The 122,232-nt window shown below is 36.5% G+C and overlaps 1 protein-coding gene and 1 long non-coding RNA gene across 3 annotated transcripts; one reads left to right on the forward strand and one right to left on the reverse strand.

Annotated features, from left to right (window-relative positions):
- Positions 1-52,749: 52,749 nt before the first annotated feature.
- Positions 52,750-91,713, reverse strand: LOC115892397. The gene is made up of 3 exons (XR_004052288.1): positions 91,620-91,713; positions 61,904-62,056; positions 52,750-53,733 (listed from the first exon to the last, which is right to left on the reverse strand). It is a non-coding gene; the product is annotated as an uncharacterized LOC115892397 (long non-coding RNA).
- On the forward strand, positions 91,275-120,258 carry DEPDC1 (DEP domain containing 1). Of its 2 annotated transcripts, XM_030913794.1 has the most exons (12): positions 91,275-91,439; positions 94,437-94,702; positions 104,795-104,948; positions 105,386-105,504; positions 105,925-106,055; positions 107,441-107,488; positions 110,355-110,495; positions 111,548-112,399; positions 112,833-113,005; positions 115,085-115,261; positions 116,431-116,616; positions 117,335-120,258. In XM_030913794.1, the coding sequence occupies exons 1-12, from the start codon at positions 91,368-91,370 to the stop codon at positions 117,473-117,475; spliced, it is 2,460 nt and encodes an 819-aa protein (XP_030769654.1). In that variant the 5' UTR covers positions 91,275-91,367; the 3' UTR covers positions 117,476-120,258. The 2 variants fall into 2 exon arrangements, with proteins under 2 accessions (XP_030769654.1, XP_030769655.1); XM_030913795.1 differs by lacking the exon at positions 111,548-112,399.
- Positions 120,259-122,232: the final 1,974 nt, after the last annotated feature.

A 122,232-nucleotide genomic window follows, 5' to 3' on the forward strand; every position in this document is an offset into this window, starting at 1 on the left:
ATGTTTTGTATACCCAGTGTGTCTTAAAGTATCTGGAACATAGTATGTACCCAATGAATATTTACCAATGAATACTTGTGGGACATGAGTACCCAATGAATATTTGTGGGACATAAGGAGAAAGATAACCAATCTGGCACTCAATATTAAACTATTTCTGGTAAAACTACATAAAAAACAAAGTTCATTTTCCAAAAGTAAAATAAACCACAATATAAAATGAATGCATGTGCCAAAGATTTTATTTAATTCACTAAATAATGAGGGAACCAATAAGATGCTACAAATGGCAAAAGGGTAATTGAAAGAACTACGCATACATAGCACATGAGAAATGGTGAAATAAATTTGCTTAATAGATGAAAACCCAGTTAATACTCATAGAGCAAGTATCAGCTGCATTTCCAGGGGATATAATTTGTATTTCCACAGACAAGAAATCATTTGCATTTCTATCTGTATTATCAATCTTATAGAGTTGAAAAATAGCTTAAAGACGATAAAAACACTGGACAGAATACCTAATAGTCTTTTCTCCCCCATTTCAATCTTTCAAAATTTTTTCTGACAAATTAAGATAAAAAAATGTAATATGGAAACAAGAATACTTTCAGTTTTACAAAATAGTATCCCAAAGGTTTGACTCAAAGAATAGCAATGTTTTCCTCTTTTATTACTTTTAACTTGTTAGAAACCATTGATGACCTATGAAACAAAAATACTTATCATCTAAATTTCCTGTGAGACTAGAAGACTTCTAATATACCATAAAATCAAATTTTTTTCCTAAAAATTTGAATATGCAAAATTTAAGCAGCAGATAATTCTAATGTCAGAACTAAAACCAGAATTCTGCTGGCTGCCCGTGCTAAATATCCATGCTCCCACTGCCATATTTAACCATTGCCAAAGAGAGCAAATAAAGGTCATATATGCTTCTATGTTTGCTGATTGGAGCCTGTCATCTTTAACTTTTTTATTTGTTTGTTTTGGTATATTGCTATACTTATGTTTCTTCTTTTTTTCTTAACATCTCTCTCCCTTTTCTTTCTGCAGAGCTTATGTATGCTGTTTAGGTCTATATTTCTAAAACTGGAATTTAGTACAAACATATGAGTTTTGAAGAAATATGCTTTATCAGTGACGTTTCAGGAATGCACAACATCCAGAGATTTAGATATATCTGTACTGTTACCTTAGAGCCTGAAGTTAATGCCTAAGTTTTAAAACCACTTAATTCTTAAAGATCATTGCCACTGGCTTACAACTTGTTTTCACATCATTTCCTGTATGTATGGTGCATTAATCTCCCTGTCCATACATATTTCCTCATCCAAAGATCAACATTGCATACTCTACATAGTGCATTACATCTTTCAACATTACTTAGCAATTTGTTGCTGGAGAATGATTAACAAACATCAGAAAATATCTCCTCTGAGTTCAGGACATGTATGATAAATAAAAAAACTGGTTAAGTATGGGATAAAATTCACATGCTTAGCATGAATTGTGGTACTAAGTTGGTCTACTCTGACTTCCTACCTGAGACACAAGAATTATGTAGGTGATTAAAAAAAATCCCAAAGTTATGGAAGGAGCTTCTGTTCATTTGTAGTCTAGAAAGGGACAAACCATGGCCAGCACACGTCAGCACAACTCTGACAGTTATGCATGGGTGGCAATTTAAGGGCATTTGTAGCAGCTGCTAGAGTGCTTCCCATCCAGGATTTTGTTATGCTGGTTTTGAAAAGACACGATCAAACTTTATGCCAGCTATTACATTAGGCTCTTGGCAGCAGAAAGTTTATTCTGTCCTAGAAAATAGTAGGAACACAATAGAAAGTGGCTCTTCTCCTCATTTCACCGCAGTGCCCTCCTCAGCACATCTCCAGCTTTGTTGATGGAAGTTTATCCAGACTGTTGGGAGAAAGCTACTTCAAGAGTGTTTTGACTATGCACAACAAATGGAAACAGTGATATTCTGAATAACTGAAAACCTGGAAAAGAAATCATAGGAACATTACTTTTATTTCCATAAAATTTATATCCAGGATGTACCCAAAAAGGATTTAAGACGATTCAAAAGTCATTCAACTATCATTGGGCTAATTATAAACATGATATGGTCTCCCCATGAAGAATTTAGTAGAAAGAGAAGTCAAAAACTAGTTAAAGTATCAAGGGAAGGAAGAGAAAGGAGTGATTTATTCTTCTCAGAAATAGTTCTTGAGGGTTTCACAAAATTAATCTGAACCTGGAAGGGTACATTTAAAGACAAAGAGGAAGAAAATCATTTCCAAATGTCTCCTTAAAGGGCATGCTAACGGAATTAAATGTAGTTAGCTATGTCGAGAAAAGGGGTACTTGATAAAGAGCAGGGGCAAGGGAAGCTGAAAAAGAATGGTGCATATAATGCCTCAAATCAAAACAGCAGTATCATAAAGGGCATTGAATACCATGATAAAGGCTTTATACTTAAACTCTTGGTTATAGGGAGACACGAAGAGTAGAAAAACAGATGTGGTATCCAGAAATCAGGTACAGAAAATCTTTCTTTTTTTCAAATTGTAGTATTCATTTTTTAATGGTTTTTAAAAATATTATTATACTTTAAGTTCTGAGATACATGTGCAGAACGTACACGTTTCTACATAGATATACATGTGCAATGGTGGTTTGTGGCACCTATCAACCTGTCATCTACATTAGGTATTTCTCCTAATAATATCCCTCCCCAGCCCTCCACCCCCTGACTGGCCCCAGTGTGTGATGTTCCCCTCCCTGTGTCCATGTGTTCTCACTGTTCAACTCCCACATATGAGTTAGAACATGCAGTGTTTGCTTTTCTGTTCTGGTGTTAGTTTGCTAAGAATGATGGTTTCCAGCTTCATCCATGTCCCTGGAAAGCACATAAACTCATCCTTTTTTATGGCTGCATAGTATCCTATGGTGTGTATGTGCCACATTTTCTTTATCCAGTCTATCATTGATGGGCATTTGGGTTGGTTCCAAGTCTTTGCTATTGTGAACAGTGCCACAGTAAACATATGTGTGCATGTGTCTTTATAGTAGAATGATTTAGAATCATTTGGGTATATACCCAGTAATGGGATTGCTGGTTCAAATGATATTTCTTGTTCTAGATCCTTGAGGAAGCACCACACTATCTTCCATAATGGTTAAACTAATTTACACTCCCACCAACAGTGTAAAGGCGTTCCTGTTTCTCCACATCCTCTCCAGCATCTGTTGCTTACTGACTTTTTAATGATTGACATTCGAACTGGCGTGAGATCGTATCTCATTGTGGTTTTGATTTGCATTTCTCTAACGACCAGTGATGATAAACTTTTCTTCATAGGTTTATTGGCCACATAAATGTCTTCTTTTGATAAGTGTCTGTTCATATTTCCTGCCCACTTTTTGATGGGTTGTTTTTTTCTTGTAAATTTGTTCAAGTTCTTTGTAGATTCTGGATATTAGCTCTTTGTCACATGGATAGATTGCAAAAATTTTCTCCCATTCTGTAGGTTGTCTGTTCACTCTGCTCATAGTTTCTCTTGCTGTGCAAAAGCTCTTTAGTTTAATTAGATCCCATTTGTCAATTTTGGCTTTTGTTTCCATTGTTTTTGGTGTTTTAGTCATGAAGTCTTTGCCCATGCCTATGTCCTGAATGGTATTCCTAGGTTTTCTTCTAGGGTTTTTATGGTTTTAGGTCTTAGATTTAAGTCTTTAATCCATCTTGAGTTAATTTTTGTATAAAGTGTAAGGAAGGGATCCAGTTTCAGTTTTCTCCATATGGCTAGCCAGTTTTCCCAGCACCATTTATTAAATAGGGACTCCTTTCTCCATTGCTTGTTTTTGTCAGGTTTGTCAAAGATCCGATGGTTGTAGATGTGTGGTGTTATTTCTGAGGCCTCTGCTCTGTTCCATTGGTCAATATATCTGTTTTGGTACCAGTACCATGCTGTTTTGACTACTGTAGCCTTGTAGTATAGTTTGAAGTTAGGTAGCATAATGCCTCCAGTTTTGTTCTTTGTGCTTAGGACTGTCTCGGCTATATGAGCAGTTTTTTTGGTTCCATGTGATTATTAAAAGTAGTTTTTTCTAATTCTGTGAAGAAAGTCAACGGTAGCTTGATGGGAATAGCATTGAATCTGTAAATTACTTTGGGCAGTATAGCCATTTTCATGATATTGGTTCTTCCTATTCATGAGCATGGAATGTTTTTCCGTTTGTGTCCTCTCTTATTTCCTTGAGCAGCGGTTTGTAGTTCTCCTTGAAGAGGTAATTTGCATCCCTTGTAAGTTGTATTCCTAGGTATTTTATACTCTTTGTAGCAATTGTCAATGGGAGTACACTCACGATTACACTCTGTTTGTCTATTATTGGTGTATAGGGATGCTTGTGATTTTTGCACATTAATTTTGTATCCTGAGACCTTGCTGAAGTTGTTTATCAGCTTAAGGAGATTTGGGGCTGAGTCAACGGGGTTTTCTAAGTATACAATCAAGTCATCTGCAAACAGAGGCAAATTGACTTCCTCTTTTCCTAATTCAATACCCTTTATTTCTTTTTCTTGCCTGATTGCCCTGGCCAGAACTTCCAATACTATATTGGAGTGGAGAGAGAGGGCATCCTTGTCTTGTGCTGGTTTTCAGAGGGAATGCTTCCAGCTTTTGCCCTTTCAGTATGATATTTGCTCTGGGTTTATCATAAACAGCTCTTATTATTTTGAGATATGTTCCATCAATACCTAGTTTATTGAGAGTTTTTAGCATGAAAGGGTGTTGAATTTTATTTTCTGCATCTGTTGAGATAATCATGTGGTTTTTGTCATTGGTTCTTTTTACATGATGGATTACATTTATTGATTTGCATATGTTGAACCAGTTTTGCATCCCAAGGATGAAGCCAACTTGATCATGGTTGATAAGCTCTTTGATGTGCTGCTGGATTCAGTTTGCCAGTATTTTATTGAAGATTTTTGCATCGATGTTCATTAGGGATATCAAGAAAGGATTGGGTAATGGTGCCAAAGGCCACAGAGTGATCATGGAAGGAACATTTGTATTTTGCTTTTCAACATCTTTAAAAGACTTTTTTATTTTAGGGGCAATTTCTGTTTCATGTGAAGTTCAAAGGACCATGTCCCCACTAGAGAAGCTAGAGCATGCAGGGTTCATCAAGACAACTGGCCCAGACTCAGGCAATTGGATGTTCAACCCAGGAATTTGAGTCTCAACAGAGGTTGGAAATGTATAGAGACACCTAAGAATTCATAGTCAGTGACTGTGGAAGGGTTCAATGTTCCTCAGCATTTAACTGAAGTGTGGTTTGACCATTGGTCCTGTTAGTTTCCTTTGTTGCTTCTCCATTATCAAATCCTTGTTCCATGGCATTATTTTTGGCTCTGTGAGCTACTCAAAGTCTTTCTCATAAATTTCTTTTAAGTTTATCTCAGCAAGAGGCAGTTTATATTGCTTACATATAAGAACCCACACCAATACCAAGGACTGAAAGTAGACTTAGGGTTTGTTAATTCTTGGAAGAGCATTGGTTTTTGTACTGATAGAAGTTCCAAAACACCAATGGGACATTAGCCATACTTAATTGGAGTATGGATTTATGTTTTGAGGAAAGTGGACCCACAGATATAGACCCTTTTTTTCAGTAGTTTGGAAGTAAATGAAGAAAAGAAAACAGTAAAAGCCAGATTTGAAGGAGATCTTTCTTTTTTATTTTTTAATAAAAAGGTTTACATACTTCATAGGCTGAATAATACAGTGGTTAGAAAGATATCAATTTTAAAAGAGTAAATATTTGATGACAGGATGTTCCAAATAAAGAGTTGGAAAATGAATTGTTAGAAGGCTCTTATAGAAATGTCAGTCTTTAAATAATGTAAATGACAAATGAAGATAAATAAAACTTAGTGGTTCAGTGAGAGGAAATTTGAGAGTTTTCACACCCATTAGAATATATTTTATCTGTAAAAGTAAAAGAGAAGTAGAACTGTATCTCAATTAAGGAAAATGGAAAAAGGTTAGAACAGTTACCAAGAAAAAAAGAACTGCTTACTAAGCATGTGAAGAAAATGTTTGCAAAACATAACATATTGAAAAATAAATACATCATGCCAATAAAAATATTTTATAATAATGCAGTCATATTTTTCATATAGCTATTTCTAATGAAAATTCATGACCACACTAGTAAAACAACCCAATGAAAGATTCTGCAGGAAGATAAGAGGTCGCAGTCTATGAATAGAGATGTCATGTTTTTTAAGTTTTTATTTTAGACTCAGGGGTACATGTGCAGGTTTGTTACATGGGTATATTGGCTGAGAAACCCTGCTTGGTACCATGTTGACTATTTTGGTGATGATCGTTGTACCATGTTGACTATTTTGGTGATGAGTTCTTTAGAAGTTCTGAGTTTGGACTTCTACTGAACTCATCACCAAAATAGTAAACGTGGTACCCAATAGGTGGTTTTTCAACCTCGCCCACTTCTCTCCACTATTGATGTCCCTAGTGCCTATTGTTTCCATCTTTATGTCCATGTGTACCCACTGTTTAGCTCCCACATATCAGGGAGAAAATATGGTATTTGATTTTTTGTTTTTGTGTTAATTCACTTAGGAAAATGGCTCTGAACTGCATCTATGTTGCTGCACAGAACATGATTTTATTCTTTTTATGACTGCACATTATTCCTTGGTGTATAACTACAACATTTTCTTTATCCAACGCACTGTTCATGGACATCTAGGTTGATTCCATGACTTTGCTATTGTGAGTAGTGCTTCAATAACCATACAAGCGCAGGTGTCTTTTTTATAAAACCATTTATTTTCCACTGGGTAAATAAATACCCAGTAATGGGATTGCTGGGTTGAATGGTAGTTCTATTTTTAGTTATTTGAGATATCTCCATACAGTTTTCCATAGAGGCTGAACTAATTTATATTTCTACCAACAGTGTATAATGCTCCCTTTTTCCTGCATTATTGTCAACATCTGCTGGCTTCTGACTTTTTAATATTAAGTTTTCTGACTGATGTCAGATGATATCTCAATGTGGTTTTATTTTGCATTTCTCTGATGATTATTACAGAGAATTATGGATTTTGAGCATTTTTTTCATATGTTTGTTGGTTGTTCATAGGTCTTCTTTTGAGAAGTGTCTGTTCATGTCCTTTGCACACTTTTTAATTGGGTTGTTTTATTTCATGTTGATTTGTTTAAGATCCTTGTATATTCTGGATATTAGTCTTTTGTCGGATACATAGTTTGCAAATATTTACTCTTTCTGAAGGCTGTATTTAATCTGTTGATTATTTTGTTTTCTTTACAGAAACTTTCATTTAATTAAGCCCCATTTGTCAATGTTTGCTTTTGTTGCAATTGCTTTTGAGGTCTTAGTCAAAAATTCTTTGTCTATGCCAGTATCCAGAAGAGTTCTTTTTTAGATTTTCTTCAGGATTTTTATAGTTTTAGGTCTTACATTGAAGTCTTTAATCCATCTTGAGTTAATTTTTGTATATGATGAAAGGGTAAGGGTCCAGTGTTTTTCTTCTGCAAGTGGCCAGGCTTTTTTCCTAGCACCATTTATTGAAAAGGTGACCTTGCCCCAGTTTTAGTTTTTCTTGACTTTGTCAAAGTTCAGTTGGTTGTAGGTATGTGGCTTTATGTTTTGACTTTCAATTCTGTTCCATTGATCTTTATGTCAATTTTTGTACCACAAACACGCTGCTTTGTCAATTATAGTTGTCAAATATAGTTACTACAACTATAGTTTGAAGTGGGGTAATGTGTTGCGTCTCACTTTGTTCTTTTTGCTTGGGATTGCTTTGGCTATTTGGGCTCTCTTTTGTTTCCATATGAATTTTAGAATTGTTTTTTCTAAGTCTATGAAAAATGATGTTGGTAATTTGACAGGAATTGCTTTGAATCTGTACATTGCTTTTGGCAGTATGGTCATTTTAACAATATTGATTCTTCCAATCCATGAGCATGGAATGCTTCAACATTTTTTGTGTGTAATTCATGATTTCTTTCATCGGTATTTTGTAGTTCTTTTGTAGAGATATTTCACCTACTTTGTTAAATGTATTCCTAGATTTTTTTTGTGGCTATTGTAAATGGGATTGAGTTCTTGATTTGCTTCTCAATTGAACATTGTTAATTCGATAAACATACAATAATTCGTATGTTGATTTTGTATCTTGAAACTTATGCTGAAGTTGTTCATCAGGTATAGGAGTTTGGGGGAGAAATTTTTAGGGTTTTCTAGATATAGGATCATGTAATTGGTGAACAAAGACAATTTGACTTCTTTTTCTATTTGGATGCCTTTTATTTCTTTCTCTTGCCTGATATGCTCCAAGACTTCCACTACTATGTTGAATAGGAGTGGTGACAGTGGACATCCTTGTCCTGCTCTAGCTCTTAGAGGAAATGCTTTCATGTTTGGTACATTCGGATTTATGTTGGCTGAGGGTTTGTCATAGATGGTTCTTCAAGGTATATTGTTTCAAGGTCTGTTCCTTAGATGCCTAATGGTTGAAGGTTTTTATCGTGAAGGAGTGTTGTATTTTAGCAAATGTCTTTTATGCATCTATTGAGATAATCATGGGTTTTGTTTTTAAGTCTGTTTATGTGGTGAAACACTTATTGATTTACATATGTTGGACCATCCTTGCATTGCAGCAATAAAACCCACTTGATTGTGGTGTGTTCTCTTTCTGATGTGCTGTTGAATTCAGTTCATTAGTATTTTGTTGAGGATGTTTATATCTATGTTCATCAAGGGTATTGGCCCATAGTTTTCTTTTTTGTTGTGTTCTTGCTGGGTTTTGGATCAGGATGATACTGGGTTTCACAGAATGAGTTAGGGAGGAATCCCTCCTCTTTGATTTTTTAGCATGTTTTTAATAAAATTGGTACCAACTGTTCTTTGTACATTTGGTAGAAATTGGCTGTAGATCCATCTGGTTCAGTGCTTTTTTGGTTACTGGATTTTATTACTGATTCAATTTCATAACTCATTATTGATCTGTTAAGGATTTCAATTTCTTCCTGGTTCAATTTTGGGGGATTTTGTGTTTCCATTTCCTCTAGATTTTCTAGTTTGTGTTCATGGAGATGTTCATAGGGTTTCAGAGGATATTTTGTATTTCTGTTGTAATGTCACCTTTGTTACTTCCGATTGTGCTTATTTGGATTTTCTCTTTTTTTCTTGGTTAATCTAGCTAGCAGTCTGTCCATTTTGTTTATCTTTTCCAAGACCAACATTTCTTTTCATCTGAAGGAGCTGTCACTTCTCATTTTTGAGCTAGCCACCTGGGTCTGTATCCCCAGTCAGTTGTAGCTTTACTACAACAATATGCTAACACATAAAATAAGTCCATCTTACCTTTATGGATAGTTACCCATCTTGCCTTAAATCTTTTAAACTAAAGGAAGATTATGTACCTTAATGCATTTTCTGCAGCTATAATGGAATACTACAAACTGGGTAATTTATAAAGAAAATAGATCCATTTGGCTCATTGTTCTTGAGGTTTGGAAGTTCAAGAGCATGGTGCTGGCATCTGGTATCGATGGCCTTTTTTCTGCATTATTCTATGGCAGAAGGGAAAGTGAACATGTGAGACAGAGAGAAAAAGGTGGTTGAACTCCTGAGATAACAAACCTACTCCCTCAATAACACCATTAAACTCAGCAAGAGGGTGGAGCCTTCATAGCCTAATCACCTCTTAAAGACTTTACCTCTTAAAAGTGTTCCAATGACTGTTTAGTTTCTGGTACATGAACTTTTGAGGACAATATTCAAACCACAGCACTATGGAAAAGTATAAAAACATATTGACTACAATGTAATTACTCTGTGTTATTTATAATGTAATAGAGAGCTGGATCAGATACAGTTTCCAGTGCATCATTAGCATATTGTGCTTCATTATATCCTACTTAATTAGAATTGCCTGTTTACTTGTTAGCCTCCCCCACTAGGTTATGAGCTCCTTGATGTAGAGACTATGTCTTTTTTATCATTTCTCCTTCATGCTTAACATAGTCCTTGGTATTTAGTAAACATTAAATAATTTTTTGGACTGAACAAATACTTATAAGGTAGATATTCTTCAACACGTAGAAAAAGGTCAACATTTATTTTTTAAAGTAGATATATGTTACGTGAATCTTTACTTGGCCTTCCATTTGAAGACTGAATCCATTATCATCTAACTCTTTTCTCATATTACTATTCCTTTTTTTTCCACTATGGCATTTTTTCACCCTTCCATCTTATTTAATAACTGTCTGGAATGTCTAACAAAAATACTAGGAAATTCTTCAAAGAGACATAAAAATGACCAACAGGTATATTAAAAGGTGCTCAACATCATTAATCATCAGAGAAATGCAAATTAAACCCATTATAAGACTACGCCCATTAGGATAGCTATTATCAAAAAGACAAGTGACAACAAGTGGTAGCAATGGCGTGGAGAAAAGGGAACCCTTATAAACTATTAGTGAGAGTATAGATTGGTGCAGCTAGTATTGAAAACATTATGCAGATTCCTAAAGAAATTAAAACTAAAACTATCATATGACCTCACAATCCCTCTTCCGGGTATATACCCGAAGAAAATGAAGTCACCACCTCATAAAGATATCTGTGTTCTCACATTTATCGCAGCATTATTCACAGAAGTAAAGAATTAGAAACAACCTAAATGTCTATCAGTGGATGAATGGATAAAGAAACTATGGTGTGTGTGTATGTGTGTGTGTGTACTTGTGTGTGTTTATGTGCATGGGTATATGCATACATACATATACACTTGCACAAAATGGAATACTATTAAGCCTTAGAAATGGAGATCCTGCCATTTGCCACAACATGGACGAGCCTGGAGAACATTATGCTAAGTGAAATATGCCAGACACAGAAAGAAAAATTTTGCATGATCCCACTTATATGTGGAATCTTAAAAAGAAAGTCAAATATACAGAGACAGAGAATAAAATGATTGTGGGGTTGGGGAAAAAAATGGGAAAATATAGGTTAGAAGTTACAATGAAGCAAGTATATAGGATGAGCAAGTGTACAGAGCTGATATACAACATGAGGACTATAATTAATAAAATTGTACTGTATTTGGGATTCCTGATAAAATGAGCAGATTTTAGCTGCTCTTGTCACACACACTCAAAAATAGGTAACTATGTGAGATGATGGATATGCTAATTTGCTTCTCAATAGTAACCTTTTTACTATATATATGTGTTGCATTACATCGTGTTGTATATCCTAAATATACAAATAAAACTTAATTTTTAAATTAATCAATAAAAATAGTAAATTCAAATGTTTTTTCCATCCCTTTCTTGATAAAAATGCTATAGTAACAGAGAAAAAAATCATTACAAATGGCATACATTGGAAAAATAAACGATTGCTATTTAATGTCTAGATTTAAGCAACGAAACATTTACAGTCATAAAAAGTCTATACAGTTGTCATGTCATGACGGCTTTAAGACCCAAATAAGAACTTGGGATCAAAGTCAGAAATACCACTATCTGAAATCATAACCAGCAAAAATGAATATAAAACGGGAGCACTTAGCCATCTGCAGAAACAGCATATACAATGAGGTTCTTATTCTCCTCTATACCTGGAATAGTGCTTCTCAGGGAGCTGACATTTTAATGCCCACAAAAATGCCACAGCATGAGCAATGACCAGTGTAGACTACCTGCCAGGCAAATTTCCCATGGGGAATGTAATAAGGAAGCATTCAGCTTTATATCTACTTCTCTTCTGAGACCAGTTATTGTGGTCGGTTCCCCCAGAGCATAATCAGTTCTAGCTGAACTGATAAGAGGCCATTGCTAAATCTACAAAGCTTAGGAATGTATTCTGGACCCATGGTGACTACACTGAAATTCAGACTCCTGTAAGCTCAGTCTAAATCTTTCCACAAACCTCTTTTACCATCTTAACTGGATGAGAAGAGAAGTGTCCCCTGAGAAAATAGCTGCATGGAGCATGGAGCCAAGGCCCTGCCGAGAAAAGCCTGCCTTCTGAAGTCACTACTACACCATTTGACAAGATGGAAAAAGGCTTTATTTCCTCCCTCTACTAAACCTATTCATTATAAAACTATTACTGAAAACTACACTTCTGGGAACAAAGTAACTGGAAATCCTAATTGTCTAAATATTTCTGTAAGTCCATGGTGGTCATGAGGAAAATAAATAAGTTCTGACTTGTTAAACCCACATTTCTCAGAGTACAGAATGTAGCTTGCTATATTTCTTCAACATTTTTTTGATCTATGGGACAGATTGTGACTGACTACAGTATTCAGCAGACAAACTACATTTCATAATTTTATCCTATGACTCATTCTCTCAACAAGATGGTCGCCTCCAGACAAATGAAATGGTTTTGAATTCAAGCAAACAGAAGCTTCATAGCTTCCACATTATGCTGAATATAAAAGCAAACAAGCTTTTTTTCTAGGGGTCCTATAAGAAGCTGTTTTGAAGGGATCCTTAGACGCACTTGAGAAACTAGATGGCCATCTGTTCTGGATGATGCAGAAGTAATGTCTGCATGCAAATAGAGGGTCACACTAAGCAAATTCCAAGTTGACTTCTAATCCTAAATCTGCTATAAAAGATTGTGTGGAAGACAATCAATCTAAGTGTCATTTAAAATTTCTTTTCTTCAATATAAATATCTACATCGACTTACAAAGAAACAGATGATGTTGGTCAACCCAATTAAAAGGGACAGTAATTAGAAAGACAATGCTCAAAACAAGATTCTCCTAGAAGAGGGATGATGAGAATGTTCCTGACGAGCAAAGATCCGTTTCCTAAAGAAGAAATGGCAATTCTCCTCAGGAAACACTGGCATCGAAGTTTCCTGCTCTTTAAAAATAACATAAATGTGTAGGCGTCTTTTTTCTTTATGAAACTAATGTTTTATTGTTAGGTCTCCTTGGAGAAATATAAATTTTTACAATTTTAACTGACATCTGAAATCTATTTTTGTGTCTTAACAAGAGAAGCAACACTACCATCGTGTGGCAAAAGAGATTAAATTTGGTTTTATTAAAGTTCCAGTCAGGGATGAAATTTAAATCCACAGATAAAAGTTCTAACCAAATGTACATTTATTTTTGTATCACTTGGATACTTAATATTCATGTCTCTCATGAAATAATTTGTAACTTAGCCAACTTCTTATAATAGAAGCAAAATTTATGTGAAAAAGAAAACCTGTTATTAATTCTTCTCATTTAAGTTACACTCTTAACAGTGGCTTCTTGTTTCCTTGCAATACCAGTAAAACAAAAGAAAACATGTAAAAGCCCAGAAAAGTATCAGATTTTTCTGCAACAAGGCAGTCATACATACTTAAAACAAACAAATAAGCAAGCAAGCAAAGAACTCTAGGAAAAATAATCAAGGAAAGGATAAAAATGAAAGTTTAGAAAATTATTTTATAAAGTACTTTCACCTGTGTTATCTTAATCCTAACAACAACCCTTTGATACAGCTATTAATATTCCCATTTTATTCATGGGAAAACTATGAAAAGATAACAAATAATTTACTCCCAATGAGTTCATTCAGCCAGGAGGTGAGACAGCTCACCTATTACTTACTTTGTGTCAAGATTCTTATGAGGCACTAAGGAAAAATCAGTCCTTTCCTTTTCCAGCCCTGCTAATACTTTGTTCTAATTTCTGTATAGCACTTGCCACATTGTGTTGTAATGATGTGCTTTCTCCCTCAATTGGAAGTAGAATCTTTGATCTTGGTGATATTAGTTCATTTATTTAGTATATAGTATTGACATATTATCTACTCATAATGCATGCCCTGGAGTGACATTCCAAATACAGCCTTTTCTATATTAGTGGTTTTTAAAGTGCAGATCCAGAATCTGCAGCATCACTATCACCTGGGAACTTGTTAGATATGCAGATTTGAGACCCCTCTCCAGACATATTAAATCAGAAAATCTGAGGGTGGGGCCAGCAATCTGTTTTAATATCCCCTTCAGGTGGTTCTGATGCACCCTCAGGTTTGAAAGCCCCTGCTTTACCCAGATCACCAAGGTAGATACTGTTGCGTGCAGCCCAGATCCACATGCAGGGCTGAGGCATTTGTTCCACCAGCTGCTATGAACCTTGGCAACTGAGTTTTTCTCAGAGAAATTCCCACATGCAAAAAAAAAAAAAAAAAAAAAAATTCCCTCACCCAAAGCCACATACAAATATCACCTGTTCCAGGAAGCCCTCCTTAAACAATATGCTCTTTGCCATGTGAGTTGAGAGTCCCAGGGTATTTTGTTGGTTATTCCATCATAACCTGGCACTTAAATGGCACTTGGCAATAAATATTTACTTAACAAATATTACTCATCACTACACATTTGTCTGTTAAAATGTTTACTGATTACCTTTCTTTCTGGGCTGTCAGCTGCTTGAGGGCCAGGACAATACCTCATTCATACTCTAGTGTCCAGTGCCTGGCAGGCTGTCTGACCGATCAGTGCTAGACAAGTGCTAATTGAATTAATAAACATTCTACTTTCTAGGGATTCAAAGATGAATGAAATATGAACCCATCAATGGGAAGCTCAAAATCAAGTTGGAGAAAGAGGCATGTTAACAAATTGTGGTACAGTAAGATAAATGTTACAAAAGAGTTAAGAACGAACTGTATTGTACCATAAATAACACCATGCCTTTTCATTTATTTCAATCCTGCCTATCTTTTGCAGTTCAACCCAAGAAGACAGGGCTATCCTTTTTTCTGGATTCCTATAATATGTACTCTTTGCTTCACGCATATGGCCAGTGCTGGATGTGTGTTGTCAATTAGCGTTTTATGTATCTACCCTGCCTGCCCATGTAAGTTGCAAACTGAGGTCAGGAAATATGTCTTTGTATCTCCAATATCAATCCCAACAATTCAACAATTGTGATATAGTCATCAACTTAATAAATGCTTATTGAAAAAAAAACGAAATTACCCCTGCCTTAGGTAGAGTTCCCTGGAAAACAGATTCTGAACAGAGATTTTCATGCCGTAGCCCTACTAGGGAGTATCCTCTGGAACAACACTTGTAACAAGGTGGGGAAAGTAAATCAGGCAGAGGAAGAAATTTCACTGTAAGGCTGTTGTAACGGAGATCTCAGATGATCCTATAAGAAGCTCTGGAGCTGGGATGGCCCTTCAGAGTTGTCCTATATTGAGATCTGGGCCTTTGTGTCCCACATCAACCACTGGATGCAGGGTATCCCCAAGAAGGGGTGTTAATCTTGGATGAAACAACTACCTTCTGCACAGGGACTAGCTATGAACCATCACAACACTCCCAGCAGCTGCAAGAATAGATATTTTGCTCCAGAAGAGAGGATCTGGGCAGTGCACCCCATAGTATTATCAGTTCTTTAGTTGTGAGGAGCTTATATTGGTGTGGAGATGTATTCACTATCATTTGTACTTTGCTTAATGCGTAATGTATTGAACTCATATTTCTCTTAAGCAAATTCTGAAAACCAGGTTGGCTCAATGATTTAAACGGTAACTACAAAGTTTACACAATAAATGTATTTAAATAATTTAAATTGCTACTATTATGGCTGATTCTTCACTTTCCTTTAAACAGTAAACAAATATACACAGAGCCAAACATAAAAAACTCAAGTTTGTTCAGTATACTTAATTGGATATAAATTGTCAACACCATAGATATAATTTATTTATTATTTTCATACCTTCCAGAGTTATTGCTTTCTTTATATTGCTGTTTTCCTAGGAATTCTGAAGCATTTCGATTCCTTCCCAAAGAGTAATCATACCAGGTTTTAGGATCAGGTAGGAACATATAACCTGTTTGCTTAGTATAAGTAATTCAAATGAACCACTGGTCATTAGATAGAGGCCATTTCTAAAGTAAAGATTTGCTTGTCAAGACATGAATTTTTAAATTTCTGTCAGTTAGTATTAATTATCAGAACTTAGTAGCTTTCCCAAAATGATGGATTCTTTTAGTTTTGCATAGCTGATAGACTCTAACTCATCGTCTTTTTATTATGATATATCAATATGGTCATTTTGTATTTTTGATGCATGAATTTACTATGAATCTTTTTTTTTTTTTTTTTTTTTTTTTGAGACGGAGTCTCGCTCTGTCGCCCAGGCTGGAGTGCAGTGGCCGGATCTCAGCTCACTGCAAGCTCCACCTCCTGGGTTTACACCATTCTCCTGCCTCAGCCTCCGAGTAGCTGGGACTACAGGTGCCCGCCACCTCGCCCGGCTAGTTTTTTGTATTTTTTTAGTAGAGACGGGGTTCCACCGTGTTAGCCAGGATGGTCTCGATCTCCTAACCTTGTGATCCACCCGTCTCGGCCTCCCAAAGTGCTGGGATTACAGGCTTGAGCCACTGCGCCCGGCCTAAATCTTTTATTATAATTGCCAGAACCATGTAAACATTTCATCTCAAAAAACTTAAGGAAATAATCTGCATAGTTAGCTCTCCTAGTCAGGCTATTTGGCTAACTTGTCATTTTGGAACATCATGCTGAACTTTCCTTACAGTAAGGAATCCTCAACCCATGAATATAGTACTGTTTATCTTTTGTATATTTAGGTATTATTTAATAATGTCTTTTAATAAGGTCTTGTTTTTTTCTCCATAGTAATCTTAAACTTTTTTATTATATTCAAAAACACTATTGCTATTGTAAATGATATCTTCTTAAATTACATTTTCTGATTACTTGTGGTGAGATATAAAAACAAAATTGACTTAATATCAATATTCTAACTTGAAGCCTTATAAAACGTTAATTTTAGGCAGTTCCAAGATGACTGAATAGGAAGAGCTCCAGTCTACAGCTCCCAGCATGAGCGACACAGAAGACGGGTGATTTCTGCATTTCCAGTTGAGGTACCGGGTTCATCTCACTAGGGCTTGTCGGACTGTGGGTGCAGGACAGTGGGTGCAGCCACTGAGCATGAACCAAAGCAGGGCGAAGCATCACCTAACCAGGGAAGCGCAAGGGGTCAGGGAATTCCCTTTCCTAGCCAAGGGAAACTGTGATAAATGGCACATGGAAAATTGGGTAACTCCCACCCTAATACTGTGCTTTTCCAATGGTCTTAGCAAACAGCACACCAGATTATATCCTGCACCTGGCTCAGAGGGTCCCACACCCACAGACCCTCGCTCATTGCTAGCACAGCAGTCTGAGATCGAACTGCAAGGTGGCAGCGAGGCTGGGGGAGGGGTGCCAGCCATTGCTGAGGCTTGAGTAGTTAAACAAAGTGGCTTGGAAGTTCGAACTGGCTGGAGCCCACTGCAGCTCAAGGAGGCCTGCCTGCCTCTATAGACTCCACCTCTGAGGTCAGGGCATTGCTGAAAAAAAGGCAGCAGAAACCTCTGCAGACTTAAATGTCCCTAACTGACAGCTTTGAAGAGAGTAGTGGTTCTCCCCACCCAGAGTTTGAGATCTGAGAATAGACAGACTGCCTCCTCAAGTGGGTCCCAGACCCCCAAGTAGCCTAACTGGGAAGCACCCCCCAGTAGGGGCAGACTGACACCTCACATGGCCTGGAAACCCTCTGAGACCAAGCTTCCAAAGGAACAATCAGGCAGGGCAGCAGCATTTGCTGTTCAGCAATATTCGCTGTTCTGCAGCCTCCACTGCTGATACCCAGGCAAACAGGGTTGGGAGTAGACCTCCAGCAAACTCCAACAGACCTGCAGCTGAGGGTCCGGCCTGTTAGAAGGAAAATTAACAAGCAGAAAGGACATCCACACCAAAACCCCATCTGTTCGTAACCATCATCAAAGACCAAATATAGATAAAACCACAAAGATGGGGAAAAAACAGAGCAGAAAAGCTGAAAATTCTAAAAATGCCTCTCCCCCTCCAAAGGAATGCAGCTCCTCACCAGCAGTGGAACAAAGCTGGATGGAAAATGACTTTCATGAGTTGAGAGAAGAAGTCTTCAGATGATCAAACTTCTCTCAGCTAAAGGAGGAAGTTTGAACCCATTGCAAAGAAGCTAAAAACCTTGAAAAAAGATTAGGTGAATGACTAACTAGAATAACCAGTGTAGAGAAGTCCTTAAATGACCTGATGGAGCTGAAAACCATGGCACAAGAACTACGTGACACATGCAAAAGCTTCAGTAGCCGATTCGATCAACTGGAAGAAAGGGTATCAGTGATTGAAGATCAAATGACTAAAATGAAGTGAGAAGAGAAGGTCAGATAAAAAAGAGTAAAAAGAATTGAATGTGAAAAGATCAAATCTACGTTGGATTGGTGTACCTGAAAGTGAAGGGGAGAATGGAACCAAGTTGGAAAACACTCTTCAGGATATTATCCAGGAGTACTTCCCTAACCCAGCAAGGCAGGCCAACACTCAAATTCAGGAAATACAGAGAATGCCATAAAGATACTCCTTGAGAAGAGCAACTCCAAGACACATACTTGTCAGATTCACCAAAGTTGAAATGAAGGAAAAAATATTAAGGGCAGCCAGACAGAAAGGTCAGGTTATCCACAAAGGGAAGCCCATCAGACTAACAGCAGCTCTCTCAGCAGATACTCTACAAGCCAGAAGAGAGTGGGGGCCAATATCCAACATTGTTAAAGAAAAGAATTTTAAACCCAGAATTTCATATCCAGCCAAACTAAGCTTCATAAGTGAAGGAGAAATAAAATCCTTTACAGACAAGCAGATGCTGAGAGATTTTGTCACCACCAGGTCTGCCTTACAAGAGCTCCTGAAGGAAGCACTAAATATGGAAAGGAACAACTGGTATCAGCCTCTGCAAAAACATGCCAAATTATAAAGACCGTTGATGCTAGGAAGAAACTGCATCAACTAACGAGCAAAATAACCACTTAACTTCATAATGACAGGATCAAAATCACACATAACAATATTAACCTCAAATGGAAATGGGTTAAATGCTCGAATTAAAAGACACAGACAGACAAATTGGATAAAGAGTCAAGACCCATCAGTGTGCTATATTCAGGAGACCCATCTCACATGCAGAGACACACTTAGGCTCAAAATAAAGGGATGGAGGAAGATCTACCAAGCAAATGGAAAACAAAAAAGGCAGGGGTTGCAATCCTAGTCTCTGAAAAAACAGACTTGAAACCAACAAAGATGAAAAGAGAAAAAGAAGGCCATTACATAATGGTAAAGGGATCAATTCAACAAGAAGCGCTAACTATCCTAAATATATATGCACTCAATACAGGAGCAACCAGATTCATAAAACAAGTATTTAGAGACCTACAAAGAGACTTAGACTCCCACACAACAATAATGGGAGACTTTAACACCCCACTGTCAACATTAGACAGTTCAATGAGACAGAAAGTTAAAAAAGAATATCCAGGAATTAAACTCAGCTCTGCACCAAGTGCCTAATAGACATCTACAGAACTCTCCACCCCAAATCAACAGAATATACATTCTTCTCAGCACCACATCACACTTATTCCAACATTGACCATATAGTTGGAAGGAAAGCACTCCTCAGCAAATGTAAAAGAACAAAAATTATAACAAACTGTCTCTCAGACCACAGTGCAATCAAACTACAACTCAGGATTAAGAAACTCACTGAAAACCCCTCAACTACATGGAAACTGGACAACCTGCTTCTGAATGACTACTGGGTACATAACAAAATGAAAGCAGAAATAAAGATGTTCTTTGAAACCAGTGAGAGCAAAGACACAACATACCAGAATCTCTGGGACACATTTAAAGCAGTGTGTAGAAGGAAATTTATCTCACTAAATGCCCACAAGAGAAAGCAGGAGAGATCTAAAATTGACACCCTAACATCACAATTAAAAGAACTAGAGAAGCAAGAGCAAACACATTCAAAAACTCTCAGAAGGCAAGAAATAACTAAGATCAGATCAGAACTGAAGGAGATAGAGACACAAAAACCCTTCAAAAAATCAATGAATCCAGGAGCTGGTTTTTTGAAAAGATCAACAAAATTGATACACTGCTAGCAATACTAATAAAGAAGAAAAGAGAGAAAAATCCAATAGATGCAATAAAAAATGATAAAGGGGATATCACCACTGATCCCACAGAAATACAAACTACCATCAGAGAATACTATACACACCTCTATGCAAATAAACTAGAAAATCTAGAAGAAATGGATAAATTCCTGGACACATGCACCATCCCAAGACTAAACCAGGAAGAAGTTGAATCCCTGAATAGACCAATAACAGGCTCTCAAACTGAGGCAATAATTAATAGCATACCAACCAAAAAAAAAGTCCAGGACCAGAAGGATTCACAGTGGAATTCTACTAGAGGTACAAGGAGGAGGCGGTAACCTTCCTTCTGAAACTATTACAATCAATAGAAAAAGAGGGAATCCTCCCTAACTCATTTTATGAGGCCAGCATCATCCTGATAACAAAGCCTGACAGGGATACAGCAAAAAAGAGAATTTTAGACCAATATCCCTGATGAACATCAATGCAAAAATCCTCAATAAAATACTGGCAAACTGGATCCAGCAGCACATCAAAAAGCTTATCCACATGATCAAAAAGCTTATCCACATGATCAAGTGAGCTTCATCCCTGGGATGCAAGGTTTGTTCAATGTAGGCAAATCAATAAATGTAATCCATCATATAAACAGAAGCAAAGACAAAAACCACATGGTTATCTCAATAGATGCAGAAAAGGCCTTCAACAATATTCAACAGCCTTTCATGCTAAAAACTCTCAATAAACTAGGTATTGATGGGACATATCTCAAAATAATAAGAACTATTTATGACAAAACCACAGCCAATATCATACTGAATGGCAAAAACTGGATGCATTCCCTTTGAAAACTGGCACAAGGCAGGGATGCCCTGTCTCGCCACTCTTATTCAACATAGTGTTGGAAGTTCTGGCCAGGGCAGTCAGGCAGGAGAAAGAAATAAACGGTATTCAATTAGGAAAAGAGGAAGTCAAATTGTCCCTGTTTGCAGATGACATGATTTTATATTTAGAAAACCCCATTGTCTCAGCCCAACATCTCCTTAAGCTGATAAGCAACTTCAGCAAAGTCTCAGGATACAAAATCAATGTGCAAAAATCACAAGCATTCTTATACACCAATAACAGACCAACAGAGAGCAAAATCATGAGTGAACTCCCATTTACAATTGCATCAAAGAGAGTAAAATACCTAGGAAACCAACTTCAAAGGGATGTGAAGGACCTCCTCAAGGAGAACTACAAAACACTGCTCAATGAAATAAAAGAGGACACAAACAAATGGGAGAACATTCCATGCTCATGGATAGGAAGAATGGAAGAATCAATATTGTGAAAATGACCATACTGCCCAAAGGAATTTATAGATTCAATGCCATCCCCATCAAGCTACCAATGACTTTCTTCACAGAATTGGAAAAAACTACTTTAAAGTTCATACGGAATCAAAAAAGAGCCTGTATTGCCAAGACAATCCTAAGCCAAAAGAACAAAACTGGAGGCATCATGCTACCTGACCTCAAACTATACTACAAGGCCACAGTAACCAAAACAGTATGGTACTGGTACCAAAACAGAGCTATAGACCAATGGAACAGAACAGAGCCCTCAGAAATAATACCACACATCTACAACCAAATGATCTTTGACAAACCTGACAAAAACAAGCAATGGGGAAAGGAGTCCCTATTTAATAAATGGTGCTGGGAAAACTGGCTAGTCATATGTAGAAAGCTGAAACTGGATCACTTCCTTACACCTTATACAAAAATTAATTCAAAATGGATTATAGACTTAAATGGTAGACCTAATACCATAAAAACCCTAGAAGAAAACCTAGGCCAGACCATTCAGGACATAGGCATGGGCGAGGACTTCACATCTAAAACACCAAAAGCAATGGTAACAAAAGCCAAAATTGACAAATGGGATCTAATTAAACTAAAGAGCTTCTGCACAGCAAAACAAACTACCATCAGAGTGAACAGGCAACCTACATAACGGGAGAAAAATTTCACAATCTACTCATCTGACAAAGGGCTAATGTCCAGAACCTACAAAGAACTCAATCAAATTTACAAGAAAACAAAAACAGCCCCATCAAAAAGTAGACAAAGGATATGACCAGACACTTCTCAAAAGAAGACATTTATGCAGCCAACAGACACATGAAAAAAGGTTCATCATCACTGGTCATCAGAGAATTGCAAATCAAAACCACAATGAGATATTGTCTCACATCAGTTAGAATGGCAATCATTAAAAAGTCAGGAAACAACAGGTACTGGAGAAGAAGTGGAGAAATAGGAATGATTTTACACTGTTGGTGGGACTGTAAAGTAGTTCAACCATTGTGGAAGACAGTATGGTGATTCCTCAAGGATCTAGAACTAGAAATATCATTTGACCCAGCCATCCCATTACTGGGTATATATCCAAAGGATTATATATCATTCTACTATAAAGGCACATGCACATGTGTATTTATTGTGGCACTATTCACAATAGCAAAGACTTGGAACCAACCCAAATGTCCACCAATGATAGACTGGATTAAGAAAATGTGGCACATATACACCATGAAATACTATGTAGCCATAAAAAAGGATGAGTTAATGTCCTTTGTAGGGACATGGATGAAGCTGGAAACCATCATTCTGAGTAAACTATCGCAAGGACAATAAACCAAACACCACATGTTCTCACTCATAGGTGGGAATTGAACAATGAGAACACCTGGACACAGGAAGGGGAACATCAAACACCAGGGCCTGTTGTGGGGTGAGTGGAGGGAGAAGGATAGCATTAGGAGATATACCTAATGTAAATGACAGGGTAATGGGTGCAGCACACCAACATGGCACATGTACATTTGTAACAAACCTGCACGTTGTGCACGTGTACCCTAGAACTTAAAGTGTAATAAAATAGATAAATAAATAAAACATGAATTTTAATAATTTATCTCTAGATTTATTTTCTTACTTAGGTAATAATATTAGCTGCAATAATTTATTTTTTCTCCTATGTATTCCAAATGTTATTCTCCTAATTGAAATGACTGGTAACTAGTTAAATGTTAAATTAAAGTGGCAATATCAGGCATCCAAGTCTTGTTCTTGATTTTTAAAAAATTATATTAGTAGTGATGTTTGGTGTAAATTTTTGTAGATACCTTTATTAGGACAAGGAAGCGCTCATCTGTAATTTGCTTTCTAAGAGTTTTTCTTAGAATATTGAATTAGTGTTTAATTTTTTATTATATTTTATATTTTGAAATGATTACATCATTCTTGCTCTTTAAATTATTCGAGTAAAATACATTGATGGTCTAATTCTGAACCTCTACTGAATTCCTAGAATAAATCCAATTCAATGATGATGGATTACCTTTTGATAAATTCTAATCACTAATTTTTTGTGTGTTTGCACATTTCTATGTGAAATGGGCCCAAAATTTTTCTCATTATTTTTTCATTTGGTTTTGGTGTCAAGGTCTTATCAATCTCATAATATCAGTTGAGAAGTGTTAGATGTGCCTATTACGACAAATGTAGATGTGTCAATTGTTTTATACATATTTAAAACTAGATATTAAGTGCATATGAGTCGAGTATCACATTTTCATAGGGAAGAAAAACTGTTATCAAGGTATGCTGATTTTTTTCATAATGCTCTGTCATAAATTCTGTTTTGTCTGATATTTAAGTAGCAGGCTGTTTATTTGAAAGGTTTGGATCAAGATAAAATAGATAAGAAATTCCAAAGCAAAAGGCATACCAGCATCTAGATTTTCAAATGATGCACTGAGAACTGGTCTTACATATCTAAAGTCATTTGCACACAAAGAGTATCAAAACATATCAAGAGTGACAAATAGGTATGATTTAATAAGGATGATTTTGAAGTTATTCAGTACAGTGCTAGGAATCCACTCCCCTCATCCCACATTAGCCACCACAGACAGAAAAAAAAAAATTTTGTTGGAAACAATTCTTCATGAATATTTCATGTCTCTACATTCATAGATATGAACAACCTATCTATTTCATGACTAATTTTTCAGAAATATTTTCAAGTGGCCCTGAAAGAAAAGAAACAGAAATTCGCTCTGGAACAAATTTATTTACATTTATGAATAAAGATAGAGAAATCTTTCCTGGAGACATCACAGGATAATAACGATAGAGATGCCTCCCTCCTCTCCCCAGAGAGTTTTGCTCACAGTCTAGGGTAATATAGGCAATGCCTCTCTCCAGAGAGGATAATGAGTTTGTGGGTTTGTTAGCAGTCCCCTAGGAGACTGCAGGTTTACCTAAGATCAGTGTTCCTGTTTCGATGCAGACCCACTGTGAGTGCGGAATCTACCTGGATCCACTTCCAGATAACCCCCTGGGGACTTGGAAGAAAAGGAAAAATCACGTGAACATGAAGATCCTTCTGGTTGCTGTGCTGTAAATAACAAACTCTAAATCTCTTTGGATTCATTGTGTGCTTATCAGCCAAAACTACGGAAGTCTAGCAAGACAAGCTGGTATCTGTCATCACACTGCTGTTTTTGAAAGTATTTGAGAGGAATTTCATGTCTGCTAAAGCTAAAGGAGGCTATAGAAGCTTTAGTAACTTGTCCTCTACACAAGATAACTAAATCCTAGAGATCATACATGAAATTGATAGTTGGAATATCAGTATGAGATCATTTTCAAAGACTCCTAGCCAAGAGTGTTTATTGCTAGGACAAGATGACCCTAACAGAAAGGAAATATAGAAAGTATCATCAGGGGCACATTGTGAAAGGGTATTATCTCAAGAAGAGCCACTCTGCACTAAGAAAATTGTAGTGAGATGGGAAAAACAAGTTTTCAGAGAAGCCATGAAAGGGCTCCAAAAGAGAAACATACAGGTCTGAATATGAGTAAGAAATTAGTAGAATATTACTAAAGAATTAATTTAATTTAAAAATTACTCAAACAAGAATTTAGATGTCTCCTTTTTTCTTTTCACAGTCTAAAACACTTGTCCTCTACACAAGATAACTAAATCCCAGAGATCATACATGAAATTATGTATCCTGCCCCAAACACTACCCAATTACAATGAAACCTTTAAACAAATACAGAAGTGTTAAGTAATGCTTAGAATGGAAGACATTTTCCAACGCAATGTAATCTTAGAATTATTTCCTACAATCGAACATAAAAGTCAGAAGGCCTAGAATTTCATTGAGCAGCAAAGGCCTTCTGACTTTTATGTTTGTACTTTGAACTACTGAACAAGTTTGAAAAAATAAGTTACAAAAGTGTTGGCTTCATATTTCATGAGTCCTGATTATTCAATATCCCATTATATGAAAATAATTCAATTAGATTTCATTTAGTTTCCATTTGCCTTCTACAACTTTTCTCAACTTTTTTTACTCTAGTCTGAAAATCTTTTACCTAAATGATTGAGTCCATTTACACTTTTGTTTCGTAATTTATTTTACATTTTTGTGATTTTAGTTTTATCTTTCTTCTCATGTTCTTTTGTATTTGTTGAATTCATTTATTTAATTTTTGTTTTTGAACTTATTCTACTTTTTCTCATGTACTAGTTTTAAAGTTAGGTTATCAGTCTATTTTAATTATTTTAAAGGTCACTTTAGAAATTTTAACACCAAAATCTAGAATTTAAGGAATCAACATATAAGCTTAAAATTCTTTAACTGCAATCATTATCTCTTGATTTCCATTCTATTGTTCAGTCCTTTATTCTATTGTTTCAGTCTTTTTGAACAATTTTCTAGTAATTTAAACTTTTTATAACCTCAAAAATGAGATACTATTATATTATCACATGTACTCACATTATTAAATTTACCTACATTTACTATTTTCTTTTGTCATAATTTCAAGTCTCTGTCACTAGTTGTCTTATGAATGAAATATATCTTTTAAAGGTTCGTTAGTAAGAGCTAAATGACAGTAAATTTTTTTGTATGCCTGAAAATTACCTGGTGGCAATTGTTTTCTCCGAAATCTTTGAAGATTTTATTCAGTTGTCTTATGGCTTCTCTTGCTGCAATTGAGAAGCTGGTTGTCAGATCAGTTATAGTTTATTTGTAAAAAAAAAAAATGTATATATTATTTTATCTCTAGATTATTTATTTGGTCTCTCTGTTGTTCTATGTTTAATTTTTTAAGATCTATCTTCTAGACCTCTAGGCTACTTAGCTTACCTATTTATAATATAAAGTATCCAATTATCCACTTAAAGAAATTTGTGTGGCTTTTTAAAATTTTATTTATTTATTTTTTTAATTAGAGACAGGACCTCTCTATATTGCCTAGGCTGGTCTCAAACTCCGAGCCTCAAGTGACCTTCCCACCTCAGCCTCCCAAAGAGCTGTAATTACAGGTGTGAGCCACCATGACTGGCTGACTTTTTAAAAAAATATAATCACTTTTATACATTCTTGTTTTGTTAGTCAAAAATACGTGTGTTATTCATATTTGAATAATATATGAGTTGGTGTATAAGTCTGGAATCACAATTTTCTTATTTCGGGATTTTGTTTAAAGTATTACACCATTGTCTTTATTGAGTGTTTAGCAGTGCTAAGAGGAAATTTTATAGCACTAAATGCCTATATCAAAAAGTTAGAAAGATCTCAAATGAACAACCTAATATTGCACCTAAAGGAACTAGAAAAAACAAGAACAAGCCAAACCCAAAACTAGCACAAAAAAAGAAGTAACTAAGATCAGAGCAGAACTAAATGAAATTGAGACCAAAAAAAATATGTATACAAAGAACTAATGAAACAATCAGTTGGTTCTTTGAAAAGATAAACAAAATGGACAGACTGCTAGCTAGATTAACCAAGAAAAGGAACAAAAAGATGAAAATAAATACATTTAGAAATAATACAGGTGACATTACAATAAATACCACGGCAATACAAAAGACCATCAGAGGCTAATATGAACACCTCTGTGTGTATATATTGCAACACCTGAAGGAAATGGATAACTTCCTGGAAACATGCAACCTCCCAAGAATGAACCAAGTAGAAATTAAAATGCTGAGCTGATCAATAATGAGAAACAAAATTGAATCAGTAATAAAAAAATCTTCCAACAAAAATAATCTCAGATTACAGACAGATTCAGAGCTGAATTTTACCACACAAACAGAGAAGAGCTGGTACCAATCTTACTGAGACTATTCAGAAAAATAGAATAGAAGGGATTCCTCCCTAACTCATTCTATGAAACCAATATCACCCTGATACCAAAATCAGGAAAGGACACAAGAAGAAAAGAAAACTATAGGTTAATATCCCTGATGAACATAAACGCAAAAGTCCTCAACAAAATAGGAAAGAACCAAATCCAACAGCACATCAAGAAGAGAATACATCACAATCAAGTGGACTGTGTTCCAGGGAGGCAAGGATGGACCAACATCTTCAAATCAATAAATATGATTCATCACATAAACGAAACTAAACAAAAACTATAGGATCACCTGAATAGATGTAGAAAAGCCATTTAACAAAATGTAACATCTCTTCATGATAAAAAAAAAAAAAAAAAAAAAAACTTCAACAAACCAGGCATCTAAGAAGCATACCTCAAAATAATAAGCGCCATCAATGACAAACCAATTACCAATGTAATACTGAGTGAGCAAAAATTGAAAGCATTCCCCCTAAGAGCTGGAAGAAAACAAGGATGTCCACTCGAACCACTCCTATTCAACATAGTACTGGAAGTCCTAACTAGAGCAATCAGGCAAGGGAAAAAAATAAAAGGTATCCAAATAAGAAAAAAGGAAGTCAAATTATTTCTGAATTCACCAGTGACATGATCGTGCGCTTAGTACACCCTAAGGACTCTCCAAAAGACTCATAGACTTGATAAACAACTTTAGTAAAGTTTCAGGATACAAAATCAATGTACAAAACTCAGGGTCAGGTGTGGTGTGGTGGCTTATGCCTGTAATCCCAGCACTTTGGGAGGCCCAGGCAGGTGGATCACTTGATTAGGACTTCAAGGTCAGTCTGGCCAATATGGTGAAATCCAGTCTCTACTGAAAATACAAAAATTAGATGAACATGGTGGTATACACCTGTAATCTCAGCTACACAGGAGGCTGAGGCATGAGAATTGCTTGAACCTGGGAGGTGAAGGTTGCAGTGAGCTGAGATCACACCACTGCACTCCAGCCTGGGCAACAGAGTAAGACTCCATCTCAAAAAAAAAAAAAAAAAAAAAAATTTAGTAACATTTATATAAACTAGTAATGCTCATTCTGAGAACCAAATCAAGAATACAATCCCATTTAAAATAGCCACACAAAAAATAAAAATACCTAGGAATATATTTAACCAAGAAGGTGAAATATTTCCATAAGGAGAACTAAAAATACAGATGAAAGAAATCATAGATGACACAAACAAATGGAAAAACATCCCATGCTCGCGGATTTGAAGAATCAGTATTATCAAAATAACCATACTGATCAAGGCAATCTACATATTCAAAGAAATCCCTATCAAATTACGAATGACATTTTTCACAATATTAGAAAAAGCAATCCTAAAGTTCATATGAAACAAAAATGACAGTAGAATCAGAAAAAGCAACAAAATCCTAAGAAAAAAGAACAAATTTAGACACATCACATTGCCTGACTCCACATGTACTACAGCCTTATACTATAGTCTTATACTACAAGGCTATAGTAACAGCAACAGCATGGTACTAGTACAAAAATACATACATAGGTCAATGGAACACAATAAATAATCCAAAAATAAAGCCACACACCTACAACCAAATAATCTTTGACAAGATCAACAAAAATTAAAAATGAGGAGAGGACACTATTTATTCAATAAATAGTGCTGGGAAAACTGGCTGGCCATTTGCGGAGGAATGAAACTGGACCCCTACCTCTCACCATATACAAAAAATAACTCAAGATGAAGTAAAGACTTAAATGTAAGGCCTCCAAAAACCCTAGAAGAAAATGTAGAAAAAACTCTTCTGGTTATTAGCATAGGCAAAGAATTTTTGACTAAGACCTCAAAAGCAATTGCATGAAAACAGCAACTGACAAATAAAGCTTACTTAAATGAAAGAGCTTCTGCACAGCAAAAGAAACAACAGATTAAATGAACAACCTACAGAAAGGGAGTAAATATTTGCAAGCTGTGTATCTGAGAAAAGACTAATATCCAGAATACGCAAAGAGCTTAAAAAATTAACCTGAAATAAATAATCCCACTAAAAAGTATGCAAAGGACATAAACAGACGCTTCTTAAAAGACAACATACAAACGGCCAGCAAACTTATGAGAAAATGCTCAACATCAATAATGTTCAACAATACTCAGAGAAATGTAAATTAAAACCACAATGAGATATCATCTCACATAAGTCACAATGCCTCTTATTAAAAAATCAAAAACAACAGATATTGGCAAGAATGCAGAGAAAAAAAAGGGACGCTTCTATACTGTTAGTGGGAGTATAAATTAGTTCAACCTCTATGGAAAACGGTAATGGAGATCTCTCAAAGAACTAAAAGTAGAACTACCATTCAACCTAGCAATCCCACTACTGGGCATCTATCCAAAGGGAAAAAAAAAAATCATTTTATCAAAAAGACACCTGCACTCTTACACGTATCACAATATTATTCACAATAACAAAGTCATGGAATCAAACTAAGTGTCCATCAGTGGTTGACCGGACAAAAAAAAAATGTGGTAAACATACACAGTGGAATGCTGAGCAACCATAAAAAAAAGAATGAAAGCATGTCTTCTGCAGCAGCACTGATGAAGGTAGAGACAATTATCCCAGTGAACTAAGTCAGAAACAAAACCAGATACCACATGTTCTCACTTACAAGTGGGAGCAAAACAGTGGGTGCACATGATTATAAATATGGAAATAAGAAAATGGGGATTCCAAAAAGGAGAGTGAGAGTGGGTCAGTGGCTGAAAAACTATCTACTGGGTTTAATGTTTACTGTTTGTGTAATTAGTACACTAGAAGCCCAGTCCCTAACGGTATACAATATGCCCATGTAACAAATCTGCACATGTACTCCCTGAATTGAAAATAAAGCAAATTTTTAAAAATAGCACAAAGGATAGGGGGATAAAAGTATACACTTGCAAAAATTTTACACTGTTTATGATGTGGTATAATATTGCTTGAAGGTGAACTGTGATAAATTAAGAATGCACATTTTAAAATCTAGAGCAGCTGCAAAAAATAGCTATTAGATCAATAAGGAAAACAAAATGAAAGATTAAAATAGAATCAATCTAAACAAACACAGTAAGTGAAGAAAAAAGAGCGCAAATCCCACAAATAGGAAATAAATAGCTGATAGTAGACTTAAACCCAAACATAATGAAAATTATATTAAATATAAAGGGCCTTAACTGCCAATTAAAATGCAAAGATTGCCAGAATGATTTAAATTATCATATGGATTTTTATGATGACAATATGTCTTGGAATATGGTATGACTTTTTAATTTATTGATTCAAATCTTTTAGTTCTGAAAACATTTCTTAAACTGTATTTTTTTAATCTATTCAATTCTGTTCTTCAAAGTAATTATGAATAATTGAAATATTATTGGTCTCTTTTCCATACCTATAAATTTCTCTCTAATCCTGTTTTTTCCTACAGCTGCTGTAATAAATTACCACAAATGTAATAGCTGAAAACAGCAACGACTTATTATCTTCCAATTCTAGAGGTGGGAAGTCTGAAGTGAGTTTCACTGAGCTGTAACCAAGGGGTGGGTGAGACTGTGCTCCCTCCAGAAACTCTAGCAAATAATCCATTTTTTGACTTTCCCAGGTTCTAGACCTGCATTCCTGACATTCCTTGGCTCATGGCTTCTTCTTCCATCTTCAAGGTCAACAGGGTACCCTCTTTAAATCTGTCTCTGCTTTATCATTACATCACCTTCTCCTTTTCTGTCTCTGTGGTCAAATATCTCTCTGCTCTCCTTTTATAGGAACACTTATGGTTACATTTAGAAATCGCCAGAATAATCTCCCATTCTAAAGCCTCTCGCTGATAGCCAGAACCAACTTTCTAGCCATTTGAGTGGGTAACTTTGAAAGCAGATCCTTCAGCCACATTTAAACCTTCAGATGACTGCAGTCCTGACTAACGTCTTGACTGCAACCTATTCATGAATTTCTGACCCACAGAAACTGTGAGGATAATCAATATTTATTGTTAAGTCACTGAGCTTTAAAGTAATTTGCTGTGGAGCAATAGATACCTAATACATAAATGTAATATATTATAAATTAAGAAGCAAGACAATAAGATATACGACCATGAAACATCCACCAACTTAAAACCAGTCGATTGCATCTGAGGTGTTGACAGTACTGTTTCTCTCTCACTCTGACTCGTCTATTGACTGTTTTTGTTTTGTTTTGTTTTGTTTGAGGTGCAGTCTCACTCTGTCGCCCACGCTGGAGTGCAGTGGCATGATTTCGGCTGCACTGCAAGCTCCGCCTCCCGGGTTCACGCCATTCTCCTGCCTCAGCCTCCTGAGTAGCTGGGACTTACAGGCGCCCGCCACCGTGCCCTGTCATACCATATTCCAAGACATATTGTCATCATAAAAATCCATATGATAATTTAAATCATTCTGGCAATCTTTGTATTTTAATTGGCAGTTAAGGCCCTTTATATTTAATATAATTTTCATTATGTTTGGGTTTAAGTCTACTATCAGCTATTTATTTCCTATTTGTGGGATTTGCTCTCTTTTTTCTTCACTTACTGTCTTTGTTTAGATTGATTCTATTTTAATCTTTCATTTTGTTTTCCTTATTGATCTAATAGCTATTTTTTGCAGCTGCTCTAGATTTTAAAATGTGCATTCTTAATTTATCACAGTTCACCTTCAAGCAATATTATACCACATCATAAATATTTTTGTATTTTTAATAGAGACGGGGTTTCACCGTGGTCTCTATTTCCGGACCTTGTGATCCGCCCACCTGGGCCTCCCAAAATGCTGGGATTACAGGCATGAGCCACCATGCCCGGCCGACTGTTTTTTTAAAATATGACACATGCATAGGATCCCTCTTCTAGTTTCACCATATGTGATTTTCCTCTGTGCTAGTCTTAATCCAAGAAAGCATCTTTAGGAAACCCAATTACCCTACTCCTCTTGCTTAAAACAAGGAATCGATATTTCCCCTTGGGTTATGGCACCAATTTTAGAGAATTGTGCTGTATTGATTTTCTTTCCTTTTTTTTTTAAATGCTTTTACTCTTCAAAAGCCCAGCTTTTCAGAACTGTTATATGAAAGCCATGCTCTAAGGAATGTGTTAACTTCTCAATATTTTAAGACTTTGACAATTTTATCCATATATTATGGCAAATAATTAAAAGTTGGATTCCTGAACCACTACATTCTCTAGTTTCCTTCTGCCCACCCAGTCACTAACCACTAACAATTTCCCCACAGATCTTTACTTTCTCATTATTTCATTGACTTTCACTGACTGCCATTATAATAAATGATATGTAGAAAAACACCTTTGCATTTCTTCTAAAGATACTCCTGATTTCATCTTCTATATTTACATATATTTCCTATATGTTAATTATTCTCACCCCAAACATTTGAATTGATAAGTTTATCTTAGGATTCAAGGCCAGGGAGGGAAAAATGGGTTTCTGATGAACAAGTATGTAGTCTTTAGTAACAAAAATTTTTTATTTCAGAGTTTACAGAAGTGGGATTCATGTGCGTATATTTCATGTCATCATTGAATTTAAGAAAAGTAGAAAAGAAGGTTCATAGTAGATGTACTAGAAAGAAAAATGGAAGAATTGAGTCTTCATGAGAGAGCAATTGGTAAAAGATTCATACTGTTAACAAAAATTGTTTTTTCAGAACATTGTTATTTATAAGAGTGTATAGGCCTTTTCCTGATTAATTTTTTTTTGTAATAAGGAAGGTATGAAATTAGTTCCAAATCTATATGTCATGCTTCTGGCTCCTCCTATTTCTTTTAATATTCTCAAACTGAAATGCACAACAGTAGCCTTAGATAATTGTGTCGTCTACACACTTTTGGTAAGTCTTTTCACTTACTGCCTTTTCATCTTATGCCCTATTTTGGGAGGGGAAAGAGGAGGAGAAATCTATAGAAAGAGATAGGTATATGAGCATGCCAAACCCAGAAGAATCTGTGCTGTAGTAGTCAGTAATACATTTGTGTTGTAAACAGTCATTTAATGTCAGTAAACATCCAAATGTACCCTATTTTTGTTTGAATTGTACTTAATTTATACATTTCTTTTTCTTTTTAAAATTTCCTACTTTTATTTCAAGTTTAGAGGTACATGTGCAGTATGTGCAGGTTTGTTACCTAGGTAAACATGTGCCATGGTGGTTTGCTGCACAGATCATCCCATTGGCTCTTCTTCCTGATCCTTTCCCACCTCTCACCCACTGGCCCTCCAACAGGCCCCAGTGTATTGTTTCCCATTATGTATCCATGTGTTCTCATCATTTAGCTCCCACTTATATCTGACAACATGCAGTATTTGGTTTTCTGTTCCTCAGTTAATTTGCCTCCAGCTCCATCTGTGTCCCTGCAAATGACATGATCTCATTCCTTTTTATGACTGCTTAGTAGTATTCCACAGTGTGTATGTACCACATATTCTTTATCCAGTCTATCACTGATGGGCATTTAGGTTGATTCCATGTCTTTGCTATTGTGAATAGGGCTGCAGTGAACATATGCATGCAGGTGTCTTGATAAGAGAATGATTTATATTCCTTTGGGTATATACCCAGTAATGGGATTGCTGGGTCAAATGGTATTTCTGTCTCTAGGTGTGTATTAGTCTGTCCTCACACTGCAAATAAAGACATTCCAAAAACTGGGTAACTTATAAAGGAAAAGGGTTTAATGGACTCACAGTTCCACATGGCTGGGAGGCCTCCTAATCATGGCAGAAAGTGAAGGAGAAGCAAAGCCATGTCTTATATGATGGCTGGCAAGAGAGCTCGTGCAAGGGAACTTCCATTTATAAAACCATCAGATCTTGTGTGATTTATTCACTAAGACATGAACAGTATGAGGGAAACTGCTCCCATGATTCAGTTGTTTCAACCTTGCCCCACCTTTGACACATAGGAATTATTACAATTCAAGGTGAAATTTGGCTGGAGACGTAGCCAAACCAGATCATTCTGTCCCTGGTCCCTCCCAAATCTTATGTCCTCACATTTCAAAACCAATCATGCCTTCCCAACGGTCCCCCAAAGTCTTAACTCATTTCAGAATTAACTCAGAAATCCTCAGTCCAGTCTCGTCTGAGACAAGGCAAGTCCCTTCCACCTAGGAACCTGTAAAATCAAAAGCAAGTTAGTTACTTCCCAGATATAATGGGGGTACAGACATTGGGTAAATACAGCCTTTCCAAATGGGAGAAATTGGTCAAAACAAAGGGGCTACAGACCCCAAGCAAGTCTGAAATTCAGCAGGGCAATCAAATCGTTTTATTATTATTATTATTATACTTTAAGTTCTAGGGTACATGTACACAATGTGAAGGTTTGTTACATATGTATACATGTGCCGTGGTGCTTTGCTGCACCCATTAACTCATCATTTACATTAGGCATTTCTCCTAATGCTATTCCTCCCCCAACACCTCACCCCATGACAGGCCCTGGTGTGTGATGTTCCCTGCCCTGTGTCTAAGTGTTCTCATTGTTCAGTTCTCACCCATGAGTGGGAACATGTGGTGTTTGGTTTGCTGTCCTTGTGATAGTTTGCTCAGAATAATGGTTTCCAGCTTCATCCATGTCACTACAAAGGACATGAGCTCATCTTTTTTTATGGCTGCATAGTATTCCATAGTGTATATGTGCCACATTTTCTTAATCCAATCAATCATTGATGGACATTTGGGTTGGTTCCAAGTCTTTGCTATTGTGCATAGGGCCACAGTAAACATATGTGTGCATTTGTCTTTATAGCAGCATGATTTATAATCCTTTGGGTAGATACCCAGTAATGGGATGGCTGGGTCAATTGGTATTTCTAGTTCTAGATCCTTGAGGAATTGCCACACTGTCTTCCACAATGGTTGCACTAGTTTACAGTCCCACCAACAGTGTAAAAGCGTTCCTATTTCTCCACATCCTCTCCAGCACCTGTTGTTTCCTGACTTTTTAATGATTGCCATTCTAACTGGTGTGAGATGATATCTCATTGTGGTTTTGATTTGCATTTCTCTGATGACCAGTGCTGATGAGCATTTTTTCATGTGTATGTTGGCTGCATAAATGTCTTCTTTGAAAAGTGTCTGTTCATATACTTTGCCCACTTTTTGTTGGGGTTGTTTGATTTTTTCTTGTAAATTTGTTTCAGTTCTTTGTAGATTCTGGATATTAGCCCTTTGTCAGACGGATAGATTGCAAAAATGTTCTCCCATTCTCTAGGTTGCCTGTTCACCTGATGGTAGTTTCTTTTGCTATGCAGAAGCTCTTTAGTTTAGCTAGGTCCCATTTCTCTATTTTGGCTTTAGGGCAATCAAATCTTAAACTACAGAATTATCTCCTTTGAACTCCATGTCTCACATCCAGGTCACACTGATGCAAGAGGTGGGTTCCCATGGTCTTAGGCAGCTCCACCCTTGTGGCTTTGCAGGGTGCAGACCCCTTCCTGGCTGCTTTCATGGGCTGGTGTTGAGTGTCTGCAGCTTTTCCAGGCACATGGTGCAAGCTGTTGGTGGATCTACCATTCTTGGGTCTGGAAGTCAGTGGCCCTCTTCTCACAGCTCCACTAAGCAGTGCCCCAGTGGAGACTCTCTATAGGGGCTCATACCCCACATTTTCCTTTTGCACTTCCCTAGCAGAATTTCTCCAGGAGGGCTCCTCCCCTGTGCCAAACCTCTGCCTGGACATCCAGGCATTTCCATACATCCTCTGAAATCCAGGCAGAGGTTCCCAAACCTCAATTATTGACTTCTGTGCACCTATAGGCTCAACAACACATGTAAGCTGCCAAGGCTTGAGGCTTGCACCCTCTGAAGCATTGGTCTGACACAGGGCACCAAGTTCTGAGACTGCACAAAGCAACAAGGCGCTGGTCACAGCCCACAAAACCATTGTTTTCCTCCTAGTTCCCCTAGGTTGTGATGGAAGGGCTGCAGTGAAGACCTCTAACATGTCCAGGAGACATTCTCCCCATTGTCATGGTGATTAACATTTGGCTCCTGGTTTCTATGCAAATTTCTCAGCCTATTTAAATTTCTCCTCTGAATATGGGTTTTCCCTTTCTATTGCTATCAGGGGAACCAGCCCCCAGTATTTCAATGTGAGTCCTTTTCTATTTTCCCTAAGTTTTGGCCAGTCTGAGAAATAAGGGGAAAGAATACAAAAGAGAAATTTTAAAGCTGGGTGTCGGGGGAGACATCACATGTTGGCAGGTTTTGTAATGCCCCCTGAGCCACAAAATCTGCAGGTTTTTATTAGCAATTTTCAAAGAGTAGGTAGTGTATGAACAGGCTGTGGGTCACAGAGATCACATACTTCAAAGGCAATAAAATATCACAAGGTAAATGGGCAGGGCAAGGTCACAAGGCCAGGATGAAACTAGAATTGCGATGAAGTTTCATTTCCCACTGTGCACGCGTTGTCATCGATAAACGTCTTAACAGGAAACAGGGTTCAAGAGCAGAGAACCAGTCTGACTAGAATTCACCAGGCTGGAATTTCCTAATCCTAGCAAGCCTGGGGGCACTGCAGGAGACCAGGGCATGTTTCATCCCTATCTACAACTGCATAAGGAACACACTCCCAAAGCGGCCATTTTAGAGCTCCCCCACCCCCCAGGAATGCATTCTTTTCCCAGAGCTGTGAATTACTAATATTCCTTACTGGGGAAAGAATTCAGAGATATTTCTCTCACCCGTTTTTGGTAATAAGAGAAATATGACTCTGTTCTGCCTGGCTCCCAGGCAGTCAGAAACAGTGGTTATCTCCCTTGTTCCCTGAACATTGCTGTTATCCTGTTCTTTTTACAAGGTGCCCAGATTTCATATTGTTCAAATACACATGCTTTATGAAAAATTTGTGCAGTTAATGCAATCATCACAGGGTCCTGAGATATCATGCATCCTCAGCTTATGAAGATAACAGGATTAAGAGATTAAAGTAAAGACAGACATAGGAAATTATAAGAGTATTGACTGGGGAGGTGATAAATGTCCATGAAATCTTCACAATTTATATTCTTCTGCCATGGCTTCAGCCAGTCCCTCCATTTGGAGTCCATGACTTTCCACAATATCACATCATCAGGCTGCAAATTTTCTGAACTTTTATGCTCTGCTTCTCTTTTAAACATAAGTTCCTATTCCAAACCATATCTTTGTGAATATGTAAAACTGAATGCTTTTAACAGTACACAAGTAACCTCTTAAACACTTTGTTGTTTAGAAATTTCTTCTGCCAGGTACCCTAAATCATTTCTCTCAAGTTCAAAGTTCCACAAATCTCTAGGGCATGGGCAAAACGCCACCAATCTCTTTGCTAAAACATAGCAAGTCACATTTGGTCCAGTTTCCAACAAGTTCTTCATCTCCATCTGAGACTACCTCAGCCTGGATCTTATTGTCCATATCACTATCAGCATTTTGGTCAAAGCCATTCAACAAGTCTCTAGGAAGTTCCAAACATTCCTACATCTTCCTGTCTTCTTCTCAGCCCTCCAAACTGTTCTGAGTTCTGTCTGTTACTCAGTTCCAAAGTCACTTCCACATTTTCAGGTATCTTTATAGCAGCAACCCGCTACCTGGTACCAATTTACTGTGTTAGCCTGTTCTCACACTGCTAATAAAGACATACCCCAGACTGGGTGATGTATAAAGGAAAGAGGTTTAATCGACTCACAGTTCTACATGGCTGAGGAGACCTCACAATCATGGTGTAAGGCAAAGGAGAAGTAAAGCCACATCTTACATGGTGGCAAGCAAGAGAGCTTGTGCAGGGGAATTACCATTTATAAAAACATCAGCTCTTGTAAAACTTATTAACTACAATAAGAACAGTATGTGGGAAACCACCTGCATGATTCAATTATCTGAACCTGGCCCTGTCCTTGCCATGTGGAAATTATTACAATTCAAGATGAAATTTGACTGGGAACACAGTCAAACCATATCAAGTTATTTGAAGAATCACCACATTGTCTTCCACGGTGGTTGTACTAATTTACACCCCCAACAACAGGGTAAAAGCATTCATTTTTCTCCACTACCTTACCAACATCTGTTGTTTTTTGACCTTTTAGTAATAGCCATTCTGCCTAGTGTGAGATGGTGTATCTCATTGTGGTTTTGATTTGCATCTCTCTAATGACTGGTGATGTAGAGCTTTTTTTCATATGTTTGTTGGCCACATACATATCTTGTTTTAGGAAGTGTCTGTTTATGTCTTTTGCCCACTTTTTAATGTGGTTAGGTTTTTTCTTATAAATTTGTTTAATTTTCTTATAGAAGCTGGATATGAGACCTTTATCAGATATCTAGATTGGACCAATGTTCTCCTACTCTGTAGGTTATCTGTTTACTCTGCTGACAGTTTCTTTTGCTGGGCAGAAGTTCTTTAGTTTAATTAGATCCCATTTGTTAATTTTTACTTTTGTTGCAATTGCTTTTGGCATCTTCATCATGAAATATTTGCGCATGCCTATGTCCTGAATGGTATTGCCTAAGTTTTCTTCTATGGTTTTCATAGTTTTTGGTTTTACATTTAAGCCTTTAATACATCTTCAGTTGATTTGTGTAAATGGTGTAAGAAAGAAGTCCAGTTTCAATTTTCTGCATATGGCTAGCCAGTTCTCCGAGCACTATTCATTAAATAAGGAATCTTTTGCCCATTGCTTGTTTTTTTCAGGTTTGTTGAAGATCAGATGGTCATAGGTGTGTGGCCTTATTTCTGGGTTCTCTATTCTGTTCCATTGGTCTATGTGTCCGTTCTTGTACCAATACCATGCTGTTTTGGTTACCGTATCACTATAGTGTAGTTTGAAGTCAGGTAGTGTGATGCCTTCAGATTTGTTCTTTTTGCTTAGGATTACCTTGGCTATTTGGGCTCTTTTTTGGATGCATATGAATTTTAAGTGGTTTTTTGTTTCTAATTCTGTGAAGAATGTCAATGGTAGTTTGATGGAAATGGCATTGAATCTATAGATTGCTTTGGGCATTATGGCCATTTTCATGATATTGATTCTTTCTATCCATGAGCATGGAATGTTTCTCCATTTGTTCGTATCCTCTCTGATTTCCTTGAGCAGTGGCTTGTAGTTAACCTTGAAGAGGTTCTCCACTTCCTTTGTCAGCTGTATTCTTAGCTATTTTATACTTTTTGTGGCAACTATGAATGACAGTTCATTTGTGATTTGGCTGTCAGCTTGCCTGATGTTGGTGTATAAGAATGTTAGTGATTATTGCATATTGATTTTGTATCTTGAGACTTTGCTGAAGTTGCTCATCAGCTTAAGAATCTTTTGGGCTGAGACATTGAGGCTTTCTAAATATAGGAACATGTCATCTACAAACAAAGATAATTTGACTTCCTCTCTTCCTACTTAAATACCCTTTCTCTGGCCCTTGCCAGAACTTCCAATACTATGTTGAATAGAGGCGGTGAGAGAGGACAACTTTGTCTTTTCCTGATTTTCAAGGAGAATGTGTCCAGCTTTTGACCATTCGGTATGATATTGGCTATGGGTGTGTCATATATGACTCAATATTTTGAGGTATATTCCTTCAATACCTAGTTCTTTTAGAGTTTTCAACATGAAGGAATGTTGGATTTTATCAAAGGTCTTTTTTGCAGGTATTGAGATAATTATGTGGTTTTTGTCTTAGTTCTGTTTATGTAATGAATCACATTTATTGATTTGCATATGTTGAACCAGGCTTACATCCTGAGGATGATGCCTACATGATTGTGGTGGATAAGCTTTTTGATGTGCTGCAGGATTCGGTTTGCCAGAATTTTGTTGAAGATTTTTGCATTGATGCTCATTAAGGATACTGGCCTGAAGTTTTCTGTTTTTGTTGTATCTCTGCCAAGTTTTGGTATAAGGATGACGCTGCCCTCATAAAATAATTTAGGGAGAAGTCCCTCCTTTTCAATTATTTGGAATAGTTTCAGTAGGATCAACACCAGTTTTTCTTTTACCTCTAGTAGAATTCAGTTGTGAATCTATCTGGTCCTGGGCTGCTTTTTTTTTTTTTTTTTTTTCAGTTGGTAAGCTATTTATTACAGCCTCAATTTCAGAAGTCATTACTAGTCTACTCAGGGATTCAATTTCTTCCTGGTTCAGTCTTGGGAGGGAAGGTGCATGTGTCCAGGGATTTATCCACTTCTAGATTTTCTAGTGTATATGCATAGAAGTGTTTATATTACACTATTATCAGATGGTTGCTAGTATTTGTTTAGGATCAGTGGTAATAGTCCCCTTATCATTTCTGATTGTGTTTATTTGACTCTTTTTTCTTTTCTTTTTATTAATCTAGCTAGTGGCATATCTATTTTATTAACTTTTTAAAAAAAAAAAAAAAAAAAAAAAGCTTCTGGATTCATTGATTTTTGAAGGGTTTTTCATGTCCCTATCTCTTTTAGTTCAGCTCTGATCTTGGTTATTTTTCTTGTCTTCTGCTAGCCCTGGGGTTTGTTTGCTCTTTGCTCTTGGGTCTCTAGTTCTTTTAGCTGTGATGTTAGGTTGTTAACTTAAGATCTTAAGTATTTTGATGTGGGCATTTAGTGCTATACATTTCCCTCTTAATACGACTTTAGCTATGTCAAAGAGATTCTGGTATGTTGTTTCGTTGTTCTCATTCATTTCAAAGAACTTCTTAATTTCTGCCTTAATTTCATCATTTACCCAAAAGTCATTCAGGAGCTAGTTGTCCAATTTCAAGGTAGTTGTATGGTTTTGAGTGAACTTCTTAATCTTGAGTTCGGATTTGATTGTGCTGTGGTTCAAGAAACTTTGAGTTCAGATTATTTTTTCATTTACTGAGGACTGTTTTACTTCCGATTATGTGATCAATTTTCAGGTAAGTTTTGTGTGGTGATAAGAATGTATATTCTGTTGTTTTGAGGTGGAGAGTTCTGTAGATATCTATGAAGTCCACTTGAGCCAGGGTTGAGTTCAGGTACTGATATCTTTGTTTTGTTTCAGTGATCTGTCTAATATTGTCAGTAGGTTGTTAAAGTCTCCCATTATTATTGTGTGAGAGTCTAAGTCTCTTTGAAGGTTTTGGAGAACTTGCTTTATGAATCTTGGAGCTCCTGTATTGGGTGCATATATAGTTAGTATAATTAGCTCTTCCTGTTGAATTGAACTCTTTACCATTATATGTTTTTCTTTGCTTTTTTTGTTTTTGTTTTGCTTTTTTCTTCATTGGTTTAAAGTCTGTTTTGTCAGAAACTATGATTGCAAACCCTGCTTTTTTTCTATTTTCCATTTCCTTGGTACATTTTTCCCCATCCTTTATTTTGAGCCATGTGTGTCTTTGCATGTGATATGAGTGTCTTGAAGACAGCATACCAGTGGGTCTTGATTCTTTATCCAGCTTGCCGTTCTGTGTTTTTTAACTGGGACATTTAGCCTGTTTACATTTAAGGTTAGGATTATTATGTGTGGATTTGTTCCTGTCATCTTGATGCCAGTCGGTTTGCAGACTTGTTTATGTGGTTGCTTCAAAGTGTCATTGGTCTGTGCACTTCAATGTGTTTTTGTAGTGGCTGGTAACAGTTTTTCCTTTCCATATTTAATGCTTCCTTCAGGAGCTCTTGTAAGGCAGATCTGCTGGTAACGAATTCTCTCACCATTTGCTTCTCTGGAAAGAATCTTATTTTCCCTTCACTTATGAAGCTTAGTTTGGCTGGATATGAAACTCTGGGTTGGAATTTCTTTTGTTTAAAAATGTTGAATATTGACCCCCAGTCTTTTTGAGCTTATAGGGTTTCTGCTGAGAGGTGCACTGTTAGTCTGATGTGCTTCCCTTTGTAGATGACCTGGCCTTTCTCTCTGGCTGCACTTAACATTTTTTCTTTCATTCCAACCTCGGAGAATCTGATGATTTGTGTCTTGGGGATGATCTTCTCATGGAGTATCCTACAGGAGTTTTCTACTTTTCCTGAAGTTGAATGTTGGCCTATCTATCTAGGTTTGGAAAGTTCCCCTGGATGGTATAGTGAAATATGTTTTCCAAATTGGTTTCATTTTCCCCATCTCTTTCAAGTACCCCAATCAGTGGTAGATTTTGTCTCTTCACATAATCCCATATTTCTCGAAGGTTTTGTTTATTCCTTTTCATTCTCTTCTCTCTACTTTTGTCTGTCTGTCTTATTTCATAAAGACAGTCTTCAAGCTCTGAAATTCTTTCCTCTACTTGGTCTATTCTGCCATTAATACTTGGGATTGTACTGTGAAGTTCTTGTAATGTGTTTTTCAGCTCTATCAGGTCAGTTATGTTCCACTCTCTATGGGCTATTTTAAGTGTCAGCTCCTGCACTGTTTTATCATGATTTTTATCTTCTTTGCATTGAGTTACAACATGATCCTGTAGCCCAGCAAAGTTTGGTTTTATCCACATTCTGAAGTCTACTTCTGTCATTTCATTCATTTCAGCCTCAACCCAGTTCTGAACCCTTACTGAAGAGGTGTTGCAGTCATTTAGAGGAAAGGGGGCACTCTGACTTTTTGAGTTTTCAGCATTTTTGCACTAATTTTTTCTCATCTTTGTAGGCTTACCTACCTTCAATCTTTGAGGTTGCTGATCCCTTTGAATGAAATTTTGTTGTTGTTGTTGTTTTTTGTTTGTTTTTCTTATAACAGTCTGACCACTGTGTGCTGGGGGTCTACTCCAGACCCTAGGCTGGTACCTGGAGGTATCACCACGGAAGGCTGCAAAATAGCAGCCTGCTCCTTCCTCTGGAAGCTCTGTCCCAGGGGTATACTGACCTGTTGCACTCAAACACACTTGTAGGAGGTGGTTAGGGACCCTTGTTAGGACGTCTCACCCAGTCAGGAGGAACAAGATAAGAGACCCACTTAAAGAAACAGTCTAGCTGTGTTTTGGTAGAGCAGCTGTACTGTGTTGGCAACCCCTTCAGCGCCCTATTGGTTTGGGCTCTCCAAGGTCCAGAGAAGGGACCAGTTGAGATGTCCAAACAATAAAGATGGTGGCCCACCCCACCCCATGGGAGAAATTAGAATTGCATCCCAGGGAGAAATTAAAACACTGTTGGCCATAGAACACCTCCAGGAGTGGCAAGAGGCCCCAGCTGGGAGGATCCGCCCTATGAGGAGGAAAGGATGGAGTCCAGTTTAGCAGCCTGGCCACCCCTTGACAAAACAGCTATATCTGCTGGGGAGCCACCTCTGTTCTTGGACTCTCCAAAGTGCGCAGGCTGGAATGGCTGATTTGTTCAAACAACAAAGCTGTCGGCCTGCCCCACACCCTAGGCAGTCCATCCCAGGGAGAGATCAGAGCTCTGTTTGTAGAATACAGGCAGTTAGGGGTGGCTGAAAGCCCCAGATGGGAGGTCCCCCCTACTGAAGAGGAATGGATCAGGGTCCAACTCAAAGAAGCAGTCTGGTAATGTTCTGGCAAAGCAGCTCCACTGCACTCATGGGGACCCTTCCTCATCCAGACCATCTGGATTCTCCGAAGCCTGCAAGCTAGAATGGCTATGTCGACCAAACAGTAAAGATGGTGACTGGCCTCTTCTTCTGGGGGCTCCATCCAGTCTCAGGCAGGCTCCACTTTGTTGCTAGTGGCTGGTTGGAATTTCAAGCCAGTAGGTCTTATCTTGTGAGGTGCCATGGAGGTGGGGCCTGAAGACCAATACTGCTCAGACCCATGGATTCAGCCCTCTTCCTAGGGGTATGTATGGACCTGCCTTGCCTGAGTTGCAGTGCCTTTGTCAAAGACCCCGGAGCTGGCGTATGTAAAGCTCCTGGGTCTCTGTATGTGCCTAAGCGGCTGTTCTGCCAAGACCCACCAAGACCATTCAGCTCTGTGTGTCAGACCCAAGACCCTGGTGGTGTGGGCTCAGGAAGGGTTCTCCTGATCTGAAGGTTGCAAAGGCTTGTGGGAGAAGCATGGTTTCCCAGGGCCAGACATTCACTCACCAGTTCCCTTGGCTGGGAGTAGGGGGTTTCCCCGGCTCTGTGTTCCTCCTGGGTCATCCATCACCCCACCCTGCTTTTCTTCATTTTCTGTGGGTGAAGTTGTTTCCCTGATCAATTCCAATGTGAGTACCTGGATATTTCAGTTGAAGATTCTGTATTCACTCGCCCCTTTCATTCCTCTCCATGAGTGCCATGCACCATAGCTGCTTTTAACTGGACATCTTGCCCTGGTATCTATACATTTATTTTTCTAGTTTTATATTTTTATAAGAGCTACAAACATTAAGAAATACATACTTTATGAGCTTTATTTTAGTTCCATTTAAGTAGCATTATAAGACAGGTGGCTTGCCTCGACTTTATGAATCTATGAACATATTTTTCTTTTTCCCTAAAATACTGATATTGATCATTGTTCTTCCCTCTTTGTCTAGCTGCTAAAAAGGTCAGAAATAAGTTTTGTAATCAATTGCTATTCCACCACAAATAGTTCTCTGCAGAGTTTTCTTCTTTCTTCCTTATTATGTCTCCATTTCTTTTTCTTTGGTAAGTTGTTTTTACCATAACATATTTGTTTTTTATAAGCTGTCTGATAGAGTTTAGATATTTGTGCCAAAATTTCATGTTAAATTGCAATTCCCAGTGTTGCAAGTGGGGCCTGGCAGAGGTGTTTGAGTCATGGGGACAGATCTCTCATGGCTTGATGCTGTCCTCACCGTAATGAGTGAGTTCTTGTAATATCTGGTTGTTGTAAAGTATGGCACCTCCCCAACCCCACTCTCTCTTGCCTCTGCTTCTACCATGTGACATGCCTGCTCTCGCTTTACCTTTCACCTTGAGTAAAAGCTCCCTGAAGCCTCCCCAGAAGCTGAGCAGATGCCAGTGCCGTGCTTGTACAGTCTGCAGAACCATGAGCCAAGTAAACCTCTTTATTATTATTCAATCTCTGGTATTTCTTTATAGCAATAAAAGAACAGCCTAACACACTTCCTAAAATGAATTTTTTTACATTGGCAAAGTAAAAACAATCAGTAAGACATACACAAAGTTTTTTTTTTTGAGAAAGGATCTGGCACAATCTCGGCTCCCTGAAACTTCCACTTTCTGGATTCAAGTCACCCTCCCACCCCTGCCTTCCAAGTAGCTGGGACTACAGGAGCATGCTACCACATCCAGCTAACTTTTGTATTTTCTATGGAGATAGATAGGGTTTTGCTATACTATCCAGGCTGGTCTCAAACTCCTTAGCTCAAGTGATCCCCTAGCCTTGTCCTCCCAAATTGCTTGGATTATAGGTATGAACCACTGCATCCAGCCTTCAAGTAGAACTTTCTGCAATGCTGGAAATGTTCTATATCTGCACCATCCAATATGGTAGCCACTAATCACATGTGCCTACTGAGCACTTGAAGTATCACTAGTGTGCCTGAGGAACTGAATTTTTAATTGTATTTAATTTTAATTAATGTAAATCTAAATAGCAATACCTAACTGGTGGCTATACTATTGAACTGCACAGATATAACATTAAAATAATACCTTTTGCACTTAAGTGATTTTTGTCCTCCCCATAAGATGTAAACTTTTTGTGAAATGTTTATATTTTACATAATGCCTTAAACACACCAAGTTTATAAAAGTTTAAATAAAAACTAAGATAGTACATCTTTGTTCACGAAGGACTATAAAACCATCAAGCACGTTGACTTATTTTATTAATGCAAATCAATACACCATTATGAGTTTCTTTATCTATAAAGTCCAGATATAATATGATAAATATTATATCTCACAAATATATGTTAAAAACTGATATCAATATTTTATTACTATACTGGAGACATGGGAAAAGAAGTAGCATACAGATGGTAACATTATTACATTATGACCTCTATTATATAGTTTGAGTGATGAGTTAGTTAATGCCCATAATATTAAACAATTTAATAAAACTTTTGGAGATGGCTAAATTAAATGGTTTAATGGCATAATGTTGAGTTTAGAGTTAAGCAATTGAATAAAACCATAGGGAGCATCTGTAATCAAGCCAGATTTAGGCAACATCTGATGCACATTTATAGAATAATAGCCTTGATGGTAAGCTAATTTGAGGAAAGTAGGTCCAGCTGTATATTCATTAGAAAGAAGGAAGATGCTCTAAAACATAAAGCAACACACATGAGAGGCAATCTAGCAAAATATCCATTAGCTTAAGGGTATGTAAAAGCAGTCTTAGCTCCATCCCTGACTAAGCAAGTTCATTTCCGTTCCTTTATTTATGTGCTGGTGTCTCAGAAAAATAGAGAAGAACAATAACCTTACATTTACCTTGAGTATTTGATGAATAGATTGTGAGTATAAACATACTGATATGGAGACAGGGGATAAGGTGTGTTGCACATTTCCAAAGATGCATTACTTCAATTTATTGAGACAAGACCTTGGGAACCTTTCAAATCATATACTCTATTTCCAAAAGACAATATGTTATCATTAAAGATAATGTTATATTTAAGCAGTTCCAACTTATTTGCACTTACTGACATTAATAAATGCCTGTGAAATTCTTTTAATACCTTAGCAATTTCATAAAATGCTTTCAAATGCGGATTTTAAAATGTTTACAATTCTGTGGTGAGGTGCTCATTATTCCTCATTCTATTCTATGGCAGGACACCATGTGGTATATCACAAAGAAAATGGGCTTTACATGCCACATGAACTTGAAATTGAGCCTCAACTCTTACAACACAGTATTTTTTACTTAGTAATGCTACTTCTTCATGTCTGTTTTCTCATCTATAAATTAGGCATTGTAAAGCCTTGTGAAAGGTTAAAGGAAAAGCATACATATTTAGTACCTGGAATGACATAGATGTTTATCAATGTCTTCTTCATTATTAATTCTGAAATCATGTATTGCTTTGTTCTCCCTTTCATCCGTGGCTCTGCATGCTTCATCTTCTGTCTATACTATAATCTCATCTTTTGAGTCTATCAAAAGAGAATGATTGAAAATCCACAAGACAGCTTTGAAGAGAGAACATTTCAGTCACTTTCAAGTTCGTTTTTGGACTGTAATCATGAATCAGAAAATGATAACCCAGGGGCTAAATTCGACCTGAAGACTGTGTATGGCCCATGAGCTAAGAATAGGTTACAATGCAGAAGAAGGAAAGAAGAAAAAAAAATAAAACAAGGAAAAACATGGGGAGGAGGAATAGGATGAAAAGAAGGGGTAAGAATATGTGAGACTGTATATCCTCAAAAAAAAAAAAAAAAAAAAAAAAAAACCTAAAATATTTACTATCAGGCCCTTTAAAGAAAGAAAAATCTTGTCAACTTCTGGACTATATCCTGAAGTCTTTGTGATTGGAGGCCTCCTCTTGTTATACAGCATTGAGAATTCAGTGTAATTATCTATAAGCAAATAATAAAAACCCAGACTTGTAAATAACTGTGTTTATTAACAATAAAGAAATCAAAGAAAGATTAAAAGTATAACAAATCTGTGATTATTTTCAGATATTAGTAAGAATAATTCTTAGTTACCTAGAGTCTGAGTTAAAATTAAGTTCGTTTGAAATGCTGTGTAACTTACTGGAGGGTTTCCAGCTCTGCAACCAAAAAACTCATTGCGTTATGCATTATTTGAATATTACGGTAAAGAAAGTCAACATGCTTAATTAAAATGTCTGAACTGTGATATTAGTAGTTATTTATTGAGCTGTTATTTCAGAGCTTTGGAGGAAATACAATTTACATCTTAGGCAGTAAAACTCCAGCATGAAAGTCAAACTTCCAACTACCTCTGACTCCAGCAGAAATTTAACTTTCTTGACAAACTCAATTTATTTTTGTAAATTCAGGCATATGGAAATGAGCCCAGGACTGTATTAGTCAAAATTATCAAACTATGAGCAATAAATTTTTTAAAAATAGAAATATAATTCATAATATTGGTGGTCTTAAGAGTTCTGATGTTCACTATGTGAATATACACAAGCTGACTATTCAGTCCACAGCCCGTTTTCTGGGAAATGACTTACCATATACAAGTGTGAGGCCCCTCTGGCCCTATGTGCCCCATATGATCCTTTCAGCCTGGCCTTAGCTCATTTAAATTGAGTCAGCCAAATTTTCCTTCTAGAATTGGGTTTCAGATACATTAATCTGTCTCTTAGCTTAAACTCTTATGGAGCTGAAGGAGGGCCACTTTCAGCACATGCATAGAGAAGCACAAAGAAAAAAGAAACGCTAAACAGGGAAAAATCAGAAGGTTTGTAGAACAAAGCCAAGACAGCCCATGGCATCCTGTATCTACAAAGGTCTGCATCACTGCCTTGCCAGTTACTGGCTTTTCTGTTTATTTCTCATCCCTCATGAAGGCCAGTGATTTTCCTGCTCCCTACTTGTGTAAAATACTCTGCATCCACATGTAGTAAAACATGTTTGCTCCACAACAGAACTTCCTAGAGTTTCTGATTCACAGGCCTGAGGTGGGGCCTGATCATTTGTATTTCTGAAAGTTTACAGGTGATTCTGATATGTGGAGAGGTAACCACACTCTGAGAATCACTACCCTAAGGTCATGTATGTGTCTTGGATTGGAGTTAGGGGGACAAGGTGATTACATAGTTGAATAAATTAGGGGGAAAAAAAGGACCTCTTGTTTTCAGTTCTAGATAATTCTAGTTCTGTGATGTTAATTGTCTTCTAGTTCTATGAGGTTAATTTTTCAATCATCGAAGTACCCCTTTGTGACTAGTGTTTCTACTTCCTCTGTGGTAACACGGGACTTCAGGAACTAAGTGTCCCAAGCCATGACTTGCAGTGGTACCACAATCCACTCAGCCTTATGGAAGAACTATCATTTCCAAGAACTATGAGAAATGGGGAAATAAGATGTTGGTCCCTATTTTTATTCCCAACAAGCCATCCAATATCTGTGACACCCAAACTCAAACTCCATTTTCTTTCTCAGCATGGACCATTTTCATGGGAATCTTTCCCAGTCTAAAACAATCAATTTACATCACCTTGATGAGTCTAGGTTTTTAAAAACAAAGTTTCTGTTTCATATCCTGTGAGGGCAAGAGGCTAGGTTGCTGAAGAAAGATGGGAAATATCTGAATATGGAATGAAGATACTTTTACAGTGCATAAGCTTCATAAAGTACAAAGTCTATCTCCCAGTCTTGAGAAAATCCACCACAATTCCCTAACATCAGAAGTCTTTTGGCTCCAAAACTTCAGGATGCTAAGTCACCTTGGCATCAAAACTGATTCCAGACAATGCTTATTCATTCAACAAATGTTTACTGAGCACACATACTTTCAGCAGAAGACCCAGCTTTTATAAGAACTTAATCTTAAACAATTTGAGAGAGAAAGAGACCCTTTAAATACCTATATATAAATTATAAATGCAAAATTAGGCATAAAATATTTATTTGAAGTGAGAAAACAAATCCCAACAAATAATACATTTTATTAAGTTGCAATATCAAAAGCATAAAATCAGAAAAGTCACATATTTGTATTAACTTTTTTATTAACTGCCAAATTAAAAATTTGTCATTGGTAACAACATGTAAAATTTTCAGATTGTTGTGATATTTAGAAAAACTTCATCGAGAGAACTGTTTGACTAGGTGTTGATGAAAAACCATTTCTATACTTACATTTTACTTATCTAATATTTGGAAGAATTTTTTATAAATGAGCTTCTGGTTCTGAACATTTCTAACTTTGTTCTCCTCCTCTACCAACGTACTTGAGGAACTGTGGCTATAAGATTAATTCACATTTATAAAGTGACTGCCTGTAGTATATTTTATGTTTCAACACAAGTTGAGTCAACACAATGGGATACAGCAATATTTGAGTAAACATCCTTGCATCAGGATGGCTAACAATTATTTAACTATACAAGGAGATAACTGAAAACCACATAAATAAATCTCTCTAAATAAACTGTATTGCTAAATCAGTTTCCTCTAAGTCAGATCCAAAAACTGTCTATAGCTAGTTAAATGCTAACTCATCACATGGGGAAGTAAGACAGAGGTGAAGATGAAGTGCAAAGACTGCAGTTTGAAAAAAATCTTCCTTTTAAAAAATAACATAAAATTTGCCAGGACAGGTGGCTCATGCCTACAGTCCTAGAGTTTGGGAAGCCAAGGCGGGAGGATCAGTTGAGGCCAGCATTTGAGACCAGTCTAGGCAACATACTAAGGCTCTGTCTCTACACAACTAAAAATAAAAAATTTAGCCAGATGTAGGTGGCACACTGCTATAGTCCTAACTACTCAGGAGGCTGGGGCAGGAGAGAGGATTGCTTGAACCCAGGAGTTCAAGGTTTCAGTAAGCTGTGATCACACCACTGCACTCCAACCTAGGTGACAGAGCAAAACCCTGCCTCTCTCTAAAAAAAGAAAATACACACACATACACACACACACACACTCTCACACATACAAACACATATATGTATATATTTATGTAAATTTCTATGCACATATATTTAGATTAAAATTAGGTAAATTTTTATATGTATAGTATAAATTTACATGAATATCTAAATACATGTATACATATATTTGTGTATAGATGTATAAGTTTACATAAATATATGAACATTATTAGGATCACTCCAAAGACATTGGAATGGGCTTATGCTGGTGAGGGGGCCTGAAACTATACTTCCTTTAATTCATGATAAATCTACCATTGCATCTTCTTACTAGCAAGAACAGGAGTTAACATGATTTTAGAAAAATGAGTAATATGTAAAAGGAGTATACACTAGAATCAAGGAAGTTGAATACAACTTCTGGGCTCTTGATTAACCCCTGTATGACCATGGATAATGCACTTGACTTTAGTTTTCTCATCTCTATTATGAGGCTGATGGAAATAATATCTCCCAAAAGACATAATTCAAAAGAGTACAATTTTTAAACTACACAGCATGTTATCAAATGGATGTGTCCCCCCAAAATTTATATGACAAAGCCTAATTTCCATTTTATGGTATTACAAAGAAGGGCCTTTAGGCGGTGATTAGGTCATGAGGGTGGAGCCCTCATGAAGGGATTAGTTCTCTTCTAAAAGGGACCCCAGTGAGCTCTCTCAACCCCTTTTCACAACTTGAGAACATAACAAGGGCCAGGCACAGTGGCTCATGCCTGTAATGCCAGCACTTTGGGAGGCTGAGGCAGGCAGATCACTTGAGGTCAGGAGTTCAAGACAAGCCTGGCCAATATAATGAAATTCCATCTCTACTAAAAATACAAAAATTAGCCGGGCATGGTGGCAGGCACCTGTAGTCCCAGCTACTCAGGAGGCTGAGGCAGGAGAATCACATGAACCCTGGAGGCAGAGGTCGCAGTGAGCCGAGATCACACCACTGCACTCCAACCTGGGCAACAGAGCGACAGAACAAGATTCTGTCTCAAAAAAATAAAAATAAAAATAGAACACAGCAAGAAGATGGCCATCTATGAACCAGGAAGCAAACTCTCACCAGACACTGAATCTGTGCACACTTTGATCCCAGCTTCCAGAAGTGTAAGAAATAAATGTTTGTTGTTTAAGCTACCCAGTCTATGGTATTTTTGTTACAGCAGCCCAAGTGACTAAGACGGAGTGCTTTGTAAGTGTTCATAATTATTTTTGTTAATAGTTTAAGCACTATCATTAGCATTATTAATAGCATTAATACTCAACTTAAAGTTATAAACATTGCTTTTGCCCTTCTGCTCTCTTAGCTTCTAGTCTCTACAGTGTTTTCTCCACTGTGGCTAACCTAGATAAAATTTCAGCATAGCAAGATTACATTCTTGCCATCTGTGGACTCCAAGTACACATTTATCCTTTTCCAGTGAGGAAAAGGTTTCCCTGGTAACTTGCCTTTCTAAGCCCGCTCCCGATAAGCAATTGGCTGAGTTTGACAGTTGTTTCTTTAGCAGTCTCTGTAAACTACTAGCAATTTTTTGAACAAGACTTCTTAAAGAGGTTCATGTCTTTTTTCCTGTTCTAGGCATTGGAATGAAGTACATTGGAACAGAATCATTTTATTATTTATATTTGTATTTTTAATAAAAATATGTAGGGATTTGCTCATATCAAGTGTTCCTGTTAATGTAACTAAATGTTGCTCATGGCTGATCTCTCAGGTATTATCAATCTACTTGGGAACCTAGTAATGTTCCCAAATTTTCTAAGGAATTAGAAAACACAGCATTCAGTACTTTTTATTAAATTGTATTCATATTTGTCTGAACAATTGAATTTAGATTTAAGTTTTCTCAGAATACATTGCTTAAAAATAAAGTTTTCAGAAACTTTAAATCTTAGAAAAATAATCTGGTATTTAAAATGAATACAAAACTGACAAAATCACTTAAGTGCAAAAGGATCATTTTAATGTGATTTGGGGAAGAATGAACAAAAATAAAAATATTTATTGAACTGTACCTTTTAATAATTCAGAGTACATTTGAGATAATTTCATACTCACTACATTCCAGAAGAACTCTCTATAGAAACACAGTAATGTTTTAAATTTATCCCCACAGTTGTCATAATTGTTTAACTAATAGGTAGAAAATGAAACCAAAGCATAAAAGTATAAAAATACAGACAATAAGTGCTATGGTATTAAGGGGACCAGTTTAAGAACTTTAGATGTTATAAGGTATGAAGATGATGATAGCAATTTCTCAGGGTGCACATTTCCTAGATTATGCTTTGTCTGTCTATTGTGTACCAAGGAATTTATGATCAACTTTTCTACATATTACATTTGGCTTTTCATTCCTTCATTCATTCAACAAATATTTACTGAGTATCAACCATTTTGCAGCTGCTTTGTTAGATATTGGATATATAAAGTTAGAATGAGAAAACAATCTTCCCGTATCTCTGGTATTGACAATTTAATGGAGTATAACAGAATGTTCATATGGGATTTTGTCCTGTTTTAAAAATCATTGGGGAAGCTCAAAACTATATACAAAGCATACCATAAGCTTAGAGAGTCACCAGGAGTTGAGGAGAGATACATACGTATTTTTAGGGACTGATGAGAGGCACTAATCCAAGATTTTTTTCTACCACATCCAATGCTCATTCTTGTGACAGTTTAAACACATACAAGACTGTGAGGTAAGAAAAAAAGAATAAAAAAAGAAAAAAGACAAGCCCAAAAAAAGTAAAAGAAAGAAAACTGTGAGACAGGAGAGCACATGGCCTTTTCAGAAGCCCAGTGTCCAAGCAGGAAGACTCCTCTTCCCTTCTCAACAGAAGCATACAGAAACGCTTCTCCTTCCAAACTCCACGGGGAATAGGAAGCTTCCTGAAGTTCACTTATGCACTAGTAGGATTTCTGCAAGAAAAGAAGAGTGTTTTGTTCTCTAGTTGTATACTTGTGGAACCAGCAGACTGACTAATCTGCCCCTTGGTCACCATGGGCTGAGAAAAGAGAAGAAAGACAAGGCTAAAAGAGAGGGAAGCAGTGGGACTGCCCTTATACACTTAAAGCTGGGGCAAGCAGACACCTCAGAGGTAGCTGAGTTTGAGCTATCTTGCAGGAACTTCTCCCAGGAGGGACCCCAGCAGCGAGATGCTGTGGAATAAGGAAGGAGCTGAGGGAAGGAGGAGGAGGAGGACAATACCAAGCCAGAGCAAGATCTCCTATATCAGATAATCAAGCAGGAAACTTGACCAGGGCCCTCCTGTGCTCCATGACAGAAATGACCAGTGTGAGCTAGAGACTTCTCATCAATTAACAAGTAACCACTCCTACTCCCAGTTCAGAAAGGAGAAGTTTGCCTGTTCCCTCTCCTTCCTCTCCACCTGCACCTAAGAGAGGATCTAGCACCTAGAAGATAAAGGGGGCTGGGGGAACTCTACTCCAAGCCACTGAAGACATGAAAATTCTAACTATCCTTTGAAGAGAAAAGAGAGCTTTAAATGGAGTTTGAGGCCAAAGCCATAAAATATATAAGGGTAAAGATTAAATATTGAAAGAGAGCTGCTCTAATAACTGAAAGAACCTGGAATATTAAAGAGCCCATTCATGATTCCAACAGGCAGAGTGAATGGCATTGCTTTTTCCAGAGTTTAGGCCACGTCACGACTAAAGCTAACAGTCACAGAAATAGAGATGAGCAGATGCATTGTTTTGAAAGATAGAGGCAGGCCTGGACCCCAAAAAAGGGATCTGAACTGAAGGTACACACTTGGAAGCTCCAAGCTCTTCAAAATAATAACATTGATAAATAATGATATTATCAAAATATAATATTATTAACAATAACAGTTAACATCTATTAATCTCTTACTACTTGACTAGTACTTTACTGAGAGTTTTATATGAATTATATAATTTAATCTTTCATACAATCTTATGAGGTGGGTCTGAAAAACCAACCACTTTGGGCCTATTTTACTTAGAAGGAAAGTGAAAATTTCCTAGCTGGTGAATAACAGAACAGGTATCTAAAATAGTTCTGACTACAATGGCCACATGCTCAATCCAATTTCTTTAACTACCTTCTTAACATTTTCTCTTTTTTCTTTTTTTTCCTTAACTGGGTTTGTATTAGGGAAGAGAAGTGAAGGACATGCTAAATTTATTCATTTTGTTTTATTTTTTCTTCCAACTTCTATTTTAGGTTCAGGAGGTACATGTGTGGGTTTGTTATACAGGTAAATTGTGTGTCGCAGGGATGTGATATACAGATTAGTTCATCACCCAGCTACTAAGCGTAATACTTGACAAGTAGTTTTTCAATTTTTACTTGCCTCCCACTCTCCACCCTCATGTAGACCCCAGTGCCTATTGTTCCCTTCTTAGTTGCTTTGTTAGATTGTGTATTCAACATTTAGCTCCTACTTATAAGTGAGAACATGTAGTATTTTGTTTTCTGTTCCTGCATTAATTTGCTTAGGATAATGGTCTCTGGCTCCACCCATGTTTCTGCAAAGGACATAATCTCATCCTTCTTTATGGATGTGTAGTATTCTATGATTTTATGTACCACATTTTCTTTATCCAGTTCATTATTGTTGGACATTTAGGTTCAATCCATTTCTTTGCTACTGTAAATAGTGCTGTAATGAACAATACGCATTCTTGTGTCTTCATGGGAGAATGATTTACATTCCCTTAGGTATATAACCTATAAGGGATTGCTGGGTCAATTGTTAGGTTCTTTGAGAAATTTCCAAACTGCATTCCACAGTGGCTGAACTAGCTTACACTCCCACCAGCAGTGTATAAGTATTCCCTTTTCTCCACAATCTTGCCAGTATCTGTTATTTTTTTACTTTTTAATCTGACTTGTCTGAGATGGTATCTCATTGTGGTTTTTATTTGCATTTCTCCAGTGACTAGTGATGTTGAGCATTTTTCCATATGCTTGCTGGCCATGTGTATGTATTCTTTTGGGAAGTATCTGTTCACATCCTTTGCCCATTTTGTAATGCGGTTGCTTATTTTTTGCTTGTTTTAAGTTCCTTATAGATTCTGGACATTAGAACTTTGTTGAATGCATAGTTTGCAAATATTTTGTACCAGTCTATAGATTATCTGATCACTCTTGATAGTTTCTTTTACTATGCAGAAGTTCTTTCTTTTAATTAGGTGCTATTTGTCAATTTTTGTTTTCATTGCAATTGCTTTTGTCATCTTCATCATGAACTTTTTGCCAATGTTTATGTCCAGAATGGTATTTCCTAGGTTTTCTTCCAGTGTTTTTTATGGTTTTTGAATTTACATTTAAGTCTTTAATCTATCTTGAGTTGATTTTTGCATATAATGAAGGAAGGGGTCCAGTTTCTATAATCTGCATGTGGCTAGCCAGTTAGCATGGCACCATTTATTGAATAGAGAGTCCTTTCTCCATTACTTGTTTTTGTTGACTTCATCGAAAATCAGACGATTGTAGGTATGTGGCTTTATTTCTGGGTTCTCTAACCTGTTGCATTGGTCCGTGTTTGTTTTTGTACAAGTACCATGCTGTCTTGGTTACTGTAGCCTTGTAGTGTAGTTTGAAGTCAGGTAGTGTGGTACCTCTGGCTTTATTCTTTTTGCTTAGGATTGCATTGGCTATTCCGGATCTTTTTTGGCTCCATATGAATTTTAGAAGAGTTATTTCTAATTCTGTGTAAATGTCATTAGTAGTTTGCTAGAAATAGCATGAAATCTGTAAATTGCTTAGGGCAGTGTGACCATTTTAACAATGTTTATTCTACCTATTCATGAGCATGAAACATTTTTTCCATTTTTTGTGTGGTCTCCGATTTCTTTTAGCAATATTTTATAATTCTTATTGTAGAAATCTTTCACCTCACTAGTTAGTTGTATTCCTAGGTACTTTATTTTTTGTAGCTCTTGTGAATGGGATTGCATTCTTGATTTGGCTCTCAGCTTGCATATTATTGCTGTAAAGGAATGCTACTGATTTTTGTATCCTGAAACTTTACTAAAGTTGTTTGTCAAGAATAGGAGTCTTTTGGAGGGTCTTTAGGTTTACTAAGTATACAGAGACAATTTAACATCCTTTTTTCTTATTTGGATAATTTTTTTTGTCTTGCCTGATTGTTCTGTCTAGGACTTCCAGTACTATGTTGAATAGGAGTGGTGAGAATGGGCATCCTTGTCTTTTCTGGTTCTAAGATAAATGCTTCCAGCTTTTGCCCGTTCAATATGATGTTGGCTGGGGGTTTGTCATGGATAGTTCTTATCATTTTGAGGTATATTCATTCAATGCCTAGTTTATTGAGAGTTTTTATCATGAAGGGATGTAAAATTTTATAGAAAGCCTTTTCTTCATCTATTGAGATAATCATGTGATTTTGGTTTTTGTTTCTGTTTATGTGGTGAATCACATTTATTTATTTGTGTATATTAAATGAACTTTGCATCCCAGGAATAAAGCCTACGTGATCATGGTGGATTACTTTTTTGATATGCTGCTGGATTTTATTTGCTAGTATTTTGTTGAGGATTTTTGTACTTATGTTCATCAAATATATTGGCCCCAAGTTTTCTTTTGTTGATGTTGTTGTGTCTTTGCCAGGTTTTGGTATCAGAATGATGCTGACCTCATAGAATGAGTTAGGAAAGAGTCCTTTCTCCTCAAATTTTTGGAATATTTTTAGTAGGATTGGCACCAGTTCTTCTTTATACATCTGGTAGAATTCAGCTGTGAATCTGTCTGGGTCAGGGCTTTTTGTGTCGGTATGCTTTTCATTACTGATTCAATTTCAGAACTTGTTATTGGTCTGTTCAGACTGTCAATTTCCTTCTGGTTCAATCTTTGGAGGTTGTATGTTTCCAGGGACTTATTAATTTCTTCTAAGCTTTCTAGTTTGTGTGCAAAGAGGTATCTGTAACAGTGACTGAGGTTTGTTTTTTTTTTTTAATTTCTGTGGGGTTTGACAGTAATGTCTCCTTTGTCATTTCTGATAGTGTTTATTTAGATCATCTTTTTTTCAATTTAGCTCTGATGTTGGTTATTTTTCTTCTAGCTAGCTTTGAGGTCGATTTGTCTTGTTTTTCTAGTTTCTCTAGGTGTGGTATTAGGTTGTTAGTTTGAGATTGCACTTGACTTTTCTATTAACACTGTTTTAGCTGTGCCCCAGAGATGTTTTTCTTTTTTTTTTTTTAGACAGAGTCTCGTCCTGTCACCCAGACTGAAATGCAGTGGTGTGATCTCAGCTCACTGCAACCTTTGCCTCCCGGGTTCAAGAAATTCTCATGCCCCAGCCTCTTGAGTAGCTGAGATTATAGGCATGTGCCACCACACAGAGTTAATTTTTGTATTTTTAGTAGAGATTGAGTTTCACCATGTTGCCACAGCTAGTTTCAAACTCCTGGCCTCAAGTGATCTGCCCTTCTTGGTCTCCCAAACTGCTGGGATTACAGGCATGAGCCACTACACCTAGACTATCCCAGAGATTGTTATATGTTGTATCTTTGTTTTCATTAGTTTCAAATAATGGCTTGATTTCTGCCTTCATTTAACTGTTTACCCAAAAGTCATCCAAGGGTAGGTTAATTTCAATGTAATTGTATGATTTTGAGAGATATTCTTGGTATTGACTTCTCTTTTTATTGCACTGTGGTCTAAGAGTGTGGTTGTTATGATTCTGGGTTTTTAAAATTTGTTGAGAATTATTTTATGGGTGACTGTGTGGCCAGTTTTAGAGTATGTGCCATGTGCAAATGAGAAGGATGTATATTCTATGGTTGTTTTGTGGAGTGTTCTGTAGATATCTGTTAGATCCATGTGGTGAAGTGTTGAATTCAGGTCCTGAATGTCGTTGTTAGTTTTCTGTCATGATGATCTATCTAGTTCTGTCAGTGAGGTGTTGAAGTCTCCCACACTTACTGTGTGATTAACTAAGTCTCCTTATAGGCATCTAAGAACTTTTTTTAATGAATCTAGGTGCTCCAGTGCCTGGTGCATATATAGTTAGAATAACGAAGTCTTCTTGTTGAATTAAACCCTTTATCATTATGTAATAACATTCTTTGTCTTTCTTGATTGCTGTTGGTTTAAAATCTGTTTGTCTGAAATTAGCTCCCTCTCTTTACTTTGAGCCTATGGGTGTCATTGCATGTGAGATGGGTCTCTTGAAGACAGCATACAATTGGGTCTTGCTTCTTTATCTAGCTTGCTATTCTGTGCCTTTTAATTGGGGTATTTAGCTCATTTACATTCAAGGCTAATATTGATATGTGTGGATTTGGTCCTGTCAACAGGTTGTTAGCTGGTTGTTGTGCAGAATTGATTGTATAGTTGCTTTACAGTGTCAATAGTCTATATACTTGAGTGTGCTTTTGTGATGGCCAGCAACAGTCTTTCATTTCCATGTTTAGCACTCCCTTAAGGACCTCTTGTAAGGCTGGTCTGGTGGTAACAAATTCTCTTAGCATTTGCTTGTCTAAAAAGAAAGTTATTTCTCTTCTGCTTATAAGGCTTAATTTGGCTGAATACAAAATTCTTGATTAGAATTTCTACTTTTAAGAATGCTGAATGTAGGCCCTCAGTCTCCTCTGGCTTGTAGAATTTCTGCTGAAAGGTCCATTGTTAGCCTGATGGGGTTTCCTTGCAGGTGACTTGCCCCGTCTCTTTAGCTGCCTTTATTATTTTTTCTTTCACATTGACCTTGGACAATCTGATGACTATGCATCTTGGGGATGGTTGTCTTGGATAGTATCTCACAGGGATTCTCTACATTTCCTGAATTTGTCAAACTCTCTAGAAAAGTTGGGGAAATTTTCTTTCTGTTCCTGTCTTTGAGGAACACCAATAAGACACACATTTGGTCTCACCAATAAGTCACACATTTGGTCTCTTTACATAATTCCATCTTTCTCAGTGGTTTGGTTGATTCTTTTTACCTTTTTTCTTTGTTTTTGTCTGACTGAGTTGATTTGAAGAACAAGTGTTTGAGCTCTCAGATTCTTTCCTCACTTTGGTCTATACTGCCATTAATATTTGTGATTGTATTATGAAATTCGTGTAGTGAGTTTTTCAGCTCTATCAGATCAGTTTGGTTCTTTCTTAAAATGGCTATTTTGTATTTCAGCTCTTGCATCATCTTATCCGTTTCCTTAGATTCCTTAGATTGGGTTTTGACTCTCTCCTTAATCTTGATGATCATCGTTTCTATCCAGATCCTGAATTCTATGTCTGTCATTGCAGCCATCGTAGCCTGGTTAAGAGCCATAGCTGAGGAACTAGTGCAATCACCTGGAAGTAAGAAGATACACTGGCTTTTTGAGTTGCCAGAGTTTTTGTGCTGGTTCTTTCTCATCTGTGTAGCCTCGTGTTCCTTTAATCTTTGAAGCTGCTGTCCTTTGGGTGGGGTTTTTTGCTTTTATATTATTTGAGGCCCTTGAGGATTTGACTGTGGTATAAGCTAACTTCAGTTGACTGGCTTGTTTCTGATAGATTTTCAGGGGCTCAAGCCTCAACTCAACACTTCTGGGCTTCATACTCTAGCCCTAGGGGACTAGTATTAGGCCCACTGCTTTGTTCTTTGGCCCCTCAAGGTTAAGCACCTGCTGCACTGGAGGGGCTCAGGTATTCCTGGTCTGCTGACAAAAACACTCCAATGGGAGGTGCCAGCCAAAGCTTTCCATTGGCACAGTGGCAGGGCAGCAGCATCTGCACCCAACTGTACATGACAACATAGCAGCACTTGAACATTTTCAACAGTATGAAACTAAATATTATCGTCAGGACATAAATAAAGTAAAAAGAAAGACAAACTCCAAAAAACACTTAAAGCAGAGAAGCCAGGAAGATGGGTGGAAAATCAAGAGGGGTTAATTTAGATATTTTGTAAGATGAGGCTAGCATGATGATTACAGAGATATAAAAGGCTTCTTTTTTATCTCAACTATTGTTGAGAGCCCAATTTAGGCTGAAAATAATGAATTCATAATATCACATTCCTTTGCTGGTGGTTCATATGTTTTCACAGGTAAAATGCTTGTTTTCTTTACAAAATAACACTTCATTTAACAGTTCTATTTTCTATTATTTGATAACTGCTGCATAAAGAAAAGTGCATAATTGATCATTTCATCAGATGTATATAACTATACGGAAAAGGTATAGCTAGTGGATGGGTATATATGCCTTTTTAAAAATTGAACACATTTTGTAGAACACATTCTTTAAACATGATTATTTTCATGGATTGAAGAACATTCTCTGTTTACAGTTTGATGCAGAAACTGAATTAAGACTGTTGTGGTTCATTTTTTAACTAAATATCCAAAGCTATTGCATTCACTATCCCTCTTAATTTATATAGCCACACTTCATTTCACTGACATTGCTCAGGAGCAAGGTGCTCAACATCAATCAATTTTTCAGGTAGCTGAAACTTACCCACTATATGAGTGAACTGACTTTATTTTAATGAATTTGGTGGAAATCTAAAATATATCATACACTTTCAGTCCTTCTTACAGAAAGTATATTATATAAAATTTATCTTTTTCCTGATGGTCTTGAATCGTTCTTATAAACTTCAGTGTTTGCGTTGTGCTATGATGTTTATAAACTTCAGTGTTTGCGTTGCGCTATGATGTAGCAATGCCCTGAGGGGCAAGTCATGTGGAGTTGTTTACCTTTAGACATAGATCACATCATGATTGGCATAATTATTCTGAATAAAACAAAGCAAAACTAAGAATGCCATGTGCTTTGAATCTAGCCATATGTGGTTTAAAATATTGGGTCGCTCATTTAAGGTCAGGATTACTCTTTAGGTAAGTTAGTAACCACTAATAATTCTTTGTTTTCCTATTAGTAACATGGGCATAGAAATAAAAGATAATATTTAATGTGTACTAATTGTCAGATACTATACTACAGCATTGACTCCACAATGTTGAGAAATAGTATAGTGAGATTAAAACTCAGACTTTGGAGTCAGACCACTTCCTATCTCTGTGTCCATATACAGATTATTTAACTTTCCATGTCTTATTTTCCTCACTGGTAAAAATGAGATCATAAAAATACCTTCCTTGTGGAGTTATTGTTAGAGTTGATGTATTTGTTAACACTTAGAGGAGTGCCAAGATTGTAGTAAGCATTGAGTAAGTGATAATGATGATGATCTCATTTTATCCTCATAGCAGTCCTGAGAGTTCGTTAATATTATGACCTCCTTACCTAGAAATAAGGAAACTAAGGCTTAGAGATGTTAAGCAACTTTTGAAGGTCACAGCACTAGTAACAAAGTACTGATTCCAGATCCAAGGACTCATAGACCACTAAGAGGACAATCCAAGATGTATTGCTCACACTGTCAGAGATGGCTTTGTTGTTCTTCAGGGTACAACCTGCACAGCTCTGTGAAACAGCCCTGCCGCTAAGATAGGCTGCCTCCCTATTTCATGCAACATTTTTTGAAGGTTAACTGAAACAAAGTATATAGAGGCAGCCAACACAGTTTCTTGTATACAGACTTAATAAATGGCAGGTGCTTTTCACCTCTTCGTACTTCAGTTTTGTTTAACCCTTTTGACTGCATCCAATCTGGTACATTCTGCACCTAACCAGAAATGAGATAATTTGTCAATTCAATAATTAACTATAAGCTACTTTTAGGCCTGAAAAATATACTCTTATCTTCTTTTAGAAAAAGTTTAAGGATATTTTGAAAGATGTTTTATTCTGGGTGTGATAGGCAACTTCCAAAACAACCCCCAGTGATCCTCACCTCCTGTTGTTTATTCCCTTGGGTGATGTCTTTTTTTTTTTTTTTTTTTTTTTTTTTTTTTTTTTTTTTTTTTTTAAGTATAGGCTGAACCTAGTGACTTGCTTCTGACAAATATAATACGGCAAAAGTGATGGATGACACTTCTGAGATTAGGTTATAAAACTATGACTCCTTGCTTGCTTGCACTCTCTCTTGCATACTTTTACTTGCTTACCTGGGTGAAGCCAACTGCCCCGTTGTGGGCTGTCCTATGGAGAGGCACACCTGATAAAAGCTGTAGGTGGTCTCCAAACAATAGCGGCAAAGAACTAAGGGCTTCAGTCCAAGAACTTGCAAGGAACTGAATCTTGCCAACAACTACCTGAGTGTGCCTGGGAGCAGATGCAACCCAGACAAACCTTGTGATGACTACAGCCTCAAGGTTGATGAAAGCATTGTTAGTCAGAGGACCCAGCTAATCCAGGTCCAAATTCCTGGCCCATAGAAAATGCCAACTAATAAATGGTTTTTTAGATCACTGAATTCTGGGGTAATTTATTATGTAGCAATAGAAAAGTAATACACTGGGGCTTTTTCTACTTAGTCTCAAATCTCTGCTTGTCTTTTATATGGTTAACCAGGATCACACTACTAAAAAGAGACATGGTACCAGCAATAATTTCTAACATAACTTTTGCCACACAATATCGTCATTTTCTGATTCCTTTCTTGCCCGTCATGCTAGGCGGTGAGCTCCTTGATGGCTGAAACTGTATGTTTTATCTCTATTTTATAAAACTACGACACTTGTTATCTACTAATTGAAATATCTGGAGCCAAAGATGAAGTACAAACTCAAAAGAAGCAAAAGTGTGGGAGGATATGGGGAGAAAGAAGAAAAGACTATAATTCAAGAAGGGATTTCTAATTTTTAAATCCTAAAGAAAACAAACCAGAAGGAGAATAAAGTGTGAAATGTGACAGTAATTTTGCTTGGCACACAAGCCATTTTTAATTAGCCTAGGAGTAGTACCTTATGATAGGCAATAACCACATGTGGAAGAATTAGTGGTGGGCAAAGCTCCCTCCTTGCTTTTGAGAAACATCTAGAGTTAATTGCTAACAACCTAACCCCTCTCTAACACTTCCTGGCCTCAGAAATGACAGCCCGGGACCAGAGCATTACATCTAGTTCTATTTCCAGACACATCATGGCAAAAGGATGGGGAAAACACCTCGACACATCACTTAGATCTGGTTGCTGGTCAACAAAACAAATTGTCTATATGGAGTCTCATGAGGAGAACTTTAAAAAGCTAATATTGCATTGCCTTAAGAAAAGCCACTTGCAGGCCAAGTGTTGTGGCTCACTTCTGTAATCACAGCACTTTGGGAGGCTGAGACAGGTGGATCACTTGAGGTCAGGGGTTCAAGAACAGACTGGCCAACATGGTGAAATGCCCATCTTTACTAAAAACACAAAAATTAGCCAGGTATGGTGGCTTGCACCTGTGGTCCCAGTTACTCAGGAGGCTGAGGCAGGAGAATCGCTTGAACCCAGGAAGCCAAGATTGCAGTGAGCCAAGATCATACCACTGTACCACTCCAGCCTGGGCGACAGAGTGAGACTCTGTCTTTAAAAAAAAAAAAAAAAAAAAAAAAAAAAAAAAAAAAAAAGGCCAGGCGCAGTGGCTCAAGCCTGTAATCCCAGCACTTTGGGAGGCCGAGACGGGTGGATCACGAGGTCAGGAGATCGAGACCATCCTGGCTAACACGGTGAAACCCCGTCTCTACTAAAAAATACAAAAAAACTAGCCGGGCAAGGCGGCTGGCGCCTGTAGTCCCAGCTACTCGGGAGGCTGAGGCAGGAGAATGGCATAAACCTGGGAGGCCGAGCTTGCAGTGAGCTGAGATCCAGCCACTGCACTCCAGCCCAGGCGACAGAGTGAGATTCCGTCTCAAAAAAAAAAAAAAAAAAAAAAGGGAAAATACTTGCTTAGTATACTTTATCTGACCAAGTTGACCTGATCTTTGATAAGAATTCATTTTTCCCTAATTTCTTGGGATTTGGTCATAATTGGGTTTTGTATAATTACTCTAATAGCTTAACTAGTTTGTGCTTTTAAATTAATAATAAAATTATTAGAATTATCCATATTTTTCTAGTCTATTCCTTGTTACTTATATTATCAGGGACAAAATAGGAAAGAGAAGACATCCTATGGACCAGAACACAGGGGATTTGGCCTGAAGTCCCAGATATCCAGCTAATCAAATGTATCCTTAGATGATATTTAAGTTCTTCATGGCTTAGTTTCTTTATTAATCCAATTATTATGGAAACTGCTATAGAAATTTTGTTGGGATAAAGTGAGATGCTCAAGGTGAAAAGCCTTTGACAAGGTTAAATGAGTTGGTCAATACAAATTAAAACATAGATGTCAATCTGTATCTATTACATCCCTCCAGAAAGAACTAACCTTCTATAAGAAATTTTCTTTAATTCTAGCTTCATCAGCAATCTCCTTTCCCTAGAGTTCTTCTGTACTTTTTGCAAGTTTTATATTATCATGTGCTTATTTCTAATTATAATAATTTTCATTTAAGTTGACAGTACGAAAGTCAAAAATATTGTAAGATAAATATCAAAGTGAACTTCCACTTGCCCATTAGCACCAAACCAAATTAAACATGTGCCCTTGTGTAATTTTTTAACATCTCCAATAACTTGATTAAATATTATACATCTAGAATATTCCACAACACCTACTTCCACCACCAGCAACAGTCGGCCACTGCCTTCAGAATCACATTTTTCAGGATGCCTTATACGATTATTCTAGGATATACAAAGTATTATTTCCAGGAAGTTGGAGTTTATAGAGAACCAAACCTCCCAGTTTTAGGAAAACCTATGCCTGAGACAAGGCCCCTTAAAAAGAATTTTTTTTTAAATCTTCATTTTGGTCCTAAGAAGCCCAGGTTACTCTCTCCAACTTTACCTGAGATCTGATTGGAACCAGGCCGTAGTACACCCTTTCAACACACAATTCCAGTACTTATGCCTATAATTCTAGGTAAACATCAAGACAGACACTTTGTTTGCTACTCCCAGGCCAGTGAGGTAAGCCTTGCTGGATTAGAAAGCCCAATACCAGCATGCCTTGTTCTGCTGCTGCTGTAAGAGGAGCTCCTCTCCTCACCATTTCTCCAAAACTCATCTCCCTGGCATCTAGGGAGTTCCTCCGCATTTGGCACAGGTAAACTGGTTATACATGTGTCATAACATAATTCTTAGTTGATTAATATATATCTCTATTTTTTCTTAGGTTTTCTACTCTCACTGCTCCATTGTACCAGATTCACTTTTCCTTGTCTTTGGGAGACTGGAGTAATGGGAAGGAAGGTGAAGAGGAGGGGTTCACTGTCTCCACAAGAGAACCTATCTGAGGGTCCTACCTGAACAAGAACATTATAGAGATGCTCAATCACCATGTCACCATGGGGTTGGTTAGCACTGCAGTCTCTCAGTTATAGTCATGGTGCCCTATTCTGGAGTTATTTCTGTGGCATGAAGGCATCTGCCAATGCCTTCCAAACCACCCAAACTTCCAGGGTAAGCATTCTTATTTCCCAGGGTACACCAGTTATTCCTCACCATTATTCTGAATTTTAGAGAGTATATAGTCAAGAGCCCTAAACTGTGCTCTTTTATAAGCAGGAAGCTAGTCCTAGACCAAACATCACTTTCCATTCAGCTAATGTTAAGTTTCCTCTTATGTGCATGCTGTGCATGCCATTATCAAAGCACCAAACACAGCATTGTATTGAAGTTATCCCACTTTTTTGTTAAAGTGTACATTCCTTACAGACAACCATCAGATCACAGCATTTTTTTAGAGCTATATGTCTGCATATGTCTTTTGAATTGAATTGCATTAAGTCAGGGATGTGATCCTAGGAAATTCTGAATCTCTGAGTTCTCTTTGCTGTATTTTATATTATCAACATAGAAAATGTTCCTAAAAACCTCATAATAAAAATTTTAAGCAATTTTCAACATGAATTTCTAGAACATTGAACTTATAATTGTAAAAGTTTTTCTTATTCTTTAGTATTGCTGTCATTAAATTTTTCAAAAATATGTATGTCTCAATATCAATGTATATTCATATTCTAATTATATGACTTAAGTCAATGTTGCTTTATTCAACTACCACAATAAGATTCTGTCACTATTATAAAAAATCCAATACTTTTCATTTTAAAATAAATATAGTAGTACAAAATAGTATTATAAAAGATTATGGATGCTTGGATAAGCAGTGGTTAGGAAGTAGAAAATCATCATATTTCCTATATTGATCATGATTTAAAGACATAATAAAATCTTAAAATTAAGCAACTGAGTAATTGAGTAACAGAATAGAAATTGCTTTCAGTGAAAAAGCTAGTCCATCATTTTCACTTTTAGATCACTAATTATAGAGTATTCTTACTTACTGTTTTCTATTAGGAATAGATGGTTTCATGGTAATAAAGGCAACGTAAATTTAGCTCTTTATGATTCCTTATGACCTCTCGATTTTAAAGTTGACAAATCTCCTTAGATTATAATGTTCTGTAAAATATTCCATGTATATAGGAGTCAAATGCTATCCAATGTATTTATCTCTTCAAAATTGCCCCAAACTACCCACTCAATCACAAATACCACAAATAACGTATAGGGGTACGATCTTTATTTTCTTTAGTATGATAGTACAATCTCACTCTCTTTAAAGTGGCAGATAATTTTGCCTTTTGTGAAAAAGCACAGTATTGCAGTTCATGTCATGTTTCATCACTTATTCTACAGCATTTATTGATAGACACAATATGGCCTTTCATGGAAAATACAGTCCAATGGGCATATATTAACACTCGAGCACACTGTATTCTTGAGACTGTGTCCATTCAAGCACAATCTGGGCAACGTGAGTAGTTCTTCTTTAAGTACTCCATTTAATATAAGCCCACCGACTCATACATTTTGTAATACCCAGGTTCTCCATCAGAGCATCTAGGACCCCATGTGCTGTCACTCACAGAAGTCTGAAGTTCACCTGCAAATAACCTGAAATAAATTATCATGATCCCAAATACTCTTGTCCATGATTACAAAAATATTTAGTTATACCACCACCTTTCATTCTTGCTCTTTCTCTCTTGAAGACTTTGGACCCTATAGGCTGGTCTACACTCCATTCATCACCATTGGCCAGCCAAATAAGATTGTTTTTCTCTTACTATATTATAGAAGAATATTCAGAAATTAACTTGAAGGCATGCACTCAGAAATGTAACTTCCAATGACAAGACAAGGAAAAGAAAACAAAAGTTATCTGAGAGCAAGCTAGCAGAGGAATTAAAATAATACATTATACACTTCAAAGCCATGGTGATTTGTCTGGAAAAGTGAGGATAAAATGGGTAATTAATCTAACAGAAATGGTGTTGATATTTCACAAGGGCAGAATGATCGCTGAAGAATAAGAAATGTGGAAGGAACCTAGAAATAAAATGGTAAGACAAGCAAATATGTAAATGGATCTGCTGTCAGACAAGATAACAGCGAAAGTAAGCTGTTAACAGATGCCATCAAGAAGTATTGTAATATGCTTGGCCTAGGAGACAATATACATATAAAATTATTTATTAGTAGTTGACAGTGATGTATGAGAACATTAACGTTTATGATTGATCACTGTTTTTATTTATTCGTATCTGATCAGAATTGTGTATTAATTAGAACCTCAGCATTATTTAACGTAGAGAAAAAGCATAAATTTTGCTGGGCACTCACTCTTTAGAAGAGACAAAATAACCTTGAAGTGGGACCATAAAGCATCACGATTTACAGGCTACAAGTCTCAGGAGAGCCTCTTATACAGAGTTCCTCACAAGGCAAAAAGCATTTCTAACACCTCTTCACTTGGTTGATTCCTACTTGGTGTTGAGTATTATTCTAAGCCTTCTTTGAGCTAAATGTCCCTCCAATATACCTCCACAAATTGTATACTTCTCTTATCAGAGCAACAATTAAATCTTATTGGCTTGTATTTCCTGCTAGACTGTAACTTGGAGTGAAACTGTATTTTGCTGACTAATATAGATCCAGATCTAACAAAGTTACCAGAACATAGTAGGCAGTCAACAAATATTTATTGAAGTAATGAAAGAACACTTAGATAGGAGTGATGACTTACAAAAGAGTCAAAAATATCTAGTTTTTAAACTAGATTTCTTTTAAGAAATTTGTCATTTCTTGATAGGCACTCCTAAAGAATCTTAAAGAGGGTTGATGTTATGGCCCCTAGGAAATGTATGCCTGTTAGAAGCTTAGGCTTCTAGGAAGTAGACATCCAACCTAATTACATTTTCATTATGGTGACAAAGGAAGGCAAATATGCTAGACTCATTTCTATCCAAGCCTGATTCTCAGAGTCTAGCAGTTCATTTTATAGTGTTCATGATACCATGTTTCCTATATTTAGAATTACTTCTAATAACTGAAACCCAGTAAGACTAAATTCTGCAGTGAAGATAAAATGACATTGAAAGTTCATGAGCTTTAAAGTGCCAACTACAATACAACCCCATTGCAATTGCTTGTGACTGTACCATAACCATGTTTTATGATGAGACAACCTATAAATAAGTTAGCATTTTGATCATTATTTGGTACATATGAACACTTTATTTTTCCCCTCTATTTTTTAATAGTTAACATATGCCTTGAATGGTAGTTTTTCAGTTATTAATAACTTCTTTTAATATAAAATTTAAAAAGATTTTTAGTCCTTGTATCTGATTATCCAAGAATTTCATTGTGGATAATTTTATTTTAAAATTTATTTTCAAGTTACAAAAATGAACATATCAATTTTAAGGAAAAATGAAACAAGTATAGTAACACACAAAATGTTATATATTACATTTAAATTTTTTAAAGAACAAACACTACTAAAATGGTTGGGATGATTTGATAGGGTATTTTTGTACTGTGGTGATTGTTTTTACTACATAGTGTTAACAGTTTGATTATTTCTACAGAAACACTGAAGCTTTTTTAAATTTTGAATTATTCGAATGCAAAGATCTACAAATAAGAATGTACAACAATGTAAAAATATTTTAAAAATCAATTACATACCGAGCCTGCAGCAAACACTATGAGAACTAAACAACAATGTGATGAAGATCATTTCTTTCAGGATAACAAAAAACAATTAGTTTAATATCTAGAAAAGGAATTTTACAAGAGAGAAATTCCATTTTCCCTCATAAAAAATATTGGCAAAAAAATTCATTTAAAAATTCTTAATTTGATAAGTTATGATATCCTCTCACTCAATAATCAAGTAACTATTTATTAGTAATTCACTATTGTACCTAATACAGGTGTAAAACCTGAACAGAATGCATCCAGTAGCTGTTTGAGAACTCTGAAAAGTAAGTGGCAAGGAGACTGGGAAGAAAATCAGAATTCAAAGTACCACTGAAAGGGCAGTGAGTTTTAACTTTTATTTTACTCTAGCATCTCTTGGCCTGGACTCAATTCAGCAGGAAATCTGGAAATAGAATTTGATTGTAAACAGATAAAGTGCTAGGAAAATTCCTCCAGTTCTGGCTTAAGAAGCTCAAGGAGTGGAAAAGCAATCTCCCAACACTCAGAGAATGCAGGAACTCCCTTTTTCTTTCTTGTTCTCCGTTCTCTCATGTCCCTGCCCCCAAGCAATCCAATAGTGGCTCAAAGACCATGGCTGAGGCAGCAATGGGAGGTACAAGAGCTGAAAACTCTAAGGGAGGAAAACTTTCATTTCCAGTCACAGGAGCTGTAATTAAAGCAAATAAGGTAATTTTCCCCCACCCCCTTTGAAATGGTTTGGCCCTGTGTCCCCACCCAAATTTCACATTGAATTGTAATCCCCACATGTCTAGGGAGGGACCTGTAATGCCACAGGTCAAGGGAGAGAGGTGATTGGATCGTGGGGGTGGTTCCCCCATGCTGTTCTCATGACAGTCAGTGAGTTCACAAGAGATCTGATGATTTTATATGTGTTTGGAAGTTCCTCCTTTGGTCTTCTCTCTCACCTGCCATGCTGTAGGAAACACCTGCCTCCCCTTCCACCAGAATTGTAAGTTTCCTGAGGCCTCCCCAGCCATGCTAAACTGTGAGTCAATTAAACCTCTTTTCTTTATAAATTACCCAGTCTCAGGCAGTCCTTTATAACAGTGAGAACATGGACTAACACATTCTTTTATTATCTTGTTGCTTTGTACCAGATGTGGAGAGAGTCACAAGAAGCATGTGGCAGAGTGGAGTAATAAAGATACAGTAAGAGGACTAATGAGGGGAGCCCCAGGAAACAGGAAAGTACAGGAAAGAGTGCAGATACAAAATCTTGAAATCTTGAAATAAAATACAATTGATATTTGAACAAAAGATTGAACTGCATGAGTCCACGTAGTGGATATTTTTCAATAAATACAGTCAGCCCTCTGTATTGGCGGGTTCCATATCCACAATCAAACATGAACTGAAAGTACAATATTCATGGAATGTGAAACCTGAGTATACAAAGGCAACCTTTTTGTATCTGAGTGTCCCACAGGGCTGACTGTGGAACTTGAGTATGCACAGATTTTGGTATCCACAGGGGGGTCTTAACCAATCCTCTGCAGATAGGGAGGAATGATTATAGAAAACATAAAGAAGAACCAGATGGATATTTTAGAACTAAAAGATACAATAACAAATTTTAAAACTTTGGCTCACTAGCAGAATAGAGAGGACAAAAAAAAAACTAATGAATTCGAAGATAGAGCAATAGAAATTATCGTTGTCCCCCCTTATGCAAGGTTTTGCTTACCCATGGTCAACTGCAATCTGAAATATTAAATAGAAATTCCAGAAGAAACAATACACAACTTTTAAAACATGTGTGGTTCTGAGCAGCACGATGAAATCTCACACCATCCCACTTTGTCCCAATCAGGACATGAAATCATCCCTTTATCAAAGCATATCCACACTGTGTATTACATGTGCCCATTAGTCTCTTAGTGGCCATATTTGTTGTCACATCAGCTGTTGTGGTATAGCAGAGCTTGTATTCAAGTAACCCTTATTTTACTTACTATTGTCCCCAAGGTACAAGTAGTGATGCCGGCAGGTACAAGTAGTGATGCCGGCAATTCAGATATGCAAAAGAGAAGCCATCAGGTGCTACTTTTAAGTGAAAATGTTGTTAAAAGAAAGACTTCAGTGGAATTAAATTTGAAAGAGTTTAATTGAGCAATTAATGCTTTACAAATTGGAAAGCATCCCAAGCCAGGGTATGCTCAGAGACTTCAGCATAGCCATGTGGTGGAAGAAGATTTATGAACAGAAAAAGGAAAGTAACCTACAGAAATCAGAAGTAAGGTGCAGAAACACCTGGATTAGTTACTGCTCGGTGTTTACCTTATGTGAACATGGTTTGAATAGCTGTCTGCATTTGATTGGCCAAAACTCAGTGATTGGCACAAGAATAGGCTATGGTCTGTTTACATCTCCGCTTGTTAATAGTTCACGATGTACAGAGAACCCTTTAGGCTGAACTTAGAATATGTAAGGATGTAGCTTTAGGCTAAACTTGATTTAATAAGGTGAAAGTTTTCGATTTAATAAAGAAATCAAATAAATCATATGTCGAGATTACTAAGATCTACAGTAAGAATGAATGTTCTATTTGTGAAATTGTAAAGAAGGAAAAGGAAATGTGCACATAGTCTACACAGGGTTTGATACTATCTGCCTTTCAAACAACCACGAGGGGTCTTGGAACGTAACCCCTGAGGATAAGGGGGAACTATGGTATATGACCTGAAAAGCAGGGGGAAAATAATTGAGAAAGTTAAACAGAACCTCAGGAACCTGTGGTGTAATAATGAAAGAACTAATATTTGTGTTATTTTAGTCACAGAGACAAAAAAGAATATGTTAACCTTTAAAACTTTGAAGAAATAAGGGCTGAAAGTAACCCAAATGTGAAGAAAAGGCATTAAGCTACAGATTCAAAAAATTCAGCAAACACAAACAGAAAAATAACAACAACAATGAAAAAATGCCCAGAGCCATCCTATTCCAACTGCTGAAAACTAGAGACAAAGAAAGTATCATGAAAAAAGCCAAAGAAAAATGATGTATTACTTATAGGGAAACATTTATTCTAATGACTGCAGCTGTTTCATTGAGGCCAGAAGGAAGTGAAACAACATTTATAAAGTGCTGAAAGAAAATAATTTTCAACCCAGAATTCCATATTCAGAGAAAATGTCTTTTAGGAATTAAGATAAAATATTCTCAGATGGATAATAAACTAAAAAATGTGTTGCCAGCAGATCTGTTCTACAAGAATCATTAAAGGAACTTCTTCAGACAGAAGGAAAATAATACCCAAAAGATGCCTGTAGCATCGAGAATGAAGGAAGAACAACAGAAATGTTAAGCATCTCAGTAAATATAACAAAGTCTATTTGTCTTCTGTAGTTGTTTAAAGTGTGTTTGATCTTTAAAAGCAAAAATTGTAACATTCTCTTGTGCATTTTGAATGTATGTAGATATAATACATTATGGTAAATACAACTGAAGAGGGAACTATATGGTGAAAAGGTAACTGGCTGTTTTATGCAGGATAAACTATAAGAAAACAAAAATAGATGTGGGAGCTACAATTACAATGTGACTGCCTACAGGAAAGTGATCTTTAAAGTCAGAAGCAAGAATTATCAGGAACAGATTTGAAGTGGTGTAAAGTGAAATACTTAATATAGCAAAGAAATTCTCAGAATCTGATCCATACTTACTATTACAGCTTCGCATCACTCTCCTTTTCCTTGTACTATACATTCTACTTATGCAAATTACCTGCAATTCTGTGTGTATTCTATAGTTACATGCCTCTATGACTCTTGTATAAGTTGCTTCTTCTTGTGAGATTGACCTCCTTCCTTCCTTTCTCCACCTGGCTAATTAAATTCATTCATCAAAATTAGTTCAGGTGTTTCCTCCTGACATAACTCCCTCCAAAGTCAGGTTTCATGACGTTCTTAAGCATTCCACATAGTTTATTACAGGGGCCATGGTGCTTAAAAAAATATACTATCTGTTCATTTGCCTTCATATTCAATTAATAAAGAAATCTGTGCCCAATATAAAAATTTCAAACAAGAGAATAAAATACATCTTACAGAAACAACGAATACAAATTTTACATGGAGTAAACATTTGCTTCATGTATCTTTGCCTCCCCCAAATGAGTGTGTGCTTATCCAGTTTTTTTTCTTTCTACTTAAATCCTTTCTCTGATGGAGCTTTTCGTTCCAGTGGGGGAAAACAGATTATGTAAAATATAAATATAATATGTTGATGCTGATAGTATCTAAGAAGAAAAATTAAACAGGATAATGGGACAAAGAAGGAGTAGGATTTATAATCATTCCAAAACAGTGTCCCTTTTGCCACATTCTGTCTTACATGTTATAAATCTTATAATGTGCAAAAACTGGAATATACTATTTAATTAGAATTTCTCTGATGATTAGTGTGTGCAGATATTTCATAGGTTAACTGACCATGCAGCTGCCAGTTTACATAATTATTTCATTCAACAGACCGTAAGCTCCTTGCAGCCAATAACTGCAAGTTTCATGTCCCTGGATCCTAGCATAGTACCTGGTATAAAGTAGGCTGAATGAATGTAAGAAACATTATATATGTTTGTGTGCATGGCATGTGCATGTATATGTGTGTGTGTGTGCGTGTGTACAAAGCAAAAGTTCTCTTAAATCAATGCATCATGAAAGCAATTTGAAAATAAATGAATATATTTAAAATAAATTTAGATTAGTTTAAAAAATGCATTTAATATGACCTCTAATACTTCTCCTAGTTAGTTGTACCTTGGTACCATTATTAGAATGATCTTAACTAATGTATTAAATTAAATGCCCAAAGGTAAAATTACTTTTATGAATAATGTTTAATGATCCTAAATTAAACATTTAGGATAATGTTTAATTATCCTAATATCATAGATTTTAGGATAATTTTCAAAACATATTTTTAAAACTTAGTATTTTAAAGTCACTGTTGAATAAGCATGTGTTCTGAAATTTGGTTAATTTATTACAAATTCCTGGAACTGGAAGAATCTTAGACATCTACTTTAACTCCTTCATTTTACAAACGACAAAATTAAGAACCAGGGAAGGGACTTGCCAAGGTCTCATAGCTAATTAATGGCAGAGCCAGGATTAGAATCAATATTCTTTGACTCCTTCCTAAAGCAGTGCTCATTCTAGCACAGTACAAAACCTTTCATAGATACAGTAAATTCTAAACTTATGAATGGATTGTACTTTAAATATTCATTTATGAATCGTTTGTGGCTTGAACTGGGAATTCATTTTACCCTGGAAATAATTCTTAAAATTTTACAGAATTTCTAATATAATACCCACATAAAGGAACTAATAATTTTTAATTCAACAGCCTGCACAGTGGGGAAGAATTAAAGTTAAAGGGAAGGCTAGTTTTATGTGAAAGTCCTTACACCTCATAGATGAAGTTTCATGAACACATGTTACTAATGATTCTTGCAGTTGAAAAATGCAGGATGACTTTCTAACCAGGTATTACTGTGATTCTAGAACACTTTCCCACCTTTAATATCCAACTTTGTAAGGATTAGATTATTTTTTCCCCTGTACTTAGAATATCTGCCAGATGTCTTGTAGTTGCCAGCCATCCTCAGCTGTGTGCCTTCCTGACTCCAAAACTTTTCTGTGGGAGCTGGAAAAACTTGCATTAAATATGACAGTTTCAACATACTCTCTGGCTTAAGTCCAACCAACACTGAGTGTCCAGGGGAACTAAATGTTCTTATTATCTTAAGTAATGTAGGCCTACCCTAGATATGGCAGCAATGTGACTATCTCCCTAAATTCATAGGAAGTATGTAAGAGGGATGAAAGACCTAAGAAAAATCTGGGTATTGTAAGGGAAATGGATGCTGAGTGATCAATCAATAAATGTCCACTACAGCAGGAGAGAATGTTCCTTGTTCTATGAATTTTCTTCTAGACACAGGGTCATTTTCAGATTTCACGGCAGTCTTTCCTCAACACGAAATTCACAAACTACCTCCTCCTCTACAAATCTCCTTCTACCAGTCATTTTCATACCCTGAGTTTATCAGGTTTCCCATGTACACACTATAGTTACAAAGCAGTCAGCCAAATAATTTTCTGCTTTGTAAATTAACATAAACATAATGCATATATACGTACTGTGTCTTAGACCTGTATAATTGTATAGCTAAAGACCGACTGATTTTTAATAAATCACTTTTATTGAAAAACATAAAAAATTACATTAAACAAGGGCAAATCCAGACATTTGATGTTAAATATATTAAAATATATTTTATTTAATTTATTAATATATTAAATATTAAAGTTTAATATATTAAAATAACATTTTTCATGTATATTAACTGAAATTCATTAACTGAAATTCATAGCTTATCTCCCTGCAGATAAGCTCTGACTAAGCAAAGTTAAAAGAGAATAAAAAGTTGGCATTAGATTTCAAAGAAAAGTAGAAGACTATAAAGTTACATATGATATGAAGCCTAGAATTTCCTACAGCTACATCCCGTACTTTCATCTCTCTGCAGAAAAGACAAAAGATAAAGAAAAGCAAAAAGCAGACAGAATGAAGGAAGATATAAGAGGAAACTACTGCATGTGAATGATTATAATGGAAAAACTAAAACTCTGTATTAACCGTGGAATATAATTTACAAAATGGCGTTACTTTTATTATCATGCACTAAATACACACACACACACAAATAAGAATTATTCAGAGTGAAGAAATTCAAGGGAAGCTAAAAATAATAATATTCAAGTATAGTAAAACCCAGGCAAAACAAAATTAAGAAGTGCTTAATTAAAAACATTTTCACATAACTTTTAATACACATATTAAGCATTAACAGGACATCAAAGGAAGTGATTTATTTTAGGAGGATTTTCAGCAATTATGTTGAAACCAATAGTATTTTCATTAAACAGAAAATTCTGATTAACTAGTATACCTCATACACACTTAAGTATTATTTTAACCTGAATTTCAAATATATACATATATGATATATAGAAGTAGATATATGGATATATAGTCAGGATGCTTAAACAGTCTTTTCACAGAGAATAAACTCTAAAATGCAGTATTTACATTTGGAAAGTCTAAGATATTGGTATTCATCTTTTAAAAACAGTTTGAATTCCCTATCTCTGAAGACTTCTAAATGGGGTATGAGTTAAAAGTAGTCAAGCTTAAGTGAGTACATTGATGTGCTACTACAGAGAACTCCAAAGACAGTCCACTAAAGATCTAATATGCAAAAAGCTCAGCCTGGTGCTTTGGATTCATTTCTGTCTATTCTTACAGTTGCTAGTCAGACCCCAACAGCCAAAATGGTGAAGCATATTGAGAACAAGTATGCTTTTCAGTAGGCCTTGGACAACCCAGGAGATAAACCTATAGTAGTTGATTTCTCAGCCATGTGTTGCAAGCTTTACAAAATAATTGAGACTTTCATTCCCTCTCTGCAAAGTATTCCAAGATGGTGTTGCTTGAAGTAGACATAGAAGACTGTCAGGAAGTTGCTTCAGAGTGTGAAGTTAAATGCATGCCAACCTTTGAGTTTTATTTTAAAGGACAAAAAGTGTGTAAATTTTCTAATAAGAAAAAGTTTGAAGTCACTATTAATAAATTAACCTAGTCATGTTTTCTATTTCTTTTTTGTTTATACAGGGTCTCACTCTCACCCAGGCTGAAGTACACTGGTGCAACCATGGCTCACTGCAGCCTCCTCCTCCTGGATTCAGGTGATACTCCCACCTCAGCCTCCCAGGTAACTGGAACTACAGGCATGTGCCACCACACCTGGCTACTTTTTTGTATTTTTTGGAGCAATGGGGTTTCTCCATGTTGCCCAGACTAGTCTCAAACTCCTGGGCTCAAGGAATCTGTCTGCCTTGGCCTCCCAAAGTGCTGGAATTATTTTGTCTTAATACTTTGTGGTGTGAGCCACTGCACCCAACCCTAATTATGTTTTCTGAAAACATAACCAGCCATTAGCTCCCTAAAACTTGTAATGTTTTATTTACAGGAAGTATGAACTATGGAGATCCAGCTGCCTTCTGATTATGAATAAGAATAAAATATTAATTCTACTTCTAAGAAAATAATGTGCAATTATGTGAAAGCATTCATATAAACCAAGGGAGAAAAGTGAAAAGTAATTTTCTGTGTTGTCCCATATGTGAGTGAGGTTTCTTAGGTTCATCATTTATCATCATTGCATTGCAATTTTTATTATCACAGCTAACCTTAACCAGCCCAAATATAAATTTCTGCTTCTCCTTCTAGTTGTCATTAAACATTTCCATGAAGTCTTTCTAGTCTCTCCTGAAAAGGTATGGGTCCTTCTTTTTACTGTGTTCCCATAGCACTTTGAACACACCTCTATTATCACAGTTAAATAACTGCAGTTCAGTGCTTCTTTGCATGACCATTTCTGAAGTAGGTTTTAATTTCCTAGAGAAAAATATTATATTATTTTGCCAAAGTAACTTCTACTTTGGGGAGTTCAAAATATACTTGTCAAATGAATGAATAATTGAAACTTTGTGCCAAAGAGTAGTTTCTTCAATAAATTATATAATAGAGGTAGGAGTTGAGACACAAGACAGTTTTTCTGACCCATTTTCCATTCCCATACTCTTTCTATTACAATAGAAAAGGCCTATCACTGTCTCCTTAATATAAAAAAGGAAGTATTTCCTGCTCCTTTAAAGGCTAGTCTCTCCACTTCTACTCTATTCTCAGTTTCTCATAGAGTTTGCATTATCTCTCTGTACATTATCAATTATTCTCTTAAGCTTAATTATTCCCATCTTTAAATAATGACTGTCACAGTTTCATAAGTAATGTAGGTAAACTATTTTAAAAATTAACTGTTAGGTAATATAATGGAATAAATGCTTATAAGTAAACATGTCAAATAATTTAGAATCTAAAGTTATATTAAACTAAGTAATAGATATTAATTAAATGTCTGGGCTATTTCCCATCTAAAACATTATAAGAAAATATTTTTCTCAAAAAAAGTGTTCTTAAAGGAAAATGATTTTTGTCTTATTCGAAGTTATGTAAATGTTATTTATAAAACAGGGCAAAAGGTACCAGTAAATAAGAGACATATAAAGAAACTTATAAAGAGCAACTTTGGGTAAGAAAAACTGAAGGGGGAATAATTTCATATGAAAAAAAAATCCTGTATGGTAAACTTTTGTCCTAAAATAAAATGACTAGGATGTTGAGGATAAAATGAAAAACTCTAGCATGTCATAAATGGATTGTGTAAGTCAATAAAATTTATAAAAAGAGGCTTCATGAAAAAAAACTTTATGTGATCAAGTTGGCTATAATTAAAAGAAAATTATTTATAATGGTCTTTCTAGAGACTGGGCTTTCATATTTAAAATACACTAATACATTAAATAATTGGTTAGAACTACAAAATTTTCTTAAGGTATTATCTCTTAATAAAAGTACAAGAGGGCCGGATGTGGTGGCTCACACCTGCAATCCCAGCACTGTGGGAGGCCAAGATGGGAGATCACTTGAGTCCAGGGGTTCAAGACCAGACTGGGCAACATAGTGAAACCCAATCTCTACAAAAAAGAAAAAGAAAAAATTATCCAGTATGGTGGCATGCACCTGCAGTCCCAGCTACTCTGAAGGCTGAGGTGGGAGGATCTCTAGAGCCCAGGAGATCAAGGCTGCAGTGAGCCATGATCGCACCACTGCACTACAGCCCGGGCAACAGAGTGAGACCCTATGTCAAACAATGAAACAAAAAATAATTACAATAAATTTTAATTTATTTTTAACCCAGAAGTTCAACTTGTATTGCATCTTGCTGTTTTGAGCTTTCTTTCCTTTTTGAGAAGGGCTGAGATAACTCTCTCTTTCAACTTTTTAATCAGTTCCTATAACGTTTTCCTCAGGTTCTAACTATTGTTGTAGCCTGATGCTAAAAATGTTTTATCTTAAAGGTCTAAAGCAAATGTTTTCTTCCAATATAACATCCTGTGCATTGGCTTTAAATTGTTCTATTAAACTAAAAATTTTCACTTATGACCCAGAATACATTCTTTCTATGTCTAAGTAATTCAAATACCATTTTCATTAGTTTTCGATTTGTAGGTTATCTAAGCGGACTTCCCATAGGGGAAAGGAATCACACTGCAGAAGGTTTTTTTTTTTTTTTGTCGGAGGTGGGGGTTCTTTGTTTTTGTTTTTTCACCTTTTGGTACCTGGACTAACAAACAGATTTTACATTTTATCAAAATTATTACTATTTAATTATTATTAAGTTTTGATTTGCTTAGGAAAACTGAGGTTTTTTAAAAACTTTTTAAAATTAAGTTTATTACATCCATGTAACTTTCTGTATTACATTTATTTTTTACCTTAATTTAAAAATACTTTATTACTAAAAAATGCTAGCAATTATCTGAGCCTTCAGTGAGTCATAGTCTTTTTGCCAGTGGAGTGTCTTGCCTGGATGTTGATGACTGCTGACTAATCAAATTTGTGATTGCTGAAGTTTGGGGTGGCTGTGGTAATTTCTTTTACTTTTAACTTTTGTTTTAGGTTCAGGGGTACATGTGCAACTTTGGTATAAATTTGTGTCACAGAGGTTTGTTGTACAGTTTATTTCATCACCTGGGTACTAAGCCTTGTACCCAATAGTTATTTTTTATAATCCTCTCCCTCCTCCCACCCTTCACCCTCAAGTAGGCCCCAGTGTCTGTTATTCCCTTCTTTATATCACTGAGTTCTCATCATTTAGCTGCCACTTACAAGGGAGAACATGCAGTATTTCTGTAATTCTTTTAAAGTCCTTATGCTGTTAAGTTACAGGGCTTTGATTCTTGGGTCTAAAAAGGACATCAAGTCCTGCTAAATCTTAAACAAGGGCAGTAGTTAAAGCATCATCTTCAGACTTGGGGGAAGATGATAATCAAAACAAACTGTGTTCATGAGACACAGGGCCAAGAATTAAAAGTATTTCACCCCTCTAGGCCTAGAGACTATTGTGGAAGAGGTGGGCAAGTGAAATTGTAAGGGCCAATTTTGAGAGATAAAATTAATTCAGTTTCTTTATAAATTAAATGTTAATGTTGAAGGCAAACTGATGCAAGACCAGCATCAGGGTCTCTGTGTCAGATTAACAAGGTTTTCTTGGAGCATTAACCTGCCTTTATAAAAACTTATAAATGGTTATGAAAATGTTTAATGGAAGCTATATCTTATGGTCAAGATTATTTAAATTTTATAGATGTTTATAAGATTTGAGAGACAGATTTAATTGGCCTCATGCTGTCTTTGTTAGGGCTTATTGTTTGGGAAATTAAGTCTCCTCTATCAATGAGTAAAAGCTTTTTGCCTTTTTAAAATTTTTGAGTTATGATTTTTGGTAAATAAATGACTTATAGTGACCTGAAATTCTATTTTGTAATATCAAGTGTTTTAAACTTTGATATTTGACAAACTTTCCATAATCAAATTTTAAATTATGTTTTTTGGACCTAATTAACGCTTTGAGATATTAGGTCCCCCAAAGACCAAAAGAGATATATATTCAGCTTATTTGATACACTAAAATCATATAGGAAGCACTGTCAAATATAAAATTATGTTTAACTTTCTTTCTTTAAGCTATATTCATATAAATGTTATTAATATGCATTATAAAATCATAAAATTTCTACATTCTGCTATGTCTCAGTATATATTATCAGCAATAATTACAATTGTTATGTTAAGTTGCTGTATACCACAGAGGTGACCAGATTTTCTTGCCAATTGTATCTTTAACTGTGGCTGTTCTAAGACTTTTGTCATCCACAGACAATTGTTGTCTTATTTTAATCCTCTTCAAAAGGCAGTTTATATTCAGCTATAGGACTCTTGTACTCTCTGATAACTTTGAAAATTGGGCCATTGAAGTAGAAAAACAAAACAGAAAAAACAATTTCCAGGACTCTCATAGAAAGCTAATATATTCCTAAGGATTCCTGGCATGGACTAAACTAATAAAAGGCTGAAATAATCTTTTAATGATTTTTTTTTTTTTTTGCTTAAAGTGTTGCTGATCCTTTTCATTTTGTTTTTCAGAGTCAAGAAAACTTTTGTTTTCTTTTGAGCTATTTACAGCTTTTAGCAAGTGAGTCAAGTATACTCCTGTAAGAAAAAGTTGGAGCATATTTCTTTCTCTCTACCTGATTTCTCCAGAATTTGGAAACTATTTGTGAATATTCTTAACTTATGGCAATATAGTTATTTGCATAAGTGCAATAAGATTCTGTTTTCTTTAGCACAGGACCCAATTGAAGACACTGGTTATCTTACCAAGGCTTTGACTGGAATGGCATATTTTCAAATATAAAGAGATTGCTTTAAATAATCAAAGGTGACTTATAAAGTCAATAAAAGCCCTTTGAGAAAACTGGCCTCATACCTTGTCTACACAGTCCCTGTACAGGGTTCCTGACCTGTGGTAAGCAAAGAATGTCACTTTCCGACAGCCTCAGGAATCCCAAGTTATCTTGTCACCTTGAGAGGAGAGCAATTTACCCAACTCATATAAGTATTTGAAAGCACAGATAAATCTGTGGCTGGGCTCAATGCTTTGAAAAATCTAAGATTCCTTATGGAACAAACTTCCATCAAAGCCAATTTAAAAAGAGCCTATGTGGCAAATAATTTATTCTTGCTGTACTTTATTCAAATAATCAGGTCAAGTATAAAACTAAAACTAATTTCACAATAAATTGGTCCTACTATGATTTTGTCTCTAATAAAGTTGGGTAATTAGAAAAAGAAAAATCATGTTTCAAAATAAACTATAGTACACCTGTTACTAGGTTCTGGCCTTGCCTAATGTTTTTTAATTTTTATTATTTTCTATAAATTGGACAGAATTCTAAAGTTTTTCCTGGCTACAAGTTCCCAGAATAACGTCTTACATTTTTTCCTTCTTTCTTTTCCTTTTTTCATCATTTTTCCTGATTTGAAATCACTAAAAGTTAAACTGAGAAAACTGGAACTAGACAACTTAAACTTCAGAAGAATATAACAGCAACATATGTATATGTACAAACACACACACTTACATATAGGTATGTGTATATATAGATTGTGTGTGTATATATATATTATATAAATATATAATATACCGTTTCATACCTTCCTACTGATGTATGGACTTTAGAATAATACAGCGTTTATGGGTTTTCCAGGATTGCTCTCCCTTTTTTTGTTCATTTGTAGTTTTATTTCTCTCTTCCTCCCCCTATTTTTTTTCTTTGTAGGACGTGAAACTGCACAATTAATAATGAGCTTTTCTAATAACATGAGACCTTTCTAGAAATAAACCATCCTACCCATGAGAGATGAGACAAAACTCAAGACCACAGACTCATTTTCTTCTAAAACATTTTCTCTGAAGATTTTAAAAAGAAAAGGGGAGAGAAATTCAAAAGAAAATTAAAAAAAAGTGGGAGCCCAATTCACTATGCCAAAAGGAAAAAAAATTACCTGAAAGCTGAATCATGCAAGAAGCTGCCTTTCCTTTTGTTTCTAAGCAAATATCTACAGATAAAAGGTTAAAAATCTTCACAGGAGGCCGGGTGCGGTGGCTCAAGCCTGTAATCCCAACACTTTGGGAAGCGGAGGCGGTCGGATCACCTGAAGTCAAGAGTTCGAGACCAGCCTGGCCAATATGGTGAAACCCCGTCTCCACTAAAAACACAAAAATTAGCCGGGCGTGATGGCAGGCACCTGTAATCCCAGCACTCGGGAGGCTGAGGCAGAAGAATCGCTTGAATCCAGGAGGTGTAGGTTGCAGTGAACTGAGATTACGCCATTGTACTACAGCCTGGGTAACAAGAGCGAGACTTTGTCTCAAAAAAAGAAAAAAAAAAAATTCACAGGCAGTTACTATGTTCACCTTATCTTATGTAAAGTGCCAATATACTGAGCCTGAGGTGAATACATAATTGACTATTCCCATACCTGTTCCTTTTCTCTTGCAACATATGAATTCAGTAATGTGACCACACTCTCCCTCTTTCCCCTCCAGCCTGCTTTTCCCCTGAAACCATCAAAATCACCTATGGAGAAAGTACAGACCTGTCTCCTGGGCATGTCCTCAACTTTGGCAAAATAAACTTTGAAAGTGATTGAAACCTGTCTCAGTTACCTTTTGGTTTACACCCAAATGGTTTTTTTTCCTGTAAATCAACCTATTACATACAAATACAGCACAGAATTATATGGGATATGGCAACATGACTACAAGTACCTGTCACTGTCCTACCAGTTTTTCTCAGTAGATATGGATGGTCCGTTTCATACCATAGGCTTTAACAGAATCTTTGGAGAACTTAGGGACTTTCATCTACTTGGTACTAGGTGGGATATCAGTGGTCTCTGAAGGTAAAACTCCTCAAAAACACTCAAAGGTCTCAAGAACACTTAGCTGTAAAACATCTGCATTTCTCAGGAAGAGAGCACTTTATTGTGAGCAATTGTATTAGGCCATTCTTGCATTACTATAAAGAAATACCTGAGACTGAGTAATTTATAAAGAAAAGAGTTTAAATTGGCTCACGATTTTGCAGGCGATACAGGAAACATAGCACGGGGTATCTGCTTGGCTTCTGATGAAGCCTCAGGAAGTTTACAAGCATGGTGGAAGGTTAACGGGGGAGCAAGCATGTCATATGGCCAGAGCAGGAGCAAGTGAGAGAGAGTGGGCAGTTCCATGCACTTTTAAATGACGAGATCTCCTGTGAACTCAGAGAGAGAGCTCACTTATGATCAAGGGGATGGCCTAATCCATTCATGAGGAATCTGCTCCCATGATCCAAACACATCCCACTAGGACCCACCTCCAGCATTAGGAATTACAATTAAACATGAGATTTGGGCAAGGGCAAATATCCAAACTATATCAGCAATCCTGAAAAATCTCCCAAATACAATTATATGGTTGCTCTGACATCTATATAGAGTGTTGTAACATACTGGAATGATATAGAATCTTACCTAAGAGCTCAATGGCATCCGTGCCCTTGAGAAAAGTCATTGTCATCAGCATTCTTGAAAACATGTCTTTTACTGGGGACCTTTGGAGGGTAAATGAGAGAAATCTAAACTGACTTGTTTAAAAAAAAACTGTTATTGTCTCATTTAATAAAATTTCAGGATTCTAAGCGAACCACAGAAAGACTAAAATTAGCACTCTCTAGCTCTCCTTTCTGCTTCTCTTTGGCCATCAGTGCATTTCACCGGACTAGAGAGTCTCCATTCGGGTGTAACTATAACCACATTGGCTCCTGGCTCATAGCCTCTCATCTTAGTCACCAGAAAGAGAAGGCTTTTCCCTCTTAATCCAGTTTTTAAAAATCTTATTGACTCAGCTTGGGTCATGTGACAACCTCATTGGAATGGGTTGAGCAGAACACTGTGACTCAGTTGGAGCAAGTGTTCACTCCTAGATCCCTGAGACAAGAAAGAAAATTCTCTCAGAATACATTTTAGAGCTAGAGAGGGCCAGGCGCGGTGGCTCACACCTTTAATCCCAGCACTTTGGGAGGCCATAGGTGGAAGGATTACTTGAGGTCAGGAGTTTGAGACCAGCCTGGCCAACATGGTGAAACCCGTCCCTACTGAAAATACAAAAATTAGCCAGGCGTGGTGCCACACACCTGTAGTTCCAGCTACTCAGGAGGCTGAAACAGGAGATGACTTGAACCTGGGAAGTGGAGGTTGTAGTGAGCCAAGATTGTACCACTGCACTATAGCCTGAATGACAGAGCAAGACTGTCTCAAAAAAAAAAAAAAAAGCTAGAGAAGTATTTTCCCAAATGAGGCTATTTTTCCAAATGAGGAGGTATACTTTTCCCAAAAGAAATGAGAGCTGATTGCCAGACAAGACAATACATGTCAATTGTACTTCTAATCCTAAACTATACCAGCTGTCTGAATACTTGAGGATGCAGGATTTGGGGAATGATGATTGAAAAATAAAAAGTCATTATCTGGGAAATACTTACATGGACATAACTGATCTTCACGGAGGCTTATCTCAGTTACTGATGTTCAATTTTTTAAAAAAGTCTTCTATAAGAATACATAAATTTAAATTAAAAGCAATGCAGACAATAAAATAATCAGCAGTTCAAAGAAGAGGGTCATTCTGAGCATTTTACTATGAGTTAGTTTAAGACAAAAGGGAAAAATAATTAAAGTCTTATACATAATTCGTATTCTCAAGCCTAAATCAAGAGGAGGCAATACAGAAATAAATAATAACCACAGAATAGAAAAGTCTTCCTGGAGATGAATGAAAAACTGGGCATAAAAGAAAATTAAACAGAAGCTCAGCTGAAAGAATTATCTCAGAATTTGAAGAAAAACATAACAAAAGGAAAATTATAGAAGGAAGGATATCAGAAAAATAAGATCGATTCGGAAGATCAAATAATTAATAATAGTTTCAGAAGCGGGGGGACAAGAGGCAGGAGCAATTTAAAAGAAAAAAATAAAAATTTTCAGACCAGACCAAATATTAGACAAAATTCAGGAAATAAGACTCATAACTAGACATAGTATGGTGCAATGGCTAACTTCAAGGATAAATAAATTTTACAGACTTTCAGGAATATTTTTTAAAGGTTACCTAGAAAGAAAAGAAAATTAGATTATATTGTCTATATATAAACTTTCCTTTTTATGATAAGAAAAAATTCATCCATTCACCAAATATTTATTACATTCCTACTATGTGCTATTTAGGAGCTGGAGATAGAGCAGTAATCAAACTGAATAAAGTCTTGGCCATGGAACTTATTTTCTAGTGGTAACATATGAACTCCATGGGCAGAATGAGGAAAGCCTACTAGAATAGATAATTTCTGTCTAGGTGGAAAAATTTTGTCTCACTATATATAGTACAGGGTACATGCAATTCATTTTCCTTTTTAAAAATTTTTTTATTTCCATAGGTTATTGGAGAACAGGTGGTGTTTGTACATGAGTAAATTCTTTAGTGGTGATTTGTGAGATTTTGGTGTACTCATCACCCAAACAGTGTGCACTGCATCCTATTTGTAGTCTTTTATCCCTCATCCCCTTCCCACCCTCTCCCCTGAGTCTCCAAAGTCCACCATGTCATTTTTATGCCTTTGCATCCTCATAGCTTAGCTCCCACTTATGAATGAGAACATACAATGTTTGGTTTTCCATTCCTGAGTTACTTCACTTAGAATAAGTCTCCGATTTCATCCAGGTGGCTGCAAATGCCATTGATTCATTCCTTTTTATGGCTGAGTAGTATTCTATCATATATGTATACCACAATTTCTTTACCTACTTGTTGACTGATGGGCATTTAGGTTGATTCCACATTTTTGCAATTTCAAGTTGTGCTGCTATAAACATGCGAGTGCAAGTATCTTTTTCATATAATTACTTGTTTTCCTCTGAGTATATATCCAGTAGTGGGATTACAAAATCAAATGGTAGTTTTAATTTTAGTTATTTAGGGAATCTCCACACTGTTTTCCATAGTGATTGTACTAGTTTACCTTCCCACCAGCAGTGTAGAAGTGTTCCCTATTCATCGCATCCACACCAACATGTATTATTTTTTGATTTTTTTATTATGGTCATTCTTGCAGGAGTAAAGTTACATCACATTTTGGTTTTGATTTGCATTTCCCTGATCATTAGTGATGTTGAGCATTTTTTCATGTTTGTTGGCCATTTGTATATCTTGTTTTGAGAGTTGTCTATTCATGTCCTTAGCCCATTTTTCGATGAGATTATTTTTTTCTTGCCAATTTGTTTGAGTCATTGTAGATTCTGGATATTAGTCCTTTGTCAGATGTATAAATTGTGAAGATTTTCTCCTACTCTGTGGGTTGTCTATTTACTCTGCTGACTGTTCCTTTTGCTGTGCAAAAGTTGTTTAGTTTAATTAAGTGCCAGCTATTTATCTTTGTTTTTATTGCATTTGCTTTTGGGTTTTTTGTCATGAAATCCTTGCCTAAGCTAATGTATAGAAAGGTTTTCCAATGTTATCTTTTAAAATGTTTATAGTTTCAGGTCTTAGATTTAAGTCCTTGATCCATATTGAGTTGTTTTTGTATAAGGTGAGAGATGAGGATCCAGTTTTATTCTCCTACATATGACTTGCCAATTGTCCCAGTACTATTTGTTGAATAGGGTGTTCTTTCCCTACTTTATGTGTTTGTTTGCTTCGTCAAAGATCAGTTGGCTGTATTTGGGCTTATTTTTGCGTTCTCTATTCTGCTCCATTGGTCTCTGTGACATTTTTATACCAGTACCATGTTGTTTTGGTGACTATGGCTTTACAGTATAGTTTGAAATCAGGTAACGTGATGCTTTCAGATTTATTCTTTTTGCTTAGTCTTGCTTTGGCTGTGTGGAATGTTCTTTGGTTCCATACGAATTTTAGGATTCTTTTTTCTAGTTCTGTGAAGAACAATGGTGGTATTTTTATGGGAATTACCTTGAATTTGTAGATTGCTTTTGGCAGTATGGTCATTTTTACAATATTGATTCTACCCGTCCATGAGCATGGAATGTGTTTCCATTTGTTTGTGTCATCCATGATTTCTTTCAGCTGTGTTTTGTAGTTTTCCTTGTAGAGGTCTTTCTTCTCCTTGGTGAGATATATTTCTAAGTTTTTTGTTGTTGTTGTTGTTGTTTGTTTTTATTTTTTGCAGCTACTGTAAAAGGGGAGTTATTCATTTGATGCTCAGCTTGGTCACTGCTGGTGTATAGAAGAGCTACTGATCTGTGAACATTAATTTTGGATCCAGAGACTTTGTGAATTATTTTATCAGTTCTAGGAGCTTTCTGGAAGAGTCTTTAGGATTTTCTAGGTAAAAAATCATATCATCAGCAAAAAGTGGCAGTTTGACTTCCTCTTTGCCGATTTGGATGCCCTTTATTTCTTTCTCTTGTCTGATTGCTCTGGCTAGGACTTCCAGTACTATGTTGAAGAGAAGTGGTGAGAGTGGGCATCCTTGTCTTGTTCCAGTTCTCAGACGAATGCTTTCAACTTTTCCCCATTCAGTCAGCAAGTCTACCAGGCTCTGGGCTGGTACTGGGGGTTGTCTGCACAGAATCGTGTGATGTGAACTGTCTTTGGGTCTCTCAGTCATGGATACCAGCCAGCAGAGTATTTGGGGTGTCTCCCGGGTCCTGCAGGAGCAATCTGCTTCCTTCAGATGGTCTATCAATTCTCTCAGCTTTCCTGATTTATTCCTGCAGTCATTCTGGAGCAAAAGTTCACAATGCAAGCCTCCACACTCTGCTCTTTCCATCCAAGTGGGAGCTGCCATCTAGTCCTGCCTCCCATCCACCATTCTCTCTCCAGCTACCAGAATTAAGTTCTGTGTGGCTGGAGATGCCTCACAATCATGGCAGAAGGTGAAAGGCATATCTCACATGGTGGCAGACAGAAGAAGAGAGCTCATTTTCTTTCATGATACTCACTGTATCACAATGAATAGGTTAGGTTAGGTTAGGTTCAGCTAGAAGAGCAAATTAACAGAGGCTCATATTTCTTTCATATGTAAGTCCACAGCTAGGCAGTTCATGGGCATTACAGCATCTCAGCTGCATAGCCTTCAGAGATCCAGGCTCCTCCAACCCTACACATTTACCCTGTTACTTTCCCTCCCATGACACACACACACACACACACACACACACACACACACACACCTGATTAGGATTTGGGGAATCCCAGGAATCAGCATTTTAACAGGTATTGCAGGAAATCCTAAAACATGTAGTTTGTAACCCACTCTGAGAAATTCTGATGTAGAATTAGGAAAAGGATGATAAAGTGACTCTCACAGAATTGGTAATGAGAGGAAATAAAATTACTTCCAGGATTTAAACTATGCAGTCAATGAATAATTGTTAAGAGCAGAGGTATGCAACGTTACCTTAAAGAAACTCAGACCACCTACATTTAACAAAAACCTAACTTTTGAATATTTTATCATCGAAAGACACTATAAATGTGAAAGTGGATGGTGCAGAGTGAATCCACAGCCACAGTGGATTATTAAGGTACTATTAAGCTGTGGTTACTTATATCAAAGGCTGTATGTGAGATGATTTTCAACTTGGGGAACTGGGCAAAAATAAATTTTGGCTTCCACAGTCTCATCTCCATTTCCTTCTGAAAGGAAAAAGAAAAGAAAAAGGGAAATCCTGGGACAATGTATCATAAAGCCAGGTAAGAAACGGTTAACGTTATTTTGTAACATCAATCATTTTACTTTTCCTTAACATAAGTGGAAAATTGAGTAGATTGTTCCTGGTTACCAAGTGTGTTTTGAAAATTCCTACCCACTGGTTCTGGTAGAAAACAGATGTGTTTCTGCCTAAATAACCCAAATTAAGGAAAACTCCACAGACCTACACTACCACTCACTGAACATTTTCCTTTATCTCTTCTTTTTACTGCATCCTATCCTCTTAAACTGCTATTTAATTTCCAAGTGAATTCTTCCACAGCTTCAAATCACTCAGGCAATCTCCCACTGTACTAGGGGATTCTTAGCATCAAATAGTTTCAGACTGGTGACAGGGTATTTATTAAAATCATGAAGTCTGTGCTTTGCCAAGGAGACCTAAGACTAAGTCTCTTCAACTTTCGGAATGTAGTTTTTGTCATTTGAAAACTGACTTCTATTGAAGATTTATTTTCTAAGATCCCAGTGAAATTTTAAGTGTATAATCATGATCCAAACATAACCAGGATTCTTATACAGTGGCAGATTTTAAGGGAAGCAATTTGGTAAGTTATACACAACCTTTCCCAAGCCCCACATTGTATGTACTTAAGAAAGTCTACCTATGATCCATTTTATTACCCAATCAGGGGGGTTCTGAATGATCCATTTTACTGCACAATTAGGGGGTTGTGAACCTGCATTTTAGCACTTCAGAGAATCATGGCCCCTGCTGAGAGAGAGGATAGAGAGCAGAGAGAGAGAGAAAAACTGCGACATATATCCATCGGGCTGCTTTGCTTTCTAAGCTAACTGCTGAAGATCCTGTAGGGCCAGGCAGAAAAACCGTATTTTCTTGTCTTTTCAAATTTCCTTAAACCAAAGGCTGGACTCCAAATGATTTCGTTTGGAACTAAACAGCTCATCCCTTCTGAGTACGAAAACAGGACTCCGCCTCGCCGTAGACCGCAGGAGCGAGAAGCAGCGCCAGGGAAACCCGAGCCTATCTCACCCAGGCGGTCCCAGGCCAGCCCAGCCCAGCCCAGCCCACGCCAGCTACCGGAGCTCCGGGACGCTGCCGAGTCTCCTCGGCCCCAGCCGCGGAGCCGACTCAGTCCCGAGGCCGGCTGCGGCATCACGTGACCCGCGGCGCGGCCAATCCGCGCAGCCCTCTATGCTATTCAAATCGGCAGCGGGGCCAACGGTTGTGCCGAGACTCGCCACTACCCGGGCCGCTGGGCCTGAGTGTCGCCTTCGCCGCCATGGATGCCACCAGGCGCTGACAGACCTATGGAGAGTCGGGGTGTGCCTCCCGGGCCTTATCGGGCCACCAAGCTGGTAAGACAGCTCGGATAGACGGGACCGGTCAGCGGGCTGACGGCAGTCACCACTGTTGGCGGTTTCACCTCGACCGTTCGCAGTTTTACCTCGGTCGGAGGGATGAGTCCCGGGAGCCCTAGGTTCAGTGAAAACGCTGGCGAGGAGAAGTAACGGGTGTGCGACCCTTGCCAAACTCACCGCTAGCTCTGTTTTGAGGATCTGGGTCTCAGGTCCGAAAGGAAGCGCCGCGCTTGGCCGCACCAGACTTGCTTTGAGGAGCAACTCCTGTGCCCTGGGGGCGTCTTAGAATATTCCGATTTAGCCGCTCACCTCGCCTGGTTTTCTACCCGCCTCACAATTAGGGAGCAATTGGGAATGAGCTCCAAAGCTTTGTAGGGTTAGGTTGTGGGCAAGCCCGAATGTGACAATTTTGTTTATTGAACCCATAGAATTTAACGCAGGATGTACCGGCCGAATAGCACTAGGATAACAGCTGCCTATTTCAAAACGGTATTTCTGAGTACCCATCAGTAACCACTGCTGCTGGCTCCTGAATTTGCATGTATAGCACTCCTAACGCGTTTCGTGCGGTTGGGTCTTCGGTTCTATAGGATACTGTGGTACTGGTTATGTGACGTCAGGTGAGTCCCCTACCTTCTGCGAGCCTGTTTCCACACTGGTAAAGGTTACTAATACATGCTCGCCTTAAGGGGTTTCCCAGGAGGATGCTGTTTTTGAAAGTATGTTGTGATCTGCAGAATAACAAGCACTTTCCTCTTAGGAATGCCCTTCAGGCGAGCATGTATTATTAGCCCTACTTTACCAGTGTGCACACTGAGGCTCACAGACCTTACATGCCTTCTAAAGTCACATCAACAGAAAATGGCAGAGGTAGAATTCAGATCTTACTGGTATGGCAATCTCACATGGATTCTGCTACTTAGGAAGTTATTGGCCATATTTATCAATATGAAGGGTAGAATTTAGGACAGGAAGGAACCTCAATCGGGTAGTCCTGCCACATAATTTAAAAACCCATTAGAGGAAAGTAGTATAAACACGCTGAAAAAGAAAACATGCACTGAATGCTTAATAGTACTTCACGTATATTACATCCTTTTATCATTCCAATAAGCCCATTCGTTAGGTCCTTTTGTCCCTGTTTTTTGGTTAAGGAGATTAAGGCATAGAGATTGAAAATAGGCCCAAAATGTCATAAACAATAGTGGCGGAGCTAGAACTGGGAAACCAACCCTACTAGTCTTAACTCCAGAGCCTGTTCTTAAAAGCACTCCCCTGTACTACATCTCAGGAAAACCATTGTGTAATCTCCCTTAGTACAGAGACCCTTTCTGTCATTTTTATTACTATCCTCAGGCCAGTACAGAGTGAGCAGCTCAATATCAGTTTCTTGGATAAATAAATATATAAAGTGGGAAAGTGTGGAAAGAAAACAATATAATCATCAAGTTTTCAGCCCTTAAATTCTGTCTTGTGGTATCGGGGCCACATAGGTTAGAAAAGCAGTAACATAGCTAGTAGTGGCATAATGGCTTGCAAATTAGATTTGACCGCTAACGTAGGATTTTTCTATTAAAAAGTGATGTGTTTATTCTATACCAGCATCACCTCCATGCTTCACCGTTAGAGCGGTCATAAATGTAGAGGTCTGGCTGATTTGAGGACAGTTTAAAAACTGTCAATATCTTTGCAAAATGTACATGTCACAGGGTCATTAAACATGCAATGGACTTTCAACTTACTTAATTTATCCCATCTGTTCTATGTTCCTTACAGGAATCTTCACAAAAGAGATGCTATAGTAAATACATAAGCCATTTTTCATGTTAAAGATACTTCGCCTGCCATAAGCTTTGTTTGGCCAGCACGGTAGTTGAGAGTACAGGTTTTAAAGTCAATCACACCTGGATTTGAATGCCTACATTCATCACCTAGCTCTGTGACCTTGGTCATTTTATTAATCTCTCTGCTTTATTTTCCTTATGTGAAAAATGAGAAATTAATAGTACCTTTTCATAGAATTGTGATAATTAAAGTGAAATAATGAATGTGAAGCACAGTGCTACCAACATTAATATTAATTGAGGTAAAAAACAAGGATGAATGTTTTCTATATTGATTGTAGTTCTTCCTTATTTCTAGGTTTCTTAAACAAGCTGATAAGCCAATGAAGTGCTTCTAATAAAAAAACTAGTACATAAAAATATTACTACAGCACTAGAATTAATAAAAAGAAAGCAGTGTAAGATGTACTTTCTTTTTTTTTGTTTGTTTTTGAGACTGAGTTATGCTCTTGTTGCCCAGGCTGGAGTGCAATGGTGCGATCTCAGCTCACTGCAACCTTCGCCTCCCAGGTTCAAGCAATTCTCCTGCCTCAGCCTCCCGAGTAGCTGGAACTTTAGGCATGCGCCACTATGCCCGGCTAATTTTGTATTTTTAGTAGAGATGGGTTTTCACCATGTTGGTCAGGCTGGTCTCGAACTCCCGACTTCTGGTGAGCCACCGTGCCCGGCCAGATATAAAATTTTATATGGCAGAAATAAGATGAATGATTCTTCAAGAATTTTTATGATGTAATCAGATGTGAATTAAAGAATTATCTTGGCCGGGCGCGGTGGCTCAAGCCTGTAATCCCAGCACTTTGGGAGGCCGAGACGGGTGGATCACGAGGTCAGGAGATCGAGACCATCCTGGCCAATACGGTGAAACCCCGTCTCTACTAAAAAATACAAAAAACTAGCCGGGCGAGGTGGCGGGCGCCTGTAGTCCCAGCTACTTGGGAGGCTGAGGCAGGAGAATGGCATGAACCCAGGAGGCGGAGCTTGCAGTGAGCTGAGATCTGGCCACTGCACTCCAGCCTGGGCGACAGAGCGAGACTCTGTCTCAAAAAAAAAAAAAAAAAAAAAAAAAGAATTATCTTTACCTAATGTACTTCAAATCAATGAGATTTAATTTTTCTTCAAATTTTTAAAAATATTTTCCTTCTTTTTACAGTGGAATGAAGTTACCACATCTTTTCGAGCAGGAATGCCTCTAAGAAAACACAGACAGCACTTTAAAAAATATGGTAATTGTTTCACAGCAGGAGAAGCAGTGGATTGGCTTTATGACCTATTAAGAAATAATAGCAATTTTGGTCCTGAAGTTACAAGGCAACAGACTATCCAACTGTTGAGGAAATTTCTTAAGAATCATGTAATTGAAGATATCAAAGGGAGGTGGGGATCAGAAAATGTTGATGATAACAACCAGCTCTTCAGGTAATGAACAGATATGTAACTGTAAAACTGAATTACTGTAGTTTTATCTCTACTTACACTTTTACTATAACAGCAGCTTCTTCAAAGAAGTAATATTTCTTTGGAAAACTATTAATGCTCTCAGTTCAATTAAAATCATTTAGAACAATTGTAATGTGAAACTTAATTGCTACAAAATTTAAAGTTTTTTTGGTGTTGTTGTTGTTTTTTTTTGAGACGGAGTCTCGCTCTGTCGCCCAGGCTGGAGTGCAGTGGCCGGATCTCAGCTCACTGCAAGCTCCGCCTCCGGGGTTTACGCCATTCTCCTGCCTCAGCCTCCCGAGTAGCTGGGACTACAGGCGCCCGCCACCTCGCCCGGCTAGTTTTTTTGTATTTTTTTAGTAGAGACGGGGTTTCACCGTGTTAGCCAGGATGGTCTGGATCTCCTGACCTCGTGATCCGCCCATCTCGGCCTCCCAAAGTGCTGGGATTACAGGCTTGAGCCACCGCGCCCGGCCAAAATTTAAAGTTTTTAAGTGTTAGCTTATATAATAAAGTAGGGAATTGGAAGGGAAATAGTGAGATATCACTTCTGCATTTTCTGAACACTTTATAACATTTTAAGGACATATTACTGACCTTAGTTGCATAGTTTCTAGATTTATAAGTTCACAGATCCTTCCCTTCAAACATTTAATTTAAGAATACGTGTAATAGAATAATAGCAAATCTTACATAACAAATAGCAGGGCCAGGTGAGGTGGCTTATGCCTGTAATCCCAGCACTTTGGGAGGCTGAGGTGTGCAGATCAACTTGAGGCTAGGAGTTGAGAGCAGCCTGACTAGCGTGGTGAAACCCCGTCTCTACTAAAAATACAAAAAATGAGTTGGGTGTGGTGGTGCACACCTGCGACTGAGGCACGAGAAGTGCTTGAGCCTGGGAGGTAGAGGTTGCAGTGAGTTGAGATTGCACCACTGCACTGCAGCTTGGGCAACAGAGCAAGACTCTCTCAAAAAATAACAATGATAACAGAAGAAGTATACCACAGGTTAAAGAGAATATTTATTAAGCAGTTAAGATATAACAGAAACTCTGTTTGATGATTTACATATGTGTTCTTACTTAATTGCTGTAGTAGCCAAGCAGGGTAGGTATTAACCCCTTTTAACAGATGGGGAAACTGAGACCATGTTTCAACAAATCTTGTTCTGTCTGCCTGAAATGTTTTTCCACTGTGAGACACTGTACACATTTGTCAGGCTAGTAAACTTATACATTTATTTTAATCTCAGCTCTTTTATAACCTCTTGTGTGGAGCTTTTCTGACTCCTACAGGTCAGCATAATTGCTTTTTCTCTTATGACCTACGGTTCTTTGTTATATAGCCATTAAAGTAGGCCTGTGAAATCTAATGTCCATGCTTTTTTTTTTCTACAACATTAGGTACTTTTCACATGAAATGTCTAAGAATTTATTGTTCCCTATGTACCAAAAATGGTTTATGTAGTACAAGTAAACTACAATAACAATCATATGAATAATCCATTTTGTATAGCACTCTACAAATCTTTCCTATCTTAACTACTGCTCAGTTATCTTTGTGGGCTCCTTTACTGCTGCTCATCCTTTAACTCACCCATCTTCAAGTTCCTGCCCTTGTCCTTACTTCATCTTCTCCCTAGGCAATCTCATGCCATGTCTTCACCTACTTTTCTTAAGACTTTCAGGCCTCTCCTGAAATATCTCTCCTGAGCCTTCGGCCCATTTTGTTCAACTGACTCCTGGAAAGGCACTTCAAATATACCATATAGAAAAATGACTGTCACCCCCTAACCTAAATTTTGTCTTCTTAGGTTTTCTATCTGAATAAATGGCATTGCCTTCCCTCTAGCTGCCTTGATTCTTTCCCTTTCTTCTCCTTTAAATATGATTTAGTCTATTGTACTGCCTAAGTAGTTCTCTGATCTGTACACATCTCTCTCCAAGATGAATCTTCTTTTTGTTAGGCTATAATTCTTACCTGGATTTCTCTTTATTTGTTTTGTTTATGTTTTACTTGGATTTCTGCATAAATCCTCAACTAGTCTCTCTGCCCCTAGCCTTTTCTGCCTCCCGGACTCAAGCGATCCTCCCACTTCAGCCTCCCAAGTAGCAGGGACTACAAGCGCACACCACCACGCCCAGCTAATTTTTGCATTTTTTGTGGACATGGGGTTTCACTGTGTTTCCCAGGCTGGTCTCAAACTCCTGACCTCAAGCAATCCACCCACCTTGGCCTTCCAAAGTGCTGGGATTACAGGCATGAGCCACCACGCCTGGCCTCTCTTAGTCTTTTACAAAGATGGTAACAAAACTATAAAGTATGTAAAAATAAAGTTTACCAAAAATGTGTAAGACCTTATTGGAGAAAAGTATTAAATTGTATTAAATAGAATAAATGGAGAAAGATACCCTGTTCATGAATGAAAATACTTAGTATCATGTATATACAAGTCAATTCCTCCCAAAATGAAATAGAAATTCAGTGCATTTTCATTCAAAACTTCAATATAGTTTCTTTGTGGAACTTGATAAGCAGATTCTAAAACTCATTTGGTAAAAGTCTAAGAGAATTTTGAAGACCAAGGTCACACTTCTGAGGTCTTCAAACTTTTGAGATCACTACAAACTTTTTGAATAAATTTGATGTATGAGGCCAGGCAGGGTGGCTCACACCTGTAATCCCAGCACTTTTGGAGGCCGAGGCAGGAGTGTCACTTGAATCCAGGGATTCGAGACCAGTCTGGACAACATAGGGAGACCCTGTCTCTACAAAAAAAAAAAAAAAAAAAAAAAAAAAATTTGGCATGGTGGCACGTGCCTGGTGCCTGTTGACTCATCTGCTTGGGAGGCTGAGCCCGAGACATTAAGACTGTAGTCAGCCATAATCACACTACTGCACTCCATACTGGGTGACAGAGAAGAAAAAAAAATGATGTAAAAGATACAATAAAGTGAAAAAATACCAAACCACATATTGTGTATATACATTTATTAAAAGTATAAAAGCATGAAAAAGAAATACAACTATAGGCTTATTTTATGAAACTATAAGTTTATATTTTACTCTCCCTTAGGAAGAGGGGGATATGAGTGAGCAAAGAATTTCATTTTTTTAGAAAAAGGAGTTATTTTTTTCTTCTTTTTTTTTATATTATACTTTAAGTTCTAGGGTACATGTGCATAACGTGCAGGTTTGTTACATATGTATACTTGTGCCATGTTGGTGTGCTGCACCCATCAACTCGTCAGCACCCATCAATTCGTCATTTATATCAGGTATAACTCCCAATGCAATCCCTCCCCCCTCCCCCCTCCCCCCTCCCCATGATAGGCCCGGATGTGTGATGTTCCCCTTCCCAAGTCCAAGTGATCTCATTGTTCTGTTCCCACCTATGAGTGAGAACATGCGGTGTTTGGTTTTCTGTTCTTGTGATAGTTTGCTAAGAATGATGGTTTCCAGCTGCATCCATGTCCCTACAAAGGACGCAAACTCATCCTTTTTTATGGCTGCATAATATTCCATGGTGTATATGTGCCACATTTTCTTAATCCAGTCTGTCACAGATGGACATCTGGGTTGATTCCAAGTCTTTGCTATTGTGAATAGTGCCGCGATAAACATACGTGTGCATGTGTCTTTATGGCAGCATGATTTATAATCCTTTGGGTATATACCCAGTAGTAGGATGGCTGGGTCATATGGTACATCTAGTTCTAGATCCTTGAGGAATTGCCATACTGTTTTCCATAATGGTTGAACTAGTTTACAATCCCACCAACAGTGTAAAAGTGTTCCTATTTCTCCAAATCCTCTCCAGCACCTGTTGTTTCCTGACTTTTTAATGATTGCCATTCTAACTGGTGTGAGATGGTATCTCATTGTGGTTTTGATTTGCATTTCTCTGATGGCGAGTGATGATGAGCATTTTTTCATGTGTCTGTTGGCTGTATGAATGTCTTCTTTTGAGAAATGTCTGTTCATATCCTTTGCCCACTTTTTGATGGGGTTGTTTGTTTTTTTCTTGTAAATTTGTTTGAGTTCTTTGTAGGTTCTGGATATTAGCCCTTTGTCAGATGAGTAGATTGCAAAAATTTCCTCCCATTCTGTAGGTTGCCTGTTCACTCTGATGTAGTTTATTTTGCTGTGCAGAAGTTCTTTAGTTTAATTAGATCCCATTTGTCAATTTTGGCTTTTGCTGCCATTGCTTTTGGTGTTTTAGACATGAAGACCTTGCCCATGCCTATGTCCTGAATGGTACTACCTAGGTTTTCTTCTAGGGTTTTTATGGTATTAGGTCTAACATTTAAGTCTCTAATCCATCTTGAATTAATTTTCATATAAGGAGTAAGGAAAGGATCCAGTTTCAGCTTTCTACTTATGGCTAGCCAATTTTCCCAGCACCATTTATTAAATAGGAAATCCTTTCCCCATTTCTTGTTTCTCTCAGGTTTGTCAAAGATCAGATGGCTATAGATGTGTGGTATTATTTCTGAGGACTCTGTTCTGTTCCATTGGTCTATATCTCTGTTTTGGTACCAATACCATGCTGTTTTGGTTACTGTAGCCTTGTAGTATAGTTTGAAGTCAGGTAGCGTGACGCCTCCAGCTTTGTTCTTTTGACTTAGGATTGTCTTGGCAATGCGGGCTCTTTTTTGGTTCCATATGAACTTTAAAGCCGTTTTTTCCAATTCTGTGAAGAAACTTATTGGTAGCTTGGTGGGGATGGCATTGAATCTATAAATAACCTTGGGCAGTATGGCCATTTTCACGATATTGATTCTTCCTATCCATGAGCATGGTATGTTCTTTCATTTGTTTGTGTCCTCTTTGATTTCACTGAGCAGTGGTTTGTAGTTCTCCTTGAAGAGGTCCTTTACATCCCTTGTAAGTTGGATTCCTAGGTATTTTATTCTCTTTGAAGCAATTGTGAATGGAAGTTCATTCCTGATTTGGCTCTCTGTTTGTCTGTTACTGGTGTATAAGAATGCTTGTGATTTTTGCACATTAATTTTGTATCCTGAGACTTTGCTGAAGTTGCTTATCAGCTTAAGGAGATTTTGGGCTGAGACAATGGTGTTTTCTAAATATGCAATCATGTCATCTGCAAACAGGGACAATTTGACTTCTTCTTTTCCTAACTGGATACCCTTGATTTCTTTCTCTTGCCTGATTGCCCTAGCCAGAACTTCCAACGCTATGTTGAATAGGAGCGGTGAGAGAGGGCATCCCTGTCTTGTGCCAGTTTTCAAAGGGAATTTTTCCAGTTTTTGCCCATGCAGTATGATATTGGCTGTGGGTTTGTCATAAATAGCTCTTATTATTTTAAGGTACGTTCCATCAATACCGAATTTATGGAGCGTTTTTAGCATGAAGGGCTGTTGAATTTTGTCAAAAGCCTTTTCTGCATCTATTGAGACAATCATGTGGTTCTTGTCTTTGGTTCTGTTTATATGCTGGATTACGTTTATTGATTTGCAAATGTTGAACCAGCCTTGCATCCCAGGGATGAAGCCCACTTGATCATGGTGGATAAGCTTTTTGATGTGCTGCTGAATCCGGTTTGCAAGTATTTTATTGAGGATTTTTGCATCGATGTTCATCAGGGATATTGGTCTAAAATTCTCTTTTTTTGTTGTGTCTCTGCCAGGCTTTGGTATCAGGATGATGTTGGCCTCGTAAAATGAGTTAGGGAGGATTCCCTCTTTTTCTATTGATTGGAATAGTTTCAGAAGGAATGGTACCAGCTCCTCCTTATACCTCTGGTAGAATTCAGCTGTGAATCCATCTGGTCCTGGACTTTTTTGGTTGGTAGGCTATTAATTATTGCCTCAATTTCAGAGCCTGCTATTGGTCTATTCAGGGATTCAACTTCTTCCTGATTTAGTCTTGGGAGAGTGTAAGTGTCCAGGAAATTATCCATTTCTTCTAGATTTTCTAGTTGATTTGCGTAAAGGTGTTTATAGTATTCTCTGATGGTAGTTTGTATTTCTGTGGGGTCGGTGGTAATATCCCCTTTATCATTTTTTATTGCATCTATTTGATTCTTCTCTCTTTTCTTCTTTATTAGTCTTGCTAGCGGTCTGTCAATTTTGTTGATTTTTTCAAAAAACCAACTCCTGGATTCATTGATTTTTTGGAGGATTTTTTGTGTCTCTATCTCCTTCAGTTCTTCTCTGATCTTAGTTATTTCTTGCCTTCTGCTAGCTTTTGAATGTGTTTGCTCTTGCTTCTCCAGTTCTTTTAATTGTGATGTTAGAGTGTCAATTTTAGATCTTTCCAGCTTTCTCTTGTGGGCATTTAGTGCTATAAATTTCCCTCTGCACACTGCTTTAAATGTGTCCCAGAGATTCTGGTATGTTGTATCTTTGTTCTCATTGGTTTCAAAGAACATCTTTATTTCTGCCTTCATTTCGTTATGTACCCAGTAGTCATTCAGGAGCAGGTTGTTCAGTTTCCATGTAGTTGAGCGGGTTTGATTGAGTTTCTTAGTCCTGAGTTCTAGTTTGATTGCACTGTGGTCTGAGAGACAGTTTGTTATAATTTCTGTTCTTTTACATTTGCTGCGGAGTGCTTTACTTCCAACTATGTGGTCAATTTTGGAATAAGTGCGATGTGGTGCTGAGAAGAATGTATATTCTGTTGATTTGAATGTATATTCTGCTGAATTTGAATGTTGGCCTGCCCTACTAGGTTGGGGAAGTTCTCCTGGTGGAGAGTTCTATAGATGTCTATTAGGTCCGCTTGGTGCAGAGATGAGTTCAATTCCTGGATATCCTTGTTAACTTTCTGTCTCGTTGATCTGTCTAATGTTGACAGCGGAGTGTTGAAGTCTCCCATTATTATTGTATGGGAGTCTAAGTCTCTTTGTAAGTCTCTAAGGACTGGCTTTATGAATTTGGGTGCTCCTGTATTGGGTGCATATATATTTAGGATAGTTAGCTCTTCCTGTTGAATTGATCCCTTTACTATTATGTAATGGCCTTCTTTGTCTCTTTTGATCTTTGATGGTTTAAAGTCTATTTTATCAGAGACTAGGATTGCAACCCCCGCTTTTTTTTTGTTCTGCATTTGCTTGGTAGATCTTCCTCCATCCTTTTATTTTGAGCCTATGTATGTCTCTGCATGTGAGATGGGTCTCCTGAATACAGCAGACTGATGGGTCTTGACTCTTTATCCAGTTTGCCAGTCTGTGTCTTTTAATTGGAGCATTTAGTCCATTTACATTTAAGGTTAATATTGTTATGTGTGAACTTGATCCCGCCATTATGATATTAACTGGTTATTTTGCTCATTAGTTGATGCAGTTTCTTCCTAGCCTCGATGGTCTTTACATTTTGGCATGTTTTTGCAATGGGTGGTACCAGTTGTTCCTTTCCATGTTTAGTGCTTCCTTCAGGGTCTCTTGTAAGGCAGGCCTGGTGGTGACAAAATCTCTAAGTATTTGCTTATCTGTAAAGGATTTTATTTCTCCTTCACTTATGAAACTTAGTTTGGCTGGATATGAAATTCTGGGTTGAAAATTCTTTTCTTTAAGAATGTTGAATATTGGCCCTCAGTCTCTTCTGGCTTGTAGAGTTTCTGCCGAGAGGTCTGCTGTTAGTCTGATGGGCTTCCCTTTGTGGGTAACCCGACCTTTCTCTCTGGCTGCCCTTAAGATTTTTTCCTTCATTTCAACTTTGGTGTATCTGGCAATTATGTGTCTTCGAGTTGCTCTTCTGGAGGATTATCTTTGTGGTGTTCTCTGTATTTCCTGAATTTGAATGTTGGCCTGCCCTACTAGGTTGGGGAAGTTCTCCTGGATGATATCCTGAAGAGTGTTTTCCAACTTGGTTCCATTTTCCCCCTCACTTTCAGGCACCCCAATCAGACGTAGATTTGGTCTTTTTACATAATCCCATACTTCTTGCAGGCTTTGTTCATTTCTTTTTCTTCTTTTTTCTTTTGGTTTCTCTTCTCGCTTCATTTCATTCATTTGATCCTCAATCGCTGATACTCTTTCTTCCAGTTGATCGAGTCGGTTACTGAAGCTTGTGGATTTGTCACGTATTTCTCGTGTCATGGTTTTCATCTCTGTCATTTCGTTTATGACCTTCTCTGCATTAATTATTCTAGCTATCAATTCTTCCACTCTTTTTTCAAGATTTTTAGTTTCTTTGCACTGGGTACGTAATTCCTCCTTTAGCTCTGAGAAGTTTGATGGACTGAAGCCTTCTTCTCTCATCTCGACAAAGTCATTCTCTGACCAGCTTTGATCCGTTGCTGGCGATGAGCTGCGCTCCTTTGCAGGGGGAGATGCGCTCTTATTTTTTGAATTTCCAGCTTTTCTGCCCTGCTTTTCCCCATCTTTGTGGTTTTATCTGCCTCTGGTCTTTGATGATGGTGATGTACTGATGGGGTTTTGGTATAGGTGTTCTTCCTGTTTGATAGTTTTCCTTCTAATAGTCAGGACCCTCAGCTGTAGGTCTGTTGGAGATTGCTTGAGGTCCACTCCAGACCCTGTTTGCCTGGGTATCAGCAGCAGAGGTTGCAGAAGATAGAATATTGCTGAACAGCGAATGTACCTGTCTGATTCTTCCTTTGGAAGCTTCCTCTCAGGGGTGTACTCCACCCTGTGAGGTGTGGGGTGTCAGACTGCCCCTAGTGGGGCATGTCTCCCAGTTAGGCTACTCAGGGGTCAGGGACCCACTTGAGCAGGCAGTCTGTCCGTTCTCAGATCTCCACCTCCGTGTTGGGAAATCCACTGCTCTCTTCAAAGCTGTCAGACAGAGTCGTTTGCATCTGCACAGGTTTCTGCTGCTTTTTTTGTTGTTGTTGTTTAGCTGTGCCCTGTCCCCAGAGGTGGATTCTACAGAGACAGGCAGGTTTCCTTGAGCTGCTGTGAGCTCCACCCAGTTCGAGCTTCCCAGCAGCTTTGTTTACCTACTTAAGCCTCAGCAATGGCGGGCACCCCTCCCCCAGCCTCGCTGCTGCCTTGCGGTTAGATCGCAGACTGATCTGCTAGCAATGAGGGAGGCTCCGTGGCCATGGGACCCTCCCGGCCAGGTGTGGGTATAATCTCCTGGTGTGCCCGTTTGCTTAAAGTGCAGTATTGGGGTGGGAGTTACCCGATTTTCCAGGTGTTGTGTGTCTCAGTTCCCCTGGCTAGGAAAAGGGATTCCCTTCCCCCTTGCGCTTCCCAGGTGAGGCGATGCCTCACCCTGCTTTAGCTCTCACTGGTCGGGCTGCAGCAGCTGACCAGCACCGATTGTCCGGCACTCCCTAGTGAGATGACCCCAGTACCTCAGTTGAAAATGCAGAAATCACCGGTCTTCTGTGTCGCTCACGCTGGGAGTTGGAGCCTGGAGCTGTTCCTATTTGGCCATCTTGCTCCGCCCCCCAAAAAGGAGTTATTTACACTCCCACCAACAGTGTATAAACATTCCATTTTGTCTGCAACCTTGCCAGCACCTGTTATTTTTTTATTTTTTAATAGTAGCCATTCTGACTGGTGTGAGATGGTATCTCATTATGGTTTTGATTTACATTTCTCCAATAATCAGTAATATTGAACTTTTTTCATATGCTTGTTGGCCGCATATATGTCTTCTTTTGAAAAGTGTCAGTTCTTGTCCTTTGCCCCCTTTTCAATGGAGTTGTTTGTAAATTTAAGTTCCTTGTAAATGCTGGATACTAGAGCTTTGTCAGATTCATAGTTTGCAAAAATTTTCTCCCATTCCATAGGTTGTTTGTTGACTCCATTGATAGTTTCTTTTTCTGTGTAGCTCTTTCATTTAATTACATCCCATCTGTCAGTTTTTCCTTTTGTTGCAGTAAGCAATACCCCTCTACCAGAATTGACCCTAGTAATAACCCTGAATTATCCAGAAATAAAGTTAAAATATACACAATATACTAAAGAAAGAAGAAACCTATTTTTTTAAAGATTTAATGGGAAAATTTATTTGTCTAGAATCTTTATTACTTGGTAGTATTAATAAATCAGGCTCTTTATGTGAATTTTAAAATAAATAGACTCTAAAAGTTTGTTTCTAATCTCACCTTATTTAATTGCTTATTATTTTTAAACCAGATTTCCTGCAGCTTCGCCACTTAAAACTCCACCACGAAGGCATCCAGAGTTGCGAAAAAACATAGAGAACTTTTCCAAAGATAAAGATAGTATTTTTAAATTACGAAACTTATCTCGTAGAACTCCTAAAAAGCATGGATTACATTTATCTCAGGTAACACATCCTTTTACTAATTACTAGTTTAAATATAATTATGGTGTACTCAATAATAGAATCATTAAGATTAAATGATTCTTTTTTTTTTTGAGACGGAGTCTCTGGATTTAAATCCAGAACTGAAACCTTCTAACCTACATTACATTCTGAAAATGTATGTATAAAATTGTTTGTGACCCATAGAAAGAATAATAAAAATGGTAGTGAGACATAATTGAAAACAACAGTTATATAATTTAAGTGTGTTTTGGTTTAAATTGATTTGAGGGTGCTAGGGACAACTGCAAAATTAAAAACCCCATTACCGTGTCACATTATTTCTTCGGGAGATACTTTATAGCTTCACAATGGACTGATAGTAATAGAATTATTGTTGCTTTCAGTATTTAAAAATTTGAGCATACCAGATTAAACCAAAATAATCCTTTTTTCAGGAAAATGCCGAGAAAATAAAGCATGAAATAATCAAAGAAGATCAAGAAAATGCAGCTGATAATAGAGAATTAAGCCAGGAAAATGTTGAAGAAGTTTGGAGATATGTTATTCTGATCTAGTAAGATAAAATTAAGCTTTAATGAAGTTCCTGAAGTGTTCTGATTATTATTTTGACATTTTCTTCAAAATATGCAAATGAATCAGAACAGATTAATTATCAAAGGTTAGAATGCAACCTGTATACGTGTTTTTAAATAAATACTCTTGTTATAGCTTAAGAGAGTAGAAATTGAGTGCTTTGGTATGATTCAGCTTTTCTTTGAATCAACATTGTGGCCATAGTTTGGGATATATATTGGAATCCTTTTAAGATTATTGAGATAAATACATTTGAAAGGGGATACTAAATATAAGTCTTAGAAATTTGGTTAAGAAAAATAAAATATTCTGATGGCTTTGTTTACTAGTCATATTCATTCATATGTATAATCTATCCTATTTACGAAGAAAAAAAGTTAATATTCTTTCTTCTATTTAGCCTGCAAACCATTTTAGGTGTGCCATCACTAGAAGAAGTCATAAATCCAAAACAAGTAATTCCCCAATATATAATGTACAACATGGCTAATACAAGTAAACATGGAGTAGTTATACTACAAAACAAATCAGGTTGGTATTAATAAAATAATTGGAACTTTTAAAAACTTGCCAACAAGGTTGCAAGTGGTGTAAAGAGAGACCCAAATGTTGAAAGTAGAATACTTTCATGGAGCATCAGAGGGGCTATCATAAGTGCTTTAGTAATAACAGTGGAGTAATTTTTAAGTGAGTATTACTCATGCTATTATAAGAAATATTTTATCTGCTAAGATAGATTTATGCATGGTATTTAAAAAATGACAAAGTTAAGCATCCAAAAGGTATACAAGTATAAGAAAAGTTTTGATTAAGCACATTTTTGTCGAGGGCCTCCAACATGTCAGACATTGTGCTAAAGTTTAATGATAAGATAGAAATGGTCCATACGCTCATGAGGCTTACGTGAATAGTTTTGTACAAATTAACAGGAATCAAACATATATACAAAACTGTAATAACACAACAAAATAAGCTCAGACTTTAAAGATGAGGATTCTAAAGGTACTGGCTTTTTTGTTTTATATATTTATATAGTTGATTGATTTCAGATTTAGATACAAAAATCAGGGAAATGATTCAAGCTAGATAGATGTATTAGAAAACTTAGATTATGAGAAAGGTATCAATAAATCTCTCAAAATTGTAGCTAATGTTTTTGTGCTAAGTTTCTGGCTGTGGAATTAACTGACATATATTACTTTGGTTTTCTTTTTATGGGCAATAACTTTGAGTTTTTAATTATAGGAGCAAAAGGTAAATGTTAAAACTGATGAGTTTGCTATGTAACTTATGCATGTGGCTGTAGACCAGTCCCTTCTTCCATTACCTAAAATAACATGGTTAACAGTATATGCCCTCATTTAAGATTTCTATTCTTTGTAACCCTGTGTAAAAAAAAGTGCTAGATTTCTATGGAACATATTTTATTCAGTAGAACTTGAAAGATTTTAAGCAAACTTCACTATAAAAGGAGAATAATAATGAGATACAGTTCATTTCAATCATAGGTCTCACCCAAATCATTAATATTCAAATAGCATAGCAATAGGCAGAATAGAAACAGGGATGAAGAAAAGGTAGTGGTAGCAGATAAAAATGAATGTGGAATTTATATCTAAACACTCCCTCAAAATAATTAATCCTCAATTTGGCAGTATTTAATTGTTATATGTAATATGGACCAAACTCAGATCTCTATAATTTTTTTCAGACTTTTTCTATTTTAAAATATTGACTTGATCCTGTGTCTTATTACACATATAATACTTTTTAATCCTGGTAATACACACATATACAAATGTAACATGTATGTGTATGTGTATAGATACATTTAATTGCACATAAGCGTGATGTTTTGAAATATACTGTCATAAAAATTGTATGGTTTACTTAGTAATATTTTTCTTTTTGTGTAGATGACCTCCCTCACTGGGTATTATCTGCCATGAAGTGCCTAGCAAATTGTAAGTTAAATGTGTGTGTGTGTGTGTGTGTGTGTGTGTGTGTGTGTGTGTGTGTGTTTTATATTGATAGTATTTAACACGAACCAAGGAAATTTTTAAAATAATTTATTAAAGTCCTGATAAAATTAAAGTATATCATTTATCTTGACATATAAATCAAAGTCTAGTGGAATTTATTACATTATGGAGCCCTTAACTTTTTCTGTTTAGAAAGAAGGTGATTTTTTAATTCAAGCATATTATTTATGGTTTAGTTCACATAAATTATAAAGTCATAGCCTAGAGGATCTCAAAGGATTTTTTAAGTGAAATCCACACTAATTGCATGAATAAGGCACAGAGTTCAAATGGCTTGAACTCAATGGGATTTCTATAGTGTAGAAGCATAGAATACTAGATATATTAATGTGACTTTATGTTATGAAAAAAAGATTATCTGTTATTGTATTAGTTTGTTCTCGTGCTACTATAAAGAAATGCTTGAGACAGGGTCATTTATAAAGAATAGAGGTTTAATTGGCTCATGGTTCCACAGGCTTTATAGGAAACATGGCTGAGGAGGCCTTAGGAAACTTACAACTTACAGTCATGGCAGAAGGCGGAGGAGAAGCAGGCACGTCTTACGTGGCTGGAACAGGAGGAAGGTTGTGTGCGGAGGTGGTACACACTTTTAAGCAACCAGATCTTGTGATAACTCACTCAGTATCACAAGAACAGCACCAAAGGGGAAATATACCCCCATGATTCAATCACCTCCCACCAGGCCCCACCTGCAATACTGGGGATTACCAATTTGGCATGAGATTTGGGTGAGGACAGATCCAAACCTTATCAGTCACTAATCCAGAAATTTTTTTAGCATTTAATTGATCGAGCTTTTTCATCATGATCAGTGATAATTGATTTTTGTAACATAAAACCCTAGTATGAGTACAAAATCCTAATTGCTTTCAAAGTTAATTTTTTAAATGTACAAAGGTATAAGCTAAATCATCAAAAACTAAATTATGTTTTAGTTACAAATATAATTTTCTAGTTCATGTAAAATTAGCGTTTTCTAAAATGCTAATAGGGATTTATTAATGTTCAGGGTAACTTTATATTCCTTTGTTGTCCGCTGGGTGTCAATATGATAAAATGACATTGAATAAATAGCAATAAAGTAAATACATTTACAGAAACAGTTTATTTGTCAAATTAAGATAAAAATCTTTATTATGAACTTAAGACTTGAATTTGTCTTTCTACTTTCCAAGTATAGTTAAGTATTCTTCTCTTTCTTTCCTTTGCTCACAGTTAGGAATTCAGATAGGCATACTGACAGGGATTTCTCTGACATCCGGTCTTTAGGGAGCCTGTCTTCCTTCTCTTTCCAGTCTATGTAATACCTAAACGATACCAATTATATAACTTACTGGATTCCAAATTAGCAACAATGTATTTAGCCAGAGGCACAGTTAAGACTTACTTTACTTGTTATTGGATCCCCTAGAGTAATTCTGTGAGATGTAGGAATTAGTAATCAGTGTACCATCCCAATTTTTCCAACAGAGAAAACCAAAGCTTAGAGTATCTTCCTTTAGTGCAAAGGAGCTAGAGCTCAAACCTAGATTCTCTACAAATTCTATATTTTTAATATTTTTAATTCCTGTAAACATGTATTTTCTGTCTTAGAGAACTTTCTAATGATTATCAAATCTTTTATTCCACATACTATTTCTTATGTCCTTAAAAAAAATATCTATTTTGCTCTATTGTTAAGAGTGGGAATTGTTTTCTTTAATTCTTTTTAGTGTGTTCTCACATTTGTATGTCCATACAAAAGTTTGGAAACAGGGAAATAAGAAATAGTATTTGGACTTGGGAAGAGAAACATTTTAACTTGGAAGATAGTATAATGGCTCTAAAACCTGGATGCACACCACAGTCACTAAAGAGACGCTCTAGAGATTCTGAAGTGGTTGATTTAGTAGGTCAGGAATCTTTAAAAAAAAAAAAAAAAAAAAAAAAAGCCCCCAGAAGATGATTACAGTGAAGGTTCTCAGGTTAGTGTTTGGAAACCACTCAGTTAGTGAACCAAAAGCAAACATTTCTAGGTCAGTAAATTTCTGGCCCCACCTTCATGGATTCTGGTCTCCGTAGAGGAGTTTGTATTTTTAATAGGCACATTGGATGATTCTGTGATATAATCCATGAACCACACTTTAAGTGTTGTTGGAGCTAAAAGTCCTGGGCCTTGCTCTTATTTTACACTGCTCTAACTTCTAATTCAAACTTTGCTACCAAAGTCTTTTTCATCTTGGGCAAGGTACTCTTAGCCTCAGTTTTCTTATCTATAAAATGAGATCAGATCTTATTTTTGAGGAAAATACAAATGAGTAAGTATGATTATTTCAATATTTGTGTCAAGCTTAAGAAACAACAATGTAAAGATATTATTTAAATTCATTAAGGCTATGTTTCATGTCAGACAAAATGTATTCATGAAAATGTAAATTTACAAAAAGACAATTTGAAGGAATTATTTGTATTATCCAAATATTCTTTCCTTTACAAAATGAATTACAGTAAAATCTTAGTAAACTAAGCTTCCCTAATGTTTTTAAAATGATATTAAAATTTTGCTTTATGTATGATTTTTCAGGTATACAAATGTTAAAATAAAACAAAATACTAGCAATTGACTGCTTCTAGTGGAAAGATAATGAGGGAGAATGAGATATGCCCTTTAAATTTTTGAACTGTGGCAGAATTTGTTGTTAAACATAACTCCTTCATGAAACACAGATGTTATACTTTTTGTATTTAAAAATTGTATTTAAATTAAAATATACTTTACCTTTTTCTTTTGCCTTCTACTTCTTAGGGCCAAGAAGCAATGATATGAATAATCCAACTTATGTTGGATTTGAACGAGATGTATTCAGAACAATCGCAGATTATTTTCTAGATCTCCCTGAACCTCTACTTACTTTTGAATATTACGAATTATTTGTGAACATTTTGGGTATGTATGGATTTTACTGATTTTCGTTCATTTTGTTAAAGTTTCAAATTTCTTATAATTTAGAAGATCTAAAACCATAGGTAAATATGAAGGTGGCAGCCTACAAATTATTTTAAAATTCAGTGAAATAAGGTCCCCAGGTTACTCATACTTCCACCCAGCCAACTACCAATTCGGGACTTCCCTCAACCCCCTACCAGATTCAATAATTCACTACAGTGATTCACAGAACTCAGAAAAGCACTTTACCTATAACTATTAGTTTATTATAAAAGCTAGATCTCAAGAATAGCCAAATGGAAGAGTTACACAGGACAAGGTATGAGGGTGAGGGCAGCACAGAGTTTCTCTACCCTTTCTAGTCATGTCGTGATCCCAGCACATCCATGTGTTTGACCAACCTAGAAACTCCCTCAGGCTGCATATTTTAGAGTTTTAATTGAAGTTTAATTACCAAGGCATGACTGACCCAATGGTTTGTCACTGTTGTCAGTTGAACTCAATCTCTAGCCCATTTCTCCTCCCACAAGGTTGTAGTTGGTGATGAAAATTCCAATCATGGCCAGCCCTCAGTTACCTTAGCATGAACTCAGATATGTTGAAATAGGCTTGTTATGAATAACCAAAGACCTTTATCATTCAGGAAATTCCAAGGATTTTAGGAGCTCCATACCAGGTACTAAGGACAAAGGTCAAATATATGTATTTTATAACACCACAATTGTCTTACATTTATGAGGTTTCTAGTACTTGCAGACTGAGAACAGATATTTTTAAACGTATTCTGGCTCAATCCATTTAATTAGACTGTTGAAATAATTTTTTAAAGTTATATTACAAGTGGGAAAACCACTCATCTGTCTTGCACGTTTGTAACCGAATGTTGCATGTGTCCTATTTAAGTGGCTTCTGAATTAAGCAACTACTATGTATACTATACTAACAACATACACTGTAGTAATGCTTTATTTTTTAACTTTACTATTGTTTTTGTTTTATTTTTGTCCACTGTCATACAGTTGCATCTTAATTTTTGTTTCATTTCCTGGTAGTTGTTTGTGGCTACGTCACAGTTTCAGATAGATCCAGTGGGATACATAAAATCCAAGATGATCCACAGTCTTCAAAATTCCTTCACTTAAACAATTTGAATTCCTTCAAATCAACTGAGTGCCTTCTTCTCAGTCTGCTTCATAGAGAAAAAAACAAAGAAGAATCAGATTCTACTGAGAGACTACAGATAAGCAATCCAGGATTTCAAGAAAGATGTGCTAAGAAAACGCAGCTAGTTACTTTAAGAAACAGAAGAGTGAGTGCTAATGACATAATGGGAGGAAGTTGTCATAATTTAATAGGGTTAAGCAGTATGCATGATCTAGCCTCTAACAACAAACCAAGGTGCTGTTCTTTGGAAGGAATTGTAGATGTGTCAGGGAATTCAAGTAAAGAGGCATCCAATGTCTTTCATCAATCTTTTCTGAACATAAAAGGACAAAATAATAAACTATTTTTAGAGTCTAAACCTAAACAGGAATTCCTGTTGAATCTTCATTCAGAGGAAAATACTCAAAAGCCATTCAGTGCTGGTTTTAAGAGAACCTCTACTTTGACTGTTCAAGACCAAGAGGAGTTGTGTAATGGGAAATGCAAGTCAAAAGAGCTTTGTAGGTCTCAGAGTTTGCTTTTAACAAGTAGTACAAGAAGGAATAGTTATATCAATACACCAGTGGCTGAAATTATCATGAAACCAAATGTTGGACAAGGCAGCACAAGTGTGCAAACAGCTATGGAAGGTGAACTCGGAGAGTCTAGTGCCACAATCAATAAAAGACTCTGCAAAAGTACAATAGAACTTTCAGAAAATTCTTTACTTCCAGCTTCTTCTATGTTGACTGGCACACAAAGTAAGGCTGTTGCTCTCAATGCATGCAATATTAACTTTTAGTGTTTACTAACTCTGTGTTTTGCTTACCTGGCTTTTATTCCTTGAAGTTGCTTAATTTTTTTTCCTCCAAGAGGAATTATTATAAAAGACTTTTGTCTATGACATAACCAAGATTTATTCTATTTACCTAAAGCACTTATTTTCTTCTTTGCAATTTCATTTATTCCGAGTCACTTTATTTGTAATAAGTGAAGAATTTTTATACTTAGAAATAAGTTGTAAAGAAAATGAGAATCTTACCATGCTTTAGAGGAATGTAATATCTAGAAATAGTTAAAAGAAATGAAATACTAAGATATTATTTTACCTTCTTTCTATAGGTGTATATACTGGTAATATGAAAGAAACTAGTGTCATCGATGATTTTTTGGGGGGGTATTTTTGTATTCTAGGTTTGCTGCAACCTCATTTAGAGAGGGTTGCCATCGATGCTCTACAGTTATGTTGTTTGTTACTTCCCCCACCAAATCGTAGAAAGCTGCAACTTTTAATGCGTATGATTTCCCGAATGAGTCAAAATGTTGATATGCCCAAACTTCATGATACAATGGGTACGAGATCACTGGTAAGTTGATTTCTTACGGAAAGAATAAATCTGATTCATAAACCAAAATAAGAAAACCAAACTATGTAAAAGTACTACTCAAGTGATGTCTTAGTCTTAAAGTGCTAAATTCTTAGGTTGGAAAGGCTCTTTACCCTTTCCTAACAGCAGAATTTTAGTGTATTAATCTTTTGTGCACAATCGTTATACTTTCACATGCTGGTGTTAATCTTGACTGAGGACTTTGCCTGCTCATTCATCCTGAATCACTTTATAGTGATTGACCAGTCAGAACACGTTATGTTGCCTTGTGCCAGTTTTGTTTGGTGGATAAGGAAGAGGAAATGTAGGTACTGTTGAAAGCTTAAGGAGACTGTAACTGTGGAAGTAGAGAACTAATGGATCTTAATACAGTAAGTCAGTGTTTCAGAGAATATAGTGATAGGAAAGTAGGTCATTGTGGACAAGAAGTTGGGAAGCACTATTGCCAAACAGCCTTAGGCTCCTTGTGAGAATGAGGACAAGGGCATTTATATGCAGATAATTGATTGCAAATGAACTCTTGAAATAGTATCTTTAATCTCTCTCTCTTTTTTTTTTAAGTCACCACTTCCTCAAAATGCAACTTCAATTGACAAGAGGCTTTTATAGCAAGGAATCTAGAGCTATGCTTTCTTCTACTTGTTATTAAAGATAGTTCTTTAACAATGACAGACCTAATATAAAGAAGAGGAATTATTCTTGAGAAATTATAGCACTATTAAAAAGCATAGGAAGTTTATAGAGGAAGACGTTTTCAGAGACATGACTGGGAAGGCGATAATTTTGATTTTGCACTTTTAGGATTTGAAGTCATAGGACCTCTAAGTGAAATTTATCCAGCAGAATGTTGGAATTATGAGCCAGGTGAAGAAAGATCCCTGGGGAGAAGGCAAATTGTTTTGGTCTTTTACATAGGGATAGTACTTGAAGCTATGAGAGTAGATGAGCTCTACAAGGCTGAGAATGTGGAGAAAGAGCAAAAGGCTGAGGTCTGAGCCATGGAAGGAGACAGAAAACCCTGACTGATGTGTAGTAGGAATAAAACTAAAAATCTATCAATTCTGTAAATATGCTAATCTTCTACTATGTATGAAATACTTAAAACAGAATTCTGATTTCTAAGTATTTTAGAATGAGGTGTGTATGTGTGTTACAGTCAGAGGGTTGCATAGATATAAGTGAGAGTAATGAGAGTAATAAGTGATAGTAATTAATTTTATCCCAGGATTTGAAGATCCCATAAGATGGAATTGAAAAATGTGTGTTTTAAATTGCTGTCTAAAGACTGACAGAATAAGTGTTTTTAAAAACTATTTTCCAGCATTTCAAAAGCTTAAGTGGCATCAACTTTGCAACCACTTATGAATATAAGTGTTCTATATGTTATACATTCTCCTGTTTTCTGTTTTTTGTGGGGTTCATTTAATGTAATTAGTTATTGTTCTCTGACCATCTTTAAGCTTAAGCAACATATATATGTGGTATTAATAGAATCTATGGTGTTTACTGATAAAATTGTGACAAAATTGTAGAAAAACCAAAGCCTTTAATAATTCTTGGGAATTACATTATGGATATACCTTTTTTTTTTTTTTTTTTTTTTTTTCTGGTTACACAGGATCATGCTCTGTTACCCAGGCTGGAGTACAGTGGTGTGATCACAGCTCACTGCAGCCTGGAATTCCTGGGCTCAAGAAACAGGCATGTACCATCATGCCTGGCTAGTTTTTTATTTCTTTGTAGATACAGGGTTTCACTATGTTGCCTAGGCTGGCTTCAAACTCCTTATCTCAAGTGAGCCTCTCACTTCAGCCTCCCAAAGTGCTTAGATTACAGGCATGAGCCACCATGCTCAGCCATGGAAAAACTTTAAAAAGGATTTAAGTATAATCAAATTGTTACATTTCTAACTGTATAAATCATTGTCCTCATTTTTAAACTGAGGGCTGCTTATCACTTTATCCCAATAATTCACATAATGCTACCTGGAAATTACTGATATTCTAGTTTGTATGCAACCTTAGCTTTTGAAATGCACATCTTTTAATATTTCTCTAGATGATACATACCTTTTCTCGATGTGTGTTATGCTGTGCTGAAGAAGTGGATCTTGATGAGCTTCTTGCTGGAAGATTAGTTTCTTTCTTAATGGATCATCATCAGGAAATTCTTCAAGTACCCTCTTACTTACAGACTGCAGTGGAAAAACATCTTGACTACTTAAAAAAGGGACATGTAAGTATTGTGAGTCTTAAAATTCTCTGCAGTAGTCAGTTGCAAGTGGCAAACTCATCTCAGTAGCTTAATCAAAAAGGGAGACTTTTTCAGCTCCCGTAAACAACCTCTAAAAGTCAGGAATGTAGACAGAATCTGGGACTCAAATAGCTGTATGATTCTTTCCATCCCTCCATCTCTTATTTCTGTGTTGATCCTGTGTTTGACAGTGGCTCCTTCACATGATGAGGAATGTGGCTGGTTGAAGTTCATGAGTTAGAGCCTTACATTTGCAGTTCGAAGGAAAAAGAGTCATTCCTCCATCTCCAATTTTAAAAGCTCTGAAGATAGACTCTTAGCCTAGTTGAGGTTAAATATGCATCGTTTAGGTTGTTAAGAGTGAGTAGGATGGAGACAGGGCCTTACTCTGATTGGTTCTACACAGATTAAAGGAGAATTTATTCTTCACAAAAGGTGAAGGTAGAGGGGTTAAAATGGAAAGGAACTATTAAAAGAAGGAAAGAAGGAATACTGAGCAGCCAAAATGACAGACATCTACTGTATTCTGTCTTTGGCTGCCCAACACATGTTTATGTTTTTCCCACACATACCATTCTAATTTTGCCCTGGCTTATAATTATAACTATCTCCTAGAATTTCTTTCTCTTATCAGAAGACGCTAGAAGCTCTGCCTATGTCCCTAGGTCTCAAAAAAAAAAAATACATGAAAACTAAAAATATTTCATTTCAGTAAATATGCTGATCATCTACTACCTGCACTGTCGGAACATTAAAGTCTTAAGATGAATTAGAATAATACTTAGATTGTTATTTTATAGTTAAAAGAATAAAATCCATAGTTAATGGTAATAATTATAACACCTGTCTTTATTTAATGCTTATTGTGTGCTGAGCCCTTTATATACATTTTCTTATGTAATTTCCATTTTAATGATGATGAAACAGACCAAGAAAAGTTAAATACATTGTTGAATGCTACAGACGAAGTAGATTATGGAGCTGGGTTTAGAACCTGCTGACTTACACACCTCTACTGCATAATGCATAGTTTTTATAATGTGCTGAATGTTTGATTGGTGGTAACTTAATAGGTGCTAGATCCCGTCAAAAGAATACTTTATCATATAAGAGCATGAATTAACAGAGTTATATCATTTTGTTCACTATAGATTGAAAATCCTGGAGATGGACTATTTGCTCCTTTGCCAACTTACTCATACTGTAAGCAGATTAGTGCTCAGGAGTTTGATGAGCAAAAAGTTTCTACCTCTCAAGCTGCAATTGCAGAACTTTTAGAAAATATTATTAAAAACAGGAGTTTACCTCTAAAAGAGAAAAGAAAAAAACTAAAACAGGTAAGAGAATGAGCAAGTTCTCAATTATGTAAATATTTTCTAATCTGCTGTTCCTGGTTGTTAATAACATTTAGAATCTACTTTCTTATTTTAATATTTTAGATTTTAAGTTTGAGGTATATGGACTATATATTATGATGTCTTATATATGTGCATTAACCTAAAACATGTGAGTACCTACCTGATTTTGCTCTTTATCCTGAATTTTGAAATAATACCAACAATAATAATATATACTCTCCTTTTTCACTAGTATTTTGTATAATTATAGCTTGGATTAGCCTGGGAAAACAATTATAAGGTATGGATATGTATCTTTGAGTGACTTACCGCTATGTTTTAGAATTTTTAGCTCTGAAAGCCCAGTAGCCACATGATTTTGGCACGTCCAATTCTAAGTCTGAGACGCTCAAAGAAGTATGAATACTAGATGCCTATGCCCTTCATAGGTTTCACCAGTGGGAAAGAAGATCTGGAATTTAGGGGGAGAATTAACATCAGAAAAGAAAGAATCCTAGAATGTTAATGTTAATGAGATCTAACAGATCTTGTAGTATTCACATGAGAAGAGAGAGGGAAAGGCAAGGATAAAATGAAAGGATACTAATCTCTATAATACTTCTTTGAGAAAGACACTGAATTCTTGTAAAATGTTGAGCATTGCTTCAGCTGGGGAAATAATGTTAAATACCTTCTAATTTCTCACCTCATTTTTAAGTTTCAGAAGGAATATCCCTTGATATATCAGAAAAGATTTCCAACCACGGAGAGTGAAGCAGCACTTTTTGGTGACAAACCTACAATCAAGCAACCAATGCTGATTTTAAGAAAACCAAAGTTCCGTAGTCTAAGATACTAACTGAATTAAAAATTATGTACTACTTGTGGAACTTTGATAAATGAAGCCATATCTGAGAATGTAGCTACTCAAAAGGAAGTCTGTCATTAATAAGGTATTTCTAAATAAACACATTATGTAAGGAAGTGCCAAAATAGTTATTTATCAATGTGAGACTCCTAGTAAACTAACTAGGTCTCAATTGAGAGCACATAACAATAGGTGATACCAAATGCTTTTTGTTTTTAACACAGCTATCCAATAAGGCTATCACGATGTGTGCTAAAATTTTATTTACTTGAATTTTGAAAACTGAGCTGTGTTAGGGATTAAACTATAATTCTGTTTTTAAAAGAAAATTTATCTGCATACATGCAAGTTCTGAAATATTAGCTAATGAATTAGTTGTTTGGGGTTACTTCTTTGTTTCTAAGTATAAGAATGTGAAGAATATTTGAAAACTCAATGAAATAATTCTCAGCTGCCAAATGTTGCACTCTCTTATATATTCTTTTTCTACTTTTGATCTATTTATATATATGTATGTGTTTTTATAATATGTGTGTATTTTATCAGATTTGACTTTGCCTTAAATATTATCCCCAACTGCTTCAGTCATTCATTTGTTCAATATATATATATTTTGAATTCTCATTTTCATAATCTACTAGAAGATGGGGATATAAAAGATATATAAGGCAATCATATATTCATTCAAAAGATATTTATTTAGCAACTGCTATGTGCCTTTCATTGTTCCAGATATGCGGAGACAATGATAAATAAAACATATAATCTCTTCCATAAGGTATTTATTTTTTAATCAAGGGAGATACACCTATCAGATGCTTAAAATAACAACACTACCCACTGAAATCAGGGTGTATAGAATCATTCAGCTAAAGACTGACTTCTATGATGATGGAACAGGTCTTTAAGCTAGTGGTTTTCAAACTGGTACAGCACATTAGACTCACCCGAGGAGTTTTAAAACAGTCTATATGCCCAGGGCCTAACTTATACTAATTAAATCTGAATTTCGGGGATGTTGTATAGGGATTAGTATTTTTTTAATCTAGGTGATTCCAATATTCAGCCAACTGTGAGAATCAATGGCCTAAATGCTTTTCATAAACATTTTTATAAGGGTCAAGATAATGGCACATTGATTTTGTTTTTTCATTGGAAGAAAATGCCTGCCAAGTATAAATGACTCTCATCTTAAAACAAGATTATTCAGGTTTCTGTTTGATTGACTTGGTACAAAAAAGCAAGTTGTCTTCTATTTTTTACTCTAAGATTGTTTCATATGTATTCCTTAAGTGTAAAGAAATATATCATGCCTGGGTTGTAATAAAATCTTAATGTTTAATGACTATTCTTATTTCTCAATGTAATTTCATACTATTTCTCTATAAAATGATAGTGTTCCATTTACCATTAGTGATTTTTATTAAAAACCTGGACAGAAAATTATAAATTATAAGTATGACTTTATCCTGGCTATAAAATTATTGAACCAAATTGAATTCTTTCTAAGGCATTTGTATACTAAAACTTTTATTGTTTACAGATATGTAAAATGTGGATTACGTTGCAAATTGAGATTAAAATTATTTGGGGTTTTATAACAATATAATTTTGCTTTTGTATTATTAACAAATATATAAATCATAAAGGCAGGAAACTTTCATTTGCATTAATGTACATGCAATAGAGATTATAAAATACATGGTACAATGCTTTAATAACATAAACTCTGCCAGTCAGGTTTGAATCCTACTGTGCTATTAACTAGCTGGTAAACTCAGGCAAGTTATTTAACTTATCTAAGCCCCAGTTTTGTTATCTATAAAATGAAGATTATAATAGTACCTCTCTTTAGGATTGTGAGGATTAAGTAGGATAATGCATATAAAGTGTTAGCACAGTGTCTCGCATGGAATAAGCACTCTACAAATATTAGCTTTTACTAGAATCACCTAGAATTATAGCACTAGAAAAGATCTTAGCAAAAATATGGTCCTTTCTGTTGCTTTGGACAGACATGAACCAAAACAAAATTACGAACAATTGATGAGTCTTAGTTAATAAGTTAATAACTATCTTTTCATTATGAGACAAAGCTTCTTATTATGCCTACTCGTTGAAATTTTTAAATCTACTGGAGAGGGAAAATTTGATGAGGAAGGAAGGAATGGATATCTTCAGAAGAGCTTCGCCTAAGCTGGAGCATGGATAGATTCCATTCTAACAGAAAGATCTTTAAGTTCAAATATAGATGAGTTGACTGGTAGATTTGGTGGTGGTTGCTTTCTCAGGATATAAGAAAATCAACTGCTACAAGTAAAGAGGGGATGGGAAAGGTGTTGCACATTTAAAGAGAGAAAGTGTGAAGTCTAATTGTGGGAATGCACAGGTTTCACCAGATCAAATGATGTCTGGTTATTCTGTAAATTATAGTTCTTATCCCAGAAACTACTGCCTCTACCATCCCTAATTGGTATCATATAATGACCCACTCTTCTCACGTTATCCAAACAGTTATGTGGCATTTAGTAATGGAATGTACATGGAATTTCCCACTGACTTATCTTTCTGTCCTTGGGAAACTTAAACTCTGAATCTTCTCATCTATAAAATGTGAATTAAAGTATCTACCTAACTGAGTTGTGATTGTAGTGAAAGAAAGGCAATATATTTAAATCTTGAATTTAGCAAGCCCATGCTCAATTTTTATATCCTTTCCTCTTGCTTTGTGTTGACTTTAAGATCTCTACTGATTAAAACTCTTTTGCTATCAAGTTCCTTTTCTTGTATTTCACAATATATTTTCTACCCTATCAGTGGTAATATTGTTTACCTCATTTTTGGTGAAATTAAAAATGGTTATGGAATTTTATATCCTGGTAATCTGTACCACCAAGAGATATACCACCCTTTTATTTTGAAAGTGGAGAGAGAGAGAAAATGTGTGTGTGTGCATGCATGTGTGTGTGTGTGTGGTGTTATTGTTGAAGTATTTCTGGGAAAGAAATGAAGGATAGCTAGTTTTAATATTAAATTGAAAGAAAAATCGTTTCACCAAAATAAATTTAACAGTTCTAAATACAGTAAGTACAGCAACTCAGACTTACGTATTTACTCTGAATTAAGTTTTATAAAGGATTTTTTTGTTTTCTCAGAACTGGGAGAAATATATATGTTAGTTGTTTTTATGTCATCTGAAAACCTCTCAGAATGTATACTGAGGAAACAGAATTTATAAGACAAGTGAAAGTATTGTTGACTTTTGCTCATTATAAAAACTCACAATTTTTCTACCACAGCCTAGCTTCGTGTATATTAGCGGACTTCCAAATTGTCCTTTCTACCATAGCAACTAGGAAATGAGATAAAATATATGAAACAACGCTTTTCAAACATTGGACTACAGGTAATGCAGGGCTATGATCCCCAAGAGAGGAAAAACAGGTGATGAGCCTTGTGATTTCCCCAAATTATTGCCTGAAGGCAGTTGCCAGCAGAGGAACCAAACTAAAGCCCAGTGATCTCACTGCAATTGAGAAACCAAAGATGACTGAGTTCAGAATGACTCAGGGAGCTGCAGAGAAAAAGCTCCAGAGATCTGCAGAGTAGTCCTCCCTAGAGGTTTTTGTTGAGTATTAATTAGCATGGGGTAAAGGAAATGAGTTGAGTGGTAATGTAACAAAGCCAAGGAAAGAATGATTGGAAAGCAGTAAACAGTTCCTGGGTCTCACAGGGCTAAGAATAGTTCACATTCCCATCAGCCAAAATGGAGAAAGCTTGTAATACAGGGGACATTGGGTGACATCCTCAACATGGTTGTGCTTTAGTAGCAGGGCCAAATTAGTTTTAGAATAAAAGTAATTTGCTATGGATTTACTCTAATATTTAAAAGCAAGCCTTAAAATGTTCAAATTGGTCTTCAAGTAGCACTGTGTGCCAAAACAAGGTTTCCCACTCAAGAAACGGAAAAATCCAGCATTCAGCAATGTAAAAATCACAATGTTGATCATCCAATCAAAAATTACCAGACATGCAAAGAAATAAAATATATGAGAGTCAGGAGAAAAATGAATCAATCATAACATACCCAGAAATGGTAGAAGTAGTGGAATTAACAGGCAAACTTCCAAGGAGTTATTATAAATATAGGATAAAAAGGAAATCAGAAATAAAGTAATAGAAATGGAAGACATAAAAAAGATCCGAATAAAAAATTCAAGAAATGAAAAATGCAATATCCAAATTGAAAAAAATACATGGAATGAGATTAAGAGAAAATTAGATACAGCAGAAGAGACGTTGGTGAATTCAAAAATAGCAATAGAAACTAAAATAATATATACAGAGAAAACAAAACTGAAAAAAAATGAAACGAGCCTCAGTGAGCTGTGTAAAAATACTAAACATTAATGTGTGCAATTGGAGGCTGAGAAGGAGAGAAGAAAAAGGGAGAACACAAAATTATTGGCCAAAAATAATGACTAAATTTTTTCTAGATGTGATGAAAAACAAACTCACAGAAGCTAAAGTAACCTCAAAAAAAAAAAAGCCGGGCTCGGTGGCTCAAGCCTGTAATCCCAGCATTTTGGGAGACCGAGACGGGCGAATCACGAGGTCAGGAGATCGAGACCATCCTGGCTAACACGGTGAAACCCCGCCTCTACTAAAAAAATACAAAAAAACTAGCCGAGCGAGGTGGCGGGCGCCTATAGTCCCAGCTACTCGGGAGGCTGAGGCAGGAGAATGGC

This window comes from Rhinopithecus roxellana, chromosome 12 (assembly GCF_007565055.1).
Source record: "Rhinopithecus roxellana isolate Shanxi Qingling chromosome 12, ASM756505v1, whole genome shotgun sequence".
Lineage (NCBI taxonomy): Eukaryota > Metazoa > Chordata > Mammalia > Primates > Cercopithecidae > Rhinopithecus > Rhinopithecus roxellana.

What these genes read in the sequence shown, in the direction of transcription:
- DEPDC1 (XM_030913794.1), top strand. Translation starts at nt 91,368, where the DNA reads ATGCCACCAGGCGCTGACAGACCTATGGAGAGTCGGGGTGTGCCTCCC. An exon ending in TATACTACAAAACAAATCAG is followed by an intron (nt 106,056 to 107,440) that starts GTTGGTATTAAT and finishes CTTTTTGTGTAG; the next exon opens with ATGACCTCCCTCACTGGGTA. An exon ending in CATGAAGTGCCTAGCAAATT is followed by an intron (nt 107,489 to 110,354) that starts GTAAGTTAAATG and finishes TCTACTTCTTAG; the next exon opens with GGCCAAGAAGCAATGATATG.